Consider the following 125301-nt stretch of genomic DNA (forward strand, 5'->3'; position numbering starts at 1 on the left):
CCGCGGTGCCCAGCGCCGGGCGCGCGGCCCTGCCTGCTGCCGGCGCGGTGCCCGGCGCTGCCCGCACCGTCCGCCCCGGCTGCTCCCGCGGCAAGCCGGCGGGCGGCGGAAAGCACTTTGTGGGTCGCGAAACACCTCCTCCCCGAATTCAGTGTGCACCAGTAAACTGAAGTATTACCAGCACAGACTTGTTGCTTTTTTTTTTTCCACTTTATAGTATATATGTTATAGTTTATTTATAGGCAGATCACTTCACTATTTACAGTACATGAGCGTAGAGATTCTACAGTCTTTGTGATGTAAACAAGTAACTCCGCGGCAGGGGGAGTCTGAAAAAAGAAGCCAGTTCTGAAGTATTTACACAATTTAAAATAGAACTTTTATACCCACTGGATAGATATAGATAATACATTGAGCGATTTGGTTAAATTATCTATGAAACTATAGAATCTGACAATGTAAAAATACAAGAAAACGTTCTCTTGTTTTAGAAGGTAGACAGTTAAATCACACTAGAAATAAATCTCTTTTTAAAAATAATAACAATAATAATAAAGGAAAGGCATAAGAATCCATGCCGTCTTTTAAGGTTAAAGTATATTACATAAATAAGGACACAACGGAACGGAACTGGGGGAAAAAAAATTAAGTGAAATATAAAAAACCATTACCGATTAAAAAAAAAATCAGACTAAAACCTTGATTCCTAATCACAGAGGGATCAATTCTGCTAGTTTTACTTACTCTGCAAATAGAAAATCACAGAGTTAAGTAGTACTTACTCAGCATGAGGAAGGGAGGCAGAATTGGCCCCTATTAGCAGTGTCCTTTTATTCAAAAAAAAAAAAAAGAAGAAGAAGAAGAATTTAGCTTTTATTATAAATAACAAAGCAGATGTGCCCCTTTTTAGGTGAAATTCTTACACCTTTCTCAAGAAATGCATCAATTTAATCTTCCTCTCTTTCTTGCGTGCGTACACACACTCCCTCCCCCCTTAGTATTTAACTCAGTTTGGTGCTCTGATAAATAATGCCCCTTTCAGTGCCACCTGGTGTGTAACAACCAGACTTCCTAAGCGACTACCTGATTCCAGAACTGATGAAGGAAGAGGAATGGAACCCAGAAGAAGGCTTTATTTGGTTCTGTATTGCTTGAGATTGTCAGGGAGGGACTAAAAGATGCTTAGAACAGAAAGGGTTTCAAGGCTCAGCTACGCATAACGATGTGTTTCAGTATTCAGCATACTTCCAAAAAGAAAGGGAAAAAATGAGCATAAAAAAATAAAAGTGCTGGTCTGTAATGTTCCTTGGCATGTACCAGTGCTGAAATCAGCCAAACTGTAACCTAGTGACTGAGCTGCTGCTTCTTTAAGGAAGACACACAACTCAGAAAGCTGCATGGGGCAGGGATCGGGAGAAACCTTTTTTCGGGGCAACATCAAACTTAAAACCCTGGATTGTCCTCTGCATTCAGCCCAGACATTCAGAAACATTTACTCCTTTCAGGAGTCCCAGGAATCCACTAGATTCCAAGCCAAAAATGTGTATCCCACCCTGAAACACTGACACTGCACGGGGCAAATCTGTGCAAAAAAGTGGAAGGGCGTTTCACCACTAAATTCTTCACATTTAGCATTTCCCCGCAGTACTTCAAGGAAACTATCAGGGGACATTCTATAGTTAGGTATTTTTTAAAAAATAAATCTGCTCCTTACTTATTGCCATACTGTAATATACCCTTTTGCTCCCATCTTGTCTCCGAGAGACCCCTTTTCCTGGCAGCATGCCCCGGCCTGGCAGGCGTGGGCTGTGCCCCGTCGAAGGCCGGCGGAGCCCCGTCCCCGTCGGGGCCGCTGGCGCCGCGGCACACGGCCCACGTGCAGCGAGCTGCGGCGGCCTCAGCGCGCACCCCTCCCAGGGGCGCGGGAGACGGAGCCGCCGGGCTCCCGCTCGGCGCCCGGGGCCGGGCTCGGTGGCGCTTAAAGCTACTCCTCTGGCGGCAGTGCCCCTCGCCGCGGGCACCCGCCCCGGCCCCGCGGACCAGGATCGGGGGCCCGCAAAGTGCTGCGTGCCTTTGGCTGCCCGGCAGCGCGGGTCTCCTCTCCCTGAGCATCGGGGCACCTCCTTGCAGTGGGAGTTTCGTGCCTGCCCCTGCGTCCTCTGTAGGATCCGAAACAGGATCGTAGTCCATTAACAGAGGAAACTACCATCCGCACCTTGCGCCAAAACCCTCTTGCAACACCCCTTTGCAGACTAGAGCACTGTGAGCTAAAGAAACCTTTATATTTAAAACAAAACCAAAAAAAAAAAAAAAAAAAACGAAGTGGAAATTTATTTTTCACCACAAACCTTGCGTGAGTGATTCTAAACCTAGTAGATATTCACGCCTGTGCTTCTCAAGTTGAACATCCTCCACCCTCACTGAGCATTTAAAGTCGCGGGCAGCCCCTGGGGCTGACCAGCAGGGACTGTGAGCCTCGGCCCCTCTGCTTTTACATTCAGCAAGGACAAGCCGCGGCGGCCGGAGCCGTGAGCAGCGGCAGAGGGGTGCGTCGGCACCCAGCTCCTGCCGCAGACGTGAGTGCATTTCCTGCACCTCTGTGCGTATTGCGAAAGTCCAGAAGAAATTGCTCAAGGGAGGAGGGAAAATAAGCCATCCACATTAAGAAAAGAAAAAGAAAAAACCCTACCCCCCGTTTATAGGCTTCAGGCAACACGAAGACCACTTATTGCATCTCTTCCTATCCTACGACTGCAGTACTGATGGGCTCTGTGCGTTACAAGATCTTCCTTTCTCCTCAGGAGATCCTTACTCGAAGCGCAGAAGCTCTGCAAAGGTCGTTGGCTGCTGGCTGACACAGGAAGTCCAGCCTTGGGAAAACAGTGTGAAATTTTAACTCTACATACATGGAAATCAATGCTTGTGAAGCAACTGAGTGATTCACACAGGAGGAGGCTCCTGCCGGGCTCTGGAAAGGCCTCCCCAGCTGCTGCATTCAACCCTTTCACGTCCGTCACATTTGATGCATTCTCCATCTGGGACCAAGCCCGTCTCCATGGGCTGTGATCCGGCCTTGGACTGAGCAAGGAGATGGAAGAATTCCACTTAGTGGTTTTTTTTTTTTTTTTTTTTGATTGATCGTTTTCTGAAAAACATCAGCACAGCACAGGACAGTACTACCCACCCTAAATGTGTCGCTATATACATTCTACATAAGCTTTATAGCAATCACATGTAAACATCATTGTTGTGAGGAAATACTAGGACAGAAAAAGGCAAAGCTACAATGAGGCAATTGCCAATAGCAGATGCTCAGTCTCGGCCAGAGTTACTTGTGTGTGCTAGGTTGGGATGAGGAGTGGGGGAGAGCCTGTGGCTGTTTTACAGAAGAGGTGTCAAACCTTGCTGCTACTCTGGGCTGAGACTGAAACGGCACAAGGACTACCAACTGACAGCGATTATCACTGGTGATGAGATTCGGGAACTGCAGTTCGAATCACCACGAAGCCCGTGGGACGTTACACCACCTAGCTGGTCGTTTTCAGAACCATGGGTTCCACAAAAGGGAGAAATAACCAGGTAGTTGTGCTGGTATCATTGCTTCTGGTATTCTTTCTCCTGCTAAAGATTATCTTATGCTGTAAGTGGTGCAAATAAGTCCATAGAGCAAAGGACCACATCAGCAGGATTACATTCTTGAAACTGAATCTCATGCAGTTGTGGAGACTTTGGTCATACTCCCTGTAAGATGAAATAATATCCCCACTACGGAAATGAAAATAAAAACCCTAAGTCATGTATAGGGGAGACCCCAGAAGACTCTAATCTATCTATTGGCAGAGTTAAGGCTATAATATTCTATCTACATAGGATGGCTGAATCCCTAGTGGTCTCTGTGTCTGGAAAGCAAATGGAAACTATGGAGATGGCTTGAGGAGTCAGCAGGATTTCCTCATCCTCCTGGGAAATGGTGTTTCTGGTCTGCTCTTGGTTGGGTTTCCTCCAACCAGTAGGGGGGTCTTTTCCCTCCCAGCTCTCCCAGAGATGGAGGGCAAGTTTGCAAGCAAATTTCATGGGGATGCCGCTTTAGCATGCCTTAAATCCAGCATTGCCAGAAGGCCTTGCCAGCCCTCAGCGAGAGGCAGAGCAGGTTAGTGCTGGCCAGCAGGCAGGCCAGGCAGGAGCCACGAACACACTGCAAAGCTGCGACGCTTCCTTCGCACTGCTAGACATGAGCCTTGGCTAGGGAGACAGAGAGGACGGCAGAGGATGGGCCAAGATGGGTAGGGGGAAGGATTCTGGTTGCCAACCTGGTGCTGGGATAGTGTATGGCTTTTAGATACCAGTCAGAGAAAGGGCAGCGTGTTGGAAGGGGCAGAGCTCTTCAGCTTAGCTGCCGTGTCCCCTCCCCTGTCGCTGCGCATGTGGATTTTGGGCTTGCTGCCAGGCGGAGATGAACAGAAGGATATTCGTGCCCCAGTTGCTCTGCAGTCGGTGGAAGCGAGCTGTGAGCGAGCTGCTCTGCCCCAGCTGGTTCCCAGCCACCAGAGGGACTGGAGAGAAGCTAGTTATGTTGCACAGACCCTGCGGGCAGAGGCGCCTCTGCCCGCAGCAAGACCAGCAGGTCCCACCAGGCCATGCAGGCAGGACCATGCTCGCTGTGGGCTCAGGCTGCTGGGGTGACTCCCTGTGGGCCTCTCTCTCCTGACCCAAAGGCAGCTGCCTCGCTGGGGCAGTGACGGCTCGTGGGCATCGAGCCCACGTGCCCACTTTGGTAGTATTTTACTGCTGCATCCTTCACCGCTCCTTTCCTTCCCACCTACCAACCTGCACTGCTGTACGGCACGAAGGGCACCAGGCCGGCTGCTCCCGACCCCTCTAACCTTCTCGCGCCCCAGGACTGAGCTCGGCATCGGGTTCCCACAAGTGGGCAGAGCTGGGGCTCAGGGCTCCAGCCGCACGGGCGAGAAGAATGGCTTGACAGCAAAGTGGGAGACCCCAACCCGACCGCAGAGCACCCTGGTTCACTGGCGGGGAGGGCGGGTGCCTCCGCGACCAAAGGGCGAACACTGGCTCTGTGATTCTGCTCTGACTCCCCATTTGCTCAGTGGCAAGTGCCTCATTACAGTGCATAGTTAAAAATCAAGGAAGCGGTACAATAAATCTGAATTACAGTACATCTGAGCCATAAATACATTTTTAAGTATATACTTTTTTTCTTCTTCTATTAAAAATTAGTTTATAATCCTGATTCTATTCACAATTAACAATTTCATCATTACACACTACAGACAAAAATGTTATGGTGAACACAGCTGCAACTCCACAACGGGAGCACGGGGCGGGGGAGACGGGGGCAGGAGACGGGCCGAGGGGACGGAGGGCGCCTAGGCTCACCCTAAAACAACCAGTCAGAAGCAGGGAGACTAATGTGTGGCAGTGAGACATCAACACCATGGGGACTCACAGACAGAAGCAGCTTTGTTCAATGTAAACATCGATCGAAAGGGACAGCAGTCTCTCTCTCGCGCGTGCGTGCTCTCTCTCGCTCTCTCTCGCTCTCTCTCGCTTTTCATAGACTGAATAATTTCTTTGAAAACGTAAACATATTGGAAGTGCCTTGACTGAGGTATTGAGGTATTCCTCCAAGGTTAAGGCTGTTACCGATGCAGGCTTAGCTGGGCCTCCTGCAGCAAGCTGTCAAAATCCATGGTCTCGTACTTGCTTTTCACTGGAGCTGGGGAGGACTCTTCCGCGCTGCAATCTGGGAACGGCAGGGACACAACATGGCAGGGTCAGGGAGGCTGGCGCCCCGGCTCTGCAAGCCTGGGCACCTTTCGGGAGAAAGGTAGCTGCTTCCTGGTGCCTTGAGCTTGTACAAATGTACTTGTTCTCCTACAGACAGGAAAACTGAGGCATGGAGGGGTTCCTGGGTGCTCCTGCATTACCGGAATTATATATCATGGGACCTCAGGGCACTGGGAGAGGGTGAAAGGGAGACGGGCTGCCCCATCCTGAGAATATCCAGGAGCAGGGACAGCTCTCGTGCCACAAGCGCTGGCCCATCCTTGGGGCAGCCGCTGTGAAGGGGGGAGCCCAGGTACCCACCAAGCTGTGCCGTCCCAAAACAGAGGCTCAGTTGGGGCAGCTGTACCCCAGGCTCGGCTTTACCAAAGAAAACAGCTTCCCAGCAGCCGGAAGCTTGTTCCCGAGCAAACTTTCCGGGAGAGGGGACCTCGGTACAGGAAGCAGCCTGGGACGCCCTGTCCCACCGGTGCTCTCCTGCCTGGTGTGGGGAGTGGGACACTCCGAGTAATTGCAGGTTTTCACTCCAGGCTCTGAGCAAACCCTCAAGTTACAGCTTCCCCATGTTCCCAGCTATAGTACACTGTGCTTTCAGCTGATTATAACTTTAGTGTTAACCACCTAAATGAGATTTTTGCAAGTAGGATGTCTGCCTCTGACTCTTTTTTGGAAAGTTTTGGTGCAGTCTCACGTCCAAGAATGAGCTAAAGCGGAAAAAAGTGCTGTTTCTCCCCCATTTGAAAGACGCAAACAGCTGTTTGGCAGTCAGGCTCTAGCACTGCCCAGCACTGCAAGCCACACATCAGCACCTGTTCTCAGGATCACAAAAATCTGGCCAGATGCAGATGAGTTCTGAGCCTCTGAAAAATGTCAGTTTTCATATTATCTAGGTAGGTTTGTAAAAAGTGTTGGAGTCTGCTGTAGTGTTCCCTCATCTCTCATATCAGAAGTTAAATAGACAGTGCCATCACAAAGCCCAGAAAATTTAGGAAATACCAGAAATAACATTGCCTATTTTATGGCAGCTCAACTCCTGTGTGTGTGTATTTTTGACAGAGACATTAATGGCATAATTTCATTTTGCTTTTTCCATCTCATCCTGTACATAGTACAAATTGGATTTTGAGAATAAGCCAGGTTATACAGCAAGGAAGCAACTATGGTCCTTGCAGCCATCAGCCCATGAGGAAGAGAAGAGCTGGGAGAGCTGGGATTGGAGGGGGCTCTCCTGCAGCAGGAAGGCAGACACATGCCATCCTTGACCTCCCTGCCAGTAACACTGCACCACCATTTGCCAACGCTTTCATCACAGAACACTATCTGTTTCTTATTTCTCAGTGCCCCAAATGGGAGACCCTGGGATTTATTTGGATGAATAAATGCACCCACAACCAAAACCAAAGTGACAGCTGCTCTGAACAGACGAAATAGAAGGTATTGAAGGATCAGGCAGTATTGGTGTCAGAACGGACATTGAGCTAAGTCAAGTCTTATAGCTTTATTTTCTGGGCCTTGGTATCTCATCCATGAAGTGGGAAAACAGAATTACTTCACCTCCTGCAAAGGATATAAAAATAAATGCATGGTGTTTGTGGAACAACTGAAGATCATGATAACAAGGACTAAGCAAAGCCTAGATCACATTGCTCTTTCAGGACTAGCAGAAGTTTTGCTCCTCTGCTTTACATAAGGCCCTATCACTTGCTGAATGAGCAGGTAAAACGAGATCCTGGCTGAGTTTTTTACTGAATGATGCAGGGGATTCGGTGAAAACCGTGTGTGCGCTTACCCAGATCAATACAGCACAGAAAGAGTTAATGCAACTACAGCACATCTACGCATAGTCATTCTGAGTGAAAAGGACCTATCCAGTGTGGTGAATCTGTCCTACGGAGCAATAAACAACCCACATCAAGTCTTGGGCTAAGGACTACTTTCTCCAACAACTAGAAAGAGAGTTCTCTGCTGGAAAATGTCCAAACCCTTGAAGAAACACAGCCGAGGAAGCATGAGCTGTGGCTCAGTTGAGACTCAGTAGTTCTGGGGTATGATGATATCTACAGCCAACACACTCTGGGTCCTCAGGCAAGTTGCTTTTCTTCTTTATACCTTAGCTCAGCTTCTAAGGCTTTGGAAACTAAGAACAACTACATGAATTATATGGGAGCAGGTGGGCATTAATTACAGTTTCTAAAGAAGTTTGGGATCCTGCATGATAAGTGTTCAAAAGTACAACCTGCCACTACAGCTCTGCACTGATAAACAAGACACTGTTGACAAATCAGCTCTTGCTTTCTTACCCAGGTCAGCATATCTGGTCCAGAAGAAGTGCCCGAGGCCACCAGAACTGAGCTGGAACGAAGGCTCATTCCTCTTCCTTAGCGAGGAGCCATTCTTCAGAGATAAGGCGGCATGCTCTGAATACCGGTAGGTGATGAAGCCATATTTATCCCCCCTGAGCAACCAGAGAAAGAATTCAAGATGCGACAGACCCCACAGTCCCTCGTCTCTTGACAGCGTGCCTCCTCAAACCTTGCGCCAGCCAGCTCCTCCATGCTCTCCCTGTGCAGGGCCACCCGTAGTGCTTAGGGCAGTCCCAGGAAGAGGGATGCGCTGAGCCTCCTCTCTCAAAGTGCTGAGAGGAGGGTGCAGCCCAGTTTGAGTCACTGAGGGCCTCCGGGTTTGGACCTGTCCAGAGCATTTCATCCCACTCACACAATGTTAGCAGCCCACCGGCTTCACACACTGCCGCTGGGTGCACAGATGAGCATGCAAAGTCTGGAAGCAGCTGCCAGGATATTGCTCCCAGGAGCTAGAGGTTGCCCTTTGCTGCCGCATCCCAAGGGGAAGAGGGCAGACACACAGCCACCCCAAGTTTTACGGGCTCCCCAGAACCCACCTGTTAGTCCTGGAGAGGACCTGACACTCCACAATTTCCCCAAACACTTCAAAGCGCTTCTTCAGTTCGCTGGAGCTCATGTTGCTGGAGAGGTTTCTGATATACACCACCCGGCCTTCGCCCTGGTAAACACAAGCCAAATGTTTTAGGCCCCCTTCCTGACCCCGACCTCTGCCTTTGCACATGGATGATGGAAATGCGAAGCTCCAAGGAGCCCACCCGCCCTCGTGATGCAGCACCGCACCCGCTCTGGAAATCAGACTTCAGCAGGGCTCTGCCACGTGCAGGCTCAGCCCTGCTCTAGCCCAGTATGTCATTTCCGAGATGCACAGTGCTGAGATGCACCAATTCACAGCTAGTTCAGGTGTCGCTCACAGGGAACCGCTACTGCAGGGCATAGCCATATGCCACGTCTCTTTAGACAAGGTTTCAGCCAGCCTGAAGCCACCACACAGCCTTTATTCCCTTTCACATTTCTCCTGCAGCTTCTCTAGCTTTTCCTGCGTTAAGTTGCCAGGAAATCTTGCTCTTGAGAATTTCTTGGGATAAAATTCAATTGTGATGCAGGGAAAAATGCCAGAAGGGTGTGTGTGAATGTCCATGTGTGTGTATGTGTACAGCAGCACAGAGGAACAATACATTACTGTCCTGCACACACAGACACCACTCACTCACACACACACAGAGTGCTGCCACGTGCCTCTGCTGCTCTCTCTCTGCAGCGAGGCTTTCGTCAGTAATGGCTTAGTAATTTCAGGGATTCCCCTCGTTCACCACCCTAATTGCCAATTCCAAGTGCGTGGAAGCACTGACGTAGGATGCTCTGGACAGTTCTGTGCCAAGGACTCTGTGTATTGCCAATTTCCAATTGCTTCTGTTTTACTTTAGGTTTCCCCTCCCCATGTCCTGATTTAACACTGGCCTTGCACCAAGGGATGCTGAAGCCAGGACTAATATGTGCTCCACCATCTCTTTTCTGGAGCAAGAGATGAATTGGGGCCTGTGAATTGCTTTTTCCAGTGCTGACGCAGGTGTCAGCAGGAGGAAGCTGTCTGCTGCCCCTGGAAGTTGGGCCTCTTCCGTCCCATTCAGCGAGGTGCCCACAGGTCACTTACAATGGCCTTTTCTCTTCTCTTCTCCATCTGGCCCTGGTTCATATTGCCACCTTGACACTGCTCACTGTTTTCACATCTGTGAAACAACAGAGAGGAATTCAGCCCCAGAAGAGGATCCTGCAGGGAAAGCTTCAAACATCTGAGGGAAACCGAGGCACATTAAATTCTGCAGAGGCAAGCAGGAGCTTGGGAAACACAGGCAGGTAAAGAGAGTCAGATGGGGATGATCGAGAAAACATTATGCTTTTCTGAGTCAGGCCACTTTCTCTTGCACCTGCTCTGACGCTGAAGTCACTGGGAAATCTTTACAGGTACTGGAGGGCCTCTGTAACCAGGCTTTGCACTTTCCCAGGAACTGCTCCATCCTCTGCCCATGCCCTGTGTGCTCCCAGCACTGTGGAAACATATGGTATTTCGCTAAGAGGTTGCTTTCTCTGGCCATGGCAGATGTTTTCAGCAGTTGCTGATGTACTAGCAATTATTTTAATGTTTTTTTTAATTAACTAGTATTCTTATTACTTGGGCTAAAAGACTAGAGACAGCCTGTGCTGTCATGCAGTATCTTTGGCTAGAGCTTGGACCATGGCTCATGCTAGCCAGCGTGCACAGGAAATCCTAAGCAATGCTGCCCCAGGGCTAATGCCAAAAGCAGGGGTATCCAAGACTCCTTCAAGGAAGCATTGATCTCTTCAGATCTGTGAGGACCAGAAGAGCCACCACGCTGGGTCAGGCTGAGGGCCCAGCATTGTCTCAAATAGTGACCAAAAGCAGGATTCTAAGAAATCATGGGGCAACAACTGCCTCAGATGCTTCTGCCTGTAGCTCTTGCACTGGCTTCTGTGTATTCAGCCATTCACAGTACACTTCTCATCTCTTGGCAGGCTTCCTGTTTATGCTGATTTAGCCTCCCCCTGATCCTGGGCCAATTTTTAGCATCCTCAGCTTCCTGAAGAAAGGAGCTCTGCAGATGCATGCAGGTTGTGTGATGAACCGCCTGTCTGTGCTTGGTTTGAACCTGCCCCCTCCTAGTTCCATTTAGTAGCCTGTAGTTTTTGCATCAAAAAGGATAATGAAGGGTCAGCCCTTATTTACCCCACTTCAGGGATTTTATGAGGGACAGTTGCATGCAGAGTTCATGTCAGAGCTGGGACAGAGAGCTCAGTCAAGTGCTCTGTCCTGCATCTCTCTCATTAGCAGGCTGTACCTGTCCGCCTGCCAGAGACCTGCTGCTGAGAGCCACCGATCCCCTGTCACCACCCATCCATACCTGAAGGTGCGTCTGCTTGTTGGAGATCGGGACCGGCAGCAGGAAGACCCCGAGCTGGATCTGCTCCGAGAACAGTAGTGCAAACTGGTCCTGGACAGTGGGTTTCTCCGTAGGCAGAGCTTGGTGTTCAGTGGACTATCGCAGTGTTCTTCCTCCTCCTCTTCTTCCTCCTCCTCCTCCTCCCCTTCCACTGGAGAGCCACTCTCACTGCAGCTGTCATCAAAGACAGTGTCATATTCAGGGGTCTTGCAGAAGGCCATGTCCTCATCATCGAGAGCACTGTCCAGAAAGCCAAAGTGCTTGGTTAAGCTGGCTCTTATCTCCTGGTCTCTCAGCTGTTTGATGCCATCCTTCCACGAGATCTCACTGGTCGCCTCCTTGCCGCTGAGGTCCAGCCCCTGGTAATGTGCATCCGGGACTCTCCTCTTGTGTTCATTCTCCACCTGGCTAGGGGGCTCCCAGGACTTGAGCACCTTCCTCTGGAGAGTGGCCTCAGGCTTCATGACCTGGCAGTAGTCATGGTCCCCAAAGGAGCGTGAGAAGGGCCGTTTCAGCATTCCCTGCTGCTCCGGAAGAGCTGGGCGTGTGGCAGCTCGGCTCAGGTGTGCAAACAGCTCTGTCCTCTCAGGATGCTTCTTCAGGGGTTTTCGGGGAGCTGCCATATCTGGTGTGAGCCCGGGGCTGGAGATGGTGGTATCCTCCTTCCCTGCCTCCTGGGGGATGTCTGGCTTGTACAGGTCCTCCTCGGCTGGTTTGTATGGTGGAGTGGTGGGTGGTGTGAGACCTTAAGCCCCCAGAACAAACCACAAGAGTCAGATCTCCAAGGAGAGCTTGTATCAATGAAGCACTACACTGTGTTGGGAGAAGAGGGCCCATGGAATCTCCAAAGGGGACCAAACCACTGCCCCACAGTGAGTCAATCCCTGCTACTTATTTCTCGTCTTCTGACCTCAAAAAGCCCATCATAGCCAGCGAGTTGGAGACCAGCATCAACCATAGGGCAGGCTTTTCCCTTCTCAGTCCCATCCATCCCCAACTTGAGGTGGTTTGTAGGCATCCTGAGCTGTGCCAAAGGACACCTCAGGCCAGGTCCTTCCTTCTCTCTGCCACACATCTTGTATGTAGTGATAATGCCCTGTCTGATCTCAACACCTGAGTTAGATCAGATGTGTCTAGGGAAGGAGGCTGCTCTGGAAACTTTCCTTAATGTGAGGCTGTGTGGTGCCCCACAATCTCCACCTCTGTGGCCTCAACCATCAAATGGCAATTTGGGGAGAAACAAGGATGCCTGGTGCCAGTGGGATCACTGGATTCTCCCTGCACTGCCCTGTCCCCAAAACTCTGTTCTACAGGAAAGGCTTGCAAGCTGCTCTTGGTACTCCCGACACAGAGGCAGCACGCGGTAAATCCCCTGGGTTTACTGCATTGGGAGGGCTCCTCACCCAAGAAGGGTTAACTCCCCTCCGTTGGGCATAGCTGGAGTCAGGTGACTCCAGGCTGAATTTAGGGCAATGTTACCCCCCCTCCCAGGATGAATATTGGCAATGTAGGAAGAAAGTGCTGTCCTACCTGCTGTCCCACACAACTCCACAGTCAGCATTGGCTCAAAGTTTCTCTTCCCAAAGGTTGGGTCTCTGGAGAGAAGAAAATGGAGAAGAGAGGAAGTGTTTAGATGAACCGCAATCCAAAAAAGGAGGCCTGCACTCCTTGAGCCTGCAAAAGAGCTCTGCAACATGGCCAGAGCCTGATGGAGCAATCTCAGCAGGGCACCACCGCACCCGGGAGGGGGGACTTGGGTGAGCAGAGTGCCCTGGCCACCACCATGGTGGGGTGAGCCACAGCCTGGTCTCTGCACCATGTTCTGCGGGGCACAGAGAAAGACCCTGTTCCAGCCCTGCCCCCAGTGCTGCCCCAGCTCCTTGCACTGGGGCAGCGGGTGAAGGCTGCAGCCCAGCACCAGCCTCCGCCCTGTCTGCAGCTTTCCCGGGCCGCTCCGCGAAAGCGGCCGCACTGACGCTGCAAAGCACGCCCAGCCAGGCGCAACGGGGAGGCTCTGCGGCCCCAGCGTGGCTTGCTGAGCCAACGCAGACTCTGCGGGCACTTACGTTTGCGCCAAGGACAGCGTGAGACACCTGGCTGTTTCTGAAAGACAGAGAGAGAAGCAGCATTACGAGCGGAGCCGTGCTGCCTCCGCGGCTGGGGCGGGCGGGGAGCGGGCCGGCGCTGACGCGGGGGGTGAGCCGCTTGCGCTGACGAAGCAAGCGCTGGTCGGCGAAAGGCTGTGGGAGGCGGCGGCACTTTGGGGGCAGCAGGAGGGGCGAGCCCCGGGGCAGAGGCAGCCCTGCGGGATGGAGCCGCGACCTCCTGCTTGCCTTGGGCTTCCCGCTCGCAGCACTCGCGGGGCTTCCCGGGAGAAAGGCCACCTCGCTGCAGGGGTGGGGAACCCCGGGTGCGGAGCAGGCGGGCCGGACAGGGCCAGGCGCCGGGGCAGGGTGGTGGGGCCCCCGGCCCCGCTCACCTGCTGGCTCCAGGAGGGCGCCGCGGCGGGTCTCGGCTCCCTCGGCCCCCTCGCCGTCGCCCGGGGGCAGCGGCCGGGGCTCGGCCGCCCGCGTGGGGCTCCCGCCGTCCCCCTCCTCCGCGCCCCCCACCTCCACCTCCGCCGCCGGCTCCTCGGCCGGGAAGCTCTCCAGCGTCGGGCACGGCGCCGGCTCCCCGGCGGCCTCCCAGGGGCCTCGGCCCTCGGCCGGCTCGGTGGGGGCCGGCGGCTCGGGGGGCGGCTCGTCGAGGAACGAGAGCCAGTGGCCCAGCTCCGGGTTGAGTCTCTTGGAGCGGCGGACGGCGTACACGGCGCTCTCCTGCCTGCGGGCCGCCTTCCCCGCGGCCGGCTGGCCGGCAGCGCCCCCGCGCCTCCCGCCGTCGTCCTCGAGGCCGCTAGGCTCCCGCAGGGCTTCTGCCTCGGCCCTGGGGCTTTGCCACAGCTCAGCCTTCTCCGGCGGCGTTTTAGCTCTGGCTCTGCAGGCGCCGCCGGCGTCCTCCCCGTCCTGCGCCGGTGTCCCCGGGGACCGGGCGCCGGCAGGCCCGGTCAGGGAGGCGTACACGGGTTTGCCCAGACGGTATGGCTTGCTCACGTCACACAGAAGGTCCCGAGCCAGGAGCTCCTTCAGGATGGAGAAGGAAGCCCTGGGCTTCTTGCAGCCGCCGGCCGCCTGCCAGGCGCAGCCCGCGCGGCTCCCGGCGCTGCAGGGGGGACACGCCGGCGAAGCGCCGGCCGGCTTGGCTCTCTTGAAGGGGCTGCGGCAGGGCTGGGGCTCGGCGTCGGCGGGGTCGCGGGCGGGCAGCTTCCGCGGCGGCAGGCAGTAGGTGTGCATGTAGCGGATGAGCTCCACCACCGACTGCATCTCCCTCTCACAGGAGAGCTGGCTGCCGGCGCTGTCCTCTGAGGAGGAAGGTGGGGTTGTCACGATGTCGCCGGAGCTCAGCGAGTCCTCGCTGGAGTCACTGTCGTCTTCGTGCTGGGCGCAGTCGGCCAGGGGTGGGTGGTGGTGGCTGCTCTGACACTCCTCAAGGGTCCGGGGGGCTTTGGTCTGCGAGCAGGGAGCCGCGGAGGTGAGGTGTCTGTGCAGCTCCGTGCAGCTCCGGCTCTGCGCGGGCTGGGAGTTGGCCTTCCTGTCCCGGGGACCTTCTGCCTTCAGAGAGCAGAGAGGAGAAACTCAGCCCACAGCTCTGCACTGAGCCACCCGGCTGGCAGGCAACTACCAGGCACAGAGGAAAGGCCACCAGGGTGACAACGCTGCCCAGCATCCTCCAACCGCCCCCTGCTCCTCAGCCTGCCGCCCTCATGCTAACAGCAGCGGGAGCGCCCGAGCGCGCTGATCTCAGAGGTGGAAGAGAGACTCCTCCTTGCTACTAGGCCTGCAGTCTCTGGGGAACAAGCCGTTTCTCTGAGCCCTTCATCCGAGGTGGCACTCGTGGGGTTGGCCCACAACCTGCCAGGAGCCCAGATGGCTGGATGCACAGGGGCTTCACTGGGCTTCTCTAAAAAACACAGCAAACAAACCCCCATACGATGAACAGCTGACCTGAGCTGCAGTGACTCGTGGGTCAGTCATCCCTGCCTTTCGCTAGCTAATTCTTCCTGCTGACCTAGTGATGGCTTGCCCTGCCCCAAACTGTCCATGGGGCAGGCTCCTTCTCTTGGCATTGCAGTGGGGCATTGCAGCTCCTCGGGAGGTGATGCATCGCCCATCGTGGCCTTCTTCCTCTCACCCCCAGCCTGCTCCCAGGTACCCGGGATCCCCCAGCCTCTGAGCCGGTGCTGCCTGCTCCATGTCCAAGGAAGAGTTTCCTTTGGAAACACCAGCCTGGTAGCAAGGACCTCACTGAGTCCTTCCCCATTAGCAGCTCACAGGCAATGATGAGCCTTTTCAGTAGGAGTTTTTCTGCTGCTTCCCAGGCAATCTAATTTGCTGGGCCTAATGCACTGCACAATTACCATTATCCAAGTAGAAAAATCTTTGATGGCAACTTCTGCTGGATTTCAGGAGATTAGCTTAAGTGACCGGGTTGGGCTCTGCAGTGCTGCATGCTACTCTCCTCAGGCTAAGCCCAGCTGATCGATACCATGTTTGATTGTAGGTCCCTTGGGGAGGAGGGAATGAGGGGCTGCGAGACAACGTGAGGGGTTTTCATAAAGCAGTGCTCAGGGAAACTGGAGGAGTCACTGGGTCAAACACTGGGTCAAAATGAAATCGAAACATTACTTGAAAGAGAACAAAGCCTGAAGTTTTTGCTGAACTTGAGCTGCCAGTAAAGAGGAAGAACTGAAAATCCAGCTAAGCCCAAAGCAGAAGGGAACAGAAAAAAAAGCACTGGGCTAACTGCCTGTGGTGGAACCACATGGGAGGCTCTTCTCCCTCCCGCTCCCAAACCCCCTTTTTTCTCTGTAATCACCATGGGACTTGGCCTTGTCTCTTTTCCTGCCAGATGCACCCCATGGTCCATGGGCACTGCTCAGAGGCTGTTCACGCTCCCCTGATGCCATATCTGGTGACATCCTTTAAGAGGACAGTTTCTGAGACCTGGGCATCAAGAGGATCTCAAGCGTTCCCTTAGGGCAGGCCCGGGCTCGCCAGCATGAGGAAATACCTTTGTGCAGGGCCGTGCGGGTCTGGACTTAGGAGTCCCTGGGCGCCGGGCACTCCCATCTCTCTGAGCCTCGCTGCTCGGAGGCACGTGCGATGGAGAGAGAAGCAACTTCTTTAGCTGCAAAGAGAAGTGGTGAGAAAAAGAATCGGACTTGCAGTGAGAACAAGGCTCACGAGCAGATCCCGACTGGCAGGATGGTGGCTCAGCTCCCGACCACCGCTGCCTGAAGGGTCACAGGCCCCACAGCTCACACCACTGCTGGCCATCTCCATTGTTTTGCACCAAATTCAAGAAGGGGAAAGGAAAAATCAAAAGCAGGGAGGAACATTTCATCCCTCCCTGTGTGCCCCATGGCTGCAGAGAGCACCACAGCCTGTGGGAGTGGGCAGGTACACACAGTGCTCAGTGCTCCAGGTGTTCAGAGCAGCTGCTGCCTCTTCTCCCGCGTTTTCAATTAGCCCCCCACTAGGCAGGCTGGGGGATGGGAAAATGAGGCACAGGCAGGGGAGTTTACTTCCCAGGGCCACCCCCACTCCAATGAGACACACTGTGTCTTGGCTTCCAAAGTTCTCACTCCATCAATTCTGTCCTTAGGTGACAGAGACTTTACATTTGCATGAGTGACTGATTTGGACAGCTCACTTGGGTCCCCTTGCAAGGCTCGTTTAGCTGTAACATGCAAAGAGGGCATTAATTAGCTTGCAAAGCATTCTGCAGATGTAAGCCCTTATGGGAAATGCCAAAGATTTATTGAGGATCTTCCTCAACATGATTCTTTCAAGAATTCCACTGTGATCCCATCAGGAGGGCCGGAGTGGGAATTTCCCTCAGGTTATGCACAGCATAGTCATTTCTGATCGCAAGGCCAGCATAACTTTCTTCTATTCAAAACTTCTTTTGTTAAAAAAGCACACCCAGCAACAACAGCATTTCTTATTCCACCCATGTTGCACTAACAACTGAAGGCGACAACAGATCAATAGCAAGACGACTGCGTAGGCTCCGTGAGACTGCACGGAGGAGACAGATCTAGGGCTTGGTCTCCCAAGCTGGCCTGCAGACTTGGAGACCCCTGTTCTCAGGTGCTGTAATTTTTAAAGAGCAATAGAAATAGGAGGTTCCCAGGGAAGGGAATGCCAGGAAATTTCAACGGGGTGCCTGCCCCTTTAGGCATGCAGCTCCTGTTGGTATAAGCAACCAGCACCTTTTTCCTTCCCCCCCTGTAACGTATACATCCTATATATACACATACATATTGCGTGTGATATATACACCCACCTGTGTGCAGGGCCGTGGGAGGTGGAAATGCACGCTCTCACCACTGGATGTCACTCCTCCCCACCAGAAACCAGGGCTTTTGGGGAGACCCAAGAGCAAGCCTAGGGGGTCCCTGCTGGGGGGACTATGAGTCACAGGTGCCACCAAGCTGCAGCCCACCCCCAGGGTGCCAATGTCCCAGGAGACCTCCTGGCATGGCTGTAATTTGCAGCAAACACTGCTAGTTAGTCTGGGCCAGGACAGGGAGCAGGGCTGGAGCCCTGTTATTACAGGGCCCTAAGAGGGATGCTCAGGCCAAGTCCCCTCGGTCCCTCCAGTGAGCGCAGAGGGGAGCTTGGCTCTGGGCCCCCAAGGCAGCGACCCCCCTCCCCAGGGCTGTGGAGACAGGGCTGTGTCTGCCCTGCTGCTCATGGGAATGGGGCTGGGATGTGTTAGAGAGAACCCCCAAAGAACCCCACACCTGGGCTTCGGGTTGGAAAAAGGCATAAGCCATGCCAAAGCAGCCACCACCCATTTGGCACCCTATGCAGTAACCCAGAGCCCAGCCCCCACCCCCTTTATATATATATTTGTATATACACAGCAGCAATCAGCTTGTCCCCATGAGGATGGTGATGGAGGTGACAGCAATGATGCAGAACATGTATACGTATACAATACAAGTATATGCTTTGGTATTGACGGTTAAAGAGAGTTTTAAGCCTAGAATGAAAAAATTCAGACCTTTGCTTCCTATCATACCCATGCAGCCGGCTTATCAGGGGGCTCATCCAAATCCACCTTAAACAGTAGGAAGTGGGTTCTTACTAGAGACAGCTCATCAAACTCGGGGGCCTGGGGCGGCCCCCCCGTGACCGGGGCAGCGGGTTTGGGGGAGGGGGCAGGCGAGGTGTAGGCATGGTTGAGCGTGTCCCCCTCTTCCATAGTGCGGAAGGCAGCCAGGCCCATGTCATCTCCCTGTATATCATCCAATGTCTCGGTGAGGGCTGCCAGCAGCGCTTCATTCTCGCTGTCTATTATCTGAAAGGAGCAGGCAGAGAACAAGAGAGAGGGAATTAGGCTGAGCAGACAAAGCCAGGAGACTTTTATTTCGAGAGAGACTTTGGGAAGAGGGGCAGGCACTGTGCAGCAGTGGTGGCTGAGCCTGGTGGCACCCAGCACTGTGGGGCTGAGGTGCATGCAGGTGCTAGTGCCACCAGCACCCATGCCTTCCTGTGACCCCAGAGGGGAACTCAGAGGGATATTCCCAAATGAAGCAATAAGACAGGGCTAGAGGGAGAAAGACCCAACTGGAAAAGAGCTGGAACAATCATCTTTCCCACCCATCCCTTATAGCAGTCCTTGCAGGAATAGTGACAGCTCAGAGCATCTTCCTCTCTACCTCCCCATGAGAGGATCACATCTCTCTGCAGGAGAGCTGTGGTTAAAAGTCTCCTTGCCCACATACTCCTCCCTTTGGGTTGTTAGCCCACAAGCTCCTGGTTAGCCCCTCACTGCTGAGCTGGACTCTGCAGCTACTCTCTCAGCATTGCCTGAGAAAGCAGCATCCACCAGGACAGGACTTCAAGAATGGGCCACGCACAGCTCCCTCACCCTCCATGGGAGACCGCAGGGCTGGAGGAGACCTGAGGGGCACCACCATTCCTGTGCAGCTATCCAGAAGGCCAAGGCAAAGGGCGGGAAGAACATGTTGAGGGCTGTAAACACAGCTCAAGGCTGCCCAACAGAAAAGAGTACGCAACATGGATTTTATTTTCACTTGAAATCTCCAAATGCAGGAATCACCAGTTCACCTGGGAGTCTCAGCTCTCATGTTTTACAGACAGCTACTCCTAGCCTCTGCCTGTAGAGACGAGTGCAAGTGGATCCTAAAGACTCTGAGCAAGGCCAGCAGAATTAAGTGTCTCACATTATAGCTCTTCTGATTTATTTTCTAAGTGCACAGCATGACCTGGGGATGCTGACAGGTAGTTTGTGAGTGTTTGGGGCTAAGGCCACACTGTCACATTGCAGTGCTATGATGTGAGGCTCATGTGTGATGGGACTAGAAAGACACCCATGGCACCCACTGCTTTATGACCGCCTCGTGCCCCCTGAGGAGACTATGCAGGACCATGGCTCTCCTGGTTGGTCACATCTCTGCCCACTGCTTTCTGCCCAATGCTGCTCCCAGCCCACCTTTGGCACCAGCTCTGCTGATGCACCTCAGCTGCAGCCTCCAGCCCTCCTGGACCATCCCAGTCCTGCACAGCTCTCCAGTTCTTCCTCCAGTCAGGAAAGATAGCACAAATGCACAAAACAATGTGCAGGAGCAGAGGAATGGCTGAAGTGAGCCAGGAGCTAATTCTTTTTGGTCCTCCTCCATAATAGTCTTAATATAAACTATGTCCAACAAGAAGTAGGATATCACCAGATATAAAATTAGCCTGGGGGTAAATTCAGGCTCCCAGAGAGGACTGTTGACTGTAAATGGCCTCCCATGCTTCTCCTATTTTGTTTGAAAATTAAGTATCTTTTGTTCCATGCCCTAACGCTGCTTGAAGGTACTAGAGCAGGCTCCAGGGAAAGGCAGCAGGATACTCCATTTTTGGCTCCATTTCTTTTCCTCCTGTTATTGGCACGAGACTGCTGTGCATAGAAGTTCAGTGGGATACATCATACACTGCTGCTCCTAATGGGCCTGTCTTTTGCATTTCTTTTCTGTTTATCTTTTCCCCAGGAAGTTCAGCGGAAAATATGCATCTCGTGATGAAGGTCCGTCAGCTGGACTGGACGATTTTCAAGCACAGCACCAGCACAGCATAAAAGCCAGAGGGTTGTTATTATGGCCAGGTTAGCAAATATTGGGATTTTTTTCCTCTTTAAAAATAAATTCTCCTCCTTTTGAAAAAGTAACCAGCACCAAGTGCCGATTCTGGCTGCTAGTGGGCGCCAGTGAGCTCTTACAGAAGATGAGGGGGCTGCTCTCCTGCACCCCTCAGGAGGACACAGCAATCCCGTCTTGTGAGGATGGGGCCGGCTGAGGACAGAGCAGGAGGGGAAGGAGGGCCTCAGGGCTGGGGTGCAGGCTCCTGTCTGCCCCCTGGTCCAGGGGCGCCTCAGCCAGTCCCTCGCTGGAGCCCCTGCCTGGGGCCTGCACTGTGCTGGCAGCTGTCCCCATCCCCGTGGAGCACGCTCAGCTCAGGTCTCTCGTCAGCAGAAAAGTGCATCTTTGCCTTCCAGAGTGATGTGCTGCAGTTTTATCCAGCACTCCAAGGAGTGCTTGCTTTCTTTAGATGTAGCTGTAAATATCGACTTCAGCGATTAAAAATAATCCAGCCTCACTTTTTTAAACCAGCTCTTGACTCTCCAGCCTCCTCCAGCCTGCTGGCTGCTCGAGGTGGTGGTGGCGGTGCTTTATGGGCTGCAGTGGCGAGCGGGGTCCCTGCCTCGCTGAGACTGGAGCCGGAAGCAGGCAGGTGCCTGGGGTCACCCCCACACATGGGTGCCCCCACTTTGGATTTCCCACGGGGCCTGGCCCCAGTGCTGCTCCGCTTTACATGCCAGGTGCTGGTTTAGAGACATAACACCGGTGCCGGCCTGCGGCACCTCTGCCCAGCATCAGTTTCCTCCATCAGCTCGCATCAGCACAGTGCCGCTGCTCGGAGCAACTCCCTCGCTGTCAAACGCTGCCGGAGGCGCCCGGGGTGCAGGGGTACAGAGGGGACGCCGCAGCCAGGGAGCCAGATGAAAGGGGCTGCTTCCCACTCGCGGGAAACGCGTCTTCCTGCGCTGCGCCACCCCGTGTGCCACGGCCCCAAGACTCCCCCGCCGCCTCCCCAGCACAACCTGCCAGCTTGGGAATCAAGCAGGATGCGCTCCGCACTGGCTGTAATTCCTCTTTAATAATACATCACAGGAGGGTTGGCTCAGCAGCCCTCCTCTACTCTGCCACCTCCTCATTAGCCTTACTCTGCTTGCTCCAGTTAGACATAGAGCACAAATTAATGGAGCGCTAATCAGCTGGGGAAGAGATATTAATAGTTGTCACCTTTCCTCTCTCTTTCTTCCTCCCACGTCTCCCTAACCCTGTGCTCGGGTCCCCTGTGCCAGGCTGTCACCTGAGGGAAGACAAGGGCTGCCACCGCCAGCTAGACGGCAGCCCTCGGCCGCAGGCTCGCGCCGGGAAGGGCTTGGGCTGTGGGTGTTCAGAGAACGCCCCGCAGAGGCTCTGCACCCAAACTGAGACCCAAACCCCAGAACGACGGCGAGGGTTTCCCACTGCTCCAGCTGGCACTGGAAGGGGCGTACAGAGAGCAGCGTGGCACGGCGCCCTGCCCGAAGGAAGGGAGCGGGCACACCAGCCCGAGCGCGCTTCTTCCAGCACAGCAGCCAGCCCCGTGGCTGCACGTGCGGCCGCAGAGCGGGAGAGACGCGTCCCCGGGACCCGCGGCAGCGGCACCTCCCGCGGCGGCCGTGGTACCTGGAAGAGCTCGGAGTCATCCGTGCTGTACTGGCTGGACTCGGTCTCCGAGTGCTCCGCGCACCACTGCAGCTCGCTGAAGCAGCTGGCAGAGTCAAAGTCACTGGCATCCAGTTGGGACAAATCAATCTCGGGGAAATCGGAGTAGAGGTGCTCCTCGCCAGACACCTCGTACTGGGGAGAAAAGAGAAAGAGGCTGAGCCCGGCCGCTCTCTCCTCCACTTGCTGCCCTTATGGAGAGCCCAACCATGCACAGGGGCTTGCAGATTGCCCGGGGGCATGCAGGCTGTCCTCCAACACTGACAGAACAACCCTTGCTGACACTGGCAGATGGCAACAGGCTTCAGCCTCCTTCTACAGCGCAACCTGTGGAGACTGGAGGCCCCAGCTGTGAGCCAAGGGTTGAGCTGCAGGTGGAGCTGTGCATAGAAAGAACCATAGCCTTAATGCATCACCTCTACTGCTCAAGTACATTACTTGGACCCCAGAAACAGCTTTTTAAAATAAGCTTTGGTAAATGGCACAAGGAGGAGCAATTACACTGTAGTCAAGAGAGTGGAGAGCACCTCTTTATTGTGTGTTTTGCAAATCGGTTTGCACAGCCTGACATGAGTACGGGTTGTTACTAAAAGCTGCCCTGCAACTGGCAGCAAACCCTCCCGAGTCCCTCTTGCGCGAAGCTCTGTGGCAGGTGTTGAAATAGCAGACTTTGTATGGGGAATAGCCTTGTCTCCTCTGGTGAGCATAAGCTCAAAGCACAGCCACCCAGGCTAGGGCAAAACAGCTGTTGGCACTCTTAAATGAAACTTAAGCCATTCCAGCTTTTGGTGGTTTAAGAGTGACATCCAGGCTTATCTAGCTGCCTGGAGAATCTGCAATAATGGGGAGGGAAGAGACTCGGGGAGCACACAAGAGCGAAGCACAAGGCAAGGCTTTGAGCGGGTGGCTTCACAACCAGTTAGCTTGGCCTTCCCCATCCCCTCATATGAGCTCCTCGACCCCATCCCTGCAGTGTGGCATCCCCCAGTGAATGCCCAATGCTCAGTGAAAACCCTTCACAGGAAGGTGCATCTCCTGCCAGCCCAAAATCACTGTGAAGGCAATAAAGACCCTGACCCCAGTATCTCCTACCACATCCACTTCCCATGAGCATACAGAAGAAGAATGGCATAGAAAAGAATCAATGTCTGGGTGCACATAGGGCAATCTAAGCTCTAGGAACTGAGCTAAAAATATCCATTTAATCACAGAAAGCAGCTGAGACCTGTCCTGTTTCTACCTCGTTCCCAACTGCTGCCTTGCCATAAAGCTTCATGGCTCTCTGAGGAGCAGAACAAATGATTGCATTAAGCACCAGAGCGGTGAAAGCCTGAGCCACTGAGGGCACAGCCCTGGACACCAGCCCACCACTGCCCTGCCAGGGGGATGCATCAGGCTGGTGGCACTCGCTGGCAGCAGGGGCCAGACCTCAGCAAAGGGGAATGCAAGGGAGGAAACCACATTTAAAGTAAGAAGTGGCCTTGGGCGAGTGCTAATTTGAAGTCTTCCCATCCTGTTTGCATGTCCTACATTACACATGTAAGTGTGCCCAGGGGAGGCATCCGCTCCCGGCTGACGCCTGCCCCTGCTGCGCATGTGCCTTCGGTGATGCTGGCTTGTGCTGTGGCCCTGCCACAAGCCAGCGCATGGTTGGGGTCTCCATGCCAGCAAGATGGCAGCACTCCCAGGGGTGTCTCCACAGACAAATCCCAATGCCGGAGGGGCCGAGGCAAGGCACAGAACTGAGTCTGGCTCCTGTCATGCTGCCCACACATGGCCCAACCTGGCTCCCACCGCTGTCGGCAGCACGAAGCCTGCCCGCACCACCACCTCACTGCATGCTGCCGGCCCCCAGCTTGCCGCTGATTTTGCCCCCAACATCTAAGCCCAGGGTTCAAATCCAGAGGTGAAAGGTCTGTTGCAAATGCTTCTGGTATTGGCTGACTGGTGGGAGTTTTCTGGTGATGAGGGAAGCAAGTTTATTTACACAGCAAATGGATTTCAAGCAGATAAACATCTGAGCACATAAGAGAAACTGCAAAGAGAGAAAAACATTGTGGCCTCCACTTCTGAAGTGACCTAAAAGAATCTTCTCTGCAATTCAATGAGAAGCAGAAGCAATTTCGAATAAGCAGCAAAAATGGAAAAGAGCATTTCTCGCTCTTTTTTTTTTCTAATTTGTTTAAGCTGGGATAGTCTGTGATTGTTGATTTTGTTCCCATAGACTGAGGGAACTTTGTGCCAGTGCTCCCCAGTTGGGTTTAGGACACTGTATGCCACAGTGCAGGACACCCCTGTGCCCATACATGCACCATCATTTGCATTTTTCATCTGCTTTCCTCCCCTTCCCCTCCTGGGATAGCAGGAGAAGGGACAAGTGATCTGAGGACACTGCAAGGGCAGGGGAGAATGGCTTATGCCCCATCTGTGAGCTAGCCCCATACCCGGGCGCGGGAGCTTATTGAAGGCCAAAGCCTGGCTGACTATGGTGAGGGTTGCTGGGCTCTGTGGGGTGAACTTCAGACACCTGCTCCCACCAGCCAGAGCAGGGCAAAGCGCCAGAAAGGAGCCAACGGAGAAACCTGATCTCCAGGCTCAGGGGCGCGTCATTCTCCCCAGCGTCCTTCCCCCTGACAGGGCTGCCTGAGAAAGCGTCCAGGCTTATCAGGTAAATGCCCTTCATGCCAAAGGATTTCTTTGCTTTGCCCAGCCATGCAGAGGGGCCCACATGCCCCCAGCAAGGGAAGAAACAGGACTGAGCGGACAGAAGCTCCTCTGAACTGTGCTCATTTAGCTCCTGCTCTCCAGAAAGGTAGCAGCAAGCATGCAACATGCTGCCAAAGATAAAGGGCAAAAATAATGTCTAGGGCAAACCCTTGGAAGGCTCTGGGCTCTGAATACTCCATGCACGTCTGCCAAGGCTGAGGCTTTTAAAACTTTCCCAGTGAAACGCTTCTCCCTGCTCTCAGGTGGCCAGAATGCACAAGGCGGAAGGAACCACCGAGCCAGTAGCCCAAGGGTCCCCTCCTTTGCACTCCTGGGTCTGGGGGACACAGGGATACGGTTTTTACCTTTACCCTACCTCTCCTTCTCCCTATCTCTTCTGTCCCCTCTGCTCAGGGAGGGATCCCAGGACTGCTCCGGGATTAGATGCCCTTTAGCCTCTTGGATGTTTCCATTACCTGTTATGGCAAGCCTGTGCTCTGCTTCCACCACTCTTGCGCCTGCTCCAGAAAAAGTCTCACAACCACTTTGGCTCCCCCTTTTCCCCAAATCTTCCCATGGGAACAGAGGCAGAGGCTTTTATTTTTAGAAAAGTCATACATACGTGTGTATATATATGTGTGCGTGTGTGTGTGTATGCATTCAATTAAAAATAGCAAAGCAGTGAAATTCTCTTGCTCCTTTTGATATGCCACAAGGGAAAAGATCCTGGTGCTAAGATCACAAGGAGCAGCTGACACCAGTGCTTGGGACGTCTTTTGATCAACTCCACAGATGTGACATGTCCCCATTGGCAACAGAGCTGGGTAAAAATAAACTCCTGCAATCTAATGCCACCTCCGGCGCTGAGCTGCCCTCTCTTGGCACCACAGGGACTGGCGGTCAGAGCCCTGGCACTGCCATGTTGCTTGCATCCATCCCAAGCCAGCGGCTGGTTCGACTTCCCAGCAGAAAAGACTCCCAGGTTCCTACCCAGCGCAGGTCAGGAGTGCCTGGGAAGTCATGTCTGCCCGTATCGAGCCCCTCCTCTGATGAAAAAGAGGGGAGAGCCTCTGCTCAGCAAGACAGCCCGTGCCATCATCTAGCACAGAGCCACAGCTGGAATGAGCTCCTTGTGCTATAAAGAGTCATTTCAGGTCAGGTGCAACAGGGCAGAGAAAGCTGATCCTGCCAGTGCGGTACCAGCCCCATCAATAGAGGACTTCAGTCTCTAGAGGGAATTGATCAATTTGAGCACCTTTAGCCTGGCATCCAGCTCACTCAGCAGTGGGAAAAGCACTGCCTCTTGGCTAGCTGCCACGCGGAGGGAGACTCAAGGCAGGGTGGGGGACAGAGCTCCCAGTTCTCCTTTCAGGGACAGGACGGTGGCAGGGGAGATGCAGAGGGCTGACCTTGCTGCCGGCGGGCACTAGATCTCATCTGCTCTAACTTTCCCTTTTCCCACCCTTTCCACTTCCTGCTGCCTTGGGAGAGGAGTGAACTTTTGTTCTAATTTTACTCGGGAGTTTGTAGGAAAATCAGCCATGGGTTCTTGGTGTGCAGCCAGCAAACACCCATGGAGACACGCTTGAAAATTTGGAGCCATCCTCCAGTCCAGACACCTGGTCTGTGCACACTGCAGCATGGCTACATCCAGAAAGTTGCAGGGAACTTTGTGACTTGTCTGATCTATCCCTGTCAGGGAAGCAATGAGGACTCGATAGCAGTGCCACATACCTACATCCTTTGGGGAAAAACAGGAACCAAAACCTCATCACCGCCTGGAGCAGGAGTGACCCGTAACCAGCACCACACAGAAGACTTGATGGGAAAGCAAAAGATGAAACGTGAAGGGCATTTGGAGCCAGATTTATTAAAGGCTTGTGCTTTGACCAGGCTCAGAGTGCTGCTCCACATAGCACATGATATCTCACCACAAATGTCAGGAAACTCATGAAGTTCAGCAAAGAGAAATATAAAATCCTGCACCTGGGAGGAATAACCCCATGCATTAGGACTGGCTGGGAGCCCACAAGCAGCTTGAGAGCAGCTTTGCAGAGAAGGAGCAGGAGTTCTGGTGGACACCAAGTTGACATGGGCATGCAATGTGCCCTGATAGCAAAGAAGGCCAATGATATCCTGGACTGCATTAGGAAGAGCATTGCCAGCAGGTTGTGGGAGTTGATCCTCCCCCTCTGCTCAGCACTGGTGAGACGCATCTGGAGTGCTGGATTGGGACAAGAAAGACATGGACATATTGCAGCAAGTCCAGTGAAGGGCCTCTGCTTACTGAGAGGACAGAGCATCACAATTTTTATTAATTTACTACTAAGTATGAACAGCACTTCCCTGCTGTGAGGAGCTTATAACTTAAATCATGAAAGTAGGGGTTGCTCTGGGAGGCTGGCAAAGATTCTCATGCTGAGAAGTTTGTGCTTGTTTCGTGCCCCTGGAGGTGTTTCAGAGCACTGATTTTGTGAGTTCCTGGGGCAGTTTGGAAAACATGAGCTCTGGAGCCTTCCCCTTGAGTGCCTGACACATGGCAGCACCCATCCTGCTCTGAGCCTGTAACGTATGCATACACCATTGCTAATCTAGCAACAGAGAGAAAGTGTAAGGGGCAAAGTTGTAAATCAGCCAGTGAAGGACTTCTAGAGGTCACCTAGACAATAGTCCTATCCTGGGAAGCATCGACTATACCTAAGCTTTTCCGGACAAGTATTAGTGTAAGTTCTTCTTAAACATTACAGATGATGAAGGCTCTATGCCTTCTCCTGAAAACTCAGTACAAGCAAATAAATCTGAGGTTTTTGGCAGGTATTCCCTGTATTTCTTGGGGCTGTGATTTAAAGGGAGCAGCCCAGGTGCTGCCTGATGCCTGTCAGCTCCCTTGACTTGAGAGGGGCTCTGAGGAGGGGGACCCACAAGACGATGTGGTGCTCAGACTCCCCATCGCTTTGGGAAGGACTTTTGTTGTAGCTGCTTCTCACAGCCCTTTTCCTTTGCATTGGCAGCAGCCCTCACAGAAACGAGACAGAGGGGGAGCCGGCATAGAGGTTGGCTCCCTTTCCCTGCCGGATCGGGAAGGTGGTCGATGGGGAAGACCTGTCCTTGGCGTCAGTGCTGTGGGCTGTTCTGCTGTGGCTGGGGAAGGCAACCTATGCAGCTCCGATGTGGGGATTTTTAGAGGTCAAGTTCTGCAGCAGAGCATGGGCAACTGCTGGCCAGAGCTACATCCAAGGAGACTGCGTTCAGCACAGCTATGACTTAATGCAGAGCTGTGACTTAATGCTGGCCCTGGACGTCATGAGGACAGCAGGTGGGATATTTCTGCAGAAAGTTAATTTTCAGAGCTGTCTTTGGAGCAGCTTTAACTCTGGTGCAGGCACATGTGAGGTCTTATCTCTGCAGACAAATGAGGTTTTTCTCCAAGCCCAACTCTAATTCAAATATTGGATTAACGAAACAGGAAATGTTTTCCTCTTTTTCAATGTGAGCTTGGGTTCCTCAGACTAAACCACGCCCCCCCCACCCCAAGTCTCAGTGGTGGTTAGAGAGGCAGGTTTGGGGCTTGGCTGATGACTTTCCACGGGCAGCAGTACCTGAGCCAGCCTGCCAAGAGCAGAGAGCTTAGCTCTATTTGCATGCAACCAGCTTGCTCTGGGGAGCAGCCAGTGCCACATGAATGCAGCCTGTTCACTGTCTTCTTGCCTACAAGGCTAAAAACGGGAATTTACCACCTGGAGTACAACAGCCTTCAGGGCAAATGCTTGTGCTTTGTTTTTGCCTTTTCCAAGGCATACCACAGAAGTCAAGCTTTAACCCCGTGCCTCTGGCCCCCATGCCACGTGTTCTCACCTTGGAAAGAAACAGACTGACGATGCTTTCTCTGGACACGGTCTTTGAAAAACTATAGCTTTGCTACCATGTGAGCACTGAATTAATGCAAGGCAGCATTTCAGCAGGATCGCAACCAGCTGCTCTGTACAGTGCTGGGCCCTGCTGGGCAAACAACATCTCCTTTCTCCTTGCCGCTTGCTTATCTGGGCTTTTAGCAGGCATATGACAATCAGACCAAACCCTGCTGTCCCTGGGGAGAGGGGGTAGGGATAGTATTAGGGTATTTGGAAAGGCACAGACACCGCTGATGAAGAGATATCAGGCAATAATTCCTAATTTGTGTTACAGAGGCAACCTGTCCTTTCTGACATGGCTGGCAGCCATGGGCAATAGAAAGCTAAAACTGAAGCCAGCCAAGAGAGCTAAGTCTGATGCCTGCGGTGCTTAATGGGCTTAGTGCACTTGCCAAAGGGGCAGGGATCATGAGGAAGAGACCTGCAGGTCCTCCTATTGGTATGGGGTTTTCTTCTCTATCGCACCCTTCCCATGTGGCACCACTGGTGCATACACCCGCATCTCACGGTGCAGCGCACTCGCATGGGTTTCACTGTCCCTAGAACAGCACAGGTGGAAATTTCCCTTATCTAGAAAACTCCTGGTTCCAGCCCCTTGAAGTTTTGGCCAAGTATTTTGCAGCAAGGCTGAGAGCACCCTGGGCAATCACATACAGACTGTGCTCATGTTTAGTGAGGCTGCAAAAGTTTAAGCCTCTGAAGTCTGCCGGCACTAAAATGCTGCTGGAGTGAGCGCAGCAGCTTCTCAATAGCTTAATCCCGTTTCAGCCTGGAAGGCCAGATTTACATTGTCATTTGCATAAGTGGCCCCAGGATGCTTTGCAATTGCTATTGCCTTTTCACTCACATGTCACTTTGCTGCTTTCTTTCAAAAAAAAAAAAGGCGGGGGGAGCAGTGGTTCCTTAGGAGGCTGAAGGAGCAATAATGCTGGCCAGAAACAGGCAGGCAGGCCATCTACTTGCAAAGGAGCAGAAGTGGTGACTCATCCGTGTGCAGAGCCTCCTTCCTCCTGCAACTAAATGCCTACTCAAAGCATTAAGGGATAAATATACATTCACGCACGCACTGAAGACAGAGAGCCCCAAATTAGCCTGTAGCATTTAGGCTGGGACCAAAACCAGCACAAGGTGAGAAAATGCAGCAAGCGTGAGGTGTTGGCTCCCTACAGCTTCTTCCTTGGAGCCTCATGGCAACACCGTCTCCAGATCCACTGGTGCTTGCCCTCGCTGAGGGGCATTTGCAAGGCAGAAGGAGCTTCCCCATCCCCATCCACACCCCAAGCTCGTTTCAAAAAAGGAAATAAAATCCTCAGGCAGGGTTTTGGAGAGAGTTGCCTGGGCTTATCAGGAAAATCCATAATTACCGACTGCCTGAAACACAGATTAGGGCCATCGAGGGAGACAGACTTTACGCGGGCGAGCTCTCAGCTGGATGGCGAGCGACGGGCGTGCTGGCGGCACCACGGGCACGGCCACCGGCCCTTCCGCACGCAACCCCCGTCGTGGGAACAGGATGCTGGGCAACGCACGGCGCCTCCGCCTTTCGCGCCGGTGCGAGGGAGGGGAGGGCGAGGGGAGCCGGAGCGGCCGGGCGCGCGGCACCGTCGGGACCTGGTGCCGAGCCCGGCACCCCGTGGAGCACGCTGCAGCGAGCACGCTGCCTCCCGAGGAGAGCTCCCAGCCCCACCAGAGCTCGCCTGGGCCCTGGCGCCCGGGGAGGGACCGTGGAGGGGACAGACAGCAGCTCCCGGAGCGGAGGGCCCGCATGGGGCAGAGGTGGGCACGGAGGAGAGAGCTATAAATAATCGTAAATACTGCAAGGAGGCACCTGGCCAGAGCCGTGAAGGTCACCACGGTGTGTGCCGCCAGATAAGCACCCCCGTCCCCACTGGCATTTGACAAAATGTCACTCGGAACGAGGGAGCCGCGGTGTCGGGTTGTGCCTTTTGTCAGCCACCCTGCGATGCTACGCGACGCCTGGTATTTATAGCCCAAGGCACAAAGCCGAGGGCCAGCGGCTCCCGGCGGGAGGCAGAGGAGACCCTGCCCGCAAGCATAAATATCTGAGGCGGTGGAGGGAGGCAGCGGGAATGCCGCCCCGCCGGGCGCGGGGAGGAGCCGCGGGCCCCTCGCCGCTGCCGGCTCCCGCCAGGCCTTCTGCCTGCGGAGCGCAAACATCCCAGAGCCGATGCCCCTCAGGACGGGCAGGCGGAGGAGGAGCTGCAGAGCAGGGCCACCGGGCAAGGACGCGGCTCGCTCCAGCTGCCCGCCGTCTGCTGGGGGCGGCAGCACGGAGATCCCCGGCTCCAGGGTCCCCGGGAGGGAGGCCCTCTCGAGTCCGGGCTCTGAGACGTGGCCCGCCGCCCCTACCGTAAAAGCATCCTCGTCCACCCATCTTACGTGAGATGGGTAGAATCAACCATGAGATGAGAGTAATAGGAAATATTAAACATTAACTGCAAACAATACACACAAACTTGCCGGGATATCTTTGGTACAGAGCAAAGACGGAAGACATTGCAGTCAGCCGTCCCCGCGCCGGAGCGTGGACCCCGAGGAGAGGCCAGAGGCGCGCCGAGTCCGGGCAGGAGGGCAGCGGCGGCCCCGAACCGCGGGCTCCGGCGCGGCGCTTTGGTGCCCTGCTCAGCAGCCGTTCGTTCCGGGCTGCGAACGACAGGGTCCACCTTGTTCCCGCGCGCCCTCCGCAACCAGCCAGGTAACGGCCGCAGGATCCACCGCCGCTCGCTGCGCCCGGGACGGGCTGCCCCGGCGGCTCGCAACACGCGGCGAGGGCGGGACAGGGCTATTTCCCCTGCTGCAGGGGCGGGGGGAGCAGGGCCGCTGTAACCGAGAACGCGACCTTCCCAAAGAGGGACTCTCATCTCTCGACACCAGCTAATGGAAACAGCGCCTGTCGCCCGCCGCCACGCTGCCAAGCGGCCGCGCCGTGCCCTGCCAGGAGACGCGTCCCGTCCGGGCAGGGCCGGCGCGCGGGGCACGCGCGAAACGCCAGCAGCGGCGCGCGGCAGAAGGACGGGCGCGCGGCCGAGGTCGCAGGCTGCCGGGCAGGTCTGGCCCTCCTTGCCAGGAGCGCAGGGCGTCTTCGTCTCGGCTCCCCCCGGCGCCAAAGCGCACCGCGCCAACCCCCCCGCCAGCACCCCGGGGCCGTTCACAGGCAAACCTGCCTCCTTCGCGCCGCACGCTGCCCCCCGGCCCGGCTGCAGCGCCAGCAGGGCCCAGGCGCTGGGCAGGCTCAGCACCAGCGGGCGGGGAGCAGGCTGCCAGACGTGCGGCTGGACCCTGCTGGCATTTCCGAATAAACTCCTTGCTACCTGCCAGGCGACAGAAAGCAGGATCACCAAACGGCGACCGGCATGTGCTGCGGCAGGTACAGAAACGAAGGGGCAACTGCAGTCTCAGACAGGAGCAGATGGGCTTTCGCAGCCAAGCCAGTGGCAGCAGCAGCGGTGTGGAGGTTTGAGCCCACCTGGAAAACTCTGTGCAAGGGCAAGGCATGGGAGGAGGAATGTGCCAGGATCTCATCAGCTTGGGGGTCTTTCCAGCCCAGGCTGTGCATTTCACGAGCCTTGGAAACTGGGAAGCAGCCAGGAGACAGCTCTTATGCTCCAGTTCAAAGCTCACCTCCTCATAGCAGCACTTCTCCAGCAGGAAAGCGCAGATTGCCTGGGGTCATGCCAGCTGGGGAGGACGTTTTGGAGCAAGAGGTCACACAACAGAGCAGCTTCAAGGGGTGTTTTGGCCCAGCAGTCTTCACAGATGATGCCTATAGGGCCAGGAAGGAGTGGAGACCTTCACTTGTGGGGGTGGTTGTTCAGATGGAGATGGCAAAACCTCATTAAACCTCCTGGGAATCTGCTTTGCAGGGCTAGCTCTGCAAACTGCAGGTGTGCTCGATGGGATCAGGGAGGCTCGAAGCTGCCTCCACAGTGCCATGGGACAACCCCAACCCAGTCACTAGGGAGCAGGGCTTTCTCCCTGGGGGTGCAGGGCTCAGTGGTACTCAGGACACATGCCTGACTGCCTGGAAACCATAAACCCTGCTGTACAGCACATGATGGATCCCGCTTAGATCAAGATCCTGCCCTGAACCTCCCACCTGATGTGGCACACAGGGCAGCAGAAACACACCAGCATTTCCCCCGGTGCTTGTGTCCCCGTGACTCCTGTACCAGTCCACATCTAGACTTAGCTCCTCCTTTATGGAGACATTTCCTTTCAAGAAGAGGAGGTGAAGGGCTATTACTGCTTGGAGACCTGTACCTGGACAGTGGGAGGAAACACTCTGGCCCACGTGAGCCAGCTGGGGAAGCTGAGTGCTGGGGGTTGCAGCCAGGCTGGCAGCAGAGCAGGAGGTGAAGCCCCCGGCATCTGCCCGCTTTGCCACACTCCGAGCCATACTGGAGTGGGGAGCGTCTGACTCATTAAGGAGCTGACTATTAGCCATCTCTGCTTGTCACAAAAATTCCCCACATTAGTAACTTCATTCTTTTGAAAGGCAAAAATGACCAGGCAATTATTTTCAGACCTTCCTCATTTGATGTTCTTGGAGCCAAGAGCCACATGACAGCTGTGGCAGAGCGATGCCACGGAGACAGCCTCTCTAGAGGATGAGGTGTGTGCGAGGGGCTGGAGAAGGAGCAGCGCTGCCCCTGGTCAGCAGCCCTTTCGTAGGTCTGGTCACCATCCCACAGGCTCCCTTCAGCAGCAGGGCACCCAGCCTTGGGGCATGGAGATGACCCTATCCCTCCTCCCCTGCCCACTGTACTGCTGTCTGCTGAGAGGGCAGGGGGACAACACAACCCTTCTGGGCCTTTTCTGTCCTGAGGATATTACAAACGTCCTCCCCTTGCCCAGTGTGCCCCAGCTAACACCAGTTTAGCTTCATGGGCAACATTAGCTCTGACATCAACAGCTCTTCATCAAACCCACAGGCTCATCTGCCCCCCCACAGCTGGTCTGATCAGGGAAGAGCAAAATCCTGCCAGGAGGCAGCAAGCAACTGACCCTCCAGCTCCCAGCACTGTGAATACCAGTGAGGTTGAACCAGTAATAGCACCCGGAGGAAACCAGAGACGTTTCCCATAGGGACTGTGGTAGAAATCACCATTTAACTGCCACACTGTGTTTGCACTCTAACTCCAAAGCTGCCTGCGCTGCAAATGCAAGCACACTTTCACCCATGCTCCTCCATAGGGCATCACATGCGGCCACAACAAAGGATGTCCAGTGTCGTCCTGCTTGTAAAACTCCCTTTGGCTTTGCCGGAAGCCACAGTGTTGGCCTGCGGTCCCTGGGAGTCCATGAACCACTTCTCAGGGGCTTGCAAAGGCAATGTTGGAAAGCTAGGAAGCTTCCAGGGTCCACTGGAAAATGGTGAAGACGTGTCCAGCGAACGACCTGCAAAGAGCTGACCTCCGAGCCCCGGAGAGCGTTCTGGAGGGACGGCTGGACCAGGCTCGCTGCAGAGCCTGTGCCTGCAAGGGTTTGCACTGAAATGGTGCTCTCCTTTGCCGGCTGCGATTTCTCCCCCTCCCCAGGACTGCATTACCAGCCAGGGCTGGGAGAACTGTCCCCGACAGGCCAAGAGCTCTCCGATGGCAGGGTGATGGGAGCCGTGGTCTTGGCGCTCATTGCTGTGTTTCCATCTTTAGGCTGAGAAATGACAGGAGAGGGGAGGACAGTACAGGATGAGATACAATTACTGAAATACCCTTCTTCCCTGGCCTGGGACACAAAATGCAGGACTTCACGGGTGGCAATGTCGCACTCAAGGGAGGTAACAGCTCGGCGCACAGCCCGAACTCTGGCTGCCGCAGCTGGAAGCAAGGCTGTAATTTTCAGCAAGTTTTGGCAGATTTTCCCAACGAGGTGCTCTGTGTCAGCAGAACCGTGGCCATGAAATGGGAGCTGAGGTTAAAGCCAGGCTGAATCCCAGCCCTTTACATATATATCTGAGGGGGGGAAGGGGGGCCTAATCTGCTGACTGCTGTGCAGCAAAGCCCTGCGCTGTCGCTTTGTTAGGTCTAGGGCCACCATCTCCAGGAGGCTTTGAGCTGCCCGCGGCTCAGAAGCAACACGGCGCCCGCCGCTCCGAGTCGAGCGCGGGCCCTGCTGGCCCCGCAGCCGGCCGGAGGCGAGCTCAGGGAGCACGCGGGCCCCAGCACCGCCGGCACGCGGGCCCAGCCCTGCGTCCCGCTGAAGGGCCCTCGGCCTCCCTTTGCCGCGCTGCGCCGGGGCGCAGGCGGGTGGCGAGCCGGGCTCCCCTGCAATGGGGCTGGGAGCGCCAGCTCCCCCGGCACGGCACAGCACGGCACGGCACGGCACGCAGTGGGCTGTAAAAAGCAGGTATTGTTCCCAGGCGCAGGAGGGGCGGCGAGCTCGCCAGCGCGGGCACCCGGCGCGCTCGCCCCCGCTGCCAGGCGTGGGGGCTCGGGAGCACCTGCACGTTGCCGCGCTCCCACATGAAAAGCAGAAAGTTTTCAGCTGGCATCGCGAGGCGCCGGCGGTGGGAAGGCAAAAGCGCTCGGATCTCTCCGCACCCTCCTGCCAGGCCTGTTCATTCGTGCCCGGGGCCCACGTGCCAGCGGCGGTCGGAGCAGGAGCCCCGGCAGCCCCCTCCGCGCGGCCGGCTGTTGTCCGGCACCGCTCGCTGCGCCCGCCGCTGCAGGAAACGCGAGCGCTGCCCGCACGGCCCCGGCTGTGCCGCGGGGCAGCCCCGGGCAGCCGGCAGCATCACCCTTTCCTAAAGCAGGGGCTCAGGCCAGGTGAAAAAAGCAATAGGGAAGGATGATACCAAATGGCTGGGTGATTTCCAGGCCAGGATAATGCAAGCTAAGAAACCCATGGTATTAGCTATTATCAATGGTATTGATCTACAGTACCGTTCCAGTTGTCCGGTGGGGAAACTGAGGCACGGGAAGGTGAGAGCAGAGCAGGTCCTAAGAGGACTCGGGCCGCACGGCCCCGCGGGGGCTGCACACAGAGCCCCGCACAGCACATCGCCACGGTGCGACCCCCAGCAGCGCCTCCAGGCCAGGCGTGCAGTGCTGCAACCACCGGAGCGGCGCCGGAGCCGGCACAACCCGTTCTGCACGGGGATTTCCCAGCGCTGCGCCGAGGAGCCCAGCGCTCGGCTCGGCTCGGCTCGGCTCTGCGGGCGCCGGCGTCCCGGGAAGGCGCCGGCATCCCCCAGGCCAGGGCTGTGCCCGCCGCCCTCTGCTCTGCAGGCAGCAGGGTCCCGCCACAGGCGCCACGACGGCCCCCGCAGCCGAGCCGCGGCGCTCCTGCCGTGGGGAGGGGGCCGAGGCCCCACGCGCTCCCTCTCCTCCCCCTCGCCCCCCAGCAGTGACTCACCCCACAGAGAAAATTCTCTGAGATTTCCAGATAGAAAAATCCCTCTAAGGGCAAAATGCTCACTTGGGAGTACGCGCCAACCAGGGCGATCGCACGCACACAGAGCTTGTTCAGAATCATCCCCCGCGAGGAACCACACCTTTCCCTCCCGAAAACCCCAGCCCGACGGGCACCGGCGGGGAGACGCGGGGCAGCTGCAAACCCGCCCAGCGAGGCCGTGGCTGCTCCGGGCCGCGGCGGCTGGGCAGCACCAGGAGCCGGGTCGCCTCCCCGGCAGAGCCGCCCGCGTCCCTCCCGCGGAGCGACCTCGGGCCGCGGCACCGGGGCGCGCTGGCCTCGAAACCCAGACCCGCGGTGGGGCTGCGGCAGCCCTGGGGCCGCCGCTTCCCGGGGCGCTCCAGAAGCGGGCTCGGCGCCCGGGGTCACCTTCCCGACGGGGGCCCGGCGCGCTGGCGGCGGCGCTGCCCGGAGGGGCCCGGCGCCGGCACGCGAAGGGGTTAAGGCGATTGCTCAGCACGCCGCCTTCATAAACTTTGACTGGCTCCAACGCCTGGCAGCGGCTCCCGAGTCATGTGAGCGGCTCCAGTTACTCGGGACGCAGCCGCGCCGCGCCTTCGCCTCGCTCTTATCCGCTCCATCTCCCCGCTCAAAGGAGGCCGTCGCTCTCTCCCGGCCGCCTCTGCTCTCCGTGTCGGGGGCTGCCGGGCGGGAACGCAGCCAGGTGTCCTTGGGCAGAGGCGGCTTCGCCTCCAATGTCACCTTGGCGAGAAGCGCCCCGGGCTGGCGGCAGGTCCCGCGCCGCTCAGCAGGAGGGCGGCTGAGCCCAGGCGAAGCCTGCTGCCTTCACACCCCGCTGCAGCCAAACGGGAGCGTGTCTGGGCTCCCCCTGCGCCCCTGCTGCAGCGCCGGCGGGGCAGGCACCTCTCCACCTCCCGATCCAGCGCTCAGGCTGCAACTCCCAAAATCTGGTCTCCGACCATAGGCGACCGGGTGCAGCCACACACCCCCAGACGGGGCTGAGCCACGCCTGGTTATGCAAACAGCCACAGGAGCTGTGTCACCTAGTTGGACTGCTGCCTTGCGGTCAGGTGCCTTCTTCCTCCTGCCGAAAAGGCCGCTGGCCCCTGGCACATCGTGGCTGCCCCCGTGCCCTTGGGTGCCTCTGTCCTCCGTGCTGAACACGCCACAGCTCCTCGCACCACCCGCCAGCACGTGGCCTCCCGTGAACAAGGGTCTCCCCTCCCTCAGGTGTCCCAGGAGCTCGGGGCAGGAGCTCGGGCTCAGCGTCCCCCAGTGTGGCGTGCTGTCATCCCCCCACTGTGCTGCACGGCAGCACCGAGATGCAGCTGTGAGCCAGCCCTGTCAGCGAGTTTTGCAGACCTTGAGGTGTCCTCAAGCGTCCCCGTATTGCCAATGCACAGTGTGTACGGAGGAAAGTTCACCTGCGAGCGGCTTGCACAGACTCAGCCTTCGTTGCACTCGGCTGGGAGCAGAGCCGGGGAGCCCAGTGTGAAGCAGAGGTGGGAAAGAGGCCGTTTGCCGTGTCCCTGATGAGGTTTGCCACTCACCGCAAACTGCTGGGATTTTCCACTCTTTCCAACATAGCAGATTGCAGGAACCTGAGCAAATTGCTTCTTGCAACTTGCTGCGATCAAAATTTGAGTGGTGCAAGAGCATGGTGGGGGTATGAATAGAGCAGAGGCTGGCAAAAAACCCACTGAGGTGCTGTGAGCCACAAGGCAGGCATCTGGCAGATATGGTCAGCTTGCCTGTCACAAGCCAGACAGGCCACTGGCTTCTTCAGCCACACTTCGGGCTGAAGGCAATGCCTCAGCGTTTGGCTTTCCCTACAGAAATCCTCCCCAAGTTTCTAGGAAGTGAGAGGATCCGGCACAGACAAGCCTATGTTCCAAACAGCTTCCGACGCATTGCAGAACAGGGGAAAAACCCAGGATTGGAGCACCATGCATCATCATGCAAATCTCAGCCTGCCCATGCCAGCACCAATCTCACTTTGCCTGGGATGGTAGGAAACCTGCAGCACAGGCCATGTGCGGCTTCACTCTGAGCAGCCAGCTTCCCTCTTTGCACAACACTTCTGCCTCTCCTTAAATTTCAGCATGGATTGCAGGGAAGTTCACAATCTCCTGTTTGAGTCAGTGGGGTCCTTGGCAGCCCTGGCTCCAACAGGGAAATTCTGCCTGAACACCCCCCGGCCGCTCACACCAGCTCCAGTTCCACCGCTGCTAACGCTGCCGTGGCCCGCGCAGATGGGCTGCTGCCGGCAGTTTAAGCGCCATATGGATTAGCGTAGCGCTGAGTGGCGTTCGATGACAGAGTGCTGAAATGCCAAATGAAGCCAGCGGCTCATCTGCACCAGGGGCTCCCCGCACTCCTCCAGCAGACGGTGTGCAATCGAGGGGACCCCAGTGGGAACCTGGATGAGGGGGATTGCTTTGCGCTGCAGTTGCAGCCTCTGCACTGCTCTTTGGAAAAGAGATAGGAATCAGCCAGCAAAGCTGGCAGAGCCTGAGGAGAGTGATCCCAGCCTGGTTGCATCTCTGGCTTTGCCAGGAGAGAAGCTGACTCGGCTGGGATGACACAGAAGACGGCTCCATCCCCAGAACACATTTCTTTAGTACAAACCTCTGTGCAACTAAGTGAGGCTTTCGCCAGACCAAAGGGGCTCTGAGCCAAGTCTCTGCCAAGGCTCCCTGGCAAAGGCTCTGCTCTACATCTCCTTCACCAGGTGCCAAGCTCTTGATGAGGGTGCTAGGTTTTCTGTGCACCTGTTGTTGGGGAGGAGGGTTCCAGCTGGTCCTGGATGTCCTTGACAAGCTTTTCCACAAAGGTGGCATCAAGCTGGAGGAGCAGGGAAACCTGCCTGCACTGAATAGTAAAATCCGCTGGCAACACTGTGACGCTTCTCCAGATACCGCATCTAAATATAGACTCCTCATTTATTGCCATGCTGGCTGCTGGATTTGGTGCGAAGGAGCGAGGGTGCCTGCCCTGATGCTTCCCTTTGCCCACAGCTTCTGCCAGACCTCAGCCAGCATTAGCAACTCAATCAGCACACAAGCACGGCAGGCCCACCGCGCACAGGCGTCTGCTGCAGGACCACAATGACAGCATCCAGGACGCAGATAGGAGAAAGCAGGGAAGTTTGGCAGCTGTAATATTACCCTTTGGCCAGGTACTTTCACTAGTGTCCTGGGTGTACAAATGGAAAGCTGAGGGCTCTGCAAGCTTCTGAAAATTTGCTGAAGACAGGAGCTGACATCTGCATGCAGAGAGCAGTCTGGTCCTGGTCTAACTGCAGGACAGTTCACTGGGACAGTTCACTGGGATGGGAAAAGACTTTGGACGATAACTGGAATCCTCGGTGAGGATTCATGCAGGAGCCATTTGGTATCTCTACAAGCCCATTTTTGGAAGGGCCCATTTGACCGATTGGCCCTTCATCCACAAATCAGTACGCTCATGAGAGACTTCAGACAGAGCTCCTTCTTTCTTTGAAGATGTCTCAGTAACCAGAAGGGCATCATGCCCCAGGTCATACTGACAGGGGGATGAAAAAGCCAGTCCTAGCTGGGAGGGATGCAATCTGCAATATAGGTTGATCATTTGTCTATGCTTCTCACCAGCCCTGCAAGGAGCAGCTTCCAGCAGGTGCAGCAGCTGCAGACAGTGCAGCGCAGTTACTCCAGAGTATGTGAAAGAAAAAGCAGATGATACCGGCAAAGTCTCTGCAGCACCTTGCTGATCTAAGCAAAGGACAGTAGCGCAGCAAGCAGCAGCAGCCGTCCTCCTGCGAGGTGGATCAGACCTGCCACTACACAGCAGCCAGGCTGGCAAAATTCAGCTATGCCTCGTCACTGCTGAGAGGACCAGCATGGCTTATAGTCACATCCCATAGGGAAAGCTGATACCAGCACCAGCTTTAGGAAAAAAAAAAATCTCACTGAATCAAAATGCCTCAGTGCATCCTGCCACCCACCTCCTCGTGCTCAGCATTTGATCAGTGTAAGCTCTGATTCTCATTCTTCTGCTTGCATGGGTTTAAACGGGGTGCAACACAAAGTCTACTAAGAGACTACTCTTTGAATGTCCCTCAAGAAACTGGAAAGGCGCAGGTCTGCTGGTGGGTCTGAATCCCCCAGTCATGTATCTCAGGGGATTTCTAGGGATGCTTGGAGTGAGCAATTGCTCCCTTAGTGCAACGGGATTCCCTTTGCTCTTCACGAGACAAACTGTAGTACCCATAAAATCTAACTAAGGATGCTGAGCCAGCCCCTGAGAGATCTAGCCTGATGTGGCTTTCCTGCTGATGAAATGCAGGTATGCTTCATAAGCCAAAACAGCCAAGGATGCCAGGGATCAATCTGGCTGCACTTACTGTCTGGGACTATGGGCAAGGGATCATTTGTGCCTAACATTCAGGTCACACAAGGATTTGTTACTCTGTTCCACATTCCCTGAGAGGAAGAAAATGTGCCCCACAATTTGCTGGGGACCTGCACCCTCCTTGAGTCCTTGACACGACTTTCCTGAGAGAGATGGTCCTCCTATGGGAAGGGTTGGGAAGGGAAGGGGTCAATTCTCAAGGCAGCAAGGAAGGCAGGAGAGGATGGAGAACTACGTTTACATGCCCTAGGACAGTCAAAATATTGCTCTGCTGTGGGAGATGGTGTGCAGCAAGCTGCCCTGAGGCTGAGAGACGAGCAGGAGGAAGGGCAGGTCCAGGCCTGGATGCCTTCAAATGCTGGATGTTGCCTATGCTCTCACGCAAGGCTGTGAGCTGCTATGCCAGAGCATCACCCCCCTCACAATCAACCCCCTGCCCCCATATTGCCCCCACAGAGCCACCCTAGGACAGTATGGGGCTTTTTTGCAAACCAAGCACAATTATGCATCCCCCTTTGCCCTCACCCCCGTGGAAGAGCATTTGGAGAGGAGTGGGCTAGGTGTCAGCCCAGGCTGGTCCCACAGAAACTCTGCTTGAGACTCCTGATGCCATCCCCTGTCCCTCAGAGACATGCCGGGGTAGGGACAAAGACCCTGACCCCCACAAACCTTCTGCCTGAGCTGTGCCCCAGGGCATCCAAACCATGGAGGACAACAGTCCTATCAAAGCAAGCTCCTGAGACCTTTACTGGTGTTGGTTGGTGTGGACACCTGAGCAGGGACTTCTCACAAGAGGCAGGGAGGTGGCAGCAAGCTGCTGTCTCTCCTCAGGGTGCCACCAAACACTGCACTGTCATGACAGCTGGAGAAATGGGTGACACCAGGGATGCACTGCGAGGCAGCCCCTAGCCCTGCACTGCTATGCAGCCGCGAAAGCTGGGCTGGAAGAGGCGCCACTGGTTGCTCAGAGCAAACGTCTCCTCTGCGCTTGGCGCAGAGTCCCATTGAGACAGGGCCAAGGAGGACGGGAACTCCAGGCATCCTGCCTCCAAATGCCTGCGCTTCCAGCTGGCCGGTTCACACTGGGACACCTGCGCCCCGGGAGACCGGGGCCGGGCCACGCTGCCTGCCAGTGCCGCTGTCCCATGGCGACGTCTCCGCTCAGAGGACGCCCACCTCGTGATGGGGGCGCTGGCCAGGGGCGCCTGGCCAAAGGAAACACCCCCCAGCCCACCCGTCCTTCCCCCCACGGCTGCCCCGCGACCAGATGGGAAAGTGGAGCAAGTGCAGGCACAAATCGAATCATCCTGCTGCACCCCCTCTGACCGCACACCACGCCCATTGCATGCCCATCCCATCGCACACCCCTCCCATTGCTGTCGCACACCCCTCCGGCTGCACCCCCTCTGACCGCACACCATGCCCATTGCATGCCCATCCCATCGCACACCCCTCCCATCGCACACCCCTCCGGCTGCACCCCCTCTGACCGCACACCACGCCCATTGCATGCCCATCCCATCGCACACCCCGCCCGTCACACACCCCTGCGGCTGCACCCCCTCTGACCGCACACCACTCCTATTGCATGCCCATCCTGTTGCACATCCCTCTTGTTCCTGTCGCACACCCCTCCCGTTGCACACCCCTCCTGTTGTTGTCGCACACCCCTCCCACCGCACACCCCTCCCATCGCATGCCCCTCCCGTTGCACACCTCTCCTGCCCCCATTTCAGAACCAGAGGGAGGGAACATGGTTTTGGCCCTTTTCCCCATCTTACCATCTTCCCACCAACCTACAGCGCTGTTTGCTTTTCAGATTGCACGGAAACGTTAGAACGATTAGGTTCTTACTGCCTCTCTCATTTGGGGTGAGGCGAGAGTTCGAATGCAATGTTTCTCAGCCATACCTCGCATGGTCCACGCTCCCGGCCACCCCCAGCCCTCGAGGCCTTTCCCCTGCTGTCCTCCTGCTTGGGGGGGGGGGGCATAAACCCTTGCGTGCCTGCTGGTATTTGGGTAGCAGGCCACCAAGCCCCGAGCAGCGGGGACACGGAGCCAGGAGCAGCTGAGAAACAACGCGCTAAAATAGAAGCTGGCAGGAGGCAAGTCCAGCTTGGCCGCGACCAAGGGACGTGCTCGCAGCACGAATGGAGACCGAGAGGGACCACCGTGCCGCACGCCCAGCTCCTCGGCGGTCGCCCGTCTATGCCTTTTCACCCCTCTCCTCCATCCCGCACAGACGCCTTCGCCGCCCAGCCCCGGGCTCTCTCCTCCCCGGGCAGGCGGGTTTGCCGAGAAAGGCTCCCAAAGCGAGGTGACCGCCGCCGGCAGCGCTCCCACGGCCTGCGCGGGACCATCCCGGGGGCGCCCGGCGATCCAGGCGCCCGGGGGGGAGGGCGGGGAGGAGCCAGGGCGCGGGCTGACGGGGCCCTGCGTTTCAGACGGCGGAGGCTTCGCTTCGTCCCTGCCGGGACGGGCCGCGACCCGGCCCTCCCCGGGGGCGGCTGCGCCGTCCGCTCCCTGCCCGGCGGCCCCCTTCCGCCGCCGGCCTCCCCGGGCAGCCGGCCCGACCGCTTCGCCGTGCCTCAGCGTCCCCTGCTCCGTCCGTCCCCCGGCCGGCGACGGTAGCCCTCTCCCACCTTTCCCCGCAGGAGGATTTCGCTAATGCCCGCCAAGGGATTTGCGGCTATAAAGGGCTCGCTAAGCGCCAACCGTGCCGGGGAGCCGCCTGGCATCCGTCTTGGCTCCCAGAGCCGCCGGCCTCGAGAAACCCCCACGGGAGTCGCGCCGGCCCGGCCCGGCCCGGTGCACGGAGCAGAGCCGCCACCACGGGCAAACCCCACGCGCGGGGCGACGGCCGCAGAAGGGCCGCGCGAGGAGCGCGGGCCAGCGCTGCGCAGGCACGGAGGACAACCAAAGAAGGAAAGGCGCAGGACGGAGGAGACGGCCGGGCTTCCTCGCCGGCCGGCAGGCCCATACTGTAAAAGGAGCGGTACCGGGCGGCGCGGCCGGCGGGGGCTGCTTTAAGGTGGCTGGGAAGGAGAGACGAGGAGGAGGAGGAGGAGATTAACCCTCCACGCACCGGGCTGCTGCTGGGGCACCACGGGGAAGGACGGGTGGGAGGTTTCCTAGCCCCCACCCAGGCTCCACGTAAAACCACACAACGGGCCCCCCGACTCCTGCCCTGATAAAACGCACCACGTCAGCCGCAGGCTTGGCCGCGCTCGGAGACCTCCCCCTGCGAGGGGCGGCTGGTGGGAACGCTCCAGCCGAGACCTGCTCCTGCCGAACGCCCGCACGCCCCGCACCCCGGCTCTCAGCCCGCTCCTGCCCGCGCACCCGGGGGACAAGGATTCCCCGGTGCTTGCAGCCCTCATGGCCACCCCGTTGCATCCAGAGGTGGTCGCACCTCCAAGGCCACGGAGATGGCCTGCAGAGGGTGCACCCCTCCAAAGCACAGGTCAGCTCGGCAGGGAAGACCTCCACGCCCTTGAAACCCCCCTCGAGCATCGGCTCCCTCAAAGGGTTTCTTGAATGCCCACTCAAGCCCTGGGGAGGAGCTGATGGAGAAAGTTGTTCCTCAGCACCCTATGGCCAAGACTGCCCCACACCTCCAGCAGGGACCACAACTTGGGGGGCAGGAAGGAAGCAGCGTCTGGAGGAAGGGACTGTGGCCCATGCCACCCGGCTGAGCCCCTGCAAAGCCCTGCAGAAGGGGCTTTGGGCATTTCTACCCCTCTTGAGCTGCCCAACAGAGAGCAGAAAGGCTGTGCATGGTTTCTCAGCTTCCCATCTCTCTCCACCATGGACATGCACGTTAATTAAGTGTTTTTTTCCTGCTTAATTTTTCCATTGGAAAACATTAGACTAGTCTCTCCTAGATGTTTTGTTGGATTCATCAAAGCTTCAGGAACTCAAACACAGTGACTGGAGGAGCAAAGTTACTGGCTATTTAACTGCAGCTTCCTTTCTCTGAAATGTTTATTGGTTATTGACGTCAAATAATTGTTAAGAATTATTAATTAAGAAGGCACTTAAGCATGTTGCCTTTGTTGAGGTTTTGTCATTACAATCATTTTATCAGTCAACAATAAAAACATCAGCCTTTCCAGTCGCTTGGAGTGAAGCGAAGCTCCTATAATTAATTTCCTTTTCCGCAACAAACGTTCTACTTTGACCTACCTTAGGGACTTCACTTTCTCCAGGTGTACCAACAGCTCCAAAAACACAGAGCCAAGGGGTCCTCAATGAGGTCATCAGCCTGGTTTGCTGAACAAAATGTCCTCTCTAGCTTGTCAGGTGGGACTAGCCACAGCTGAGGAGAGATGACTTCTTTGGGGGAGCACCCAAGAGCCCCCACCTGACATGGTGGGAGGGAGCTGTGGAGAGGGTACAGTCATGCATGGCCCCAGGTGAGCCTTATCACAGTGGGGAGGCGCTCACCACCCCAGGACTCTGCACCCAGGGGCTCCTCCAGCAGCACCTGCACCCATTCTCATGCCCAGGACTGGGACCAGGGGGCATGCAAGCCCTTTGGGACTGCACAGGAGATGCCCAGCAGTCAAGAGTAGCTCTCTGAGAAGCTCTTGCCCTGGGGCTTCCTACCACTGCATCCTGCCTGGGTGCTGCTTACAGAGTAGAGCCATCTTTAGCTCACACCCAAATAGTTTCTGAAATTCTCCACCAAGAAAGATGGAAAGTAGAAATTCCCCCAGGGGGAAGAGCCCAACCTTCTCCTACCAAACCACATCCCCATTCCAGAGGACATGTTCTGGCTCCTTCCTATGCCTAGGAGAGTGGGCAAAGGCTGGGCTGGTGAAAGAGCTGGTGAGCCCAGGGGTCTCCTCTTGCACTACTGAGCAGTACTGAGTCTGCCCCGATTTCACATCTTGCCTGGCAGTGACCAAGAAAGTCACCACACGGGAAGGCTGTCAAACACCTCTTGGGAGCAGTTCTCCGCAAGGACAAGCCACTTCTCATTCCTAAGAAACTGGCCCACACACATGAAAATACAGACTTTGGAATGATCTCTTCTTTACGAGCACTGGCGTCCCATCCATCTCTTGGCTTGGTGACCCACAAGCTGCACATGCTATGTGGCAGTAACTTTAAAGTTACTTTAAAGCAGATTTTCATTATATCTCCTTTCAGTCCTGGGAAAAGTCCTGGGAAAACGGGTAACTTCCATCAGCTTGTCACCAAGAGGTCTGGTTTGGAAACCGAGTGGTTTTCAAAGACTGTCCCAAGCCCTTCAGACTGCAGTGGAGAGAAGACAGGGAGCTCCTGGTACTGATGGAAGAGACAGGGTGGCAGCTAGCAGGAAGAAGTGATGACTTGGGGGCCAGGAGGGATTCCCAGTGATCAGACAACACTGTGAGCAACATGCAGCAGAGAGGACAGATCAGTCCTCAGAGTTGTCAAGTGCATGAATTTCAGAGGGTTATTTCTCCTTGATTTGTTAGATCATTACAGCCCAAGGAAACACAAGCCCCATAGCAGGGCATCCATCTCAGCTCTTAGATACAGGCCACCCTCCTGTTTCCAGTTGCTCTGCTAGTCCTCATCTTTGTAATCTATCCTCTCTGGGAATCCGACTCTTGGATACCACCACGCTGCATTACAAGGCTGTGCCTTTGAGATGATGTGACCCTCAGCAAACAGCATGGCATCCCTGAGACCAGGCCATTTCGCTGGAGGATGTCAAATGAGGGCAGAAAGCCAAAGGGCTCCAAGGGGTGATGCAAGAGACAAACAAGGTACTTGTGTCTCTGCCTCTCCGTTTCATCCATCCCAGCCCTCCTGCCTGCTGGCCAGGCTGGGGTGCCGTGAGGGCATGACTGGGAGGATCACTCGCTCTTGTGAGGGGGCAGGGAAGGAAGAGGAGCAGGATAGGCTGCGTGTGTCGGGGAGGACTTCTGCGAGGGCATGTGTAATTACGCACCCACACAGCGTGTGTGTTGGGAAGCCTCATTCCCAGCAGGCAGAAAAGGGACTTCACGCTACAACTCCCGTCTTGCATGTGCATGCACACACACGCTCTCGAGCACGCCGCCTCACGCGAGTTGGAGACGAGCAGCAGCTCTGCGGCTCCCGCGCTCAGCAGCTCCAGCCTTACAGCAGCCTGAGGCCTGGCTTGCCTGGAGAGGAGGAGAGGAGCCCGGCGGGCAGACAACCCCGGGCTCCTCCGCAGCAGCGGAGAACCTGCAGAGAGCTCCGGCGCCCCAGGAGGGCCTGCCACAGACACAGCCCAGGCCCGCGGGGCTCCTGGCCCTGGCCCAAGCTGGTGTTTTATGAGGCACAGAGTGACACTCAGCCAGACAGCGCCGTGGGGAAAGCAGGCTGGGCACCTTCCCCTCCTGGAGGAGGGAGCGCAGCGGGGGTCCCCGCGCTGAGTGACACCAGCTCGGGCATCTCGCCAAAGGCCAAACTGCAGTCTGCTTTGAGCAGCCCTGGCTGTCTCGCCACCGCTGCACCTTCGCACCACAGGAAACCTCGCAGAGGAGCCAATCTGGTTTGTGCTGCTGCTTCTCCTGCTCCCTGCTGGCATCCAAAGCTGTTCAAGGATGGCAGTGACCCCTCTCCCCGCTTGCTCAAACCCTGGCAATAGGCTCCCTGCTGGCCTCTGATGTGCTGCAGCACTGGCCTCCACTGCGCTACCCGCCCCAGGCAGAAAACCTGCTCCTCCTCCCCAGGACCCTTCCCCAGGCTGGGATCGTGCCTCAGCTCCTGGCACGGACAAGACAAACCAACAGAGCCGGCCCCTCCAGCAGCAGTCCCTGAAGGCTCCTGTCTCCGCTGAGAGGCTCTTCCTTCCCCGGGAAAGCCAGGGCAGTGGTTCGGCAGGGCAGGCTCTGGGGGCTGCTGGAGAGGGCAAGCTGTGGGGATCTGCGCATCAGGGGAAGGACGGCAGGCAGCGCGTGCACCGCCTGCGAGAGCAGCGCTCCCGGAGCCCTTCTGCAAATCAGGCTGCAAACTACCACAGCACACGCATCAACACCCACACGCTCCCTGCTCTCCACAGAGATGTGTTCCCAGCCATGGACACGTGTGCACACACCCGCTAGGACTCACCCCTGCGCGCACACATGTGCCTCACGCACGCGCCCTGCACCCTCCTTGCACTCCTGCGTGCCAGCACCCACAGGACTCCCGCGTGTACCACACATGGCACTGGGAGAGCCACAGGGGCAGGCAGCGATATGGACAAGGTCTGCGCCCGCACTCACAGCTCCCTGTTCCAGCAGCGATGCAAAGCCTCCTTCGGGGCCTGGGGCAGGGAGGCAGCAAGGGAGAACAGGAGGCTGCTGAGAAGCATTAGCTTTTCCCTGTCCCCCTCCTTGCCCTGCTGCCTTGCTGGCAGCCCCCCACTGCAGGCAGAGCCTCTGGAAGTGGGTCAGCTAAACATAAATGAAGCAGCCTGAGCACCCAGGGCACCAGGCACCTTTCTGCCTTGCATCATTGCTACCATAAAAACCATGGCCTCAAGACAGAGACCGGCTCAGCCTGTGCTGCGGCAGACATGAAATACTATTGAGGCATCCGAGCCACTAAAACTGCTCTTTCGTAGCAATCATCCCAAGGGCTTTCAGCCCTGCACACCCAGGTTGGCTGGGGAAGCAGCCACGGAGGTGGTGGGCCAAGATGGGACTGACATCTACAAGACAGACATTCCCATGAGGCCAGCGCTGGGAATAAACCAAACCATTTGTGTACTCATCAGCACAGCACAGCCCCAAGGAAGAGGATATAAATTTCCATTTATTGAAACCAGTTAGCTGCCTAAGCTCCTAAGCAGACAGACTACAAGCTCAAAACTCATCATTAAGGTTTGACAGACCACCCCAGGACCTGACACACGCACACACATGCCCGTTCTGTGGCACACACTGGTAGATTCAGCTAGAAAGGTCACGCCAAGCATATGAATGTGGTACTTCAGCGGATAAGGACATTTTGCAGGAAGATGTGGCCCAACTTGTCTGCTTGGGCAGCAGGACAGTTCAGGTACCAGTTTGCTCCACCTCCAGGCACGATGCTCTTCACCCTCAGCAATCTGTCCCCCACTGTCACTGCCTCCTCCCCAGCTGCACTACCACAGTTTGGTGGGACCTGCAAAACCTGGCACTCACCCCACTAGCTGCAACTGGGGCACTGGCTTGTTCTCCAGGGGTCAACTCCATGGCTAGAGACTGAGAGAGGCATCACAGTGGGGACACTTTGGTCTGCTGCCACAAATTGGCATCCCCACTACCCTTCCTCACAGTCACTGCAGTTTCAAGTGAGAAGAGGCACTGTGACTGCGCTTGGCGGGGAGCTCCTCAATGGTAGAGGACCCGGCATGCTCTGCGTGGAGCAAGCACCACTAGCATCGCACAGGTGGAAATGATGTGATATTCACCCCTGATCCTAGCAAACAGGCTGGAAAAGACAAACTTTGCAAATTGCAGGTCTCCAGTTGCCTACAATCTAATATCCTCAGCCTCCAGACTAGCCTGGAGGGTTGGTTATTAGGGAAAAACAGGCTAATGATGCAGCTTGTTAGGCTCACAAACAGATTAGCCTCTATAGGGAACCTCTATGACTACAGAGTCCAAGTGTGTGATAGATAAGCTATCTCCTTACAGATGTTATGAGATCCTGCCTTAAAGCAGTGGAGTGAATGATGAGTCTTCAAAGTCCCTCACAGTCCTACAGCCTTCTAGGATTCTGTGGAAGAGCTCCAGAGATGGATAAGATAGGGAAAGGAGGACCGTAACTAAAATATTACGAATGAATTAAAATGTGTCCTACACTCACTGAAATATAACTGGGAAAGGTCCACTCCATCCTGGACAATCAAGCCCAGGCACTGGACCTCCAGTGACTGAGCAAAATCCCAGCACTGGTTTGGACTTCCAGTAGAGATGCTTCAGGGAAAAAATCTTTGGCACAATATAGCTCGCCTGGATGTGAGCAGGGCGTCGTGGGAGGAAAGGCAAAAGCAAGCAGAGTTCAGAGAGTTAAGGTCACTAGGGAAAAATAACCCTAGAAAAAAAAATCCTGCTCCATTTCCCACTGCAGGGAAGGGTTTGGTAGAACGTCTTTTCCCAAACTGAAACACTGGTGAGAGGCTGAAGCGCGAAGCGAGCTGTGAGCAGGGGATCCCACACCCGGGCCAGCTCCCACGATGGCACGGGGGTTACTTCACGGGAGCAGACCGGGACCCGTGTGCGTGCTCGTATGAATGAAGGTGGGAACAGTGCTGCTAAAGATAACTTTGTGAAAAGCTACTATTAATAGCAGCACTATGCTTTCTTTTTAGCTGCTTTCTGCACGGCTCTCTCTAGGATCGGCAAATGCTGTCGGATTAGGCCCCGGTACAGCTCCAAGACAGCGGGCGCGCACGCGGGCAGGGGCAGCGCTACTCCTCGCAGCTGCTACGGACCCCGAGGCCCTGAAGGACGCGAACGCCACAGAGGTCGCTGCGAGGCAGGGCAGCGAGCCCCGGCACCCCAGCCCCGGCGGCCCCGCGGGCACGGCCCCTCTCCCGGCTGCAGGTGGCGACCACCATGACGCCGGAGCAGCGGCTGGCAGGGGAGCCGCACAGCACCAGCGCAGCTGTACCCGTTGCCATGACGACATCACCGCTCCAGCGCAAGATGGAGACGATGGGATCGGGACCAGCGAGGAAAGCGAGGGAGCAGAGCCGGCGTCCTCTGCCTGCCGCGCCGCTGCCCCACACCCCACGCCCCGGCCCGGCCGCGCTCCCGCGGCGCTCCAGGCCCCGAGCGGCCCGGGCTCGGGGCGAAGAGCAGCTCCGCGCTGCCCCGGGAAGTGGTGAAAGCGCAGGACGCCGGAGCCCAGCCCCGCTCTGGGCCGGCTCGTGTCCCGCACCGCACCACACCGCTGCGCAGCTCATTTTGTGCCTCCCCCGGCGCGTGCTCTCGCCCTTGGGCCACGCTCCCGCTGCCGGTGGCCGAGGGTCCGTGTCTGCGTGCACATGGCCCTGCCTCGCGTGAGCGGGTCACCAGGCCGGCAGGCTGGGCAGGACAGGACAGCCCAGAGCCGGGCCGGGCCGCGACTCCCCTTCCCACGTCAAGGAGACGCTCTACAGCCCGGCCCCTGTGCCGAGGGAGCTCGCGGGGAGGAGGCACGGGGTCTGGACGCTCACGGGGAGGAGGCATGGCGTCGGGACGCTCGCAGGGAGGAGGCACGGCGACGGGTCGCTCGCAGGGAGGAGGCACGGGGTCGGGACGCTCACGGGGAGGAGGCACGGGGTCAGGACGCTCGCGGGGAGGAGGCACGGGGTCGGGCCGCTCGCGGGGAGGAGGCACGGCGTCGGGACACTCGTGGGGAGGAGGCATGGTGTCGGGACGCTCGCGGGGAGGAGGCACGGGGTCGGGCCGCTTGCGGGGAGGAGGCATGGCGATGGGCCGCTCGCAGGGAAGAGGCACGGCGATGGGCCGCTCGCGGGGAGGAGAGCTCTGATCCCGCTGTCCCGCAGCCCTGGGCAGGATCCCACAGAGGCTTTCCCCGGCTTTCCATTAATCCAAGATCAAGACACTATCAACGACAAGCATGCGGAGGGACAAGCAAATGCGCTCCCAAACTGGCACGGACCCGCCAGCCCAAAAAGCCACCCAAGCCCAGCCAAGGACACTTTCCAGGAGCTCGTCCCTCGCCAACCCCATGCTCCGTTTCCCAGGGCCCCGCTGTCCCGCCAGGCACGTGCCGGTTCGTCAGGGCACTCGCGGGCCGACGCAGCGGTGCCACCGGGGCCCGCGGCACCGCCAGGACCCGCCACCACCTCCTGCCCCGCGTGCAGGATCCTGCAGTGCGCCCTTTTATTACAGCAGTGCAATTAGCCCTGCTGACCTCTGAAATCCTCAGCCTCTCTAAGCAGCCATGCATTAAATCCCGGATCCAAGAGTGGAAATAGACTTCGTAAAAAGGCTTATGGCCCTATTTATTACATTTTACGCATGACGGAGTCCGACAGCCCAGCACAGGCGCTGCAGCCAGGGCTGGCTCTGTCTGCGCGCTAAGGCAGACAGACAGACGGACAGGTGGGCTCCGGTGCGGCAGCAGAGCCTTGGCAGGTGCCTGTTCCTGCCCCAGCTTAGGTTGCCACCTGAGTGCTTCCTTGGACATGGATGGGCCAAGATATCGATCTAGATGAAAGCTAACACTGCTCTCAGGGACAGGTAACCGTATCTGCTGCACATTTGTATTCCTTAGAGCAGGGCGTGATGGTTTCAGCCATCTGCCTGTGCAGCATGGGGGTCCGAGGGGAAGTCACAAACCCCTGGGCTGGATCCCTACCATGCTCCTACCTCCCATTTGAGATGTGCAGCTTCTACCTTCTTTTCCCTGTGTTGCTAGGGCCAAATCTCCATGGGGTTAGTAACACAGACTAGAGGAGAGTGTTACCCAAAATGTAGAGTGTTCCTCAAATCCAGGCCACTTCAGCCTACCATGCCATGAGGTACCACAGGGCATGGCCAAACCTGCCCACGTCCATGTCCATGCAAGGAAAGCTGAGGGGGTACCACGGCAGGGGTGTTGCAAGGTTATACAAGGGCACTGCACAAAGCTAATGTGCGCATGCTTGCTGACGTGTCCCAGAGGGTCCCACTGTTTGGCCAGATGGCTCATAAGCCAGTGGGATTGCAGGGAAGGCTGGTGGGCATTTGGGCTATGCTGGCCTGGGCCCTGGAGGTGTGAGACTTCTTGGCTTCTGCCCTAGCACAGCCCCTAGCCCGACAGGGCAGCAGGAAGGGTTTCTAGGCAGGTCTTCTCCCACAACGAGCCATGGTGCAAAAAGGGAAACAGCCAAGCAGCTGAGGGACCCTCCACTTTCCTGTGGAAAATGTAAGGCAGCCCCATCCCACACCTGCCTCCATCAGAGGCAGGATCACAAGACAGATCAGTTAGCACTTCCAGCAGCTCAGCTGAGCGACAGCGCCGGGCCGGGAGGCCAAGGTTTTGGTGTCAGCGCTACAAAGCGTGGCAGAGGGGAGGGGGGCACGCAAGGGTGCCCCTCTCTATACGCTTATAAATAGCCGGCTGCAGAGACTCAAGTGGCACACCACGTGCCTCATGTCCCAAGTTCCTGGGAGACCAGCACGCACAAACAGCAGCTCTCCTCTTCCTCTGAAGGAGCCGATCGAGTGACTCTGGCACCCACATCACAGGTCAGAGCTGAGAGGTCAAGAGGCAAAAGCAAGGGCTGCCCTGTGCATCTCTGAGAAACTACATTTCCATAAATATTGGTGCAATCTACAAGTCTTGCTGGATCCCCAGGTAATATGAGAGATTCCCGCTGTGCCTCACAAGGCAAGTTAGTGAGATGATCAGACAGCTCGGGCCAAATCCATCTCCAAGTCCCCGCTTGTGCTCACACAGAAGACAATAACAGATCCTGCATGCATCAAGAAGAAGCAGCTGGTCCATGAGTTGTGCTAAGTGCCCGGATAATCCACGTACATCTTTGCCAAGCATAGAGGTTGCTCTCGGGCAAGCAGAGCTGCAACAGGAGCAGGACTGGTGGGGCAGGAAACTGGCTCAGCTACAAGAGGGGTGGTGCATGTAGCCTCGCGATGGCAGGTGGGAGAGCTCTGCATTTCAAGCACCACTTTCTGGTGGTGAAGCTAGGGTTCAAGGACAGGTGAGGTCTGAGCCTGTGGTCCAAGGCACTAGAGGGCATCCATGGCAGAGGGAAACTGCACATGTAAGGTGCCTTTCATTTTGGTATTTTTAAAGGGTAAATCACTCATTTTTCATTAAATGAGCTCAGTGGTCTTTGATGCGTGTTCAGTGCCCTATCCGCTCAAGAAAAGAAAGACCTTTGCTTTTCCTTGCCTTTCCTTCTCTCCTGCCCAACCCCATGTCACACTCAGCCGCTCTGTTCCAGCAGCCTGAATTCATTTGCACAAGGCGTCACAGCCCCACCAGAGCCCTCCTGGACCAGGAGATTTTGTTCTGTAGCTAAGCTCTGCTTGGTGTGGTTTGGAATACGACTCCTTCCTCCAAGGGGAGACGGCATATTTACAAAAAGCATGCTTGGGCATAGATGGGCTCTTGCCTCAAAAGTCACACATAAAAAGAAATACCTGCAGTTCACCTTTCAGCACACTCCCTGTTCCCTGCACACCCTGTTCACTGCAGGCAGCAGCTGCCCCAGGATAGCTGCAAGCAAGCACTGGTAATGGCAAGGGAATAACTCCAAAGGGCTTGATTGAAAGAGGTTTAAACTCCCCTAACAACCCTCCACAAAGGTCCCATATCCTCCAGAGCACTCCCATGCTAATCCTCTCTCAAGAGTGGCTGCTATATTTAGGTATCTAAATGAGACAGAGTGGCTCTTTCCAAAAAGAGTAAGTTTGGGTTACATAAATACAGAGAGACACTTAAAAGCTGTGTTTTCAGGTCCTTGGACTGTCATAAGAGAGCAGCAGAGATGGGGACGGTCCCCTGACGATCTGCGTTTCGTTTGTTTTGAACTCTGTTCGATATGCTGCCCCTCAAGTCAGATGAGTTTCTACGTCCTTTAGGCCAGTTGGCCCCATTTAGCTTGTGGCAATGGGTCTGAGCTGCAGTGAGAGCACCTTGGCAAGCCAACCTTTGCTGGTGGCCTCCTGAGAGGCTCCTCTGTGCCCAGGTCACCAAATGGCCAAGTGAGCGTAAACCAAGAGGGAACCGGCAGAGGGAACTCGTCATCCCCTTGGGCACTGCTCTGGACTACTCTTGGGCAGGGCAAATCTCCCCATCCCCGAGCAGCACCACACCTCAGACCTCAGCTCACGCGTGCACAGGCACCACATGAACGGGAGTGCTGCCCTGCGGAGACAAGCAGCTTGGGAGCCGCAGCCAGGTCCCCACCACACTGACGCCAGCTGGGCAAAGAGGAGTCACACAAATGGAGAATATATAACCACAGACAGGCCAGAAAGCAAGAAGAGGAGGAAAACACGGATGTAAAGAGGCACCCAGAGGACTGCTGAAGATCAAGCAATGAATGAACTGAGCAGCTTGAGCCCTCCATGTCTGCACTGCCTGAGCAGTTCCCCTCAACATCCCTCCCAGCTCTGCTACTAACTTCCTTCCTCTTGCATCTAGTTGATTGAAACCTCTGGTCGGAGCAAGGAGAAGACGCATGCATGTGAGCATGCCCCGTACACCCACCGCTTCTCCTCCTGCATCCACAGGGCGACTGCAGGGCAGAGGCTGTCCCTGCTCCAGGGCACCCAGGGCACAGGGTGCCCACCAGGACCGGGGCCACCAGGGGCTGGTGGAGCAGGCTGGCTGTTAGTCATTAGAAAAGTAACTTCTTCGCTAGAGCTGTTTGGTAACACTCATAGCTGGAGTTTCTGCAGACATGTACCAAGTGCTTTCATTTTCAAAACATATATAAATAGACATACATAATCCTTCCTAAAAGGACATGACCACAAGAAAAAAACAGCTTTAAAAGCTTTACAATCATCCGAAGTTTCAGACTAAGAAAACCACACAGTTTTCATAGGTCTGAGCTCTGCTACCTGGGAGATGGGTGACGGCAAATAAAAACACATGTGCCAGTCTCCTGATGGGACCCCCATGTACACAGAAACTTCCTTTTAAAGAAATACATTTGCAATTTCTTCTTTTCCTTATTAGCACCGTTAGGTCGTGGCTATCTGTGTATAAGCAGGCTCGCAAGGAGATATGATGCTACTTGGTTTAAATCTCCAGCTCCAGCTAAGCAGAGCTCTGTGGTTTGCATTTTTCAAAGGCAGGTTTAAAAATCCTCTTGCCATTAAGGCTGGAACGTGCCTCTCCGAACCATAGGCACCTCACAGGCAGGGCTGCAGGCCTAAAGAAAACGAAAGCAGCTAAGTAGATGTGGTTTAAAGGGAGCCGATAGTAATGCAAAGTTTAATTAGCTTAAATCAAAGGACCATGAAAGTTGCAAACATTTGCACTGAGGCTTTGCGAGTCCCAAGAAATCAGGAGAGAGAGACTCGAGCTGGAACAAAGTTCAGGCCAGCCACGCCGGTGCCAGGTGAGCAACCTCTGTGTGGCAGGAAAGGGCACGTCAGCTGGTCTGGTACAAATCACTGCTCAGCCCCCCCGCCGCGCTCTCCGCTGTCCTGGTTTGCCCCTGAGCCAGCGCTGAATGAGATCAAGCAGAGCAGAGCTGCGAGTGCGGAGACTTCAAGCACCCGGAACGGCTGAACGCCCCCCGCGCGGGCTGAGGGGCAGCGCCTCCCTCCCGGCCGGGCGCGCGCGGCGGGGCCCGCCGCTGCCGGCACCGCGGGCTCGAAGCCAGAGGGCCGCGGCGAGGCAGCGGCGGGGAGCGTGCCCCCCCCACGCGGGCGGCGCGGCCGAGCGAGCCCCCCGCCGCCGCGCGCCGCGCGCCGCGCGCCGTGCACCGCGCGCCGGGAGGGGCCGCCTGGCGGAGCGGGGCCCCCTCCGCGAGCGCCGCGCTTCCACCCCTCGGCTCGTCGCTGTTGTCCCAGCGCGCCTACAACCACCGCTCCAGCCCGATCCCAGCTGCTGCGTGCGCCAAACCAGCCCGCTGGCCGGGGCCAAGCCCAGCCCCGCTCCCCGTCTCGGTGCGCGCGAGGCCCGCGGCGGCGTCCCGCTGCGACGTTTCCTGACACGCTCTGCCCTTCCATCTGCGGTTTGCTCTAGAAGAGTAACGTAACTCACTCCTACCTAGGCACTTTGATTAAAAATAAAGCGAGAAAGGGCCCAGCAAAACGACGGCTGGGGCCAGGGCCATGCTGCCTCCTCCGAGCAGGAGCTCCCCTCCAGCCCGGCTCCAGCCGCCGGACTTGGCTCATTCCCGACACAACTCCCCTCCCGAGAGGGCAACCAAGTGCCACTTGCAGGCAGCGAACCTCCTCCTCCGGGCAGGAGGGAGAAAAAGAAATGTGATTCGAGGCAGATGGGCTTCCTTCCGTCCGAAACGCGCAGCCGGCTTCCCCCCGCAACCGCTCCGACCGCAGCATGCAGCCGGAGCTCAGCGCCGGCTGCGCGCGCCAGGATGCGCTGCCCTCTCCCCTGCATCTCCCCCCGCCACAGGATTTCCTTGCTCTTGATGTGCATGAAAATTCGGAAATGAGGGTTCCTCGGGGACGAGGCAGGGAAAGCAGTTTCGGTGTGGAGAATGGATGACACCCGCTCCCCAGCCCTCTCCCACCGCCCCTGTCCAGGCCAAACGGGGCTCTTCAGCCTCTCCAGGCAATGGCTGGGGAAGCAGAAGCAGCAGAAATGATGAACTTTCTGCAAACTGAAACAGGAACTGAGGTGTCTGACCAGCAAAGCCTTCTCAGCTGGAGGAGCTTTTCTGTCCAGCACGCTCAGTGTCGCTGCAGGCAGCGAATTCACAGAATAGAAGCGACGCAGGGGAAGAATTCAGAAAATGCATCCTAGCAGAGATATGCTACCCTGCAGCCGTATTCACCGCAAGGGCCAGAGGCTCTGGTTTTATCCTAAGCCACTTCAGCGGGAAAACATGCATATATAAAGTACGTACTGCTCCATCCCAGGGGAAGCGAGAAGTGTCACATCAGCCCTCGCAGCACACCAGGGTCTCTCCCACTTACGTTACGAGGAGAAGCCACCATCACACAAGATTCTTCCTCACCAACGGCAAGAGGCCTTCTGGCTCCCTGCTGCGCAAAGGGAAATGCATGCCAGACGCAACCACATGGGTGGGAAGGGTGCCGGGAAGGAAGTGTGGGTACACACGGGTGGATATAAAAAGCACCTGTGAAACTTCAGCAGGATCTTTATTGTCCTGCCCTCCGGCACTCGGCGCCAGGGAGCATCTTCCCCTGCAGAGCACGCCTCTCCTCCGGGCACAGCCCAGCGTCCAGCACCCGCCAACACAGGGGAAGCAAGATAAGCAAAACGTTTTCCCCAAGCCTCACAGGGCTGCCTAGAAGCCAGCAGTGATCAAAGGTTAGTCTGGCTACCAGCGGGGCCATCCGACATACCCCAAGGGCTGAGGCGTCTCGGTGCCCCTCCGCTTGCACGCCAGCAGACACTCAGGACACTGCAGGGGGAAGACCCCCCGCCAAGGATTTTTCCATCTCCTACAGAGCCAAGGCTAAACAGGGAGATCTCTAGCTTTTATTTTTTCCTTATCTTAATTCTAAAGTGAACCAGTTTAATGTAAGAGTATTGATAGCAGCAGCAGCTCAAACCCAGTAGCCTTCTGCCTGCAGAGGTGAACGGAAATGGAGCAGGAGTAGGGACGGGGCTGATAAGACTACGAGCAGAGCCAGATCTGTGCAAAGTCCTTGGCATTTCTTGGAACTTCCCATTATAAAAACAATAAATAAATAATAATTTGTGTGATCTCATGGCCAGAGCTCAGAAAAAGTGCTGAAAAGCAGAACAGCCTTGTGATAAGCTAATTGGGCAGACTATTACCTGGTGCCCATGGCACGGTGGCACTGCTGTCCCTGAAAGTAGGTCAGTTTACCTCACCTGACCATCTGCGCCATTAACTTTAACCTTTAGTCTTTGGCTCATTACTACGAGCAGAGGCAGTTTAAAGCGTATTCTTCCAGACACTCACAAGGTGGGAGTTTGCCAGTTTGCAGGTGATGGGAACCATCTTTCTAGACCTAGTTTCAAAGGAGAGGTGCTGGCCACCTGGGGTGCTAGTGTGGGGCTCACCGTCCCCTCTGCCTGCACAGGCAGCCGAGACCAACCGCTTGCCACGCTTCCACCGAGGGCTGTGGCGAGGACGAGGTGCTGCCGGCCGGGGACCTGCCGCTGCCAGCCCGCCTGCTTGAGCACCAGCTCCAGGGCTTAGGAAATTCCCCCTCTGCTAAATCACCTCATTCCACCCAACAATCACGAGAAATATAAGCCTGCACAGTGTTGCCATGGAGCAGGTCTAAGCCACGTGGACGGAGGCCTGAAGTGGATTCCTCCGATAAATGCATTTACCCACTGGGGTCCTCGCGGCACCTCCGTGTCCCCCAGCCCCACGGATGGGCGGGCTCCTCTCGCCTGGCCACGGCCGTCCCAGCGGCAACCAGGGACCGCACGTGTCGCGGCCCCAGCAGAGCCGTAGGGCTGGGGACAGCCCTCTGCAGGGACCCAGCCGCCGTCCCTGCTCCCGCGCGCCCCCGGCGCGAGCTCTGCCGCGGCCGTGGGAGAAGCGCAGCGTTTGGGAGCCGTGCGGGCTCCCGTGCCTCGGCGCTAGCCGGCAGCAGAACAACTGGCGGCCCGGCACGCCGATATCCAGGAGCCGAGCGGAGGGAGCGCGCGGCGTCCGCTCGCCAGCCCTGACCCGGCTCGCAGGCAGCCCCAGCGGCCCACGGGGGCACAGGCACCCTCTGCTCCAAGGCAGGACAGGGCTGGGGGAAAGGACGGGCTTCCTCAGGTCCCGGGGCATTTTTCATCGGACAACTGACAGCACTTTAAGTGCCAGAGCAAGCTGAGTTTCTAACTACAAAGAGGCTTTTGACATTGGAAAGGTTAATGTGGGAGATAAATCAGTCTCCTTCACAAAGCTTCCTTTGCTAGAGGCGGGAGGTTAAGACCTTAATTATTCACCTGTTGGAGGGACGCCTTTCCATTACGGCACGAAGCAGGGAAGGGATGTGGAAGCACAGCTGAGAAAAGCCTCGCCGCAGCAGAGCCACCGGGGCCTGCCGCGACGGGGAGCACGAGGAGACGTGTTGGAAAGCGCAGGACCTGGAAGCAGGCAGCTCCGCGCAGAGGCTCTCTACGGGGCCAGATTTCGGGCTTGTCCTCCTCCCCCCAGCCCGCAGCTGCTCCCTCCCTCCGCTCCTAGCGGCTGCTATCTCCCAACGGCAGCGGGCAAACCCAGCAGCACGCTGCGCTCTCAATCGCTCACATCCACCGCCGCGGCACAAGCAGCCGCCGGGATCCCAAGCAGCCGCCGCAGAGCATCCACCCGCCGCGTCGCGAGGCACCGGCGTGGCGGCTGCTAACCGCCAGGCTCAGCAGTAACGACTGAATCGCCTTCCCGCGTGGCCTGCACCCACTACACATGCGCCTCGCTTCCCCGGAGCAGGCGAGGAAGCTCTGCAACCTCGGCGGTGCAGCGAGCCTCCGACCCAAATTGCAGCAATGCAGCTAAGCTCGCAAAAGAGACGCTTTGCGCAGGCCCTCGGGCTGTCTTGGAAGTCCAGGCCCCAGTACAAAAATCTTCTTTGAGAGAAGAGCCGCTCATAACAAAGCGGAATATTGGTCCACTCAGTGGGGACTATCAGAAATTATGGATGCGTCCCCAGTTCATTATTGACAATAACAATTCACCTGACATACTGCTCCTCAACTAAGGGCTTCGGCGAGCCCTCTCCACTCATCAGTGGATTAAGCTGTTAGAGGGAGGCTGAGAAGTTAAAGAGAGAATATCTTATTTCAGTTCCTGTGATCTTTAAGCATCTCTCCAAGAAGCAGCCTCATTTCTTCCCTCCCCCCCCCCAAGCACTTTGTTTGGAGTATTTCAACAAATCGAAACCAGAAGAGTCAAACTGCTCCTCACGCTTCCAGGGATGCCAAGGGGACTCCCTAGGCCCTCCGCAGTGCTCTCAGTAGAGCCCGAATGGCTGGCACAAACCAGCTACGAGCAGCTTTGAGTTGCAGAGAGTTGCACAAAATGGATTAAGTGAGCCCAGGAATCACACATTTTGAGTCACTGTAAAATAAACCCACATTTTTTTATAAAAAGAAAAAGGAGGGGGCAGGAGAAAGGTGCATATCAAGTGAAAAATCCTGAATTTTTTCTGTAGCAATGCAGTTACCACGTGAATCATGACTGTCCTCAATATGTAAATAGAGGTTAGCAGGCATCCTCAGCACAATCCCATATAATTAAGAGACCAGTGCAAATGTTCATGTTAAACCTTCACCACGCATCTCCAGGAGCCTTCTTGAGGATTCCTCCACTGGGGAGGACGGGATCAGCTGGCACCCACATGCATCTAACTGTGCCTTTCTGTAAGCCTGCTGCAAAAGGAAAGATAAGGGAGAAGCATGCGGAGAGAGGAGGAAAGATAGTGGGGAAGAGCCGGAGTTCTTCAAGATTTCCACAAAGGAAATGGTAATATTCATGATCTCATGGCCTCCTGACATTGTAGCCTCTTAGGATAATCTGATCCTGTGCTGGAACACTTGGGACTTTGCGGAAGCAGCTTTCAGGCTTCATTGAGAAGTCAGTAACCCAGTTGTAAGCAGAGGCTAGTACAGTAGTAATGGGGAGAAACGTCAGAGGCAAGCTTGGGACCCGCCTCCCGTTTATAGTTAAAAAGAAAGCATGTGACAGCAGCCAGGGCTGGAGCCTTCACTGCAGTTTTATCAGAGGTTAAGGTACAAGCACAACACACTTACAACTTCAATCATTTCTTAAGCAAATGCATGCAAATCATAGCTGGAGGATCTTTCTTCCCCCCTCCCCTTTTTTTTCTTTTCTTCTTCTTCTTCTTTTTTTTTTTTTTTTTTTTTTTCTTTACCAGCCCTTAACTCTTCTGTGCACGTGGGGGACAGAGGAAATGCAATTATCCAGAGCAACCTCCATGCCATAAAACAAACACAGGCTGCATAGGACTTCTAAGGAAACCTAGAGCAGTCTGCAAACATGTATTTGCTGCTCTTAACATTATACACCCAGCAGACGTCAGACTAGCACTAACTCTATGCATGTGCATACGGCATTCCCTCTAATGTAGTACATATATGGGAGAGGGAGAGAAAGAGAGGGGACAAACATAGCAAACCTTATTTCAAGAGATGCCATAAAAATGGTCTTATTTCACCACAGGCCATTTCATAGTCCCAAATTTTGCAGGGGGTGCTCACAACATGGTGGATTTGCACCTGAGAAGGCTGACAGTTCTGAGGATTTTCTGCTTTTCCGTTAACAGTCCCCTTTCAGAATAAGATTGAAATGTCAAATGCCAACACAAAGAATTCAAGTGAAACAACTCTTCAGATGTGTGCTGCAATCATACAAGCTTTTCACTTCATATCAAACACTCAGGGACCATGCATGTTATCACCAGGACGCAGAGCCAGGAACTTTCACCTGCCTAGAGAGTAAAGAAGCTGGTGGGAACTGCAGCCTTTCTGCAATACTTTGTAGGGATGACATCCCACAGAATCAGCCTGCTATTCTCTAACCAGTAATTTCTCTCCAGTAATAATAAATCCTTCCACATCAGAAAACACGAACCGCTTACAAAATCTTCTCGGCCCACTTCTCACCTCTCCTGACCCTTCTTCTGGAATCAACCTGTCAACAGCTCTTAGTTAACAACTAAAGTTGCCACCTCCCCCTACTCTGCCCCCAGCAAACTGACCGTGTGCTATGCCAGGCTAGAGGGCTCTAGAGCCGGTGTGTGCAAGGAGAGGCACTGGTACTACATCAATCTAGCTGGTGGCAAGATCTGCCTGGTTCTGTCTGGCACATGCACCAGGGGCAAATCTGATTTACCGAGTCTTGAGGTCTTACTTGTTTGGGACCCAAACAGCAGGATTAATCCCCCCTACTTTCCCCCTCCACACACACACACACACACACTCACACACTCCCGGTGTTTGCAATCCCAAAGCTAAATCGGTGAGAGAGCAAGGGCTGGGATGAACATGTTAGCTTCAAAATTGAAGCTCTTTTGTAATCTGCGGTTATGAAAGTGAAGGGCTGGAGGGATGATATGTAACTACAGAAAACTCTTCCCACTTGCACCAGGCTCATCAATCCGACTGCGAAATGCGTGGTTGTGCTCCAGATCAGTCACGGCTCTTGCTACTGCCCAGCTCATTGTATAGTCTCTCTCTTCCACCCCCCAAAATGGAAAAGCATGCAAGCCCTATAGCCAGCACGACTCGCTCTCGTGATTGTGCAGGAGCTGCCAAGGAGCCTTAATCTGATTTTAATATCCAGCTCCGTCCAAAAGGGAGCCGATCCAGATTTTGGAGTTGCTTATTTGCAGCACGAAGACCCCTGTCCCTCCCTCCCCCATCCCTCCCTCCCGCCATCCCCCAGATCCCAGCCCGTATGCGTGTAACTGACGCTCGGCATGACTCATCCCACAGCCGGCTCCTATCTGCCCCCACCGCGCAGCCCCCCGCGGCTCCCTGCGGAGCGCCGCGCGTAGGGGCCGCCGCTGCCGCTGCCCCGCGCCCGGCGCCGCCGCGCCGGCAGCGCCGCCCGCCGCCAGCCCCCGCGCCGCGCCGCGGAGGGGAGCGGAGCGGAGCGGAGCGCCTGCCGCCAGCCCGGCGCGGCGGCAGGGCAGCAGCCCGCCCGCCCGCGGCCCCAGCGCCGCCGCGGCCCCGCAGTGCCGGTGCCCGGGAGTCCACGTGCGAGTGGTGCTGAAAGCGGCGCCGGGGCCGCGGCTGCTGCCGGGGCCGCGGCTGCCGCCCGCCGCGGAGCGCGGAGCGCCCACTGCAGCGGCGGCCGCCGGCGAGCCCGGCGCCTGCGCTGCCCCCCGCGCGCTGCCCCCGCGCCCCCCGCGCGCCCGCGCAGCGAGCGGGCCGCCCCCCGGCCGGGAGGGCGCCGGCGCCGCCGGCGGGCAGGGGCTGCGGGCTGCCCTCGTGGGCGGCGCGGCGCCGGCGGGGGCTGCGCGGCGCGGCCGGCCCCGCCGCCCTACCTGGCTGTCAGCGAGGTAGTTGAAGACGAAGGAGGAGAGATCCTCGTCGAGCAGGGCGCTGCAGTCCGGCCCCGGCTCCGCCATCTTCCACCTCCGGCTCCGGCTCAGGCGGCAGCGAGCATGCAGCAGGCGCGGCGGCGGGGAGCCGGGCGGCCGGCGGGGCGGAGCCGGCAGCAGCCCCCGCCCGCCGGCTGCGGGAGCCGCGCCGCGCCGCGCCGCGCCGGAGGAGGGGCGGCCGCGGGCCCCGCGCCCGCCCGGCCGCGGGCGGCCCCTCCGCGCGGCGCCTCTCCGTGGCCCTCCGTGCGCGGGGCGGCCCCGCAGGCGGGAGCACGCTTCCCTTGCGCCAGCCCGGGCGGGTTAGCCGCGCCGGCAGAGCGGAGGCTGCCGCCAGGTAACCGGCCGGGCTGCAGCGCTGGCCCCTCGGAGAAGCCCTCTGGACCTCCCCGGGCTGGTTCGCGGCAATAAACGCTGCGCCCGGCGCTAAGGTGGAAGGATTGGCCTGTAAAACCGGGGACGCCGGGCTCCCGTGGCGCTTCAAGCACTGCCATGAGCCTGTCAGCAATCTCTGGATTGCACCTTATTGACATATAAATCCTGACAGCCACTGGATTTGCTGAGCCGGGTACATTGAACTGATCTTTATAGCTGTAAGATCAGCCTTGGATATACAGGAACAAGGTCAGGTGACTGAAAGTGAAAAGTAGACAGGAGCAAGAGGTCTTCAGATTTTCTTTATTTCCATTTAAGTGCTGTTCTGTCTGTTACAGGAAGCATCTTGATGTCATATGCATCATTTTCTCTCTCAGGTTTTGAAGCACACACTAAAAGCCCTTTCAGAAATAATTAATGACCAGACCAAAATCTCATGAATGTTCTATTTACCTACCTTGAGAAATTACACAGGAGAGCAGGGCTTGGCAATGCAGGCTGAGTTAGCTGATACACAATCACCCAAGTGGCAACACCTGCAGACAAATGGGTCCAGATCCTCATATCCCATCGGATGGGCCTGTAGGATACTTAGGTGCATAAACGGCTGGTGGAGGAAGGAAATACAGAGTGATCTAGGTGGACAGCTTTCTTGTGTGCTCTCAGGGATGAACAGGAGTTGCTTTCTGTTGTAACCCTCCAGCACTAAATTCTTACTGCTGATGAACTTTGTCTTGCTTTTGTTTCAAAGGGTGGGCTGTCCCCAGCCCCTCTTCAGACACCCATTGCCTCCCTTCGGTTCAGCACATGCTCACTGTTCTGTGCAGCAACACTGGATTTTCACAGTGACTCTGAGCCTGGCAAGCAAAGGAAGATGTCAGCAGACAGTATATGTTATATCATATGGCTGATGAGAGCAGGGAGCAGGGGCAGCCTGCCCACTGCGAGGCAGAGACAGCATGAGGGAACCTGCCACCAACTCTTTCTCGTTGCTGTAGTACTTTATTACTAATTACTGTTATGAAGTAGGTTAACAGTTATGCAAGGCACTTTCCAAGCTGAGTTGCCAGTGGTAAAATTTCTCTTTCCTTAGGTGGGATGTTTGGGCCCAGAAATTCTGCATTCAGCATTCACATCTATTACTCATAACAAGCATGGCAGAAAGTGGCAGGGCTCCTTGTTGCATTTCAAAGACAGGAAGGGCCCAGAGAAGGAAATTGCCTTGCTCTGGGGCACATGCAATTACTTGCAGGCCAAGACTCTAATTCCCAGTTGACTCTATTGCCCAGTGATCTGGAGTGTGTTTCCCCCAGTCCCTCCTTGCAAATGATACATGTAGTGAACTCCAGAGAAAGAGAGGAAGCTAACTGTAAACAGAGGGGACATTTGCCCTGTCAGGGGGAAACGCAAGACTAGAAGACCTCATAGTAAAAACAGTCTTTCAGGAGGAATTTGTTGCACAAAAATTGAGATTCTTCTTCAAGTAACTTGTGATTTCCTATATACAGGTGGTACTCTGATAGGAAATAAACATTCATGGGGATTACTTGCCTGAATTTTTTTCTTTAATCAAGCCTGCTTAGTCTTATAGTTCAGAAATCCCTCTTCTTGTGTGAGTGTGCGCGCAGGTGAATTTCCCCTCTCTTTCCTTTCCACCAGGCAGGGTGAACACTTTTATCACTGCTCAGGTGCAACACAATCATCAGCTGGCATTGAGCGGCCCGGCCACAGGGCTGCCTGTCCGGCTGCAGGGGCCCACTGCGTGGCAGGGGCCGAGGTGCGAGAGGAGCACTGGGAAAGCAAAGCACGGCTGATTCTCTAGCGCTGGCTGATTTCTCCTCTGAGCAGAGCCAGTCAAGGGCATCTTCCAGCCAGGTTGACAGAATTAAGCAGGGGTATCCATGCTGGGCTGCCCTTGTGTTAAGAAGCAGCCAGAGATCAGCAGAGCTGATGGAGAGAGATGGGGGCATCTCTGAGAGCCGGACTCACTGCTGGTTCTGTCCCTGAGTTTCAATGGGATCCTGCAGGACGAAGTACAGTTGCTCACGTGGCTGCAAGTCAGTGCTAACATGCTCCCAGCCCTGCTCCTGACTGCTCTGGACTTTTGGACAGTGCAAGTATTTTTCCGTGCCTTTTCTTCTTCGTCTATAAAATGGAGATCACAATACGTCCCAGAGCTGTTGGGGGGATTGACTGAATAAAGTTCATAAAGGACTTTGGAAGCACCAGGAGGAAGGCAAAAGAGGACAGGATGTTATAGCTGGCATTATTTCCATCTCCTTAAAAGCCAGTCATGTGGCAGTCTTAGAAATACCCGACGTGGGTATAGAGCATGTCAGCTCCACAGCACGTTGATGCAATGGTGCGAATGGGATATTGTATACCCCCCCACACGCAGCTCTCTGTGTCTGTATATAGAGAGCGACTGAGCAGTTTCACTGTTAACTAGTTGCTCATGACTTTCTTTCCAAATCAAAACCTGAGTTACGCAAGCAGAAGAGCTGACAGCACTGGAGTCTCTATTGTTTTCTCTATTTATGTAATCAAAGAGGTGTCAGCCACAGTGCTGCAGAGACAAACCCCCAGCTAGGGTAGATAGGCCTTTCTCCTGCTGTTGTGTCCTTCCGCCCAAAGCAGTTTCTCTGCACCCCAGAGAAAGGAGACTTTCCATTCCACAACGCTTGTCGGAGTTACACACCCACAGCACCGATGAGGAAGAGCTGAGCGAGCCCTTTGCTGGGAAAGGCTTGTTGCTTTTTCTGCTTGTCACAAGATAAGGCAACTAAATTTCCTGATTTAACCGAAACAGAGGCACGAGGCTGAGGCCACTTACGGTGCCAGGAGCCTTGGGGCCCTCCTTGCAGGGTGGCCCCGGGCCGCGTGCTGGGGCACGCTGCCCCCGCGCCCGCAGCCCTCGGTGCCACCGCTCTGCGCCAAGCCCCTGCCCTGGCATCACGTCATGTCGCGGTCAGGCGTGATAACCGAGCCCTCTCCGGCATTTAACCGGCTTTGCAGCCAGCTGCCGTGGTGCAATGCTGGGCCCGGAGGGGCTGAGGATAGTATTACCAAGGTAAAATATAACAGGAAAAGTCTGCAAATGCCCTTTCCAAACGGCAGAGAGTGAGTAAAGTCATTAGGCCAGCGGTCAGGAGGGGACAGGGTTTGAACGTACCCTTAGCCTACCAAAGGCCAAATGTGGGACACCGACAGGAGCCAATGAAAATCAGTTGAGCTGGAGACACCCAGCGCTATGTAAACTCCCGCCTTTGGTTTCATGTTTCAGCTGCCTCTGTTTGTGGATTTGAAAGTGTTGTAAGGACCGGAGCATGCGCAGAGTGAAAGGCAGGAGCGAATGGGTCTCGCTGGGTTTGGAGTAACCGCATCCTCAGCCGCGCATGGGTCTCCGCCGGCCCCCCGGGGTTTGACACTCTCCCTTGTCATTAAAATTACCATGGTGAATGCAGCCCCAGGGCAAATTTGCAGACCTTCCTGCCAAGGCTACTGGAACTCCTGCCTGGGTGGACTGTCTCGCTTGTGGACTGTCTTGCTTGTGGATGGCAGGGGAAGGAGGCTCCACGCTTGGGGCCGTCCTTGCACACGGCAGGGTAAACTGGGAACCAGCTGAAGGGGGACATGCTCCTGAAGCTCTTCCAAAATCCTTCCTTAAAAATAATCTTCATTCAGGTGGGGTGCTAACTGGAGGCACTGCTCCCCATGGAGCAGACAGTGGTTAGTAATGTCGTGGCCTTGGGCTCACTGAGTTTCTCCATTTGGCTCCTTTCTGCCGGAAGGGAGCCCCAAAGCTCCGCTCAGCACTCAGGTTAACATTGTCCTTCACGGGCAGGTGTGAAGTGCAAGGGATCTAGCAGGACTTTTTCTGTGTGCTTTATCTGTCAGATAGCTCCTGACCAGCCGTGGGCACCTGAGAGCTCCACATCTTCCTTCCTTGTTCAAGAGATGAAGTATCCGCAATGCTTAATGATCAGGGAGGAGTGAATTCCCATGAAACAAATGGGACAATTTGCACCACTTGGTCCCTCACTCCCTACCTACTTCCTAGGTAGAAACTATACCCACGGTTCATGTTGCTCATGTTCACTTTACCAAGAGGCTGAGGAAATAGCCTGTTAGGTTGGAAGAAACCTGGGAAACAAGAGAATAGCTTCAGAGGACAAGTGGATGCCATCCTGGGATCCTGGCTGTGAGCTTTGGCTTGTCCTGCGATTTGTGCAGTGGTTGTGCTCGCTCTGAAGTTGCTGTTCCAGCTCATAAACTCAGACTGTGCTCCAGCCCTAGCGGTGTCGGAGGGGCACGATCGGTGAGTGACACTCCACCGTGCTGGCAGAGCCCCTCGTGCAGACACACTTGGGCTCCACATCTGCCTGTGCCATGGCAGAGACCCCCTCCAGCTGCTCTCTCCCTGGGAGTGACCTGCGTGCCCAAAACATTTACACAGAGCCAGCTGGGGCAACTGGGCAACCTCGGTAGGTTTTGCCTCGTGAATTAGGCAGAGCTCCTATGATCTGCACTGCGAGCAGTAACCCTGCGCCCAGCCTGGCTGCATGCGAAGGAGGGGTCTCTCCCTGCCCCATGCCGCTGGGTTGAGTCTGCTGCAAGGCCTTTTCCCTGGAGCAGAGACAGGCGCTTGCTGCTGTGACCCCAGCAGAGGAGCCCATGGCCAGCACTGACGGTGTGCTTCGGGTGAGATGTGGACAAGTGGGGTGATGTTGTACAGGACCACGGCTATGCTAATTTTGCAGCTTACCCTTCTCCGAAACTGCACCCCAGCACAAACTATAGCGCTAAATTCGTGCAGGTATTATAGAGAAACCCATGAGGAAAGAAATGTGGTGGTAAAGGGATTAAGAAGCGGGTTGTAGATTAGCTATTAGAACAGATGGGAATTTCCTGAAGCAGGGAGCAGCATGCAGACAGAGCAGAGGAGGTAGGAAAGGCTCTTGTGCGATGGCTCATGCTGCCCGCTAGCTGTGTGGGCCGAGCAAGGAGCCCAGGGTGCCCGTTGACTCCTTATGGCGTTTTTAGTGACTCATATTTGCCTGCGGGAAGAAACAAACAACAGCTGAAGCAGGCTGCTCTGCTCCCGGGCGCTCCGGAGCTGGCCTCCCAGCGCGAGCACGCGCCTCCGCATCACATGCCGCCGCGGGGACCGGTGTGCCACTGTGATAACCGTGATAAGCTTGGCAAGAAAAAGTCCTCACTCAGAGATTCTGCTGCTCTGTAAGCCTGTCTTACATCCTGATGCAGAGACCCACACCGTCCCCTTCCTGTTTTGCCTGGAGGTCAGAGATGTGCCTCCCTGCAAGCAGCACTTGCTGCTTCGAAGGCAGTCTGGAGTGCTAACGCTCGGAAGCGATTTGCTTGCAGGGACCAAAGAGAGCTGTGCCGTATGGCATGTGTCCCTCACAGTTACGCTCTCGCTGTGGCTGAACTCTGCTTCCCTGCTGCACTGTGCAACTGCTGCCTCTTACACGCTGCTTACGGTGGCTGTCAAATCCCATCGATGTCACCTCACTGTCCCCTTGTCGGCCTGCCTGCATCATCTTTCCTTGCTGGGCTGCCTCTGGCCCTAGCAGCAGTTCCTGGCATCCCTTCGCTGCAGGGTCCCTGTGGTGTGCAGTGTCATTTCACACAACGGGCGCTGAGCTCCCTGCGTGCTGCTATCCCAAGACTTGGTTTGGCCTCTTGCAGGGTCTTCAGAGTGGCCGTACCTCCTACTCTGAGCTGCTTCCTCCGAGCTGGTGAGGATCTCCCAAGGAGCAGTGCTGGGGCCCCCTTCTGCTGGAGATGATCCAACCCCTGGGTTGTCCTGCATGTTCTCATCTCCCCAGCCCAGGGGGTATCCAAGCACCTTTGCTGGGGGCAGGCTGAGGCTCAGTGTGACCTCCAGGCAGGACTCTTTTCTTCCTCTGTATCTTGCAGAACATCATGTTCCCAATTGAACCTCCCACAGAGGAGCAAATAACCATTATTGCTGTCAATGCCACAACGGTCCCCATGGGCTGCCAGCCTCAGGGCTGGGGTCCCACACATGCTCCTGCTGGGGCCCAGCCAAGGGGTCATGCAGCAGCATCCAAAGAAACATTGTGGGTTTTCTTCGGAAAGCCAGGGTGGGAACAAGCAGTCATGGGGCTGATGGGAAGGGCTGGTGTGGGTGCGAGAGCGGGGCTTTTTGGTGTGCAAGGAACAGGGACCCCGGGCGTCCCTGGCGCCCTGCCGGCACCACTCGCCGGCAGGACAGCAGCTGGGAGCCAGAGGCATCTCCGCAGTTCCCGGCACTGCCAGCCCCACGAGCGCGGCTGAGTGCCTGCTCCTCGGCTCTCCGCCCCGGGAGGAGCGAGGAACAGGCAGGAGGCTGGCCAAAATCCCAAACCTGAAAAAGTGCCCGGTCCTGCTCTCCTCTACTGATCCTGGCCCTGAGCAGAGTGATTCCTCATGCCTCTCCCCAGGGGGCTGTTAGGGTTTACCTAAGTGCAGGGCTCACTATTTTTATTTTCCTCCCTCTATTTAACTGTCTCCTCCTAAAGAAGCATCATGATCACCTGAACAGATCCTGATTTTGCTGCCAGCAAAGGTGGCCAAAGGAGGAAGAAAAGCAAGGGAAGCCACTGTGGACCCAGAGCACTGCTGAATGAGGACTTTTTGTTCTTTAAACAGCAACTGCTGGCAGTACTGCCTGTGGGCTCGTCTCCTTGCCTCATGGCTTGCAGCCCAGAGCGATCGGTGGCCAGGCTCTCCCATCTACTTCTGTCAAAGAGCCTTCTCAATTGCACCTCCCTCGCGATCATCCCTTCCTCTTTCATTAGTCCTGTTCCTAAAATCCGCCACGGTGACTGACAGCGACTGTTCCTCCCTCCCACTGTTCTTGGAAGCTCTGGCTTTGGGGACACGGCCCTGAGCACCTGCGGTGGGTGAGGGCTGGTTACCCCTCAGATTCCTGCTTCCCTCTGACTCATAACGGAGCTCAGCAACCCGTGACTGCAGGCTGCAGCTCACCATGTGAGTCTGGGGGTGGACAGAGGATGCAGTGGAGGTCTCACCATGCCAGAGCCTCCCAGGAGGCAGCCAGCGATGCTTAAGGGAGTAAAGTGGATGCTCTTGAAAGACCAGCTACCAGGCAACACCTACGATGGGTGGGCAAAGAGCTGGAGGTGCAGTCTGGGAGGGGAACTGGCCATCCTGCTCATAACTAAGTATTCATCCTTTTCATGCACTGGTGTTGTGGCAGCACCTCCTCAATTCCCCTTTCTTGGCCTGGGTCGCAGACCTTGTTGCCCACAGGAGCCGTTACTCATAAGAGGTGCCTGCAGCCTGTCGGAGAGCGGTGGAGATCAGGATGTGAGCACAGTGCAGGCCGGAGGCCACGGGGCGTCGGAGCCAGTGGGTCCTGGCATGCCTCCCAGGCCCTGTGCAGACGCAGCTCTGCTGCTCCTCACAACACCTCAGCACTGTGTCCCTGGACACGAGATAGTTCAACTCTAGCCAGCTCTATAAATAAAATCATGCTCTTTTGTCCCACCAAATAGGCTCTCACTGGTTTTACTGATTCCTCCTTCTCCCTCCACTCATCCCTTTGATAAGTGAAGTAAGCTGCTAACAGCATGGGGAACCTGCATAGTCAGCCTCATGGAGAAAAAATGCCACCCCACCTCTAGTATCTCTCTTAGAGATAGCTGCTCTCCAACATTTTTCTCTCTCTGAACAGGCAACATCACTGGAGGAGAAGAAACAAAACTCCCTGTTGGAAGTTTGTGCACTAATTATTTATTAATCTCCTCCTCACCGTGCAGTCTCTCACAGTGAAGTAGCTACCCTTAGCCACCCCTGCACCATGGTGAGATTGGTGGGAGAGCTCTGCTTGTACAAATTTCCTGCCACAGTCAAGGAAGTTCGGGGTGAGCTGATGCATTGCTTCCATTTCCGAGATCCATCAGCTGGTTTGGTTACAGCTGTACAAGCAGTTGAGAAAAGGGAGCCCATCTTGGAAACATCGGGTCCTGATCTTGGCACATGTTGAGGGCCAGTCCCAAGGGGATGTGGGCCCTCACGAAGTGATGTCAGCCAGAGAGGGACCTCAGCGCTTCCCAGAACCAGGCTGTGTGTCAGTGCCTGCTTGCTGCAAGCAGTTATTTTGCACATAGGAGCTCCCTGTGCAGAGATAGCTAGCAACAGAAATAATGCAGCAAAATCACAGCTCACACAGTCTTCCTGGCACTTGAAAGTGTCTAGAGAGCTTAAAAAGCTGCAAGATGCTCTCATTACCTCCCTTTTCCCTGCTCTCTTTGCTACTCCTTGATTGCATTTCTGAAATCCCCTTTCTGGTGGGTGCAGCAGTTTCCCAGACAAATGATAACAAATTCACCGCGGTGAATCCTCCCCACATCTTGCAGCGGGAGGCAGGGAGGCCCGTGTGCTGCCCGCCAGCACGGGGCTGCGGGTGACTCATCGACATGCAGTATGCAATTACAAAGGCAAGTGCAGGCCCCTACTGTTTTGCACAGGTATCTGTGTCAGCCAGGGCTATTTTGATCTCTTTTGTGCACTCTCGGCTCATTAGAAAGGTAAGGAATACAGCCACGTATCTAATTTGCCTGCCACAGGGATGGGCATGGTATTCCCATAAGCAAAGAGCCAGGGGAGTGCATATTGCATCCAAATACCTGAATTACACAACTAAGGGGAGGAGGGAGTGGTGTGCAATTGCCCACACATTTTATACATTGAGGAGCAAACACAGACATAAACTGAATGGAGACACAAAGAGATACAACATGACTGCACAAGGCCCATTATCAGGAGCTAAGTGGCAGGCGTGGAGAATTTAGAGCTGTTATTATTAGCGATGCTGGTAGCAGTAAAAAGGAAGCATCAGGGATGGGATAAAGCAGAGTTTGAAAACGGTCTAGCATGGAAAGACAGGGGAGGTACAAGAAAAAAAAAAAAAAAAGAAAAGAAAAGAAAGACCATAGCAGTGAGTAGCAGTGATTTTTTTCCTTCCCTGCTGAAGCAGATGAACTGCCGGCTCCGTGAGGCAATGTCTCTTTCCCATGATCTGTACATGATCCATCTCCTATGAAGCTCTTAAGCCAGATCAGACTCTGAGAGTGAGATCTTTTGATTTCCAAAATGTTTGCCTAAGACTTTGCTCAATACTTCTCCCTCTCTTCTCTGCAAGCAGGAAGCAGCAGAAAGCCGAGGCGTTGAGAAGTTCTTGGACCAGCTCCAGAGGAGGGCTATAGCCCTCCAGCTGCATGCCTCATTTGCTCGAGGGGTTTAGCAATGAGGGTTGTCACAACAGGGCAGCAGCTGCAACACAGGCCTTGCTCCTGGGGTGCTGCAAGCCGGCCGTGGGAGCAGCTCTACTATTGCACTAGCACTTTGTGCAGCAAAGTGCGGCCACACTGGGATGGACTGGGAGCAGGCCTCCTGAGCAGGCCAAGTTTCTCTGAGGCACACCAGGCCCCTGATGTGCCTGGGATGGGCAGGGGGGGAGATATGTAGCATGGACCACTTTGTGTCTGCAGTACAGTGGAGCTTGGTGTATCTGCTATTTCTCCAGGGACCCCATATGCTGCCTGTTAGTGTGCTTCTTATGGCCTCTTTAAGTGTCTTGAAGATTAGTGGTGCTGATCGCCCATCTGGGCTCAGGCACGAGTCTGCTGGAGGCAGCCATGGTGAGCAGCGGCCAAAGCAGCAATGACTGCAGAGCCGGGACCTGGAGAAAGGCTGGGAGAGGCTGAGAGGGCCCAGCACCCCAAGGAGTGTGTGCTTCAGCCGGCTGCCTTGGCCGTGCCCATGCCGATGTGGCCTGATGCCTGCCAAAGCCAGGGCTGCTGGAGACCTTTCACAGCTGCAGGGATGGACCCTTTGCAGGCAGAACACAGGGCCAAGGCTGCTGCCAGCCATCTCCTGTCTTCTGCATCACCCCTCTTCTTTTCCCTTTCTTGGCGGTTAAGCCCGAAGTGATACGCTCATCTTCAGCAACCGCCAGACTCATGCTCCAGCCCTGAGCTGAGCAGGGAGGCAGAACCGGGCAGTTTCCAAACTCTGCTGCTGAGCTTTGGCTGTCCTCTGTCCACCCCGGCCGCTCCCTGTGCCCGGCAGGGGCAGTGCGGGCTGTGGCCGCGGGTCCCGTCGGGAACCGGAGGACGCTCCCATCTCGCCCACGTGCTGGGGCCAGCTGTACAGCACCGCTGGCACCTCGGTGTCACGGACCGAACGGCCTGCAGGCCTCCTCGTGGGCACCTGCCCAGAGCCCAGGGCACCTCCGCACTCGTGGCACAGCTGTGACAGGAGAGGGACCGCGACCGGAGTCAGCGGGAACAGGGCCGCAGAGGTGCAGTGGGCGCAGCTCCCTCCAAGGGAAGGGGAACAAGCAACGTGAAGGGCCTCCACCTCTCCCGATCCTCCCAAGACAGCTCCTGAAAGGGGAGAAGTGCTGCATTGTTTTGCTGGAAAAAATCATATTAATCATCTTCAGCACCGACTCCTTGGCCTTTGTCACAGTTTAGTGACCCCACCACCAGCTTCATTTTAAAAGCGTTATTTATTTTTACTACAATCTAATCTAAACAGTGACATTGTCATGATGGTAAAAATAAAAAGGTAGCGGTTGTCAAAACCGTCAGCATTCACCGGAAATGGGAACCCAAAGGTGAGGGCACAGGCTGGGACCTGATGAAGGGGCATGACTGCTGAGAAAGAAAAACTGAAAATGCTCAGCTTAATTTCGCAGTCCAGCCTCAGTTGCAACACTGGGAAAGGAGGAAATGTCCAGCTATTGTGCAAGGCAGCACATGTCTGCAAGGGATGTGCAGCTCAGGAAAAGAGTGCCTGAAAAGCAAGACTGCATGCTTTTCTTCTACATACAGGTAGACTTCTTATACTTTTTATTTTCTAGATGGTTAGTAACATTGATTTAATTTATTGCATAAATAAATTAGCATGTATGTCATGTACAAATGTTATAAATACATTAGTTTGTTAAGCCCTTTTATAAAAGGAACTGTGTAAAATATCTAGGGTGTATTGGGCTGATTTTGTGTTAATAACAGTAAGAAATATTGCCTGTCTGTATGAAGCTAGCTTTTCATGGCGCAGATTTGACAGCGTGCGTTCAACCAATGCGTGGCCGAGGGCCTGGCACCCGGCTGCACCTGCATCTGTCTGTGCAGCCGCAGTTGTTCACGGGACACCGTTTCACACCCCAGACTGACTCATGATCAACCCAAGATCGTCAGGCTCGACCAAGACCTTGAGGTTGTCCCTGGAAAAGTCTTCCTCTCACATCTTGTCTAGATAGCTCCTGCAGAAAGCATGCACGGCTTCCGTTCCCAAGGCTTAAACCCAAAACTGTATCAAATTAGGCAGGCGAAGAGAGGAGTTTGAGCAGGAAGTGCACATTGCTCTTTTCCCAAGCGTGTCTCCACTGCTTTCACCTCTTCTCTGCTCACTCTTGGAAACAGGGAATGTAAGGTCCTTACAGCTCTTCCTAACCCCGGTGCTGGGCACCGCTACTGCCTTGCTCAGGAACTGTACCTCTCCTTCTGGAGGATGGTAGCAAAGCTCTGCCAGAGCACAGCCCTTGGCAAAAATAACGTGTTTTCATGCAGGAAGAGGCAGACCTGCGTTTCCACAGGGTGAGACAGAGGGCAGGAGCCCCCAGCCCGCCAAGGCCTGTGGGCTTGGCGAGGGGCAGCCTGAACCCCGGCAGCTGCGGGCACCTTTCCCACTGCACCAGGCTCTCCGCAGAGCCGGAGGGCAGCAGCCGCCCACGTCGGCCAGGAGGAAGCTCGGTTGCCCCAACGGGGTCCTGCACCGCGTGGCCAGAGCCCGGTGGCTCTGCAGCCCCTCTTTTGGGCTCCAGTGGCACCTCATCATCTCCAGGGCCACAGCCTGCGCAGCCCGGCTCACGCAGCCCCGCGCTGCAGCTCCTTTCACTGCTCTGCACTGCTCAGCTGACTCCTCCAGCAGGACCTTTGCTTTTGGCAGGGCCAGGCAAAGGCAGGATGCCACTCCAGGACTCCTTTCCAGCGCCGTTTCTCCCTGGATTTTCCCAACCAGCTTTATTTGCAGGCGGGAACTCTATGATGGGCTGCATTTGAATGCTGCTTCACCGGAGCGGAGTGCAGCCGTGTCTGGGAGGAAACAAAACCAGCATTCATGGGTGGTCATTTAAATTCTCAGCAGCTGTTCCACCCCGGCACGCTCGTGCCCTTTCTTAGTTGCCATTCAGGGATACATTTGAGGCTTTTTCCTTAGGGCAGTGGGAGACCTGGTCTTTGAGCCCGTTCACCTGCGAGCAGCATTCTCCTCCTCATCCTCCAAGCTGAAAACAGGGCATGAGCCGGGCGGGTGGGCGGGCAGTGCAGAGCCGGGGGTGCTCCTCGCTCTGGGGTCCGTCGCCGCCCCTGGGGGGGTTGATGCCTCGTGTGTGCCTCTTCCCTGCCCCGAGGCACGGTGCGTCTTGTGCCTCCTGCCTGGGCTCTGTTCCAGACATGGTCCCCAAATGGCCCTGATGGCTGCCGTGGAGCGACGACGCCTCTGCCCCATGGCAGGGGAGTTACCTGCACGGTTTTGGCAGCAGTATTCGAGAACTGAGCCCCTCGCGGGGGGTTAAGCTGTCGCCGCTGGTGTGCCTCCTCCGTCAGCCCTGGGTGACTGTGCAACGCAGCTGCAGGGCTGCCTGCAAGCAGCTGAGGGGGACGGCGGCGAGCGGTGCTCGCCCCAGCACCCGCCTGGCGCCCGGCTGCTCCGGCAACTGCCGCGGAAATGATTTCACGTCTCATCCCCACCGGGCTGGGAGAGAAGGAGAAAAATCCTCCCCCCGCCCCGGCCCCAGCCCATAAAGCCCGGCAGCAGCCCGGACGAACCCCCCACACGCTCGGTGGTCGCCGCCGAGCCGGCCGGGCTTGCACGCCGCGGAGCACCGCGGGCCACGCGCTGCTCGGCGCTGCAGCCGCCGGCGCCCGGCTCGCTCCCAGGCTCGCTCCTTCCTCGGGATCTTGCCTCATCCCCTCTGCCTCCGCGGAGGCCTGGCGGCACCGCGAGCCCAGCCCTCGGCCGCACGGCACCTTCTGCCGCGACGGCCGCCCGCCCCCCACCGCCGCGGAGAGCCCAGCCCGGAGCGGCCCCGGCTGCAGGAGCCGAGCCGGGCGCTTGGATCCGGCGCACTCACACGAGGAAGAAATTACTGGTGCGCGTTTCGCCTTGCTCTGCTTTGGCGTAACGTGGCTGCTCCGCTCTGCCGGGCGGGCTGCGAGCACGAAGGGCCGTTCGGAGCAGCGGAGCAGGCGGCGGCACGCCGGACGGGCGGCAGCGGCAGCAAGCCGGCTGCATTTCTCCCAGCGGAGAGCGGCAGCTGCTGTACCGAGCTGGTGGGCGAAACGCTGCCTGCGATCGCGTTGCGGCTGCAAGTGCGAATGGGTTTAGTGGCCTCAGTTTAACTCCCATTCGTACACATTAGGGGGGAAAAAAGGGAAAAAAAAAAAAAAAAAAGCAGCGGAAGAGCGAAATCGCGGCTCGTTGCGGCGCAGGCAGGCCGGGGCCGAGCGAGCCGCCCCCGGCAGCAGCCGGGCTGAGAGGTGCCGGCCGGCCGGCCGGCCGGGGCCACGGCAGAGCTGCTCCCCTCCTCGTCGCCCACCCCACAATGCGCGCCGCGGCTTCACGCCCCTCGGCAGTTTGCAGCCCTGAGAAGCCCAGGCTCTGATTTCAAGCCTAAAGTGAGGATTTTCGTCTGTATTTGCTTAGTGAGTTAATGCCTTTATTTCTGATTTGATGCTCTTGTCTCAGATGACTCAGGCGTGCAAACGGAGCACAGATAAGAGTGGGAAGGCCCGGCTGGAGGGATGCTCGTGGCTGCTCAGCCCCGGGACTCCTCCAGGCCTGGACCCCGTCCAGCAGATTCCAGAAATGCTGTCGGTAACGCGAGCAGGATCTGCCTCCCCGCAGGCCCGGGGAGGGCAGCGCAGCAGCGGGGTGAAAACAGAGGCAGTGTGCCCCGCCGCGAGAGCAGCTCTGCCCCGTTATGGCTATGGCACTCGCGCTAACAAGGGCGCCGGTTATTTTATCCTCCCCGTGACCTGCCCAGATTGCACGGCAGCATCCCGGCGCGATGACCTCTTCCCTCTTCTGGGAGGAATAAACAGGTCTCATGCTGATGAGAGACGAATATTTCTCCTTGCACTGATACCTCCTAGCTCTGTGGTGGTACCACCGCGCCGCGCAGCAAGGCAGGCGACATGCCTCGTTCTTTCCCCCATGTGAAAGCTTTGTGATTTTGACCGTGATTCCCAAGACAGGAGAAATTGGCCCTGGTCTTCCTGAACTTCATGACCATTTCCCCGATGCCATGCGTGGAAGAAAGTCTGAGTCTCTCTCCAGGCAGTAGTTCCTGAAACGCTTGCTAAAACTCTTGCTTTGTGCTTCCTCCTGGGGCTGCCAGGGCTGTGCCATCATCTTTTACACAGCCGAGCCCCTTGCCAGCAGAGCCCGCAGCGGCTCCGGAAGGGCAGCAGCCCAGCAGCTCGCATGGGACATGCCTCAGTGCTTGGGGGCAGAGGCACCCACCACGTCTGCGTGATGGAAATGAGGCCATTTGACCGGCTGTTTCACGGGAGTGCGAGCCCTGTGGTCTACACGCTGGGCTGCCGGGGAACTGCTTGCCAGGCCCTGGCGTTCGCACGATTCCCGACCCCAGGTGGGTGCCTGCCCTCCCAGCCCTCACCGTGGCCAAGTGCCGCAGCCTGGGGAGGAGCCGGCGCAGACGGAGGAGCCCTGGTAGGGGCAGGTAATCAGCCACAGAGCAGTTTAGCCCTTCGTTGTTGCATTTCCCCATCACGAGGAGCAAACAGATGCTTTGAGCCCGAATTACCCATTTTGGATTGGGAGGACAGAAAAAAACAAGCAGTTGAAGAACAGAAGAAAATAGTGCTTTTCTTGGGCTGGGAGGTGGGGGGAATCAGGCTGGGAGTTTTAGAGGAGAGCACAAATGCAGTCCTCCACCACCACAGGTTGTAGAGCGGAGTTTCTTGCACGTGCAGAAACCATCAGGTCAGCAAGGCTCCTCTGCCAGCGTAGCATGACTCTCCTGCAGCTGCGGTTCTGGAGCGGGAGAGGGAGTTGGGGCACCCTCCGACTCACCACGAATGCTCTGCGGTGGCCCCAGGACCACAGCGGGCCCCGCCACCCCCGCGCCCTGCTCCTTCGGCTGCTTGTCTCTCTGCCCCGAGCTGCAAGAATAAAGCCCGTGACTGCGCGCGCCAAGCCTGCGACTCCGGCCCACCTGCCCTTTGCTGGAGTCACGGCAGCCTCGCGGACTGGAGGCTCTTCCTCGCAGCAGCACCCCTATGACCTAGGACCTCAACGCCCCTAAAGCTCGTGGTTCTTGCTGCACTGACTTTCACTGCCCTGGGGAGGGGTCAGGTCAGGATTTTTTCCCTGTACCAGTAAGAAGGAATTGGTGCAAGGCAGCAGTGAGTGATGCGGAAGCTCTGCAGCAGGGAATGAACTGCCCTCTGATTTCCCAAGTCCTGGAGCAAGGCTGTCACTGCCCGGTTGTCCTTCTTCCCGCAGTCTCTGGCTGTTAGAGACCAGGGCTGGAGCAGCGACAGTGACTTTGCAGTGAGCTAGCCCAGCAAAAGCAAAGCTCTTCCCTGCTTTTCAGAGCCACAGGGCAATCCACACCTCTATCCATCGCTTCAAGTGTTTTGTTGGAGTAGTAGTAAGGACAATCAGTTAATTAATTAATAGCATCTCATGTCATCATAGAAATGCTCCTCAAATGCTTTGGACTCAGTCACTTCATCCATCACAGAAAAGCAACCTGAGAAATCAGGCAATTAGCAACATATCAAATTTGGTAAACAACATCTAATTCCCCAGGCAGCTTAAACAAGAAGCTGTGAAAAACACACATTTTATTTGGTGAGGGGGAGGTTTCTCCTTTCCCTAGTCGTTTGCTTCCAAGTTCGGCAAACCCCACAGAGATGTGAGCAGAGCTTTCTGCAGCTGGAGGGCTAACATTTCAGCTATTCCAAATAAATACAAAATGATCTTTTTTTTTTCTTTTCTTTTCTTTTCTTTTCCTAAAGTTCAAGCACCCAAAAAGAAATGATATAGTAAGTGGAATCCACAAATAGATTTCACATTTTCTGGTGGAGTTTGGAGATAACAGCAAGTGAAGTGGCTCCCGCAGCTCTGCTTGGAGTGGCGGCCCCGAGTGCGGCAGCAGCACCTCCTGCGCTGGTGTCACGTTTCTCAGGTTAAAGAAGCAGGAGCAACAGAGCCACTTTGGCTTTGACCTCCAGTTCAAGTCCCACGTTCCCAATGAATAGCTTAGGAAAGCCGCCAGCCCCTGTTAAACCTCAGGGAGTCTTGTCTGCTTTGCTTTTTCACCTGAGCTGGCGTGGATGGGCCAACTCAGCCCTCTTCCTTCCAGCATGGACAGTGCTGGCTGCAATGCGGCCAGCTCGGGTGCAAGCCGACCTCGGTGCCTGCGGCCAGGTGAGAGCACACGCTGGTGCCGCCAGGGCAGATTCGCCCCTGGGGCCGGACTGTCTCCGCTTCCCCCCAGAAACAGGCTCAGGTGGCTGCAATTCCTCTTTCTTCAGGGTGTTTTTCCTCAAATCTTTTTCTCCTGGCTTTGACCAATGCCAAGGAGAACTCTGAGGTCCCCACATCCCTCAGGGATGGGATCCCTCTTCCAAAGCAAAGAAAGAGAGATCTAGCGTGGGAATCTTTCCCCAGGGTTGCGCCAGTCGGTGCTGCTCAGAGTATTAAGGTGAGCAGCAGAATGTGGCCAACCTTGAACTATTCCTCTCACATCCCATCTGGAGACAGAAATCTGCCTGCTGGCTTTACAATTAAAATTGAAATGATTTGATTATGGGGCTTCATTAGTAAAAACTAATGCCAGGCAATCTTCCTCCATTCCCCGCCCCCAGCCCACCCGGTCCTCCCCAGTGTGGGTTTTAGGTAAATTCTGGCCAGGGTATGGGGCTGAGCATACAACGGGAATTTATGCCTGCAGTTTATATACACTGTCAGAAGCAGCTCAAAGGACGCAGATTTTACACCCACAAATCATCCCCTTCAGGCAGAGACTTAGCAACCTCATGCTCAAAGCCTGAGATTGACAGGTTGATTGACTGCTGTCCAAAAGCGGAGGTAGCAAGGGATTTAGAAGTGGCAGGACGTTTCCAAACCTGCACAGCCTGCCGTACCCTGGTGATCTTGGCAGCATGCTCCTGAAGTCCTGCAGAACAATCATACCCCCTTGGGTTTCTGATTTACAGTTTGGCTCAGTTTCCTCCTTTTCGCGAGTCTCCGCAGTGTCTCACTTCGGCCTTGTGCACCTTCCCACTAAGCTGGACTTTCCACTGCCTGATCCATTTTTATCGATTGCAGCTGGTTCATCCCTGAGGACAGAAGCAGTGAGCATAGGGACATTTTGAGCAGGCGTTGTTGGAGGCTGACTAGTGGTGTATGCAGATGTTCAAGTCCTCAAAGCTGCTGCATTTCTAGGGAAAGTAATTCAATTAACATTCCAGGCATTGAAAACTGGTTGTGCAGGCCCAGATACGAGGAATGCTAATGAAGTAGTGCTTGGAAGTCATGGCCCCACTATAATGCTAAAGAAGAGCATATTCTGCTGGGGTTACTGTGCCTCTCACGCCCCGGCTGATGTGAGTGCTTGATTTTATCTAGCAAACGGATGGCTGAAGACAATTAGGAACTGAGATGGGAATTATACAGCCTTTTTGCCTCAGGGTGCCTAATGCTAGGAGAAGGCTTTGAAATGCCCCTTGACACTGAGTTGGTGGCCCTTCTGAAAGGGTCTGTGGTTAGAAGAGGTATGTGCTGTCCTCACTGCAGTGTGCCAACAGGCAGCCCTGCTGGCTGCCTGAGCAGAGTCCAAGGCCTGCAAAGGCAGGATGACTAATACGTCCTCTCACCGCTCAGGATTAGGATCTGCAGGGACACAGTCGTGGGGACACTTCCCTTGCAGCCTTTCTGTGCTCACCCGAGTTTCTCCATCTGTATCTCCCACCTGCACCATCTGCGCTCATTCTAGCAAAAAGCTGTGCTGTTGGGGCTTTCTCTTTCACCAGGGAATATTTGCATGTGCAGGGGTGTCCCCAGTCCCAGGTAGGTCTAGGGAGAGGAGCAAGCTGACCCCAAGAGCCACCCCACTGCGTGTGAGCGATGGATGTGGAGACTGTGCAATGACTTCCTTTAAACCATATGCTTCAGGCTGCGTGGGACTCAACAACCCCGCGATGCACGCCGGCAGGCTGCGTGGGGGCGGTCAGGGCGCGCGACGAGCGTTTCGGCAGGAGAGCTGCGGCCGTCGCAGAAGCAGACCCGGGGAAGCGGGACTGTGGCCCGCGCGTGCTGCTTGCCTCCGTCCTGCCCCTTGCCCCCTCAACACACGCTCTCTTTATCTCTCGTGCCGTCTCTGCAAAGCCCCTGGGAGCTCAGCGGCCAGCGGCGTGACCCTGGGAGAGGGAAGAGCCTGCCGGGACCGGCCCGTCGCTGCCAGCGGGCGAAGCCCCCTGCGGCGCGGGGCTCGGGGACCCCCGAGGGGACGGGGGGCCGTGCTGGGACTCACGTCACGCCAGGGACAGGCTGGCTCCGGAGTGGCACGGAGCACCTAGTCGCCGGGCGGGCGGGCAGGGGCCTCCGGAAAGGTCGCACCCTGCCTACCTTCGGTTCACCCTGTTGCCACCTCCCGGCGCGATCCCGCAGCGGACCGAGGGGCCCGCGCCGCTCTCCGCTTTGGCGTGGTTGTGCACAGCACGGGGCTTCCCACCCGCCTCCCAGAGCATCCCCGGCTCGCTTCGGCCCAAAGCCCTCGTTGTCCCTGGCGGACGGCGGGGTGAAGCCCTCCCCCGGCCCCCGCTCCCGGCCCCCCGACGTGCGGGGCAGGGCGTCGCGCCTTCCCCAGCTGCCAGGCGGGACGGACGCGGGCAGCGGCGCGCGGTCCCTTCTGCCCCACCAACTCTGCTCAAGCAGGCAGCTCTAACCGCGCTGCCGTCCTACCCCACCATGTCTCTTGGACTAAATCTTTAACCAGAGCAAGGGTTTAGCTTTATCAGTGGCTGGAAAAATACAGCGCCATTCCCCGGGGGCAAAGTATCTTGCCCGCCTGGCATTTCCTTCAGGTCCCTGCGGGAACCGCAGCTGGAGCTCCTTCCCCGTCCCCGGGCTGCGCAGCTCCAGCGGCTCCCCAGCGCACACGCGTCCCGCGCGGAGCCGCGGGAGCCGCGCGCTGGCTGCAGCCGGCGCCCGGAGCCCGGGGGGCCTCCGGTCGGCCCCGGCTCCCCACAGAACCGCAGCTCTCACAGGCCCGGGCAGAATGATTGATTATCGTTATTAAGGCCGGCGAACGGTTCCTGAGCACATCCAAGCTGTCCAGGAGTAATTAGTCGTCCTTCCAGCGCGGAGGCCGCGCGGAGGCTGCGCGGAGGCGGGGGCCCCGGGCGCCCAGAGCGCGCTCCCGCCCCGTCCCGTCCCGCCCCGCTCCCCGGCTCCGGCACGGCTCCTGCCGCTCCCAGCACCCACCCCGAGCAGCCTTATCTCGGCCGCTATCCGATGGGCGCTGGGCACGTCCCTCGTCCCTCGGCGGGCTCCCGGGAAAGGGCAGGGCCGGGGGGCCGGGCCCGCCTTGCTCCGGCGTCCGGGGCCACGGCTGCGCGGCGGCGGCCCGTCCCGGCAGAGGCAGAGGCAGCGGCGCGTGAGAGCAATTTCACGCCTTGTTAGACGATTCAGGCGTCGGCCGCGCGGGTCCTCGGTGGGCAGCCCTGCTCCTCCGCTCCCCGCGGGGCTCGGCCCCCCACGGGGGGCCCGCTGGCCCCCCACGGCCCCGCGGCATCTCCCAGCTCCGCGCACCGCAAGCCCGCCGGCCCCGCGGCACTGCCCGGGGTGTCCGGACACAGCTCACGCCGCGTCTCCTCTGCCCGGCGTGCCCCCGCAGCGCTCAGCACCAAAAGCGACGCGGCAGCGAGGAGCCGTAACCGGGTGCGCCGACCCCGCTTCAGAGGAGCACCGCACGGACGCGGGCTGGCGCTGCAGCAGGCTCCAGGCGGCCGTTACGGGCTCCGTACCGACCGGCACGCTGCAGCCCGCCGTGGCCTCCCCGCTCCTGACGACCCGCGGCAGGGCGGAGGGCTGCGGCTGTCCCAGGGCTCCTTCACGTGGGCCGCCCTGCTCCCGCACACGTGCAGGCTCCTGGGGACAGGTGCGGACACGGGCTGGCTCCGCTCGGAGCCGGCTCGGAGCGGGAAGCGCTGCTCACCCAAGCACCGCGCCCCGCGAGCACAGCCCTGCCGCAGACGCTCACGCCGCCCTCCAGCCGCGGGCTGTTCCTGTTCTCCCTCGGCCCGGGGTGCCCTCCTTGCTCCTCTCTTTCCCTGGACGCTGCAGATCTGGCTGCACGTTTATTCCGCTCCTGACGAAAGCTCAGACATCCTGTGGGGAGGGGATGGGTCCAGGTTGGGAGCAAGGCTTGAGGAGCCTCCTTCTGCGCTTCCCCAGCCTGCAGGTCGGAGCTGGCTGCCTCCTGCAAGGCACAGAGGTGCTGAGGTGCCACTGCGGCCATCACTAAAAACCGCGCTTGGGACCTTTGCAGTGCTGGCGGGGTCCTTGCTGATGGCTCTCTGCTGCCTGGAGCCAAGCCGAAGCCACCAGGCAGGTGGACACCTGAGCACGTGGCCATTCTGTGTGCCTCAGGTTTCTTTCCACTTGGAGATGCCTTTTGTGTCTCCTCATCCTGCCTGAGCCTCCTGCTCTGTCCCTGGGGACAGGCAAGCCGGGGCCAGGAGATAAGGCAGGAGGAAGAGCAGAGACTAAACCGTCACTTTACTGTTTGCACGCACAGCCGGGCTGGCACCCTGCAGCTCGGGGACAGGGCTGTGTGGGGCCAGCAGACCCTCCTGCCATGCCTTGCTTTTCCACCCCAAGCAAGGGAATAGAGGAATGGGCTGTCCCTACGGAAAAAGGGGCGGGCTGAGAGTCAGGAGACCAGTCCTGAGTCTCTCTCATGTTGCTGAGCACAGGGCTGGATCCTGTCATGTCCCCACTTCCCGCATGGCAGGAGTGGGAGCCGGAGCAATGAGGGCACACCGGCACCGCACTCCCCAGCACTGCGGCGGGGACGGAGGGAGCTCCCACTTTACCGATCAACCAGGAACAAGGAGTTAATGTGCTGCCTGGCCACAGGCCAACGCATTTACAGCCTGCGCTGGGAGCAAGCAGCTTCCCCTGCATCTCAATACCACCAGCACCGCAGCTGCAATGCCTGCCCTGGACACCCACGCATCGGCCACACTGCCCAGCCCCAGCGGCCTGGGGTCCTCGCAGGCTGTCCTGCTCTCCGTGCAAGACAGTGCTGATCTCTATCTGTGCCTAGGGTCTGCAGCCCCAGTGGAGGGAATGATGGGAGCTGAGGGGCTGGGCACCAGCTCTACAGAGGGCTGCAGGGTCCCAGGGGTGTGGGGAAGTGATGACGCCCAGATGGAGACTCTCCCATCTCTTCCCTGCTCCAGGAGATGGCAAAGAGCAAAGAGATCCTTGTACCTCAATCTTCTCAAGAGGCTGTGGTTGCACTGAGCAAAAGCTTCCCTCGGATCTGGGGTTCAGCCTGGGTTTGCCAGGACAGGCTAGCCCTCTAATGAGGACATATCTCATCCGTCCCTGGCCCCATGGGTTGCCAATGGCTGTATCAGGCTAAGGTGCCCTCCGGATGCCTCATGCCCCATTTGGCTAGGCTGTTTAAACAGCCCTGTACTGTCTTGCTGCGCTCCTTCCAGCTGATAGTGAGGGCCTGGACCAACACTACTAGGGAATGTCTTTGCTCCACAAGTGAGTGCAGCACACAGCCCAGTTCTCCCAAGCCGGGGCTACCCCACGGGGAAGCAACTCTCCCAAAGCATGCAGGTGGGCATAAGCATGTCACCTCCTGCTCCCTTCCACTGGTTTCAAGCACCAGGCAGGGCTGTACTCCTGGCTGCAAGGGGGACTGCTCAGCCGGGAAGGGGGCTTTTTGCATCCAACGCGACCAGCAGTGGTGTACACACTTTTGGTGCTGAGGGTGGGAGGGGATGGCTCCGCAAACCCTTCCTACCAGGAGAACACAGCGTTTCTCTCCCTGCATGGCTCAGCAAAGAGAAGTCCTGTTGCACCCACATTGTCAATGCCTCATTCACTGTGTGCGCGCACACACACAGGCTCACACACACATGCACAAACAGACAAGCCGGACAGGGGCCAGCAGATCAGGATTTGATCTTTGTCACACCCTGCAGGTGGACTCTATCCAAATGCCTGCATGTCCAGGATATGAATCAGCCCAGATACAAGCAAAGCTCCCATTCCTGGACAATCTGAGCTGCCTGGCAAGCTGCTCTGGCAGCTGAGCTCTGCCAGGCACCAAACTCCACGTAGCCCTGGCAGGGCCAGGCCACATGCAGTAACTTCGCCATGACCTTGCAGATCAGACCTGGGCCCCCAGGAAGTGTTTCTCCACTCTCTCATGAGCTTTTTCCCCGAGCTGCTGAGCCAAAGCCTTGGCAGAGTAGTGGTGCATGACCAGGGCAATCCCTAACCTTGACCTGACTGCCTGGCAAGGAGCCATCCCCCTGCCTGGCTGCGGCCTGCTTTGCCCCCAGCCACAAACATGTTCCACAGGCTCAGCCAGAGCATTCCTCCTGGAAGAGCATGTCCTCACCAGGCTATTTAAAGGTACACTTGTACCCTTTATTCTTCCCCGTGTTTAGGTTGCAAGAGGTCTGTACCCTTTGCTGACTCAGAGGAAGCAGTTCCAGGCTCGAGGCAGCACTAGGTGCAACAGGTTTGGGTCAAATAGTGAGAGAAGAGAGGGATGTCAGCACACAGTTTCATCAAGCCGAGCAATAGGATGTCTTCTGGAAACAGACTCTGCAGGGAAATGCCCCACAGCCATCAAGGTTCAGAGTAGAAATGGCTATTACTGGAGAGGAACAGTCCTCACCACTCTGGATTCAGAAATAAAATAAGCAGCATAGGTTAATTCCCCTTTTTCTAGCAGGGAGCGTCCACAGCGCACTCCAGATGCCCCCAGGACCTCAGGGTAGGCAGGGCACCCTTGCCACCAACACTGGGCTGAGGGCACAGCACTGACCCAGCTGTTTCAGCACAAGCATGACGAAGCCTTTCGGTTCCTCTTCTGCATCCTGCTCTACACATAAATTGCCAGGGCAGTGCATCATTGGGCAGAGAGGGCAGTTTGTTCCCAGGGGAGGCAAGTCTCTGAGATTTTTGAGGCCAGACCTCCTGCAGAGCAGCCAGTGTGTGGCTAGTCCTGGTGGCTTTTTCCATCTTGTCTTTCACATGCTCATCACCCCCTGGTAAATGCTGCACAGATGGACATTCAATGGGTGAGACAGAGACTGAAGAGAGGCATTGGGGGTCTAGGACACCTCACAGCCTTCTGCACCTTCCGTGCAGTCTGCAAGCAAGCCATAAAGCTCTTTTTGGTCAGCACTAACACACAACCACCTCTGACGGTGGGCAAAGACAGGAGGAAGAGGAGAGCTGTCATCTCAGAGCACATAAAATCCGGAGTCCGGATGAGCTGGAAGGAGAAAGCCCAACGGGGTTTAAAAGCCTCCAGCCAGTCTTGCCCTCCCCAGGTTTCCTTCTGAGTGGTAGATAAGGAAGGGGAAATGCAGCAGCAGCTTCACAGCCCTCCTTGCCACCTTTCACCCTCCGAAGGGCCCTTGGCGCCCGAGAGCGGGCAGAGCGGGCTCTGCCAGGCTGCCGACCTGTGTCGTCGCCGGAGTCGGTGTGCAGCTGATTGCATCTGCGCCCTGCTGAGCCGGCAGGAAGGCAGCTCGGGAGGGAAATCCGACCTGATTTGATTTGATTAGGAGCGGAAAAATCTGGAGGAGTCATCAGCAGCGACCTGGAGGTCTGGGCCCCACGGCTGTGCCACGAGGGCTTGCTGCTCTTGCAGCGGGTGGCAGCGGCAGTCAGGGACGAACCAGGTCCCGGTGCGGGGAGACATAGGCCTCCCGCTGCGGGACCGCCAGGATGCCCACGGAGCCCTGCCCTGCGCAGTTGTGGCCAACTGCACCTTTCCCCTGACCCTGAGGAGGTGGCACCTGGAGCCACCTCGGCCAGCACCTGCACAGTGGTGCCGCCAGCAGGGACAGCGGGTGGGCTGAGGCCTGGCGATGGGCTGGGACTGACGTTTGACCCGTGTTTCGGGGGTACCTGGCCTTGTGCAGCATCTTTGCTGCTTGCTGGGCTCTGCGGAAGGAAGAGTCTCGCTGGTCTCCAGAGCCAAGAAAAGCTTGGAGACACCCAAGCCACGGAGCTGCTGTCAGACCCAGCTGGTGACCCCAAGGGGCTCACTGCAGCCAGGCCAGTGCTGTGCCTGGTGCGGAGGAGGGCTGCTTGCAGCGGCCACGGCCCAAGGAGCGTGAGACTGCTCGTTTCTAAGAGACCCATGGCTCTAGGACATGGGGACGCTTCTCCTAAGGCACGTGTGTGTGCGTGCTCAGGGATGTGCTCTCGCACACACAGAAGGCCGTGGCCCCGTGGCACTTGCTGCGGTCTGTGCTGGACAGATGGCAGGTCCCTACGAGCTTTCAGCCTCGTGCTGTACCTGCTCTCGTTGTGGAGCTGACCAGACCATCTTCCAAACTGACACGGGCCAGCCACCAGGCACCCTGCCTCTCCTGTCCTGCAGCCATCATGTCATCTCCAGACATACGCCTGGCTAGGCAGTGCCTGGCGGAGGCAGGCCATCACCCTCTCTGTGCCTAGCTCCAGCCTTGGAGCCCCCCATGGGCTCAGCCTTGCCCTGGTGCCACCCACTCTGCCCTCCCTGCAGCAGCCGTGCAGGAAGGGGCTGGGGGCTTGGCTTCAGTGACTTCCACCTCTTCACATCCCCCGGACAAAAGCCACAGTGCTCAGCACTTCCCTTAAAGCTTGCCTTTGATTTTTCCAGCACACTCTCCCCCTTGCTTTTTCTGATAAAAACCACACATATCATCCAGCCTCCCTGCTCTGTCTCCCTGCCCCAGGAGCACCCCTGGGTGAGCTGTTCCCTTTTCAGAGCTGCCCATGACCCCGTGGAGCAGCAGAGCAAGCTATGGGGAAACTGAGGCACAAAGTGGTGACATCTTAGGTAGTGGTGGGAGAGAGTGTGATGTCTCTGACCTCACCTTACACTGCCTTTAGCTTCACCCCTCAAATGTGCATGGGGACTTCAGCCACCCACCCTCCTGCTGCCACTGCACCTCTTGTCCCCTGCACAGGCTCCCTTGAAATGGCAGCACTGATGTTACACTAAGACTGTTTTCCCAAAAACCTTTTCCAAGGGGCCCCATGCTTCTACCGAGCACGCCTACGTCAAGCCATTGGAAACTCACCACAGTCAGCAAGGAAGATGTTTCCTAGCACACACAAAAAGGAGGAACTCCCTGCCACAGGATGCCGTGGGGGCCAAAAGCAACGTTCAGAGAGGGGTTACAGGATTTCACGGGAGAACAGGCCAGCAGTAGCTGGAAAAGACATCGGCTCTGAGGTGCCTGGGGGGCCCTGTCTCAGCGGGGACAGCACACTCCTGCCTGGCTGTCTGCTCTGCCCTCACCGCAGCTGTCCTTCTGCGATCTGGAGAGCTTTCCCAAGCCCCGAAAGCCCCGCACCGCCCCGTCTGCTGAATCACAGGGCCTCTGTCACCGCTTCGCTTGTGCAATGCGCCCGTAAGAGCCTAGCAGGGACCTGGACTGTGGCCCGGGGCACTGCCAGCTGTGACACCTCGAGGTGTCACATGCCACCCTCCAGCTGAGGCTGGCCACAGATGACCAGAATCCACCACTGCTGGGCATGCAGCACCAAAACCCTCCCGCCGCCCCCCTGAGCAGCGTGGGGCGGCTGGAAACCAGTGTCCCCGGTGCTCCCAGCTCGCTGCTAACTGGGACGCAGGACTGCAGGCCCAGGAGCGCGGTGGTGTGCAGGGGAGCTCTGCCATCTCGTGGCTGTGCTCCGCTGCGCCAGGGCCTGCAGGGCTCCCTGCGCCCGCGATGCCCGGCTCCCTGCCCGCCACGCAGACCCGCCGACCAGGGGCCGGGCGAGAGTGGGGAGCTGAAACCCAGAGCTCGGAGCTGTCTGTGTGCACAGAGATACGTTATAATGTCAGCACATTCGTCACATCAGGTGACACGGTCGGACGTACTGACGGGCTCTCTTCTGAGGCCAGCACAAAGCCCGTACTCTTGAGTGCTGGGTTGGCGGTGGTCGCACTGGAAATAAGAGTCGAAGGGGGAAAGGGCATGCACAGCAGGGCAGGAGGTAGAGGGGACATGCAGGGTCCTGAGGCCATTTCCAAGAGGGCAGCCCAGTACTGGCATCAAAGCAGGGAGGCTGGTGACTGCGTGTACCTCTAAGCACAATTCCCTAGAGCAATTTACTGTCCCTTCTAGCCAGAGATGGAAACAGCACAGCACGTAGGCAGCATGGTGTTCCTGTCTATGTGCCATGCACACCACGGGCAAATCACTGCCTTCCACTAATTCTCCCTCTGGTCCCAGCAAGAGAAGGAAAGGCCCATCTGTCACTCCCTGTAGCAATCTCCAGTGTGCTGTTGTGTTTCAGGATGGTCCTCCAACTCTGTCCACACCAGCTCACAGCAGGGCAAATACCAGCCTCGCAGGGCACTGAGCCACGCTGGCCTAACACTGCCCTGCTAGGCACGCATGGAGCACACGGCAGCCCATGTACAACCATGCATGTGCTGGAAAAGCAGGTCTGTGCATCCACCCATATTCTGCACACACAGTGACTAGTGTCTGAGCTGACAGGGCTGCTAGGAATGAACCTTGGTGTATCTCATACTGTCACCTAGAAAGCTGGAGTGAACGTGGCCACCAGAGGCCTGGGAGCTTTAGGTAAATGTTGCCTCCTCTCTGTTCTGCTCTCCAGGGCTGGCATCTGCATCCCGGGCTGCTGGCTTTGTACTGGGCAATAGGGCTGGAGTTTTCTAGCAGGGACAAACCCTTGGAGACCTTGAGGGGAGGCACACACAGAGTTCATGGGGACCCAGCCACCTGGCACATTTAGGATTGGTTGCAGGAGACAGGAATGCTAACTTGGCTGCTGCTTAGCATGGTACAGGAGCCTTGTTCAAACTGCTCCATCATCACTAGGGGACATCCATCAGTAGAACCCAGCAAAGTAATTTCAAGATGTTTCGGTGTGGAGAGGATTCTCCTTTCCCAATCATGACATGTCACAAATGCTCCTACAGGGAATGAATGGGGAAATCCGAACTTTACATTTAATGGCTACAGGTGTAGTTTTCAAAGCAGAGGTGGATCTTGTCTGAGTAAACCCTGTAGGAAGATGACGTAGGAGGAAATGGCCTGCTTTTTCATCCAAACCCATCCATAGACTCCAAGATGAGTATGTAGCTTGGATTTGCTTTCCGACTTCATGCTGAGGCAGGCAAAGCCTCCCTGAAGGTCTCACAGTACCTCCAGCATCCACCAGCCATCTGCTTGTTCCCCAATGTCCACACTTCACAGCAGAGCTACAGCCTGTCCCCTTTGCAAGGTCATTTGTTGCCACTGGTGTTGCTTGTCACTTGGTAAAGTCAGTCTGGGCTGTGTTTCTTCACAAGGAAAAGGATCTTCCACTCCTCAGCAGGGTTCAGAGACTAAAGGAGACAAGAAACTAAAGAGCACTTGATTGGAAACAGAGGAGACTGAGGCCCTCCATATACTCCTTTCTGAATGATCACATCCCAGTGAGTTACTGGAGTAGACACTCCATTATACTTACTATCCTCGTGGTTTGGAGATGAGTTTCCAGAACTAGAAAAGTTAAGAGTGTTTCAGGCCTGGTTCACCATTATTCCCTGCCAACAAATTTTGAGGGGTCAGAGGCAACGCTATGGCTCTGGCAAACCCCTCCACATCCCTACCTTTAAGCCAACCTCCCCTCCAAGGAGATGTTCTCCTGTGCGAGGAGACCTCAGTCCTGCCTCTTTCTCTACCTGGCCTGTGAAAACCCCCCTTCCCAGCCCCTACCGATGAGACAGAGCTCAGAACGGCCATCTCAAACTTCTGGCAGAAGGTATGGAGTTGAGCTCCAGATTCTTGCAAAGACGAAGTGTCTTCCACCATCTTCCAGAAACTAGGTAGAAGCATGGGACCATGGGGCATCTGTGAAGACAGACCTTGAGATTAGAGAGGTCCTTAGGGTCTCAGAGAAGAACTAAAAGAGGAAGAGCAGAAAGAAAAGGAGTGAGAAAGCAGGAGAACAGGCCTTTCCTCTAAAGATGCACTTTGCATCTAAGATCCAGTCCCATTTTGGCAACAAAAGTTGCCTCTCTCTGACATTGAGCCACATGTCCTGGAGCAGGGCAGTCAAAGGAACAGCTCTTGGGCTGGATCCTGCTGTCCTGTCCCAGGAGCCTGCAACCCTTCCCACACCGTGAGTGGGATTATCAACCTGAGCCAGGCCTCCTAGGCTCCCTTTGGAGCACAGGAGTCCTGGCTGGTTCAGTCAGTGGAATATTAGGTCAATCCATCTCCTCCTAAAGCCTGTGTCTAAAAAGGGGAAGAATTACTCCCTTGTAGTCCAGCTGACTGTAAAGGAAGGATCTAGCTCAGGGGTAGCTATCTGCACTGTAAGCGTCTCAAACCGAGCAGGAGAAATCCAGCCACTGTGACTGGAAACGTACATAAAGTGTGAGAGAAGATATCTTTATGTGGTTGCATGATGTTCTCATTTTGGTCACAGGTCAGGCAAGGGCCTGACCTATTATCCTCATGTGTGCAAACGTCAAGCTTAAAAAGTGTCTGTGTAGTGAGGCATCCTGAAAAATGCCTCCCAAAAGATTGTAGATTGAGTGATGTTCGTTCCTCAGGCCAGGAACTGTCTTTCTCCTCCTTGCCTGCCTGACACAGAGCTCGCTGGAGCTCAGATTTAACACTGATCTCTCAGGCACCACATCAATAAAATACACGTAGTACTCCTCGAAGAGAAAGCAGGATAAACTTCAACAATCAAGAAATGTATATTTGGCCTTCCCTGGTCACAGGGGAGGAGAGATCACTTACAAACGCTAGACCTGAGAGATGTAGGTCTGCCAGGGGAGGCTCAGGATGAGGGAAACCTTCCACACTGCACTGTTGTCCGAAAACGGGAAACACTTAAAGGACTGTCAAGGGTTTTCAGGCCCTCTTGGGCATTTATTACCAGCCATGGCTGGAGTTTAGGGTCCTGAATGCATCTGGTAGCCCTGCCTCCCCCCCCCCCCCCCCCACCACCACCACCAAAAGAAGAGAAGAGAAGCAGCCACCCTGGTTGTGCAAAGCAGCAGTTGGAGAAGCACAGCTGCACACAGGCCACCCCTACACCTTCCTTGCAGGGTGTCACCCCACCAGGGGCACCATGGCTGGGCATCAGGGTGCGAGAATAGATGTTTACCCTGTTCTGCCTTTTGGGGGACGATTTTAGAAATGGACTCGGGGCAGCACTTCAGTAACACATCCTAGATGCTCTGTGCACATAGGTCAAGACAGTTGTGTTTTACGCTCCCTGCACATCAGGATTTGGTCTTGGCCAGCACAGAGAGGAATCCAGCACTGCTGTCTCCAGCATTAGGACCCAGCACAACCTTGGTCAGAGTTCAGCCAGAAGCGATACTCTCTCTGAGTGTGAAATTAAAAGTCACCTGCCCAGGCATTTGCTGGCATCACTAGTTACGAGGCAAACCTCCACACTCACAGCTCAAAGCCTGCAAAGCTTTAACTCAGGATCCGGAACAAGCTCAGGAAGATTTCTTCAGCTATTGTATCAGTTTTCCTAGCTCAGCTCTGGAGCCCTGCAACCAGCAGGGACTGAGTTGCAAACCCCACAACAGCTCCAGCATGTAGCCCAGCTGCTCCCTCCTCAGCTTGCACTCACTCATAGCAGCACACCCAAAACCACACTCCTCAAAAAACCCTCCAAGGTGTCCTTGCCCAGCTGGCATAAATCAGGCAATCATTCCTGCCAAGTTAAATATAACAGCCTCAACTGGTATTAGATGCAGTCTTATGCTGATCTGCCTAGAGCAACCCTAGGGGTAGTGTAGGGGTGTCTGAGCACTCTTCATCTTCCCCTCATTTTGTCCTGAGGGAGTCTCATTTCCCTACTATGCTTGTCAGTCAAGCTGGGACCTGAAATTCCTCAACCTGTAGGGGATGGAGACAGGGTGACCTGGTCTAGGCTCACTCCCAGCACTCAGGTCTCTTCCTGCCATGTTCATACGGACCATCTCATCTTCCTGTATGCGTCTGGAGGTGCTACTGCCTCCCTACAGCCAGGTAAGCCTCTGTGTTCGCTCTGCCTGGCCCTGGGCATTGAGGACAGGGCTGCACCCGGTACAGAGACCTTTCGGGCTGCAGTAGGAAGCCCAAGGAGTGAGTCCCCAGATTTTCTTGTATGATCTCTTCCAAACAAGCAGGAACTATGCCTTTGCTGAGGGTGGCTGGGGAGCCTCTGTGCTGGTTCCCAGCCTGCAGGTCACACATGTTTGCAGCCTTTTTACTTCCAAAACAGTCATTTGAGCTGGTGCTGCAGAAATACCCCACTTCTCCTACCTAACCTTGGTGTTGAGGTTTTTCCAGGCATCCCGTTAGCTGAGAAATCAGGTGGAGGAAGCTGTTCTGAAGATGCCAGTTCAGCTGGAAAACAAAAGCAACTTTGCCATTAATTGTCCTGCACTTAAACTCGCAAGTTAAGCTGAAAGATAAGCTAGTTCTAAATATTCAGAATGCTCTATAGATCATGGATTTTACCCTTGATAAATATCTTTCTTACCATATTCAAATACCTGATTGCAAGCTCTTTGTAATGTACTGCATATAGTGGCAATGTTATTAGTAGGCATGAAATGCTTAAGATTCTAATGGATTTAGTGTCCTTTTGCTTTCCCAAAACTGATTGATGTGATTCTAGTTGCTTTATAAGAGAAAACTATTTTGTGATGCAGGTAAGGGACTTAATCCTTCCTGTGCAAGAGATTGAAGTAAGAAATTTTAATTACAGTCCTAAGCATAGGCTGCTGTTTTTAAAGATATCATTGTTGCATGCTTCATCATGTAATACTCTCTCTCTGAAGGTCAGCCAGTAGAGGGAAGCATCACATTCCCAAATCCACTACAAGTTTGAACCTCTCAGAATGCTGCTCAAAAAGAATAGTTTCCTGATTGAGCCTTTTTACAACTGTGACCCATTTACACGGGACAACATAGATGCTGAATCTACTGAAAAATGCTGCAGTTCTCCCACTAAATGTTTTATGTTGGAGCCTGTTAAAATACAATTGCATGAGGAAGGAGTCATAGCTATCTAGTGCTTTTCTGTTTTCATCTTAAGCTTGGGATTTGGAAGTATAATTAAGGCATACATGTTCTTTTAAAATACATTGGAGCAGAAACCTTGTTAAGAAAGTGCTTGGAGACGAGTCTTAGTAGACTGTGTCCCGTGATATGTTTGCTAAAGCAATATTTGACCTTAAACACTGTCTAGGCTACTGCAATGCTACTTTTCTAGGATTTGTGAAAATTCTTATTCCTAGCATTTTGATTTTTGATTTGTTACTGTCTTTCTCATGTGGCCAAATCTTTTAAGCAAGTTCCCCCCACACTAGCTGTCCTTTCAGTAAAGCCAAGAGGTTTGGTGCACCTCTCTCAGTTCCAAATTACTAATAATCACTTGTTATATGATAAAGTTAGAAGATTTCAAGCCATCTGTAATTTCATACATCATTGGAATTTTAAATTTAAACTGAAATTTTTATTAGGCAATCATAATAGAAAAACGCATTTAGCAGAGATTACTACATGCTAGATCTCAGCTCACTTCAAGCTCATTCAGTAGGTTGGTCAGCAGTTTACACACATTGCATTATTTTTATGCTAAGGGAGGCATGAATACTTAAGTCATAATTTCATTATGACTTAAGGGGAGGAAATGGGGGGGCAGGAATCAAACTACTGTATTTCTATAGCAGTGCCTAGGCAGGTCGCCAACTGTTCAATAGCAAGATCTTACACATACCTCTCAAATGCTAGTTCTGCTTATGTTCGACCAAGCATACTCGTTCTAGCTTCTTGTTCTCTGCCTCAATTTACTCCTAGAAGCTGTGAGATAAAATGAAGGCCAAGTCCTCTTATCTTAGGTACTGAACAAAGCTCAGGGCACGTGCCTTCTTGCTCTTTTGCTTGGATAGAATTAAAACCAAGCCATGACTTGAAACTTCCCATTTGCTTTGCTTCACCTAAAACTTAAAAGAATGCTATCAAGAAAACTTCTGGTTTTATCTCTGGGTACAGAAAAATTGCACAGAGGGATGTGCAGTTCCATTTCAGATGTTCTGGAGCTCCTGTCACAAGCTGATGCAAAAGAAAAGGGCCGCTGTTCTCGCAGCTTTAGGAAGAGGCATTCACTCAACAGGAAAGTCACCAGGAAGCAGTAGAACTGGAAAGAGTAGGAGTAAAAAGCAGATTAACAGCTGAATGTTGGTGTTTAAAGGCTCTTGTCACTCAGTTTGAGAAGCACAGCATTTTGCAGCAACTTGGTGTCTTAATCTGACTGAAAAATCATTCTGGCAGTGAATATTGTCATGTCATGAAGCTATCATACTTCAAAAAGCAGCAGCAAAAGCCAAGGAGAAGTCAAATTGAAGATAATGTCCTTTATTTATATATATGTGTATACATATATATAAAAATCTCAGCTTTTCTAAAGCTTTCCTTTTTTAGGAAAGGCTAATATTTTATGCATAGTTATATAGTGCTGCAAGAGAGGGAAAATAGATTTTTGGTATTAAAAATTCTTCTGACCCAGTGCAATCCACTTCTTTTTTTGTTTTATGCTCACTCCTGCACTTGATGTCTGTTCTTTGTAACTTCTTGTTTGGGGATACTGGAAAAAACCTGCTGCAGCAACCTTAATAGTGGCCTTTCCTCTCTGCAGCCTGTTCCCCTGCTAATTTAATTTGCTTTTTACTTCAAATAAAGTAGAAGGGATTGCACAATCTACCCTTCACAACAGAAGAAAAACTTAAGAGTTTGTTCTAATTTTTCAGTGGCAGAAAGCTTCAAAGAGACAAAGTGCAATGGGCAGAAATTGAAGCACAGGCAGTTCTGCCTGACTGTGAGGGGGAATTTCTTCCCTGTGAGAGTGACGGAGCCCTGGCACAGGTTGCCCAGAGAGGCTGTGGAGTCTCCTTCTCTGGAGCTCTTCAAGGCCCGCCTGGATGCAACCCTGTCTACCATGCTCTAGGTGACCCTGCTGAGCGGGGAGGTTGGACTAGGTGATCTCCAGAGGTCCCTTCCAACCTTACTGACTCTATGAAAGTCATCTCCAAATTTCTCTAAGCTTATTTCTAACAAACTTCACATACCATAGGTGAGCATTTCTTTATTACTCTGCTAATGGATAGTCTACAAATAGTACTTTTAGGGGTCATACAGCCAATGACCTGCTGAAAAATTTGTCCAGATCAATACTAATATTTATTTTATTCTTGGGTTTATACAAGCTTCTTTACTGAAGGAAGTGTCTTGGCACAGGTTGACTATTTATGTTTAATGTATCATTTAATAATGTTATACTTGTCTAACTCCAAATTAAAACCAAAACCCAAAGTCAGACATTGCAAGTAAAGTTCAACAGTAGGTTCTGCTGTGACTGTGGAGTTTGTTAAGTCACTAACATATGTGATGTGAAAACTTCTTTAAAGAACAGGTAGGAGCCATCAGCTTCCACTTCCTATAAAGTATGAACAGGTACAGACAACATCTGTAAGTTGGCTCAAGCTTTTCCAGGATGTAGCCTGATCAGTAGACTGTTTTTAAGCCACCTGTGCGATGGCTGCAGAACAAAGTGTAGCTGTGGCCATGGGAAACTCGGCTCGTTGAAGTAGCTGCAAAGAGGCTGCCCCTGCTGTCATCCTTACTGCTTATAGAAATATTCATAACTAGCTATGCTTTTAATTAACACTTGATGTTTGATTGTAATATGAAGTGTAGCTTTATTATTGAATGATTAATTTAGGATGGTTTAGTGAACTTACAAACTACTAACATACATTTGATAGAAATATGACAGTAACTTCTTGTAACTTCATCTCTGGACGTGTACAGTGCACGACAGCCGCCTCTAGCAGGCCAGGATGTTACTGCTCTAGATTAAATAAGTTTGGCAGCCAGGTATTTCTTGGGACTCTTATCAGTAAATGAATTTTCTATGGATTCAGGTTTGCAAACTAAACCACATTTATTAAGCTTAATTAGTTGAATATTAGCAGGTGAGGTTATTTTGTCTATATGGACTCTCCACATCCATACAGTGCTTTTGTTGCTCTACATTGCTTAGTAGTTAACATTTCTAATCCCATTTCCCTACTTAAGTTATTTATGCTGTGACTCTTTATGGCTATTTTACCACATCCTCGTGCATTGTAAGCAGCCTTACCCTAGCTTCCTTCCAAAGAGTTTAATATATATATATATATATATTTAATTCCTAAATGTAAAAACAGCTGATCTAAAACCGCAAGAAGGGACAAGGGGCAGGAGAGTAACTGCTCCAGGAGGAATCCGAGCGCAGTGGCAGGGAGGAGAGGAGGCAGCCGGAGGGCTGGGAGCGAGGGCGACCGCAGGGCTCTCCGGTACGGTGCAGCGGGTGTGCCAGCCCTACGGGATTTGTGGATGCAAAGCTGAGCGTATGTGCTACGGGGTGACTGAGCAGTGTGTTTCCTCTTTGTGGTGGAGTCAAACATAGCGCGTTTGCCCCCGTGGTAGTGGTGCAGAACAACTTTGCTTGCGGTAACCTAGTGCAGCGAGCCGCCGTTGGCGTGCCGCCGCGGGGCGAGCGTGCCCTGTGCTCCGGCACAGGGAGAACGGAGGAGGGAAGTCCTTCTCTGCAGCTTCTTGAGGCTTTGGCAAGCCAGGCAGGAAGGAGTCGGAGCACTTTATGCAAAGCTCAAGGTTCCTTCCTCTGCTCTATCTTAAGGTGGTAATTAGTAAAGAAAAAATAATAATCTTGCCATTATTGATTGGGTGTTTTACCTCCACAGTAGTACACAAAACATTCAGTTTTTCTTGTCCCTCCCACCACAGTGCAGTTGGTACAACGATCTCAACCGTGATCTCTTTGCTCCAAGTTAATAGTCTGCTTAATTTATTTGTTTAATAGGTACTTGTTTGCACTTTACTGTCACTGTTGGCTATTGTGGTTCTGTGATTGAATATGACTGAGACTACTGTGTAGATACTCACATCTTCCCTTGTAGTGGCCTTCTGCAATGAAACAGTTTTAATGTTATGAAGTGATTTTTGCAAAATGTATACTTTAAAAATTTTCTTTAGAGATGAATCCACATTAAAAATAGATTTACAACAACTACTGATTTCCACTCTTGCCATACTAGGTTGCTCTTGAAGAGGGGCCAAAGTACCAGACTGCAAACTGCCAAAATTATCTTGGGTTTGCTTGTTGGTGTGTGGTGTGGGTGTTTTTCTCTCTCTCTCTTTTTTTCTTTTCTTTTTTTTTTTTTTTTTTTTTTTTTGTGGAGGGGTTTTCCCACTTTTCCTGATTAGGATAATTGCATTATCTCAGTCCTTTTACTTAAAATTGCCTGCTCATCTGTCCTTGGTCCATACACGGAATATTTGCTTTTCTTGTCCTGAAAACTAGAAAAATACTAGAATTCTAGAGTATGATTAAAAACATTTGCAAAAAGAGAGGACTTTAAATTCGGCTGTGGAGACTGTGAAGTAGAAATGACTCTTGATTCACAGTAATCTAATTAGGCACTTCTCCAGAAAATCCTGTAGTAATGTCTGGTACAACTCAAACAATGATTTTTTTATGTCCTATCCAAGCTCTGTATGCTCAGACTTGCAGAATTTTTGCAAGTTGGAGTGAAAAATGACAATACAGTGGATGTCTGTCAGTCATTTGTCCCATCGTCAAATGGCAACAGGAGAAGAAGGAAGTAAGAATACTTTGGGGTAAATCTTCGTCCCATCATGTAGCTATTGCCTGATGGATGCACATTTTGTCTCCACCACAGTCAGGGCTGTAGCTCTTACTGCGTATGGGTACTGGAAATAGTAAATGCTTTGGGTCTCTTCAATTTAATACGTATATAGTCCCTACACTTAATCTCACTGATTTTCTTCTGGCCTTGCTTAAAATGATGATGCATATGATGTGTTACTTCATCAAAAAATTAACGTAATGCCTAAGTACAGATTTCTTGAGAGCTTCCACCTCTTTCACTAATCCTGCAGGTTTTTTGTAATGTTTTCCCTGCTGCTCTTTCATCTTAGAGCTGAGCCCAATGTAAGTTTGATTGAAGAAGACTTGGCTAAAGCAGTATGACTAATCTTGTGGCAAATTCAGGAACTCCAGAGCATCTTACAGTCCTGCTGAGCAAACAGTGCTACGGAGTTGGGATCAGAGACTCTGGCAATGTTGGGCAGTTGAAAAGTTTCTCTTCCCCGGTGGAATGACTGAGCTTTCTGCTCTGGTTACGAGTGCTGCTTAATGCACAGACAGCATGGAAAAACGAAATTGCCAAAAGGGCTGATTGAAGGGAAGAAAAACGGATTTAGGGTTTTTTTGTTTGTTTTAACTGAAGCTGGCTGGCAAATCGCTTGTTAAATTGTCCCCGCAGAATGATGCAGTCCCAAGCAGAAACCGCTGCGGCTGGAAGCACCTTTGCGTTGCCCGTCCCTGTCAGCACATGGCCGTGTGTATGATGAACTGATTCTGTAATTCGGAGGCTATGACAGCACAAACTGCCCAAACACAAAACCAGGGGGTGGAGGAAAAGGCAAGCTGCAGCCGCAGGGCTGCGTCCCGCTTCCGCTGCGCGGAGGCTGCCGAGCGCTTTGCAGCTGTGGCCTCGCTGCAGAGCTACTGCCCCGGGGCTCGGGGTCAGTCCCCCGCTGTCCCTGGGGGTGGTGGCGCAGCCCGGCTGGAAAAATCTGGGTTCCACCCCCCCCCTTTTTTTCCATTTATTGGGGCTGTGCTGTTTGTTTTGTAAGCAGAAACCTCTCCTGTTAAAACCTGGTAACTTGAAGCAATAGATGCTTTTAAAGCTAACCTTAGCACTTGACTGTGTCAGGTTATAAATGCAGCAGCAAAAACCGTGAATAGCCACGGGGCTGATTATTAATAGTTGTACCGCTTGCATTAACTTGTTTTAACTCAGTTCTCTGGTGGCAGTTCGAGAGCAGCAGTGGAGTGGATGCTTGAAACTTACCTGATGGCTTGTGTTGAGTGGAATGCTAATTAGTTTTGTTTAATTTCTGCAAGGTTTTGCACAGATGCTAGTAAAATTAATTTAAATATGTAAGTGCTTTCACCTTTTGTTCCTTTCATCAAGCAAAATGCAGGAGAGCCTTGGGAAGCTGTTAAGCATGAAGACTATGTTTGCTGCTGAAAGTGGAGTTAGAACGTGAGCACAGGCAGTGTGAACCTGCTAACGGATGAGGCATAAAAATCGCTGCTGAAAGTGGCAGCTATTCAGGAGGATATTCAGGAAAGCCGGAATATTGAATAAGTTAAGATCTGCTTATATTAAAGGTGACCATGTATATCTTATCCAAACATAATCAAACACATCTTTGCTCATATTTTCTTGCGTGCAATATAAATTAAGCAAACTTCTTACAGCTAAGCTAGTTAGGAAAGCTATTTGAAGATGCCTACAGAAGTAATTGAAAAACCTTGTAGTATGCGGACATGGGAAAGTGCTTCTGTTTAAAGCCATGGGCACAAATTCAAATTTCTTCCTAGCAGAGGAGAACTGGAGAATAAAACTGTATCCTGCCTTGCTGGCAGCTAGAGGCAAAGGCTGGAATAGTACAGAGTGCAGAATTATAAAGGAGAAGCTGCAGCAGATGTTAACCGTTCAGCCAAGAAGTTGTGTGCTATATCAAATGGAGTTTCCTCCCCATTAGGTTCCTTAGTTTTTGGGGTTTTTTTTTCCTATTGATGGAAAAAAAATGCAGTGAGTGATCTGTTTGCCATAGAGGGGTGGAAAGGAGAACTTGAAGCAGTTCCAAGGAAAGTGTCTCCCGTTGCCTGGGAGCAACAACTCCTGCTGTCTCATCAGATAAAACCATTAAAAAATCCTATTATGGGAATTAAGACTGATTAAGATGGGAAGCAATACCAAAGCTACAGCACCACAGGTAGAGCAAAGTCAGGATAAAATCTATTACTAGGTGTTTGTCAGTGTTGGAGACTCATTGTGACTTCTAAGTTATTTTGATTTCTAGAGCAGCTTCTACTAATCTGTCATATTTACTGGCTTACTCTGAATATGAACGGCTAAGGCTTTTAAAAATTTTGTTAGACTTTGCTTATCTTATTATGTCAATGTTACTACAATGTATGTGACATTGGGTTAAAAAAAAATGCTTTTAGGGCTTACAAAGAAGAGGGACAGGCTCAAGTATCCAGTTGTGTTGGGTTTGTATGCTAACTCTTGGCATGTGACCAGCTGACATCAGTTTGCCCTTTGAGTTCAGATTTTTGTAAACAACTTGTTTTCAAAGTACCCTCTAAATGCTGATAACATCTGAAGTCTTCCCCGTGTGACTCTAAAGTACTTAAATGAGCAGAATATTCTTACGAAGACTTACTGCTCTTATTTCACAGAGATTTGTGAGACTGCCAGAATCCTTATAAAAGTGAAAGATTCTTAATTGCCCTTTTTGGACCCTAAAGACAGTCAGGGGTCTCATAGCTCTTTACTTGTGTGATACTCTTGGTTTTTTGTTTTTTGGGTTTTTGTTCTCCCACCAAATGTATTTTTTAAAACTTCTGTTGGTTAATGATTATGTAATGCTACATTCACTTCTAAATTAAATACTAAAGTGATGATAGATGGAATTTTTGAAGAAAAATGGAAGCTTCAAAATATTAAGTTTAAAATCTTTTTATAAAGAGTTTCTTTGTCTCTCAATCTTTGTAAAGATATTGATTACTTAAATGTCTGTTAGAACATTCAAGGTCTGACTTACTTCAAAGGAATAGCCATGAATATATTCTAATTGTTACATGATCTGTTAAACATATTTTTAAAATAGAAGTATTCAAGTGTATTGTTCACTTTGCTTCAATATTTTCTACTGTAACTTCACACAAGCTAATGCACACAATGTTGAGAAATTATCACAGGTTACGTCTTAGTTTTCTTGCTGGCTTGTTTCTTCAATATTCTTCCATATGATATGTTGCAGAACTTGATGGTGATGATTTCACGAAGATACAGTAACTTCTGTTCTCTTAGTTGCTTGCTTGTTCTCCCGATTGACCCAGTGTAAACTTGTCTGAGCGCGAGTGTTGGCGTAAGGGGGAGAGAGGTGGTACTGTTGGGCTTGGGGGTTGAGACCATCTATTTTAGTAGTAGCTAATTGGTAGATAGGGCTTAGTTTAATTTTACAACTAAGCCAAACTGACTTCAAACTGTCAGAAGAAAATAAAATAAAATAAAAAAAGACTCCGGTGGGTACAGAGCTGCATTAGTCAATATGAACTCAAGTTTAGTTTGGCTGTGGAGATCCTGTGTTGTGGACTAGCAGGTACAATTAGCCTTTAGGCGGAGGACGATAGACTAAATGTCCTACCCTGATGGTGTCCTTTAGGCTTATTCACTCTTCAGACTTGTGATGTTCCTAGTACTGTATAAATCCCCATCAATAACACAACATTTGGATGGACTTTTTTTTTTTTTTTTAGTTACTTGTATATTCTTAATTATCAAAATGTTGCCTTGCTTGGAAGGTTCTTGGCTTAGTATTTCTCTTCAGAGCAGAATGCAGACTTCTACAAAGGGCAGTTCAGTTCAGTGGAAGAGTTGTTGTAGGTCTGACTTTATTGTTGGAGCCTAATTAAAACCATGGCAAAAAAAATCTGAGGAAATGATCAGAACAGTACCTGCAGGAAAGGACTACTATCCTAGAATGCCCCCTTGGCATTTAGGACTTCTTCATGGAAGCGAACTCTCCTGGCAAATGATGCCTTTGATCAGTCCCCATAATTAACCCAGAAAGTACAATATACATCAAATAAATCTTTGAGCTTTGAATTATTGGTTCATGTGGCAGAGGATTCTGACCAGAAGCACTTTGATCACCTCAGCAGCTGAGAGCACAACCAGGGAAGATAATATTTGCATGCCAGAAAATACAGCTGCTGACTTGTGAAGCTGTCACAGACCAACTACCATGCTTTTTCAGATACAGCACTTATCTTTTCTGAGACTTTTTTTAATCTCTACAAATCAGCTACCTGTTCTTGACTGCTTGGTGTAAATTGAACAATATTGATTAACCTAATTCTTCCTTGATATGATTATAGATCTTGGTATGCAATCTACATTGCAATCTTCATGCACAGCCAGGAAAGTAATGTCAGTGATCTTTGCCAGTCCTCTACTGTGTTGAGGAAACGACAGCACTATTCTGGCTAGTAGTTGTGTACTGTATGTCAAATGGCAAGTCTGTATTCAGTAGCACCAGCTTGATAATTTTGGAGAGTTTGAAACTTGGTAACAAGTATTCATATAAACTATATACTACTCAATCAATTAAAAATTGACTGCAGTGAAGTTACTGACTTTGGTTTTCTAGATATGATAGTTAAGTCATGCTGGCTATTCACTAGCTATCTAGTTAATCATCTAGTTCTCTGTCTGAGGTGAATAAATTGTATATAGCAAACATGTCTGAGCTTCATTTATAGCTTGAAAGTGATCTCACAGTTATAATCTAATTTTAAAAACAAATTTTTAAAAAGGTGCATTTAGAACAGATTATGATGAAATTGATCATAAATGCACTTTTTAATGATTGCCAATAGAGCCTTTTAATGTAAGTGAATAAAACTGCATTTGATGTATATTTGATAAGTTTGGGTACTGCCTTTACAGCATTGTATAATATCTTACAGGCTTTTCAATGGGCTATGCCCAAATTTTGGTTTCAAAGAGTAATGAAAACTACTCTTGTAAGAGAAAATGTAATTAAAAAAGTAAGAATTTAATTTTAAAGTTGATGATATCCTTTAGTAATGTTTCTGTCCACAAATCTAAGACTTCTGTGAAAACTGTTCCCCACCCACCAGAAAACTCAAAGCCCTGAACAAATAAGGGTATGCAGCTTATCTAGGGATATTATCTGCTTAACATTTTAAATTAGTCTTGTGATATCCTTTAAAAAAAAAAAAAAAACACTCAGCAAAACCTAATGACACCCTTCCCTATCTTCCATCCTGCTTAATCAAGTCTCCCCACTCATGACTGGACTTTAATCCATGTTTCTTGCAAATGAAATTCACTCTTGTTTTCTACAATGAAACAACTTCTGTGATTCATGAAGAACATTTAAACAGATACTACAGTAATTATGTAAAACAGTTAAGTTATGAACAATACTGGTAATGCCTGCACAAGCTGTTGTTAAAAAGTACATCTTCATAAGGCTGTTTAAGACACAAATACCTAAATATTTATTGATGCAGACATTTTACTTAAATTCCTGTAGATGTAATATTCCTGATACATAGGTACATACATTATATGCATACTTTTTAAAAGACTGTATTAGTAAATTACAAACTTTCTAACTACTATATTATTCAGGATAAAGTTGTATATCAGATAATATAGTAAAAATCAGCCTTATAAGAAAGGTGTACCTGTTAGTCACTTCCAATATTAACAAATTAGCTGAATAAGCATGTGCTGCTTTTTTAAAAAAAAAGGCTGATTTGTTTTTATACCCTGTACCCTGCCCTCAGTGTAAGTAGTTAAACTCCACTGCAGCCTACACCCTATGCTTTCACTGTGTCTGTTGTTTGCATTCACTGTGAATGGCCCCTTAGACACAAGTTATCAAATACTTTGCTTTTTAAAGCTATGCACTAATTTCGGGAGTCTGTATTCAAAAACACTTGAAAAAATTGTAAGCATTACTTGGAGCATGAATTCCTGTGCAAAGTTCATTTTACCTTAGCAGAGTTTTATATGAGCCAGGTAAACCGGTGAGTACCTCCTTCCCAATGCTGCTTTTTCAGGTATCCTGAGAGACTTTCAGCCCTTCAGGTTAAGGGATGTTTGACATCATCTTCGTGGTACCACGTTTAATCTCTGCAAGGATGGGTAGGGAGGAGTACGAGAAGTTTAACTCCGGACCTTGAATTGTGAAGAGTTTGACATAACGGGAATACTCGGAGTCTGAATGATGGTTACATCCGTTTGATGTATGACCTATCAGGAATCTGCCTTTAATGATGTCTTTCTATGAAATGTTATCTCTGTCTGTAAAAATATTTTTATCTCACAGCACAGTTTGAGTTTTAATGCTGCTGCTTGGATTGACTCTCAGAATGTTTGTATTACTGCCATGCAACTGAGCTAATGTATCTGCTTTCCTGTACTTCTGCTTGTATGTGCTTATTTTTTAATGGATATTTGCAGTGTGACAATGCCAAGCTTCAGAAAATCAGGAGTGAAAACATCATTCAACACCCCATTGACTCTCAAGCTTCCATCAGTAAACTGCAGTTCCCCAGCTGCTTGTTGATGATCATTGCATGAACTTACCAGGAAAAAAAAAATGATCTTTTTTTTTAAAGATGTTGCGTAGCTACTATTGCATATGTAACTGCTGAAAACTTTAACAAACTGCTTTCCTGCCACTATGTGAGCTGCAGCATGGGAAAGTAGGAGAATTAGGAATAAATTTTCCAAAAGGTACTAACAGTTTAAGAAAATATATACACTATATGTGTATTTATTATATACACCCCCAAAAGTCCTCACATACTTGTTTGTGCTCTAAACTTCATTCAGTTCCAGTATGGATGCTTTATTGATGTGAAATATTTTTTCCTAGTAGAAAAAGGGCTTGTATCTAGGTTTGCTTGTATTCTTTAATAAGTATTTTTATATTTGAATTATAATATCAAATGGAATTTTAAAAGTTCAGAAATATGAATAACATTTCTATAGTTTTATCCTAACTTATTTTTTAAAGTCAGTTAAGGTGCTAGCTATTTAAAATACAAGGAATAGAACTTAGTTGTAAAATACTGATTGGACTCTTACAGTAAATGAAAACCTGTCTTCACATTTAATTTTGTCATCTTTTTAGTTAAACTATTACTCTTACTTAGTTGGATTCTAGCCCTACCCCTTTGTTTTGGCTTCTCAGACTTTCTCTTCCTTGGGCCATTTTCAGGTTTGTCTTTCATGAAAATAATTGCCTATGTTAAAACTTTTTTTTTCTTTTTCTTTTTTTCCTTAAAACTTTCTCCTTTTCTTTGGTCACAGCTAATTGTTCATCTGTGTTCTTGTACTGACCATACTTGGGACCTTTCTTCTGTTTGGAGCTCATGACTCTTGAAACACAGTAGTTGAAATTAACTTCTAGTGCATTTGCTATTCTTTGTAGTTGTTAGGGTTTTTATGCTTCTCTGTACTCATCTGAAATACAAATCTTGTTTCCTGATCTCATCTTCATCAAATTAAAAAACTAGTACTTCATTGTCTTTGCCTTCTGAGCCATCTTCAGCAAGTTGACCAAGTTCTTCTGTGCTCTATTTGAGTGCAGGTTGAAAGAGACATGCAACTCAAACTTATGAAGAAGGTGACCTAGTGTAGTCTTATATTCTCCAATAAGAAACTTTTCAGTAAAAAGTATTTATACTTCTCTTCTATGCTTTATTTTCTATTTGATGTGAAGGAAAGCAAATTCTAAGAGCTAGAGTTTTAATCAATTTTTATAACATTTTGAATTTTATTAATTGGCAAATCTATTGCAGCTGTCTACACTAGGTGCTTATATTTTATTCTCTGTGAAGCTCATATCTAAGAACAAGATAAATGTAGATGTGTAAAGACAAGGCTTCCTTCCACAGCTTGTATGATGATCATTGTACCAAATGATGAACTACCCTTTCAAATCTTAAGAGTTTTAGCATTTATCTATATTATGCATTTGTCTAGCGTATCAGCTACTAAAATGTGTTTCTTTTGAAGAAAATTCAAGAAAACTATCTAGCCTTGGGAGGTTAAACAAAACTATTATAGATTCATCACAGATATAAGTCAGGGTCTAAATAGTTGCACTGGAGGGAACTGATCTCCAAAGCAACTCATGCATATGTTGCCCTTACCTGTTATCATCTACGTAAACACTAGTATAATCTGTATAATAAAGCATCCTTCGATCTTTTGTGGCTTTTGTAGCACAAATAGCGCTGTTGTAATTTCACGTTCCTCCAGGGGTAGTGGGGCGCTTGCAGCGATATCGCTGTGTTGGCATGCTGCTGTGCCCAGGTGAGTTTTGCCTTATTTCTCAGCACAGATTATCAGCTTCAGCTGATACAATAGTTGTCACATGAATGCAATATCTTAACCAGCAGTAGTGTTCCTTCATGGGACTGCCTCCTTGCTTAGCTAACATGTGCGTACACACACACACCAAACAGACATATATACCCTCATGCTGGCACAGGAGAAAAGGAGCAGTTGTCTTCCCCCTCAACCATAATGCAGTCAGATATTTCAGATGTAAACTGTAATCACCTGATATAATCTATTGCAGACATTACATGCCATTTCAGCCTATACTTTGATTTTTTTTTTAAAAAAAGGGGGAAACAACAACAAAAAAAAAATCTTGCAAAAATATGGTGTCACAAAGATGTTTCCCTCAAACATATTCACAACTGAAGGTCTGAAATTCTTACTGTAGCCATCATCTAAGATGAAAAATAGCCATCAGTCACCATAGTACCTGGAAGATTAATAGCACTACTAAACTATATATTATAAATGTATGCTCTGTGTTCACATTATTTCCTCTTGCAGAAATAGTGCATCACAGTCTCAGGCCACACTAAACACTGTCCTTTCCAAATGTGCTTAGAGTAACAACTGACAAATTCTGTGTCATGACTACATGCAGCTTTTGATCTACACAGAAGTTTAAAGTGTATTTGTTAATTCAAAGTAGATTCAAGACTGCTGAAGATTGACATTACTGTCATCTTAACTCATCATAAATGCTCACAGTAAAAACCTGTATCTAACAGCTAACTCCCTCATTTCATAATACTTCATGCTCAAGCAGTAGCATTAAAGTCTATTTTTTGACATCTTTCAACAGCGCACACGGCAGTGGGGTTCCAGATCTTCATAGACTGAAGTGACTTGGAAGTTAGCATTGCTTTATCCTATCGTCATAAAAAGAGAGTTCTTTTCAAGAGATGTCAGCCTCCCTGCAAAATAAGTTTGATATGGCAGTTCAGAAACTGCACTTATCAAGCAAATCTAATATACGGAGCTTTTAAAATATTTTACTGATACAGTTACAGCATACAGGACTATCAGAAGTACTGTAAGTGCGCTCAGGTCCAAAACTGAAAAGGTATTTTCTACAACTGAAAACTGAAAATACTCTCTATGTTAAAACAACAATAACAAAATATCCTCAGTTCTTTTATTACCAAGTAATCCTGAACTAGTGCTTTCACAGACAGAATGCAAACTGTAAGGCTAAATTACAACTCAGATTTAGTATTTGTCAATATTGCAAAGAACATAAACAAGCATCTGTCTAATTTCTACTGTTTATTATTCAATTCAGAAAAAAAAATACTGAATAGATGTTATTCTAAAATGTTTGCCTTAAAGGTTTGGTTTTGTTGAGGAATAGTTACTTCTACACATAGTATTAAGATGAATTCTTGCCCTAGCTTAATACTAAACTTCTATCACACCACAGTTACGCTTCCACATATGCCATATAAAGCCTGTATAAAGTTAAACAGCTCCAAATTTTACCTATACTGCCACCTAATACAAATATCATATACACCCATTCAAGTATTCCTAAAGAAAGGGTTTATTATAAAATGAATAAACACATTCAGAGAAAGAATGTTACATTGGAGTGTCACAGCTATGTTTCTATACTGATATTATATCAAACAGAAGAAGTGATGCTGTAACAGCAATATCCTGTAAAATATTTTTTTAAATAAGAAAACCAGTAGTCTTTGGAACAGAAACTGCTCTTACCAGTTTCCATCTAATAATATTTAAGTAGCAAAAGCAATGCTTAACTTGAAAGCATATTCTGTATACATCTGACATTCACCTCCAAAGCAGCTGGAGCTAATGAAGAGAGACTTGCATCCAGGGGAAACTGCTCTGCAGGAATGGCAGCGCTCCCCAGCACGAGACACAGATCTTTAGAAGACAGTTAGCGATTAAAGACATAAAAGGTTTCCTGATTTCCTAATTTGTACCGATCAGGAATAATTAAAAAATAAAAATAAAATAAAATAAATACCACACTGTTCTGACCTTATCTTAAAAAATAAGTCAGCTATCACATTTATTTCAATGTGCAATGAAAATATATTTTGCTATCTCAAGAGATAGTATAACATGAAATTATCACTCTTGAGAAGGATGCTTCTTGTCTTGTGGTACCTTTTGTGTGAAAGGGACTTCAGGCACTCTTTATTCAGAAAAAAGCATTAAAATACACAGCAGAAATGTGTATTTTATATTTGCTTGGAAGGACAGAGATAGCAATTTATTTTCTGACCAGCTGCAGTCAAGTTGCATTCTTAATTTTGAGGTTGTTGCTCATCAGCATTGCTTCAAGTGAGGCCAAAGCAATTACAATATCTTCAAATGGCCCTAACTATATTATGTCAATTAACAATTTAGTGTTTAATCATTTGACTTTCCTCAGAAAGCATATATCTGCTTTTTCCTAGATTAATTCTCTCAACCTTTCTTCATTGGCAAAGACACCTCAGTACAGATAAGGAAGTACGCTTCATGCATAAGAACCACGCTTATGGTTACATTCAAGATTAAATACAGTTGGCAGATCTAGGACCAAGTTTTGTGTAGAAAAACATACCAGAAAGCCAACTACCTCTTCAGGCATGAAGAATTCTACAACAGAAGTATAATAGTTGTGGCATCCATTTTTAAGAGTATCTATCTGTTATTGACATATGTATACGACTTCATACATATGCTAGGGTTAGGATTTCCAAGTATAATCGCACTGAAATCTTTTTAGGATAAAGCTGTTTAACATATGATTTAGTGGTAGAGATCTTCCATGCAAAGGGCTAATTGGTTTTGCTTTCCACATTACAGAGGGAGCAACCCACAGACCTACACTGCTGTTTTCATTCAATCCTCAATATTCATTAAGAGCATAAGTATCTATTTGAGATTGTACTAAGCATCTAGAAGATTAAAAGAAGTTATAGTGCTATAAACTACCACAGAAGTAGTTTGGGAATAGACATGATTATCATCACACAAACAGTTTGTTTCCCTTCATTAATTACCATATACGTTTATAATAGTTGGAATCCTCCTGCAAGACCTGCACCATCTACCAGCCAGACACCATCGCAGATCCTAAAAGCTTGAGGGGCAATCACAGTGGCTCAGGTAGGTGCCATATGGCTGCTCATTCCCTCCAATTAAGTATAAAATCAGTTAAGTCTTGTTAGCCTGTCTCAGATAGCTGAGAACAGGAACACTGAAGGACAGTTTCCTGTTCCTTCCTTGTCTACACTAAATATTGCAGGAGATGGGGAGGAGGGGGAAAACAGGGAGGTCAGCCGTAGCTGATGAAAATAACGATGTCCCATACAAGAATCTATGCTTAAAACTTGAGATTTGGTTGATTAATTCATTAATTTTATCAGCAAAGTATTTTTTCCTCAAAAAGAGCTTTCATTAAAAAAATAAATAAATAATTAAAAAAAAAGTAAAACTCTAGAATTCCCGTGTATTTGCATCAATAGAGTCTATAATAATTGTATACCAGAATGTGGCTAGGCGCTGATTCCTGTTGTTCCCCATATGCACACATACCTTGCGGTCAGGGCCAGCATCGCTCTCAGCAGCGCCGACGCCTATTGACACCGATTTTTTTTTCCCCCTGCCATCGACAGGCCTTGCCAAATATTCATTTCCAGATGTACCACCTGGCATGACAGCCCTAGATACCCATTCCTCAGTACGCACTGATGCCTGCCGAGGCCTTCCGAGTCCCCACCCCTGCATACTCAGTAAACATGCCTATATTCTTCCCAAGTCCCTGCTTCCACTTTCTGTACACGCCCTTCTTCAGGAGCAGCTTTTTCATCCATGCAGCTCACCTGCCCCCTTTGCTGGGCTTCTTGCTCATTGGTTTGCACCATTCTTGAGCTTGGTGGTGATGATCCTTCAATATTAGCTGTCTTTGACCCCTCTTCCTTCTAGGGCCTTTTCCGATGGGATTCTTCCAAGCAGGTCTCCTGAAATCTAGGCTTGTGATCCTACTTTTTGCCTTGCTTCCTCCTTCCAGAATCCTGAACTCCACCATCTTGCGGTCACTGCAGCCAAGGTTGCCCCTGACCCTCGCATCTTCCTTCTTTGTATGTATGAGGTCTAGCAGGGCACCTCTCCTCCTTGGCTCCTCTATCACTTCTATCAGAAAGATCATCAGTGTTCTCCAGGAACCTCCTAAATTGCTTGTGCATTGCTTTGTCATCTCTCTCTTTTCTCCTTCCAACATACCACACAGTTCTCCTGCCACTTATCACGCCTCCATTACAACACATCACCCCCCAGCCATGTATCACCCTCCTGCAACTTACCAAAGCCCCTTCCAACATGTCATGGTCCCCCTCCACCAGTTATCACCCCTCCCACCGCTTACTGCTCCCCTGTTGTGGTATGTCTCACCCCCACCGCTTATCACCTCTCTGCCACTTACCACGCCATCATTCCAACGTATCATTCCCCAGCTACGTATCACCTTCTCCCTCGCATATATCATGCCCCCAACAGATCACCCTCCCACACTTACCATGCTGCCCTTCCAACATATTGCCCTCTACCTCATACCCCCTCCCCACCACTTACCCTACCTGCTGCATAACATACCTCCTTCCAACACATCATGCCCCTGCCATTTACCACGTTCTCCAGCAACTTAACACTCCCCCACCACATATCAGACACCCCTTACCATGCACCCCACCACTCCATCAGCACACACCATGCCCCTCTGCCACAGATCACACCTCATGCCACTTACCATGCCCCACTTCAGGCATCTCACACCTCATTCTGTGTTACCACACTCACCCTTATAACGCTCCCACCACCTGTCCCACCCCCTTCTAACATATCATGCCCCCCACCACTTATAATCCCCCCACACACACTTGTCACCCTCTCTTCCCATCTATCATGCCCCCTCTGTCACTTGTCCTACCCCCAATACATCAGAGCCCCCAAACCTTATTACACCTTCTTCTGCAGTTTCTCACACCCTTCCAACATGCATCACCCCGGCACCTATCATACCTGAACAGCTTTCCCCAAATATGTGTTCTGTAAAGCAGCTCTATTAACGTCACCTTGGACAAAATAACCTATTACCAGAACAACAGAAGGATTTAACTACAGTTAGGAAGGACATAAAAACTAGTACACCTCCCACAAACAGTATTCTGCTCTCTTATACAGCGCTCCGCCCTGTTCTCTCCTCAGTCTCAGATCTTGTTCAATTCCACGTTGGCTGAACAACTACTGGTTTCTTTTTTCAGCACTTCTCCACAAAGGTCAGAAAACATTTCCAAGTACAGGAAAACAGTGATTTAAATTGCAAATCATGCACTTTTAAGATAGTAACAGAAATTTATTTCTAAAGCCTTTCCACAGCCACATATAAAGTTACAAGTAAAACACTACAACTATGCCAAAGTAAATGTTGGCTTAGAAAAACCTGCCTGGGCAAAGAGAATTTTTCCGTCAGAACGGGAAGCCCTGTATTAAGCAAAGGTTTGCAGAAATTCCAATACTATTCAATTTGCTCACAAGCACAGCTTTCTTTTCCACAGCAGGGACACCTCCAAGAGACCAGGACTAACCAAACTCACAAGCATCCAAATAGTTCTAATTACTAAAACTAAGACCCACTATGGCTTTAGATCAGAGAGTCTTGTATCCTCCGCTGCAAAATTCATCCCCTTTACAGTGAAAGAACTAGTACCTGAGAGCTGAAGATCAAGCTTGACAGAAGGAATGTGCCCTGGATCAAATTCACATTAAGTAACTTTACTGGAATACAGATCGCTTTGAGAACAGAGCACTTCTGGCAAAATTGTCAGCCACAGCATTCTTTTTCGGTAATGAGTAAGAGGAGGAGATAAAGGAATTCCCTGTAAAGATGCTGAAGTGTGGTGTGATAAGGGAGCCCATGTGGAAGCAGCACAATTTCTCAAGGTTCAGTATCTAGAAGCAGGCCCTGACAAAGAGCCCACAGCACCAGACCATCACCTTCCAACATCATTTTATAGATCTGCCCAATAATATAATTGTGCAGGTGATTCCTATTTGTCATACAACCATGCTGAAAATTGAGGATTTTTAATTAATCCAAAGATAATCTCCAGTTGCTGTCAGGTTTAAGTGACAGTAAGTATTCCCAGATAACAATGTTAAAAGTGCCAAATAAGCTCACTCATAAGCCAGGTAAGAGTTTCATACTACATGGGACTACATACTGTACCACACACATGCTATATACATACATCAGTATGCAACTGAGGGAGAAGACATGACCAGCTGTTACAGCTGCCTCTGAACTCCTACCTACTGCCTAACTCCACCGCTGTGAAGGTTACAGGACAGCACAGTATAGACCCACGCCAAAACAGACACAGCACTACATGAGGACTGAAGTCACCATTTCACAGGACAAATTTTGGCAATTTCAGCTAAATTAATTAGGAAACAAAAGCCACAGCTATTTTAACCATCACCTTGGCATCATAGGTCTAGAGGAACACAACTGCCTTACATTGTATTTCTCAAACACTACATGCCAATGAATCGTTTGGCCTAAAATTTGACTACAGGCAAGGAAGCATAAGAAAAGCCTTGATACTTAAGAGTACATTTTAAAAGGTGGAAATAGCCATATATTCCAGATGATGGTAGTGTTTTTATTGGAACATAAATATCAGTGCAGGAAGCAGAGCATGTCTAGGAAGCAAGAAGTCATTTTTCTTAAGTATGTCTTCAAGTATAAGCAGAACAGCTGAGGGAGCTGTAACTTCAGTGCTCTTAGAAGCTTTCTTAGGGTGTATTTAAGTAGGCACAATACCTCTGTTATAGCTGTACTAACAGCAACTCCAACACAAGCAGGAAGCCCAAGTTCAGAGGACAAGCCTTTTGTGGATGTAATTAAAGTGTTTCCAGGAAGACCAGAAAAGTATTACTGTCTTGGGGATCCTAGATGACAGGATGACAACATCAAATTGTTAAACTTTAAGCATACCTCAGTAAGAAAATACACAGTTGAGAAGAGTTTTATAAGAGAGCTTTAATAATGAAAGATGCAGCATTGGTTACAGACGGCGACCGCGACGACCACCCTTTCTGCGTGTGCTGTCAGAGGGGATGGGGGTAACATCCTCTGTAGAGAGAAAAGACACTGTTACCTTCCAGTACAGAAGTAACCTAAGAAAACAAGCGGGTAAAGCCATCCAGCCAAGCAGTATCTCCAGACACCCTACAGCAGTCAGCTACCCAGGCAGTATCAACAAAGTATGGAAGTTAAGATATTTGTGAACTCACCAAATGCTGGGTATCCAAGGCTTCTAATACTTAGGATGCAAAAATCCCCATCCCACCACCCACTTTAACCAAGTGGGCTAATGATTCTAAACCAAAGCGTGCATAATGTTAACATTCAGGGCAGCATCACCGTCATTTCTTGTGAACTCCTCTAGAACGTTTGGAACTCTCCCTCAGTTTGAGGGACTCTTTTCTTATTGAAACACCCTAACCCTAAACCCCTAAGCCTTGGTTAGCCTTAAACTAAGACCAGCATGATACTTCTAGGTAACTGAACAGCTTTGGCATGAACAGTGTTATATCAGCACCCTGCAGTATAGCTGAGATTTATCAAGCAGCCAAGAATTTGGTAGCTAAAGCCAACTGATGCCACCTTCTGGTGAGTCTTCAGTTCAAGGAGGTACACATCTGCTTGTATGAAATAACTTCAGAGTGTTTGCCACTATAGGTGTTAACTGTCACCAAGAACAGAAGCCTTGCAGTATACATGCCCGCAGTGCTCCTTTTACTGAGTAATCCCTCAAAACCAATTTTTGAGGTAGCAAAGTTCCGCCCTGATACACAGGGGCACGCATATCCACACGTATCACCCTCCTCAACCACTCACCGATGCGGCCAATCTTCATTCCGGAACGGGCCAGAGCTCTCAGGGCTGACTGGGCACCAGGTCCAGGAGTCTTAGTTCTAGAAAAGAGCATCAGGTCCAATAATCCTATAAATGACTTAAATTGAGCACACATTTCACAAACAACTGACAATCTTAAAAAAGCGCCAGCCACAGAACACACACACACACAGTTCCTCCCCTAACTTAACATCCAGTTTTCAAAGACACCAAAAATCACCTTTCTCTCATGCCCAGATCCAAACCATTCACAATCATCCACCAAACACTGTCATTCCAAGCTGATATGCCTCTGAGTTTGACAGCATCTCCCTTTTCACTACTACAAATAAATATGGCCCTGAGAACATACACCTATTCCAGTCAACTGAAGATGTCAGCTTAGAACAGATTTCTGATGCTTAGTATGAGTATGTCAGCCAATTATTACCAACTTAATCAGTGCAAAGACAAGAGGACCAGGACTTGATTTGGTACAATCTGGCATGGTTCTAGGAGTTTACACTCACCTCACATGCATGAGAGATTTGCACTGGTTGTTGATCCTGGACACGCACTTTGCTAAAGTACACTTGGCAGGCACACTGCAGAGCGCGTGCAAAGCTCCCAAGCACAACAGCAGGGCAAATCTGCACTTACAAAGTACGCAACCATCACACTAAAACACTAATAGACACACGCTCTGCAGGCACCACGGCACAGCCCCTCCAACATACCTATTTCCACCAGTAGCACGCAGCTTAATGTGAAGGGCAGTGATGCCCAGTTCCTTGCACCTCTGGGCAACATCTTGGGCTGCCAACATAGCAGCATAGGGAGAAGACTCATCTCTGTCAGCCTTCACCTTCATGCCACCAGTCACACGGCAGATGGTTTCCCTAAGAAAGGGGAAGAATATATTCAGGAAAAAAAAAAAAAAAAAAAAAAGTCTCTCTCCCCTTCTCCACCAAAACAGCTTCCCCACACCTGCTAACAGAACCAGGCATTTTGACATGTCTACTGGATGAATAAGTTGCTATCCAGTACCCTGAGCAGTGTTTATCACAAAGGAACATGCAAAGCCACCTGACCTATGATCATAGGAAAAGGGCAGAGAGCAAGGCCTAGTCAGCTCAGAAGCAGCACTGGAATTCTCCCATACTGCAGAAGCTCTTTTCTTGAGCCTGTTCACTAAACTAGGAGAAGGTATTCAGACTCAGGTGGAAGTCACACCTGAGGAAAACCTTATACTAATTAAATTTCACATTTCTAGGTTTCTGCTCTCTGCAGAAGTTATATAGTGCCAACTACTATGTACTGAACTGTCTCTAAAGCAGTAATTTCTACACAGGACTCTTTAAAAGGGGTTAGACTGTTACTTTAGAAATAACACCATGAGTAATGCATGCTGCTTTTGCTTAAAATTAACTCAATTTTAAACTACATTGAAACAGACCAGTAAAAATTAAGCTGTCTTTACAGGTCCCTTGCTTTAACCAATTTACTTCATATCAAAGCAGCCTTTTTATGTAAGAAGTAGATGCTGGGCCAACTGGACCCCAAGTAGTTCACAGCTGAATAGATTAACATTAATAATTCAATAATAGATGCATAAACATGTCTATATTGAAGCACCCACTCCCCCTCAAACATACATCTCACCTCATCTTACAGCTCTGCAGAAAGTCAAGCACTTCAACAGAGCCTCTTGCCACACACACTTTCCATTTTCAAAACTGAAGAAACCAGGCACTACACTGAGGTGATCGGTGTTCAATACTCACTTGCCAGAAAGATCAGTCACATGGACAAAAGTGTCATTGAAGGATGCAAAGATATGGCAGACACCAAACACATTTTCTCCTTCAGCAACCTGAGGTCCCAAGCTGATGACCTGTTCTTCCTTCTTCTCCTTGCCTTTACGAGGTGCCATTTCTGAATTAGAAAACAGAAGGGTAAGCCATAGTGGATTTTTCAGCATTTAAGTAACATTTTTACAAACTTCCCCACTACTGCAATCCTTTACCAAGGAAGAAGGATGAAGCCCTCATGGCAAAACTCCATTCAAGTAGCAACTTTGGGGGAATCTCTTCAAAACCAAAAACATTCCCAGATTTGCTGTACCATGGCAGGTTCGTCACACCACCCACAGCAGCTTAGTAGCTACCACGGAGCTTAGTAGGGTCTCAAACCTCATTTCATGTGGCAAGTTGTCTGAATAAGCTTTATCTCAGCAGACATCTCTGTGCACTACTATAGCCCCATGCAAGGGAATCACATCTCTGATAACTAGCAATGTGGCACTTCTGCACAACTACATGGAAGCAGAAAAATCTGCCAATTTTTACAGACCTGGGTGTTACCATAAAGCTCTAATCTTCCAGAGCTTCCAAACAATAACTTGTGTACATATACTATTAATCTTCTAACGACACCCCTAAAATAGCCTGGGTGCATTGTCTGCCTTCTAATAATTAGGTCTAGTCATGGGAACTGGCAGATGTAGCATTGAGGAGCACTTTGTTAGGTAGCAGAGAATCCTAAACATCCACTCCTGCAACACAGACAGGTTGTTCTATGCTGCCCTGTCCTTTCAAATGGCAACAACAACTAGTGATTTTTGTAGAAGTATAAAATCATCATTAAGGAAGTCAGCCCAAAGCTTGGCCCGTTTTTATCCAAAAGACCACCTTGATAATCCCCACTTTCCAGAAAGTGGCACCAAACACTGATCCCTAGAGCACTGCCTAACACGACCACGGCAAGGAAGCTGCATCCTCTTTCTCATATAGCCCATGAAATGTTTCATGAACACACTTCACAATGTTACCAGCCCAAAGTGGTTCTGAAGCTTACAAGTCCCCAAAGTTGAGTGTTGCTCACTTGACAGAAAGAGCAAAACCAGCGAGCTGCAGCCACATTAATGCCGACGTGATGCTAAGCAGCAAACCAGCCCGACACCTCAGCAGGCGCGGCGCCGCGAGCCGGGGGCCCGGCCGAGCGCAGGACCGCGGCGCAGCCTCACGCACAGCCCCGGGCCCGCCGGGCGGCGGCACCGCTCCTGCGGCCCGCCAGGCCCCGCAGCGCCGGGCCTGCCCCGGCCGCCCAGCTACGCCAGCCGCGGGCTCGGCCGAGGCCCCGCGCCGCGCTCGCCTCCCCCCACAGCAGGCGCGCTGCCCCGCGGGGCCCCGACGCCGAAGAGCCGGGCGGCGGCGCGGCGCGGCGAGCCCCGGGCGCGCCGATGGCAGCGGATGCACCAGGGACCGCGCTCACCTCCGCGTCTCCTCCGGCTGCCGGCGCTGGAAAGGAAGAGGGCCCCGCCGGGGGGCAGAGGTCACCGCGCTGACCCGGAAGCGATGTCGGGGAGAGAGCCGTTTTCTGGGCAGAAACCAGCGTTTCCGTTATTAGAAGGGCAGAAATCGATCTTGCTCCCCCCAGCACCGCACCGCCACGATTAAAACAACGAATAACCGTCACAAATAAAACTCAGAGCAGCCCTCCCCAAGATGGCGACGCTCGCCTCCCGCAGAGTCCCCTTCCCAAGATGGCGGCGCTCGCCGCCCGCCTCGGCGGCCCCTCCCCAAGATGGCGGCGCCGGCCGGCCTCGCTTTCTCCTTCCCAAGATGGCGGTGGCGGGGGGTGCCGCTGGGCCTTGAGGGAGATGGCGGTGGAGGCGCTGCCCTGAGGGGGCGGCTCTCTCGCAGGCAGAGGCTGCGGCCCTGCGGTCTCCTCTCCGCAGGGTGCCGAGCAGAGGCGTTGCATGTGGGGCTGTGGCATGGCCTCCTGCCGCGTGGGGGGCACGTGGCTTCCCACGAGCTCCGCGTGTCTGGAGGCTGGAGCGGGCTTCGTCCTATGGCCCACTCGCATCCTGGCCATGGCCGTGGCTGTGGCCGCAGAGCAGCCGCAGCTTTTGAACGCGCACCTTGTGCTTTAACCCAATTCTTCCTTCTGCGGCGCGGGCCTGAAGCAGGAGCTGCTCCGGGGGGTTGTGTCAGCGTCAGTCGGGCTTCGTGCGTGCACGGCGGTTTCGCAGTTTGGATTATGCTAATGTAGCTTGCGTGGCAAGTGCCCCCGGTGTAAAATGCTTATACCAGCGTAGCTTATTCCAGTTCAGTGAAGCAAGATAAATGAGACTGGGAGAAAGCACTTAATTCTGGTGTAACTGCACCTGCCCTGGGGCTTTCCTCGGCATCCTTGTGTCTGCTCCCGGCCGAGCAGCTACAGTCAGCCCTCGCCGGAGGCGAAGCGGGCGTCAGTCCCAGGAGGGCCCTGGGCAGAGGCTAAGCACAGGCTGCTCCCTGCTCTGCTGTCGGCTGGCTGAACGCAACGAGGTCTCCCCCATGTTATGGGGATTCACGCAGCTGCCCACGCTGCTTGCCTGTGAAGTAAGTTCAGACAGAAGCCTTTGCTCCCATCCGCTAGAAACGTTCCAAGTCCTTCTGCGGGAAGCGTCCTTTCTCCCTCCTCACCACAATCCCATCCACCACAGTGCAAGCAGGCACCAAGCCTCCCGCAAGGGGTAACCTTGTCCTTACTGAGACCAAGAAAGTCTTACACTACACAAGAACAAGCTTCAAGTGCAGAGTGCAAGACTCTGCTTTGCTCTTAACCCATAGCACCATCAGGTAACTCCGAGCTATTGACAACACGTGGTCTAAGCTTAATGTCTTCTTCCAGGAGAAAGGCTACCACTCAATCCAAGGCTGTCAGTTAAGACCTTAAAGCCCAAGCTTAATGTGCAGTGACCTTGCCTGACCCATTAAAGAAAACCAAACAAGAGACTCTCTACAGCCAAGATCTCTATTGACATCTTAGTCTCTCAATGCCTTTCTTCAGCTCTCTGATCCCAGGAGAATCATAGTCAAGGCTTACCTGCTAATGTAGCCCAGCTGTACATGTTTCTTTTTGTTAAGAATTTTCTACAGAAATCAGATAGGTTTCTAATAGTGTTAATAGGTGCCTTACTCCCTTCTCCAAGGGCCAGCTACACAACACTTCTATCGTTCTTGCAGAAAACGTGTCGGTGTAAGAGTATGAGGAGGTCCTCAGGAATTTTACCCACAAGGCAGTGCACATATAGATTTTAATATTTTTAAGTCTTTGGAACATGTTGTCTTAAGGAACCAATGGGAGAGATTTTAATACACATAATTCTCTGTTGGGAAGTCAGAAGGCTGATGTAAGTGGCACAGACTTTGTAGCTGTGAATGATGGTGTAGGGACTCCCTCCTTGAAAAATTGTCGGGGAGAATTGTTCCACCTCTACAGCAAATAGAATGTAAATTTGTGAAGTTTTACATTCATGCCATCCAGCAAGTGAATATTTTCTGTTTCCAACTGATTTAAATAGGACTCAGGAAAGAAAAGATAGCAAACATCAAAGAAGACCTTTGAACACAGGCAGACTGAACCTGACGAAATAGCACCTGCAATATTCCTCCTAGGCCTGATCCTGCTGTTTCCACCTTCCTCCTTTCTAATCTGCCTGTTTCTGAATGCTTCCTCCATGGTGTTGGCTGCCTCTGTTGCTAAGCCCTAGTGGAACCAAAGACTGCTCAGAGCCATGCAGGACTGGGTCACAGGTAGCAAACCTGGAGCCCACTCCGATGCCTGAGGTTGGCACAGAGCCTTTTTGACGGTGCATATGCAGGGAAGGCTGACAAGCATTCGGATCTGCAGCCAGGAGCTGGTTGAAACACAGGGGCAGAGAAGAAGCAGGTGGTTAGAGATGCAGTATTAGGGAGGCTGCTTGTAGTCTTCCCACTGGAGGGACTGCACAGTCCAAAGGCCTGAAAACACTTCTATGGGGAAGACCCAATGCCTCTGCTTGAATGAGAGTATTCACTGCTTGTCCACGGGAAACTTTTGAACCCCCTCCAGTGCCTGGTACTTTTTTGTCCTCAGGAAACACTGGCATGAAAAGAGGTTGGGGAGTTTGTCTTCTGCCAAATCCCTCATATAGCACAGCCTTCTGCTTCTGATGCTCCTGCTAACTGGTACCCAAAAGGGCTGGAGGAAAAAAAAAACATCAAGTCTAGAGTGATGGGAAGTGATGGAATGAAGGTGTGTCTCTTTGCATCACAGGACAGGAGAGGTAGGCTTCAGCTTAATTCATGTGCTCAGACACTGTGTTGTGGGAGACAGAGAGGGCTCTTAGACAGAAAACTTCCGGGCTGCAGGACAGTGTCGGACTATGAAAGGAAAGACAGAAGGGGTTGTGGGCAAAATCATTACAGCAAAGCCTCGGGGAGACCTGGCACTGGAATCTCATCAGTCAGGAAAGCTGAGCAGCTCTGGGACAGTGCATTTTTGGGGGGAGTTTCCACGAGGGGGAGCTTCCTGCAAGGCTACCTTCTTCGGGGCATCTTTTCCCTTCTCAGGCCAAGCATCCAAGTTCCCTCCAGGAGGCAGCTCTCTCAGCTGTGATCAGGAGAAGGTGTTTAATTCATGAGGTCTCCCCGCTCTCTGGCACCTCACTGAGCTGTGCTTCATCCCTAGGAAAGTCTTCTGTGCTCCAAACACCAAGATAACACCCACCTTGACCCCATGGGCTACCCTTGCTGCTCCTCTCTTCACTAGCAGTTTGCTGTTGCATCAGGGATCCTCCTCTTTAGATATTGAATGAGGCTCTTAAAATATGCATTGATGGGATTGCTGTAATTCCAGCTGTGGGCTCCAACGACACTAGCCATGGCCTGATTTGAATGAAGGGCAGAAAGAAGGGGCTCATGGCCTGGGAAAGGCCTCTCTTTTACCTGCCTGCCCTTTTTCTGCCTTCTACTCTAGCCTATGTGTTAAGGGCACTCTCCTGCACCCTATTTTGCTCAGATTTGAGGGGCACTGATATGAGGGGGTGAATTTCCTTCTCTCCCCACTCCACATTTCACTACCTTGAGAATTTTTATCTCTCCCTTTGGCCCTTTCTCCCCCTTCCTCAGCATCCAGGGTCCTGTGGGGATGATGGTAGTTTCCAATAGCAGCAGGTAAGTGTTGCAGAGGTCAGCCAGCATCAGGCTGCAGGCAGCCCCATGTGCCGTGGTGTTCATGGCTGTGGGTGGCCTGTCTGAGAAAGAGCCGTGAAGGTGAAGGGTGCACAGGGAGCAGGACTGGGAACCAGGCTGGATGGATTTCTCCAAGGGCAGGGGGGAGGGCTGAAAAGAGGAAACGTGTGCAGGGGAGGCAGAGCAGAGCAGGCTGGAAAGATCCTCCATGAGGCTCATACCAGCCTACAGATATTTTTGTGGAATAGATACAACCCAGAGGCAAGGAAATGGACAAGCCTCATCTTTGAGGTAGCGAACTGAGATAATCAGGGCTCCAGATGGGCTTCTATGAAAAAAAACAAAAAAAGTTCAAAATCTAATGCTGCCCACAGCAGCTGGGAGGCAGCTTGCACCAAGTCCTTCAAGGTACTGTGTGGGCTGAGTGGTTTCTTCCATTCTGAGTCTGGAAACTCCTTCTCTTTCTCTTTGCTGCAGGCCTTGCACTAACCCTGGTGGGTTGAAAAGGGAACTGCCTGCTCTGCAAAACACTCCCAGGGCCTAAACACCAGCCATGAGCAGACCTTTCTAGCTGCCAAGGACAGCGCTGTGGACCTTCTCATTGTTGCTGCACAGCCAAGTCCCAGGCTGGGATGAGTGATGAGAAAGGCACCCGGTAGTGGCTGGAAGGAATGTGTCCTCTGGCCTGGCTGGGAAGGATGCTCAGGCCACGGTGAGGTCAGTGCCAGAGACAATGTGTGTTTACATCAAGAAATCCCCCAGATCTCGCTCTTAATGGGTAATTAAAATTCCAGCTGCTCCTTGGTAATAGCCTCTCTAGCCCATGGGAAAGCCACAGACAGTGACGCTGCAGGAGGAATTCAGAACTCAGCCGGTGACTAAACAAAAAGGGAGCCCGAGAGCCAACACAAATAGAAATGTTGCCCTCGACCTGTTATCCTGTCCAGTCTTGGCCCCGATGTAAACCCGTCCTGGCTGGGATTGGGTCAGTGGGAAGCCATGGCCTGACCTGTGAAACCCCCGGCTCAGGGCTCTCGGCAGGCAGGAAGTTTTGGCACTTGAAAATCATTATTTTTTCCGTGGCTGTGTTTGGTTCCCACGAGCCACTCACTAAACGCCACCACCAGACCGGCAGCCTCACTGGTGGTCTCAAAGCAGAGACCAGACCTGAAAGAGGCCAAAGCTATTCCTGGAGGCTGAACTCTTGCTCTTTGCCTGGAACAGAGCAGAGGTCTGAACTTGGGGCTCTCACAGTGCTGATAGGCAACAGCTTCAGGCTGCAGGCCCCTCAGAATGGCAGCTTTTCTCCCTCTTTAATAACACTGATAAAGAGAAATTCAGGACTCTGAATGCAACTATTCATAGGTAAAAAGAAAAAAAACCTAAGTTTTTCCATTTGCTTTTAAGGCTATTGTCATTCTTAATTTTAGAAATGCAGTTTGTGCACACACACATGCAAAATGATGTGTCAGATCAAGAAGATTTAAAAAGAAATCTCTAACGTTGAAGCTAAAGCACTTAAGGAATTGGCAGAGACTTCAAGAGCCAGTTTCTGGTCCTAATGAACTCAGTGGAAATGCTGCCATTGACTTCAATGGGATCATAATTTGGCTCTAACTCAGAAGGAAACTGAAGGTGTTGATTAATAAATTGGAGACAATGCTGGAGAAAACTGCTAAACTTCTTTTCAAAAGATGTGCTGAAGAAGAGCCTGGAAGTCAAATTATGCAGGAAAAGAACTGGCTGCCTTTGTATTTGCAAACACAAAAAGGAAAAAAGCTACCTGTAAATTCATGTAAAATGCTAAACTGGTATTAATAAATATAAATGTCTTCCTGAAAAAAATTGTTTCCAGCGGGTAGGTCATTCTTTAAAAAAAATGTATTTGCAAATGCCAAACCAAGTGTTCAACAAATTCCTTTTTCTCAAAAGTAACTAGTCAGCGGAAAACTTTACCACTGGAGATTGTGAATTCACTGGAGATTGTCCCCAGAGTTTTGCATGTGTATTTTTATTACTCATTGTTGGCTTTTTGCATGGCAATTTGTACATGACTGTCCTCTACTAAAATTCTGACAAAGGTTAGCACTGCCTCAGTTAAGCTATTCGTACTGCGGATACATTTTCAGGCTGAGTCTACTAATCATTTAAGGCTGAAAAAAATCCCTCAATATACTTTACAGCAGTTGAAGGTTGAAAAACTTCCTGTTTGTCCCTTTATGGTTTCCAAGCTTTCAAGTTACTTGGGCTTAGGCAAGATATTCAAAGATTTTTGGAAAAAAGATGTCTGAGGGAAGTGAAATGTTTAAGGATAGGAAGTATTTGACTTCTGTGAATGCTTTGGAGTGCGTTAGTAAATGTGTAGTCGTAATGTAATTGACTGCAGGTCTTCGGTTCTCCTTCACTGTTACTTTTCTTTTCTTTTTTTCTTTTTGTCCATCTGCTTGTTTCATTTATTAAAATTGCTTTCTTGCCCCCTGTTCCGAGGG

The 125301-nt window shown here is 52.8% G+C and overlaps 2 protein-coding genes across 4 annotated transcripts; both read right to left on the reverse strand.

The window, feature by feature from the left end:
• Positions 1-202: 202 nt before the first annotated feature.
• PPARGC1B (PPARG coactivator 1 beta) lies at positions 203-63096 on the reverse strand. 3 transcript variants are annotated; one of them, XM_062587528.1, is made up of 12 exons: positions 63013-63096; positions 21972-22145; positions 18317-18529; positions 16232-16348; positions 13605-14772; positions 13192-13228; positions 12656-12720; positions 11087-11870; positions 9820-9895; positions 8705-8826; positions 8106-8260; positions 203-5764 (listed from the first exon to the last, which is right to left on the reverse strand). In XM_062587528.1, exons 1-12 carry the CDS (start codon positions 63094-63096, stop codon positions 5661-5663), a joined length of 3099 nt encoding a protein of 1032 aa, XP_062443512.1. In that variant the 3' UTR covers positions 203-5660. The 3 variants fall into 3 exon arrangements, 2 of the variants coding, with proteins under 2 accessions (XP_062443512.1, XP_062443513.1); XR_009959905.1 differs by having other exon boundaries at positions 5676-5764; positions 8106-8222; XM_062587529.1 differs by lacking the exon at positions 203-5764 and adding an exon at positions 7265-7362.
• Positions 63097-114933: 51837 nt separating this feature from the next.
• On the reverse strand, positions 114934-119184 carry RPS14 (ribosomal protein S14). The gene is made up of 5 exons (XM_062587172.1): positions 119085-119184; positions 117596-117746; positions 116549-116710; positions 115815-115891; positions 114934-115046 (listed from the first exon to the last, which is right to left on the reverse strand). Exons 2-5 carry the CDS (start codon positions 117742-117744, stop codon positions 114979-114981), a joined length of 456 nt encoding a protein of 151 aa, XP_062443156.1. The 5' UTR covers positions 117745-117746; positions 119085-119184; the 3' UTR covers positions 114934-114978.
• Between the last annotated feature and the right edge of the window lie 6117 nt (positions 119185-125301).

Source organism: Rhea pennata, chromosome 14 (assembly GCF_028389875.1).
Source record: "Rhea pennata isolate bPtePen1 chromosome 14, bPtePen1.pri, whole genome shotgun sequence".
NCBI classification, from domain to species: domain Eukaryota; kingdom Metazoa; phylum Chordata; class Aves; order Rheiformes; family Rheidae; genus Rhea; species Rhea pennata.

Bases quoted from the DNA above. Each gene is read 5' to 3' on its own strand.
- PPARGC1B (XM_062587528.1), bottom strand. From the start codon at position 63,096: ATGGCGGAGCCGGGGCCGGACTGCAGCGCCCTGCTCGACGAGGATCTC. The intron at 13,229-13,604 runs GTGAGCGGGGCC...TCTGTCTTTCAG, and splicing joins CGCCCTCCTGGAGCCAGCAG to AAACAGCCAGGTGTCTCACG. The intron at 12,721-13,191 runs GTAAGTGCCCGC...TCTTCTCTCCAG, and splicing joins ACGCTGTCCTTGGCGCAAAC to AGACCCAACCTTTGGGAAGA.
- RPS14 (XM_062587172.1), bottom strand. From the start codon at position 117,744: ATGGCACCTCGTAAAGGCAAGGAGAAGAAGGAAGAACAGGTCATCAGC. The intron at 116,711-117,595 runs GTGAGTATTGAA...CCCCTTTCTTAG, and splicing joins GTGACTGATCTTTCTGGCAA to GGAAACCATCTGCCGTGTGA. The intron at 115,892-116,548 runs GTATGTTGGAGG...GCTCTTTTCTAG, and splicing joins CGTGCTACTGGTGGAAATAG to AACTAAGACTCCTGGACCTG.